Consider the following 144,179-nt stretch of genomic DNA (forward strand, 5'->3'; position numbering starts at 1 on the left):
CTCTTTCTCTGTCTCGCTCTTTCTCTGTCTCGCTCTTTCCCTGTCTCGCTCTCTGTCTCGCTCTCTGTCTGTCTCTCTCTCTCTTTCTCTGTCTCGCTCTCTCTCTTTCTCTGTCTCGCTCTCTCTCTTTCTCTGTCTCGCTCTCTCTCTTTCTCTGTCTCGCTCTCTCTCTTTCTCTGTCTCGCTCTCTCTTTCTCTGTCTCGCTCTCTCTCTTTCTCTGTCTCGCTCTTTCTCTGTGTCTCTCTTTCTCTGTCTCGCGCTCTCTCTTTCTCTGTGTCTCTCTCTTTCTCTGTGTCTCTCTCTTTCTCTGTGTCGCTCGCTCTTTCTCTGTGTCGCTCTCTCTTTCTCTGTGTCTCGCTCGCTCTTTCTCTTTGTCGCTCTCTCTTTCTCTGTGTCTCGCTCGCTCTTTCTGTCTCGCTCGCTCTTTCTCTGTGTCGCTCTCTCTTTCTCTGTGTCTCGCTCGCTCTTTCTCTGTCTCGCTCGCTCTTTCTCTGTGTCTCGCTCGCTCTTTCTCTGTGTCGCTCGCTCTTTCTCTGTGTCGCTCGCTCTTTCTCTGTGTTTCGCTCGCTCTTTCTCTGTGTCGCTCGCTCTTTCTCTGTGTCGCTCGCTCTTTCTCTGTGTCTCGCTCTCTCTTTCTCTGTGTCGCTCGCTCTTTCTCTGTGTCGCTCGCTCTTTCTCTGTGTCTCGCTCTCTCTTTCTCTGTCTCGTGCTCGCTCTTTCTCTGTCTCGCGCTCGCTCTTTCTCTGTCTCGCGCTCGCTCTTTCTCTGTGTCTCGCTCGCTCTTTCTCTGTGTCGCTCGCTCTTTCTCTGTGTCGCTCGCTCTTTCTCTGTGTCTCGCTCGCTCTTTCTCTGTGTCGCTCGCTCGCTCTTTCTCTGTGTCGCTCGCTCTTTCTCTGTGTCGCTCTCTCTTTGTGTCGCTCGCTCTTTCTCTGTGTCTCGCTCGCTCTTTCTTTGTGTCGCTCGCTCTTTCTCTGTGTCGCTCGCTCTTTCTCTGTGTCGCTCTCTCTTTCTCTGTGTCTCGCTCGCTCTTTCTCTGTGTCTCACTCGCTCTTTCTCTGTGTCTCGCTCGCTCTTTCTCTGTGTCGCTCGCTCTTTCTCTGTGTCGCTCTCTCTTTCTGTGTCTCGCTCGCTCTTTCTCTGTGTCGCTCGCTCTTTCTCTGTGTCGCTCTCTCTTTCTCTGTGTCGCTCTCTCTTTCTCTGTGTCTCGCTCGCTCTTTCTCTGTGTCGCTCGCTCTTTCTCTGTGTCTCGCTCGCTCTTTCTCTGTGTCGCCCTCTTTCTCTGTGTCTCGCTCGCTCTTTCTCTGTGTCGCTCGCTCTTTCTCTGTGTCGCTCTCTCTTTATCTGTGTCGCTCGCTCTTTCTCTGTGTCGCTCGCTCTTTCTCTGTGTCGCTCGCTCTTTCTCTGTGTCGCTCGCTCTTTCTCTGTGTCTCGCTCGCTCTTTCTCTGTCTCGCTCTTTCTCTGTGTCGCTCTCTCTTTCTCTGTGTCGCTCTCTCTTTCTCTGTGTCTCGCTCGCTCTTTCTCTGTGTCGCTCGCTCTTTCTCTGTGTCTCGCTCGCTCTTTCTCTGTGTCTCGCTCGCTCTTTCTCTGTGTCGCTCGCTCTTTCTCTGTGTCGCTCGCTCTTTCTCTGTGTCTCGCTCGCTCTTTCTCTGTGTCGCTCGCTCTTTCTCTGTGTCGCTCTCTCTTTCTCTGTGTCGCTCTCTTTCTCTGTGTCGCTCTCTCTTTCTCTGTGTCGCTCTCTCTTTCTCTGTCTCGCTCGCTCTTTCTCTGTGTCGCTCTCTCTTTCTCTGTGTCGCTCTCTCTTTCTCTGTGTCTCGCTCGCTCTTTCTCTGTCTCGCTCGCTCTTTCTCTGTGTCTCGCTCGCTCTTTCTCTGTGTCGCTCGCTCTTTCTCTGTGTTTCGCTCGCTCTTTCTCTGTGTCGCTCGCTCTTTCTCTGTGTCGCTCGCTCTTTCTCTGTGTCTCACTCGCTCTTTCTCTGTCTCGCGCTCGCTCTTTCTCTGTCTCGCGCTCGCTCTTTCTCTGTCTCGCGCTCGCTCTTTCTCTGTGTCTCGCTCGCTCTTTCTCTGTGTCGCTCGCTCTTTCTCTGTGTCGCTCGCTCTTTCTCTGTGTCTCGCTCGCTCTTTCTCTGTGTCGCTCGCTCTTTCTCTGTGTCGCTCGCTCGCTCTTTCTCTGTGTCGCTCGCTCTTTCTCTGTGTCGCTCTCTCTGTGTGTCGCTCGCTCTTTCTCTGTGTCGCTCGCTCTTTCTCTGTGTCGCTCGCTCTTTCTCTGTGTCGCTCTCTCTTTCTCTGTGTCTCGCTCGCTCTTTCTCTGTGTCTCGCTCGCTCTTTCTCTGTGTCTCGCTCGCTCTTTCTCTGTGTCGCTCGCTCTTTCTCTGTGTCGCTCGCTCTTTCTCTGTGTCGCTCTCTCTTTCTCTGTGTCTCGCTCGCTCTTTCTCTGTGTCGCTCTCTCTTTCTGTGTCTCGCTCGCTCTTTCTCTGTGTCGCTTGCTCTTTCTCTGTGTCGCTCTCTCTTTCTCTGTGTCGCTCTCTCTTTCTCTGTGTCTCGCTCGCTCTTTCTCTGTGTCGCTCGCTCTTTCTCTGTGTCTCGCTCGCTCTTTGTCTGTGTCGCTCGCTCTTTCTCTGTGTCGCTCGCTCTTTCTCTGTGTCTCGCTCGCTCTTTCTCTGTGTCGCTCGCTCTTTCTCTGTGTCGCTCTCTCTTTCTCTGTGTCTCGCTCGCTCTTTCTCTGTGTCGCTCTCTCTTTCTCTGTGTCGCTCTCTCTTTCTCTGTGTCGCTCGCTCTTTCTCTGTGTCGCTCTCTCTTTCTCTGTGTCTCGCTCGCTCTTTCTCTGTGTCGCTCGCTCTTTCTCTGTGTCGCTCTCTCTTTCTCTGTGTCTCGCTCGCTCTTTCTCTGTCTCGCTCTCTCTTTCTCTGTCTCGCTCGCTCTTTCTCTGTGTCGCTCTCTCTTTCTCTGTGTCTCGCTCGCTCTTTCTCTGTGTCGCTCGCTCTTTCTCTGTCTCGCTCTCTCTTTCTCTGTGTCTCGCTCGCTCTTTCTCTGTCTCGCTCGCTCTTTCTCTGTCTCGCTCTCTCTTTCTCTGTGTCGCTCTCTCTTTCTCTGTGTCGCTCGCTCTTTCTCTGTGTCGCTCTCTCTTTCTCTGTGTCTCGCTCGCTCTTTCTCTGTGTCGCTCTCTCTTTCTCTGTGTCGCTCTCTCTTTCTCTGTGTCTCGCTCGCTCTTTCTCTGTGTCGCTCGCTCTTTCTCTGTGTCTCGCTCGCTCTTTCTCTGTGTCGTTCGCTCTTTCTCTGTGTCGTTCGCTCTTTCTCTGTGTCGCTCGCTCTTTCTCTGTGTCGCTCGCTCTTTCTCTGTGTCGCTCTCTCTTTCTCTGTGTCTCGCTCGCTCTTTCTCTGTGTCGCTCTCTCTTTCTCTGTGTCGCTCTCTCTTTCTCTGTGTCGCTCGCTCTTTCTCTGTGTCGCTCGCTCTTTCTCTGTGTCTCTCTCGCTCTTTCTCTGTGTCGCTCGCTCTTTCTCTGTGTCGCTCTCTCTTTCTCTGTGTCTCGCTCGCTCTTTCTCTGTGTCGCTCTCTCTTTCTCTGTGTCGCTCTCTCTTTCTCTGTGTCGCTCTCTCTTTCTCTGTGTCGCTCTCTCTTTCTCTGTGTCGCTCTCTCTTTCTCTGTGTCGCTCTCTTTCTCTGTGTCGCTCGCTCTTTCTCTGTGTCGCTCTCTCTTTCTCTGTGTCGCTCGCTCTTTCTCTGTGTCGCTCGCTCTTTCTCTGTGTCGCTCGCTCTTTCTCTGTGTCGCTCGCTGTGTCGCTCGCTCTTTCGCTCTCTTCTGACCACTAGATGGCAGCAGACAATGTCAGATGCACTTACAGGGAGTCAGTCAGCAGAGCAGCAGGCAGGGAAGCATCACCCTTCTCATGCTGCCTGCGCTGAGCGCTGATTGTGGAGTTCTGCTGTAATGCATCTCGGTTCGGTCACCACAGGACATACAAGTGCACAGACCTCATCAGCTGAACTATAGCGCACGGTGCTGACCGCTGCTTTCTGATATTACTGCTGATGTGAATGGTAATATTGTATGGACACTTCTAGCATGTCTGCGCGGAGGGGGTTGACACTGGTATATGGGCATTGATGTAGCTGGCACTGGCATGTGGGCGCTGACATGGTTGGTGTGTGGGCACAGATGTAGCTGGTGTGTGGGTGCTGACGTAGTTGGCACTGGAGCATGTAGGTGGCTAGTGCTGGGATATGGGCAATGGCGCAACTGGTCCTGTTATGGGAAAGGTGGGCATATGTAATGCACTACTATGCCATAGGTCACACACCATGTGGTATGTGGATGTTACCACTTCGCTGTGGCAGGGACAAAATAAAATAAAACGAAGTTCGTGACACCAGGGTGCACTTAATTAACCTCTGCTTCCTGGTAGTGTGATGTAATGTGGTGCATTCCAAATAGTCCAGAAAACAGGGAGTCTAGCCACTTCACGCCAGAGTCTGTTTTTGCCTTCGTGACCAGGCCAATTTTTACAATTCTGACCACTGTCACTTTATGAGGTTATTACTCTGGAGCTTCAACGGATCCCCCTGATTCTGAGACTGTTTTTTCGTGACATATTGTACTTCATGATTGTGGTAACATTTCTTCGATATCACTTGCGTTTATTTGTGAAAAAATAGGAAATTTGGCAAAAATGTTGAAAATTTTGCAATTTTCAAACTTTTAATTTTCATGCCCTTAAATCAGAGCGATATGTCACACAAAAGAGTTAATAAATAACATTTCCCACATGTCTACTTTACATCAGCACAATTTTGGAACCAAATTTTTTTTTTTATTAGGGAGCTATAAGGGTTAAAAGTTGACCAGAGATTTCTCATTTTTCCAACAAAATTTACAAAACCATTTGTTTAGGGACCACATCACATTTGAAGTCACTTTGAGGGGTCTATATGACAGAAAATACCCAAAAGTGACACCATTCTAAAAACTGCACCCCTCAAGGTGCTCAAAACCACATTCAAGAAGGGTATTAACCCTTCAGGTGCTTCACAGGAATTTTTGGAATGTGGAAGAAAAAAATTAACATTTAACTTTTTTTCACAAAAATGTTACTTTAGACCCAATTTTTTATATTTTCGCAGGGGTAACACGAAAAAATGAACCCCAAAATTTTTTGTGCAATTTCTCATGAGCACGCCGATACCCCATATGTGGGGGAAAACCACTGTTTGGGCGCACGGCAGGGCTCGGAAGGGAAGGAGCGCCATTAGCCTTATTGAATGTAAACTTTGCTTGAATAATTAGCGGACACCACGTTGCATTTGGGGAGCCCCTGATGTGCCTAAACAGTGGAAACCCCCCACAAGTGACCCCATTTCGGAAATTAGACCCCTCAGGGAACTTATCTAGATGTGTGGTGAGCACCTTGGGAGACATAATAAACAAATCAATAGCAAGTGAAGAATTGGTTTTATTTATTTTTTTTATGCCGTTCCTCGTGCAGTATAAGTGATGAGATTACTTTATTCTTCGGGTCGGTGCGATTGCAGTGATACCAGAATCATATCGGGTTTTTATGACTGACAGCTGTCACACACTAAAAGACACATTTTTTTGTAAAATCTAGTTTTTGCATCGCCATATTTTGAGAGCTATAATTTTTCCATATTTCGGCCGACAAGAGTCATGTGACGGCTTGTTTTTTGTGGGACGAGTTGACATTTTTATTGGTGCCATTTTCAGGCACGTGACATTTTTTGATCGCTTTCTATTCCATTTTTTGGGAGGTAAAATTAACAAAAACCAACAATTCAGGAATTGTTTTTTGAGTTTTTTTTTTATGCCGGTCTGTAAAAGTGATCAGGCAGCGTTATTGTTCGGGTCAGTACGTTTACAGTGATACTACACTTACTATACATTTTATGTTTTGGCGCTTTTACACAATAAAACAATTTTATAGAAAAAATATTTTTTTGCATCGCTTTATTCTGAGCTATAACTTTTTTATTTTTCGGCTGATGGAGCTGTATAGCGGCTTTGTTTTGCGGGACAAGATGACGTTTTCAGCGGTACCATTTTTATTTGCATTTTGATCGCATTTTTTTCTACTTTTTGTTTGGCGATATGATGAAAAAGCATGGTTTTTTGCTCCGTTTTTTATTTATTTTTATTACGGTGTGCACAGAAGGAGTTAATTAGTTTGACAGTTTTATAGCTCAGGTTGTTTCGGACGCGGCGATACCAAATATGTGTACTTTTTTTGTTTTTGCAAAAATATACGGATTTAATGGTTTAATATTTTATTTATTTATTTTTATTTATTTTGTGATTTTTTTTTAACAGTTTGAAAACATTTTTTTTTACTTTTTTTTTACATTTTTACTTAGACCCTGTATGGGACATTAATTTTTATTTTTCTGATCACTGATCTCATGTCATGTAATAGACATGTATTACCTTGTATGAGACCACTGCTGACAGTTTCACACTGTGTCTCCTGCTGCACTCCGCTTGCAGGCTGACCCTGGCAGGACACCATATATGGCAGATCTGGAGGCAGTCATGTGACCTCCAGCTGCCATAACAACACCAGGTCCTGGAAGGTATCAGGGGTCGTCGGAGAGGTAAGTAGACGACCCCCTCTCCTCTCACTATCTTCTATGTGCCGCGATCACTATAGATCGTGACATATAGAAGATAGCTAAGGGTTAACATCATTGGGACCTGATCCAATCAGGTCCCAATGATGTTCCCTGTCAGAGCTATCGCTCTGCACCACACCCGTAGCGCTTGCAGGACCCTGGGGGTCCTGAGCGCTGCGGGACCACCCAACGTTTTTATATACAGTGGGCGGTCAGGAAGCGGCTAGAGGGGCTGTTGATAAACGTTACTTATTGCACGAATACACAGGTACATTCAGATAAACGATTTCACAGAGATTCAATTCCAATGCAGCGATCAGTTACTTCCCAGTATAGTAATGCAGATATATCAATGGTGCAGCGATTCCTGAGCTCCAGCTTCTGCTTCTATACACAGTCTATCACACGGCTGCCTGCAGCCGAGGCCGGGCTCTCTCATATACAGGAGCTGAGGCCGTGCTCTCTCATATACAGGAGCTGAGGCCGTGCTCTCTCATATACAGGAGCTGAGGCCGTGCTCTCTCATATACAGGAGCCGAGGCCGGGCTCTCTCATATACAGGAGCTGAGGCCGTGCTCTCTCATATACAGGAGCTGAGGCCGTGCTCTCTCATATACAGGAGCTGAGGCCGTGCTCTCTCATATACAGGAGCTGAGGCCGGGCTCTCTCATATACAGGAGCTGAGGCCGTGCTCTCTCATATACAGGAGCTGAGGCCGGGCTCTCTCATATACAGGAGCTGAGGCCGTGCTCTCTCATATACAGGAGCCGAGGCCGGGCTCTCTCATATACGGGAGCTGAGGCCGGGCTCTCTCATATACAGGAGCTGAGGCCGTGCTCTCTCATATACAGGAGCCGAGGCCGGGCTCTCTCATATACAGGAGCCGAGGCCGGGCTCTCTCATATACAGGAGCCGAGGCCGGGCTCTCTCATATACAGGAGCCGAGGCCGGGCTCTCTCATATACAGGAGCCGAGGCCGGGCTCTCTCATATACAGGAGCCGAGGCCGGGCTCTCTCATATACAGGAGCTGAGGCCGGGCTCTCTCATATACAGGAGCCGAGGCCGGGCTCTCTCATATACAGGAGCTGAGGCCGGGCTCTCTCATATACAGGAGCCGAGGCCGGGCTCTCTCATATACAGGAGCCGAGGCCGGGCTCTCTCATATACAGGAGCTGAGGCCGGGCTCTCTCATATACAGGAGCCGAGGCCGGGCTCTCTCATATACAGGAGCTGAGGCCGGGCTCTCTCATATACAGGAGCCGAGGCCGGGCTCTCTCATATACAGGAGCTGAGGTTGTGCTCTCTCATATACAGGAGCTGAGGCCGGGCTCTCTCATATACAGGAGCTGAGGCCGTGCTCTCTCATATACAGGAGCTGAGGCCGTGCTCTCTCATATACGGGAGCTGAGGCTGTGCTCTCTCATATACAGGAGCTGAGGCCGGGCTCTCTCATATACGGGAGCTGAGGCCGTGCTCTCTCATATACGGGAGCTGAGGCCGGGCTCTCTCATATACAGGAGCTGAGGCTGTGCTCTCTCATATACAGGAGCTGATGCCGTGCTCTCTCATATACGGGAGCTGAGGCCGTGCTCTCTCATATACGGGAGCTGAGGCCGGGCTCTCTCATATACGGGAGCTGAGGCCGTGCTCTCTCATATACATGAGCTGAGGCCGTGCTCTCTCATATACAGGAGCTGAGGCCGTGCTCTCTCATATACATGAGCCGAGGCCGGGTTCTCTCAAATACAGGAGCTGAGGCTGTGCTCTCATATACAGGAGCTGAGGCCCGGCTCTCTCATATACAGGAGCTGAAGCCGTGCTCTCTCATATACATGAGCTGAGGCCGTGCTCTCTCATATACGGGAGCTGAGGCCGTGCTCTCTCATATACGGGAGCTGAGGCCGTGCTCTCTCATATACGGGAGCTGAGGCCGTGCTCTCTCATATACGGGAGCTGAGGCCGTGCTCTCTCATATACGGGAGCTGAGGCCGGGCTCTCTCATATACGGGAGCTGAGGCCGTGCTCTCTCATATACGGGAGCTGAGGCCGGGCTCTCTCATATACGGGAGCTGAGGCCGGGCTCTCTCATATACGGGAGCTGAGGCCGGGCTCTCTCATATACGGGAGCTGAGGCCGGGCTCTCTCATATACGGGAGCTGAGGCCGGGCTCTCTCATATACGGGAGCTGAGGCCGTGCTCTCTCATATACGGGAGCTGAGGCCGGGCTCTCTCATATACGGGAGCTGAGGCCGGGCTCTCTCATATACGGGAGCTGAGGCCGTGCTCTCTCATATACGGGAGCTGAGGCCGGGCTCTCTCATATACGGGAGCTGAGGCCGGGCTCTCTCATATACGGGAGCTGAGGCCGGGCTCTCTCATATACGGGAGCTGAGGCCGGGCTCTCTCATATACGGGAGCTGAGGCCGTGCTCTCTCATATACGGGAGCTGAGGCCGTGCTCTCTCATATACGGGAGCTGAGGCCGTGCTCTCTCATATACGGGAGCTGAGGCCGTGCTCTCTCATATACGGGAGCTGAGGCCGTGCTCTGTCATATACGGGAGCTGAGGCCGGGCTCTCTCATATACGGGAGCTGAGGCCGGGCTCTCTCATATACGGGAGCTGAGGCCGTGCTCTCTCATATACGGGAGCTGAGGCCGTGCTCTCTCATATACGGGAGCTGAGGCCGTGCTCTCTCATATACTGGAGCTGAGGCCGGGCTCTCTCATATACGGGAGCTGAGGCCGTGCTCTCTCATATACGGGAGCTGAGGCCGTGCTCTCTCATATACGGGAGCTGAGGCCGTGCTCTCTCATATACGGGAGCTGAGGCCGTGCTCTCTCATATACGGGAGCTGAGGCCGTGCTCTCTCATATACGGGAGCTGAGGCCGTGCTCTCTCATATACGGGAGCTGAGGCCGTGCTCTCTCATATACGGGAGCTGAGGCCGTGCTCTCTCATATACGGGAGCTGAGGCCGTGCTCTCTCATATACGGGAGCTGAGGCCGTGCTCTCTCATATACGGGAGCTGAGGCCGTGCTCTCTCATATACGGGAGCTGAGGCCGTGCTCTCTCATATACGGGAGCTGAGGCCGGGCTCTCTCATATACGGGAGCTGAGGCCGTGCTCTCTCATATACGGGAGCTGAGGCCGTGCTCTCTCATATACGGGAGCTGAGGCCGTGCTCTCTCATATACGGGAGCTGAGGCCGTGCTCTCTCATATACGGGAGCTGAGGCCGTGCTCTCTCATATACGGGAGCTGAGGCCGTGCTCTCTCATATACGGGAGCTGAGGCCGTGCTCTCTCATATACGGGAGCTGAGGCCGTGCTCTCTCATATACGGGAGCTGAGGCCGGGCTCTCTCATATACGGGAGCTGAGGCCGGGCTCTCTCATATACGGGAGCTGAGGCCGTGCTCTCTCATATACGGGAGCTGAGGCCGTGCTCTCTCATATACGGGAGCTGAGGCCGTGCTCTCTCATATACGGGAGCTGAGGCCGTGCTCTCTCATATACGGGAGCTGAGGCCGTGCTCTCTCATATACGGGAGCTGAGGCCGTGCTCTCTCATATACGGGAGCTGAGGCCGTGCTCTCTCATATACGGGAGCTGAGGCCGTGCTCTCTCATATACGGGAGCTGAGGCCGTGCTCTCTCATATACGGGAGCTGAGGCCGTGCTCTCTCATATTCGGGAGCTGAGGCCGTGCTCTCTCATATACAGGAGCTGAGGCCGTGCTCTCTCATATACAGGAGCTGAGGCCGTGCTCTCTCATATACAGGAGCTGAGGCCGGGCTCTCTCATATACAGGAGCTGAGGCCGTGCTCTCTCATATACAGGAGCTGAGGCCGTGCTCTCTCATATACAGGAGCTGAGGCCGTGCTCTCTCATATACAGGAGCTGAGGCCGTACTCTCTCATATACAAGAGCTGAGGCAGGGCTCTCTCATATACGGGAGCTGAGGCCGTGCTCTCTCATATACGGGAGCTGAGGCCGTGCTCTCTCATATACGGGAGCTGAGGCCGTGCTCTCTCATATACGGGAGCTGAGGCCGTGCTCTCTCATATACGGGAGCTGAGGCCGTGCTCTCTCATATACGGGAGCTGAGGCCGTGCTCTCTCATATACGGGAGCTGAGGCCGTGCTCTCTCATATACAGGAGCTGAGGCCGTGCTCTCTCATATACAGGAGCTGAGGCCGTGCTCTCTCATATACGGGAGCTGAGGCCGGGCTCTCTCATATACGGGAGCTGAGGCCGGGCTCTCTCATATACGGGAGCTGAGGCCGGGCTCTCTCATATACGGGAGCTGAGGCCGTGCTCTCTCATATGCGGGAGCTGAGGCCGTGCTCTCTCATATGCGGGAGCTGAGGCCGTGCTCTCTCATATGCGGGAGCTGAGGCCGTGCTCTCTCATATACGGGAGCTGAGGCCGGGCTCTCTCATATACGGGAGCTGAGGCCGTGCTCTCTCATATACAGGAGCTGAGGCCGTGCTCTCTCATATACAGGAGCTGAGGCCGGGCTCTCTCATATACAGGAGCTGAGGCCGTGCTCTCTCATATACAGGAGCTGAGGCCGGGCTCTCTCATATACAGGAGCTGAGGCCGGGCTCTCTCATATACGGGAGCTGAGGCCGGGCTCTCTCATATACGGGAGCTGAGGCCGGGCTCTCTCATATACGGGAGCTGAGGCCGGGCTCTCTCATATACGGGAGCTGAGGCCGTGCTCTCTCATATACGGGAGATGAGGCCGTGCTCTCTCATATACGGGAGCTGAGGCCGTGCTCTCTCATATACGGGAGCTGAGGCCGTGCTCTCTCATATACGGGAGCTGAGGCCGTGCTCTCTCATATACGGGAGCTGAGGCCGTGCTCTCTCATATACGGGAGCTGAGGCCGTGCTCTCTCATATACGGGAGCTGAGGCCGTGCTCTCTCATATACGGGAGCTGAGGCCGTGCTCTCTCATATACGGGAGCTGAGGCCGTGCTCTCTCATATACGGGAGCTGAGGCCGTGCTCTCTCATATACGGGAGCTGAGGCCGTGCTCTCTCATATACGGGAGCTGAGGCCGTGCTCTCTCATATACGGGAGCTGAGGCCGTGCTCTCTCATATACGGGAGCTGAGGCCGTGCTCTCTCATATACGGGAGCTGAGGCCGTGCTCTCTCATATACGGGAGCTGAGGCCGTGCTCTCTCATATACGGGAGCTGAGGCCGTGCTCTCTCATATACGGGAGCTGAGGCCGTGCTCTCTCATATACGGGAGCTGAGGCCGTGCTCTCTCATATACGGGAGCTGAGGCCGTGCTCTCTCATATACGGGAGCTGAGGCCGTGCTCTCTCATATACGGGAGCTGAGGCCGTGCTCTCTCATATACGGGAGCTGAGGCCGTGCTCTCTCATATACGGGAGCTGAGGCCGTGCTCTCTCATATACGGGAGCTGAGGCCGTGCTCTCTCATATACGGGAGCTGAGGCCGTGCTCTCTCATATACGGGAGCTGAGGCCGTGCTCTCTCATATACGGGAGCTGAGGCCGGGCTCTCTCATATACGGGAGCTGAGGCCGGGCTCTCTCATATACGGGAGCTGAGGCCGGGCTCTCTCATATACGGGAGCTGAGGCCGTGCTCTCTCATATACGGGAGCTGAGGCCGTGCTCTCTCATATACGGGAGCTGAGGCCGTGCTCTCTCATATACGGGAGCTGAGGCCGTGCTCTCTCATATACGGGAGCTGAGGCCGGGCTCTCTCATATACGGGAGCTGAGGCCGTGCTCTCTCATATACGGGAGCTGAGGCCGTGCTCTCTCATATACGGGAGCTGAGGCCGTGCTCTCTCATATACGGGAGCTGAGGCCGTGCTCTCTCATATACGGGAGCTGAGGCCGTGCTCTCTCATATACGGGAGCTGAGGCCGTGCTCTCTCATATACAGGAGCTGAGGCTGTGCTCTCTCATATACAGGAGCTGAGGCCGGGCTCTCTCATATACGGGAGCTGAGGCCGGGCTCTCTCATATACGGGAGCTGAGGCCGGGCTCTCTCATATACGGGAGCTGAGGCCGTGCTCTCTCATATACGGGAGCTGAGGCCGTGCTCTCTCATATACGGGAGCTGAGGCCGTGCTCTCTCATATACGGGAGCTGAGGCCGTGCTCTCTCATATACGGGAGCTGAGGCCGTGCTCTCTCATATACAGGAGCTGAGGCCGTGCTCTCTCATATACAGGAGCTGAGGCCGGGCTCTCTCATATACAGGAGCTGAGGCCGGGCTCTCTCATATACAGGAGCTGAGGCCGTGCTCTCTCATATACAGGAGCTGAGGCCGTGCTCTCTCATATATAGGAGCTGAGGCCGTGCTCTCTCATATACAAGAGCTGAGGCCGGGCTCTCTCATATACGGGAGCTGAGGCCGGGCTCTCTCATATACGGGAGCTGAGGCCGTGCTCTCTCATATACGGGAGCTGAGGCCGTGCTTTCTCATATACGGGAGCTGAGGCCGTGCTCTCTCATATACGGGAGCTGAGGCCGTGCTTTCTCATATACGGGAGCTGAGGCCGTGCTCTCTCATATACGGGAGCTGAGGCCGTGCTCTCTCATATACGGGAGCTGAGGCCGTGCTCTCTCATATACGGGAGCTGAGGCCGGGCTCTCTCATATACGGGAGCTGAGGCCGGGCTCTCTCATATACAGGAGCTGAGGCCGGGCTCTCTCATATACAGGAGCTGAGGCCGGGCTCTCTCATATACAGGAGCTGAGGCCGGGCTCTCTCATATACAGGAGCTGAGGCCGGGCTCTCTCATATACGGGAGCTGAGGCCGGGCTCTCTCATATACGGGAGCTGAGGCCGTGCTCTCTCATATACGGGAGCTGAGGCCGGGCTCTCTCATATACGGGAGCTGAGGCCGGGCTCTCTCATATACGGGAGCTGAGGCCGTGCTCTCTCATATACGGGAGCTGAGGCCGTGCTCTCTCATATACGGGAGCTGAGGCCGTGCTCTCTCATATACGGGAGCTGAGGCCGTGCTCTCTCATATACGGGAGCTGAGGCCGTGCTCTCTCATATACGGGAGCTGAGGCCGTGCTCTCTCATATACGGGAGCTGAGGCCGGGCTCTCTCATATACGGGAGCTGAGGCCGGGCTCTCTCATATACGGGAGCTGAGGCCGGGCTCTCTCATATACGGGAGCTGAGGCCGGGCTCTCTCATATACGGGAGCTGAGGCCGGGCTCTCTCATATACAGGAGCTGAGGCCGGGCTCTCTCATATACAGGAGCTGAGGCCGGGCTCTCTCATATACAGGAGCTGAGGCCGTGCTCTCTCATATACAGGAGCTGAGGCCGTGCTCTCTCATATACAGGAGCTGAGGCCGGGCTCTCTCATATACGGGAGCTGAGGCCGTGCTCTCTCATATACGGGAGCTGAGGCCGGGCTCTCTCATATACGGGAGCTGAGGCCGGGCTCTCTCATATACAGGAGCTGAGGCCGGGCTCTCTCATATACAGGAGCTGAGGCCGTGCTCTCTCATATACAGGAGCTGAGGCCGTGCTCTCTCATATACAGGAGCTGAGGCCGGGCTCTCTCATATACGGGAGCTGAGGCCGTGCTCTCTCATATACGGGAGCTGAGGCCGGGCTCTCTCATATACGGGAGCTGAGGCCGGGCTCTCTCATATACAGGAGCTGAGGCCGGGCTCTCTCATATACAGGAGCTGAGGCCGGGCTCTCTCATATACAGGAGCCGAGGCCGGGCTCTCTCGTGTGCGGGCGCTGAGGCCGGGCTCTCTCGTGTGCGGGCACTGAGGCCGGGCTCTCTCTCTGCGGGTGAGTTTTGGTAGGTGGCCACGGTCAGGAGCCGCTGCAGGTTTGATGCTGTGTGTTTATACAGCGTCAAACCCGCAGCGTCCAGATGTTACAGCATAGTGGATGGGATCTCTAGAAATCCTATGTCCGCTATCCGTGCATCTGAGGCTGCGGATCACCCGTGGACACTGACATGCGGTGCGTCTTTCAGGACCGCAGCATGTCAAATTCTCTTGCTAGTTGCTAAATTGTCGCTAGTGTCCGCAACAGAAGTTTGACCCCTAGAATGTATTGAATGCGGTGAATCCGCACGGTTCAGTGAACACATGCGGATTTACCTGCGTTCAATAAAATGCAACGTTTTGGATGCAGCAAAAAATATGCGTCCAAATCGCTGCTACGTCCGGAACGTGGGCACAGAGCCTAAAATGAAACAAAAAAAATGGCGTGTGTACCGCCGGCCGCCGGGACGAGAACAGTGCTGGGGCCCAGGACCAGGAGGACACCGGGGGGGCGCTGGACAGGTGAGTACAGTGTTTTTTTTTCTTTTCTTCTATCAGCGGGAGCGGCGGTCGGATGAGAGGAGTTGTAGTCCTCATCTCCCGACCCGGGTACCACCCGCACCGCTTTTCCGACGCAAATTCGCGGCTATTGGCTTTAATTGAAACGCAGCAAATCCGCAGGTATAAATACTACACTACACCTGCGGGTTTGCTGTGATTCAAGTCAATGGACGTGGATTCGCTGCGCAAACGCCCGAACAATGATCACGCTGCGATTTTTTTTTTTTTCCACACTAGTAATCCTGAGCGGAAATTTGCGCAGGATTACCATTGCTATAGCGGGAAGAGCGTTTTTGATGCATTTTTGCGCGGGAAAACCGCATCAAAAACGCTATGTGTGCACATAACCTTAGGGCGAGGAGTGGGAGAACAGAGAGGATGACGATGAGGTTGTAGATCCTACTTGGTGTGAACCCAGAGGCCCGCAGCGGAGTAGCTCCGCAGAGGAGGTGGCGGACCAGGAGGTTGAGTTGCGTCTTCCTGCACAGACACTGAGTGATGCAACCACGCCAAGTACTGCAGCCGCAGCCACAACTGTGCCTATGGTAAGCAGCGGTTGTGGGTCTGCAGTTTGCGAGGGGTGGCCTAGCCGGGGTCTTTTTGGATGACACATCTTGCGTTATCTGCCAAGTCTGTAAAAAAAAAAAAAAAAATGTTTAACTGGAGGCAAAAATTGCAATAATTTGACTACTACTTGCATGAACCGGCACACACGCGATGTGTTAGGGCTTATACCCCTATGTGAGAAGAAAAACATTCTGACACCGGGAACGAAAAAACGGACGAGTGTCATGCGATTTTCATGCAAGTGCAATCCGAGATTTTATCAGATTGCACTCGTCCGTTTTTCTCGCATATGAGTATGAGCCCTTAGACTGGGAATCTCACCGCTCTAAAATGCGGACTAACGGGCCTCGCCAACCACCGGCGGCCCCATCAACCACATCTGCTGCTTCTCCCTCCAAGTGTTCTCACACAGGTCTCCGGCCGCAGAACCTCCACTTGTTTATCCGCCGCAGTCAGTGAGTGAGAGCCCGTCAGCTGTAACGGAAGCGGACATGCCATGCGTTTGTTTCACCGAGCCCACTGCATCTTTCTAATACCACCGTAACCTCTCCACCTGCACCTCACTCACGCTCCACCACGGTTCACCCTACTCCACCCTTTCTCAGCACCGCAGCTTGAATTTCACCATCTCCAATCTGTTGGCCATGGAAATGCTGCCTTTCCATCTGGTGAATACAAAAAGCTGATGGCCGTCGCAGTCCCCCAGTACCAGTCGCCATTACTTCTCTAAGAAAGCTGTGCCTGCGCTACACCAGCATGTCACAGACAACATCACCCGTTTCTTGATTAAATCTATGTCTGACCGAATACTGACCAAATACTGATAGTGGGGCCATGGTCTTCCTCCAGTGCTTCTGCCTCCTCCACCTCCTCTAGGGCCTCCACGTACACCCTCAACCTCTGCCTTAATGAGACAGTGCTTCTGCCTCCTCCACCTCCTCTAGGACCTCCACCTACACCCTCAACCTCTGCCTTAATGAGACAGTGCTTCTGCCTCCTCCACCTCCTCTAGGACCTCCACCTGCGCCCTCAACCTCTGCCTTAATGAGACACGCGTTCCAACAGTGCGGAGTGAATCCCCCCACCTCCGTACTGCGCGGCCAGGACTCACCGCAATCAGGAGTCATACAGGTGAAGAGTTGTGGACAGCTCTCCAGGCTGAGTTTGAGCAATGGCTGTCTCCGCTGAACCTGGAGCCAGGAAAGGACGTGTGCGATAACGGTGCAGATCTGGTGGCGGCCCTACGCCGGGGCAACCTCACACGTGCCTTGCATGACTCGCATCCTTATCCTGATGGTACAGCAATTTCTCCGCCACTATCCCGGCTTGGATACGCTGCTGCAGAAACCACGGTCGCTGTGGGCTCACTTCCGCCATTCGCAACCCGCGAGTCATCGACTTGCGTCGCTACAGAGGTCTTTCTGTCTATCGGTTAACCAGTTGATAAGTGATGCGCCGACACGGTGGAATTCATCTCTGCACATGTTGCAGTGACGAGCCCTGACGCAGTATCTCATTTTGCATAGCCTGGGCCAACGGAGTATGGAAGAGGTGCAAATCACACCTGCGGAGTGGACACAGATGAAGGACCTCTGCACCCTTCTGCACATTTTTGAAATGGCTACTAAGTTGGTTAGCGCTGACCATGCCATCATCAGCATCACTATTCCGGTCATCTACATGCTGGAGCACACTTTGAGTAGTCTGCGGGAGTAGGTGAGGTTCCCAGGGGACAAGGAGGAAGCAGAGGAGGATGTGGAAGGATAGCAATATCTCTAAGTTCCGGACTGTCGTCATACAGTGAGGGTGGATTGCAGCTATCGAGGTTGACTGGTGGTACCAGACAAACTGTTAGTGAAGGTGCAGGAGCCGAGGAACAAATGGAGGAGGATGAGGAGGTGATGGGCGTGCAACAGTCAGGAGATGAAGAGGATAATGATCACCTCTCTCTATGTTCTCTGTGGTTGGCGGGAGGGGACAGAGTCAACAAACTTCAGTGCTACCCCGCCACCAACACACTATGGACTTGGACCGAGTGAAAGAGACTGACCCATGAGCACCTTCTTGCAGCACTATCTGCAACATGATAGTTGTCCGTATTGTTTGGATTAGAAATAGTGCTGACTACTGGGTTGCCTCTGTTCAATCCACGGTACAAGAGTAAATTTTGCCAGATGGTCATCCCCCATGGAAAGAGACGCGCCCATGCTGGAGTATCAAAACATGCTTGAAGACAATCTTGAGAGTGGTTTTCCCCAAGACAGCAGTGAGGCACACAGTGTGCAACGCAGTGATAGACTTCCAACCCTGGGAACATTGAGTCGTCAACGCAAAAACATCAACCGCAGCAGCAGGGTAAATGTCAGAGGCAATTTCTGTGTGTCTCCTTCATTTGTGTTGCCTGAATTTGTCCGAGCTCTCGGAGCACCAGACCGACACCTGTCACTCATCCACCAGTTACTGATCAAAGTTTAAGCTAGAAATGTTTCTCCAAGCCCTGTCCAATGCTGAAATGTGGCAGGACCAGACCACGCTATTAGCTCAAACAATTTAGATCGTGAAATATAGGCTGGAGCACAATACTAGCACAAAATAATTAAAAGCTGAAATGTGGCATGGTTGCTGTAGCACGGTAGTACCAGAAAAAAATTAGGTTTTCTAATATGTGGAGCCCTAGATAAAGCAGAATCTCAGCGAAAAACAATTACAACTGAGATGTGACCTGGTTGATGTAGCATGGTAGTAGCAGCAAAAATTTAGATTTTATAATGTCAACCCCTGGATGGAGCAGAATATCAGCATCAAAGAAGTAAAAACTCAAATGTTGCCTGTTTATGTAGCACAGTAGTAACAGAAAAAATGTAATTTTTTTTTTTACTGTGGAACCCTGTATACAGCAGAATAAATGCGCAAAAAAATTTCAAGTTGAGATGTGGCCTGCTGTATGTATCACAGTAGTAACACTGTTTCAAAGGTGTACTCCTGCATGGAGCACAATATCAGCACAACAGAGTTCTATGCTGAAATGAGCCGTGCTGTCTCTGTCTGGACCACACTAATAGCAAAAACGATTGATCTGCTGGAAGGTCGATTTCACAGCCACACAGGATCCTATCTATTCAAACTACCTGACTTAGAAGCAACCGCCTAGCTAACTATCTCAATCTCTCAGTATCCAGGAGCTGCATCAGGAGCAGCCTCTCTGCGCTGTTATACTGACAGAATGGCACTAAAACAACATGTCTGCTCTTTATATAGAGAGGGACATGTGACTTAAGCAGCCAATGATACAAGCCCTTGTGTCTGGACGTTGTGGGTGGTTACTGCGCCCTGATTGGCTACAGGAATCTGCACACATTAAGTTAAGAAAAAAAAAGATTAACAGTCCGCCGCTCCTCTGACCTCTCTCCACCCCTCCCCTCATCAAACACGTCCCCCTCGCTCATCATACAGCACCACTATCCTAGCCAAAGTCCTAATAAATACGGTAGTGGAAACGCAATAATTTCCCGCGCTTTTGACGATTTGGGCAGCTTTTCAGTAAAAACGCTCGGGTGTCCGATCACGAATCTGAATGTCCAATGTTCGTGCCGAATTTGAAAAAATCTAATGGTTTCCACACATGTTCGCTCATCTCTACTCCCCAATGTCCTACCTGCCTCCACTCCCCCAATACCACACCTGCCCCTCCCCAATGTCCCACCTGCCTCCACTCCCCCGATACTCCACCTGCCTCTCACTGGTGAACTGCCCAATGTCCTACCTGCCTCCCCCGATACTCCACCTGCCTCTCACTGGTGAACTGCCCAATGTCCTGCCTCCACTCCCCCAATACCACACCTGCCTCTCACTGATGAACTGCCCAATGTCCTACCTGCCTCCCCCGATACTCCACCTGCCTCTCACTGGTGAACTCCCCAATGTCCTACCTTCCTCCCCTCCCCCAATACCACACCTGCCCCTCCCCAATGTCCCACCTGCCTCTTCCCCCCCCCCTATACTCCACCTCACCCTCACTGGTGAACTGCCCAATGTCCTACCTGCCTCCACTCCCCCGATACTCCACCTGCCTCTCACTCTTGAACTCCACAATGTCCTACCTTCCTCCCCTCCCCCAATACCACACCTGCCCCTCCCCAATGTTCCACTTGCCTCTTTCCCTTCCCCCTATACTCCACCTCACCCTCACTGGTGAACTGCCCAATGTCCTACCTGCCTCCCCCGATACTACACCTGCCTCTCACTGGTGAAATTCCCAATGTCTTACTTGCCTCCCCTCCCCTGATATTACACCTGCCCCTCCCCAATGTCCCATCTGCCTCTTCCCCTCCCCCCGATACTCCACCTGCCCTTCTCCAATGTCTTACCTGCCTCCCCTCGCCCGATACTCCACCTGTCCCTCTCCAATGTTCCACCTACCTCCCCTCCCCCGATACGCCACCTGCCCCTCATTGGTGTCCTGCTCGATGTCCCACCTGCCTAATCTCACCCAATACTCCCCTCCCTGATACTCCATCTGGTGTCCTCCCCAATGTCCCATCTGCCTCCACTCCCCTGATACTCCACCTGCCCCTCACTGGTGTCCTCCCCAATGTCCCACCTGCCTCCCCACACCCGATACTCCACCTACCCCTCCCCAATGTCCCACCTGCCTCTCCTCCCTCGGTACTCCACCATCCCCTCACTGGTGTCCTCCCCAATAGTCCACCTGCCCCTCGCCCGATACTCCACCTGCCCCTCCCCAAAGTCCCACCTGCCTCCCCTCCCCCGATACTCCACCTGCCCCTCACTGGTGTCCTCCCCAAAGTCCCACCTGCTTCCCCTCCCTCGATACTTCACCTGCCCCTCCCCAATGTCTCACCTGCCTCCCCTTACCCGATACTCCACTTGCCCCTCCCCAATGTCTCACCTGCCTCTCCTCATCCTATACTCCACTTGCCCCTCCCCAATGTCCCACCTGCTTCCCCTCCCTCGATACTCCACCTGCCCCTCCCCAATGTCTCACCTGCCTCCCCTTACCCGATACTCCACTTGCCCCTCCCCAATGTCTCCCCTGCCTCTCCTCATCCTATACTCCACCTGTCCCTCCCCAATGTCCCACCTGCCTTCCCCTGATACTGCACCTGCCGCTCCCCAATGTCCCACCTGCCTCTCTCTAGTGTCCTCCCCAAAGTCCCACCTGCTTCCCCTCCCTCGATACTCCACCTGCCCCTCCCCAATGTCTCACCTGCCTCCCCTTACCCGATACTCCACTTGCCACTCCCCAATGTCTCACCTGCCTCTCCTCATCCTATACTCCACCTGTCCCTCCCCAATGTCCCATCTGCCTTCCCCCGATACTGCACCTGCCCCTCCCCAATGTCCCACCTGCCCCTCTCTAGTGTCCTCCCCAAAGTCCCACCTGCTTCCCCTCCCTCGATACTCGACCTACCCCGCACTGGTATCCTCCTCAATGTCTCACCTACCTCCCCTCACCCGATACTCCACCTGCCCCTCACTGGTGTCCTCCCCAAAGTCCCACCTGCTTCCCCTCCCTCGATTCTCCACCTGCCCCTTCCCAATGTCTCACCTGCCTCCCCTCACCGGATACTCCACCTGTCCCTCCCCAATGTCCCACCTGCCTCCCCCCGATACTGCACCTGCCCCTCCCCAATGTCCCACCTGCCCCTCTCTAGTGTCCTCCCCAAAGTCCCACCTGCCTCCCCTCACCCGATACTCGACCTACCCCCCGCACTGGTATCCTCCTCAATGTCCCACCTGCCCCGCTTCCTCCTGTACTCCGAGACTCCGTGTTTTCAGCAGTTTCCACCTTCACAGTAAACATTGATCTCAGGATTCGGGATGATTTTCTCCTCTTGCGGGGGTGCCCTTTATGTACAGAGGCCTCCCCTGTCCTTACGCATCCGCCATCTTCACCTGCGCCTCACTGCTGACAGGAAATCACGTGGTCGTCCTGCGAGCCATCACCGTTATAATGATCCTCTTCATGATTGACCAAGGAGTCTACCCGCATGACAAGATCCTGGAGTCCCAGTGGTGGAAGAAGGTGGTCTTCGCAGGGGGTGCATTTAGCATAGTTGTTTGAGAATCGCTGCCAATCAGTACCAAACTTTAAGGTGCCCTCTAGCTGTTGGGGGATGGCGGAACGGGTCACGGGCAGTCTGAGGGATGGCGGCGCTCGATACGGGGAGTCTGGGGGATGGCAGCACGTGATACGGTGAATCTAGGGGATGGCGGCACAATGTATGGAATGTGTTTTTCTTATTTTGAAAGTAAGCCTCAGATACATTTCTCTTGCAGGTGTGGTCATGCAGCTCTGCTCCTTCTCGCCCCTGACGGGTTTATACCACTTGGTGTGGTCCATGTCGTACGTTCTCTTCCCGGAGGTGTCATGGAGCCACAAGGTGTGACCTTCTCATGGCAATAGACTTTGTGCTTTCTGATAACCATGTGGTGGAGTGAGGGCAGCCCTGTGGACTGGTAGTTAATGAATGATACGGGAAGGAAGATGTCATCATGGGGGGAAGAGATGGTGAGGTCATCAAGGGGAGGAGGTGGAGAGGTCATCAATGGGGGGTGGAGAGGTCATCAATATGGGGAGTGGAGAGGTCATAAATGGGGGTGGGAGGTGGAGAGGTCATCAATGGGGGGTGGAGAGGTCATCAATATGAGGGGTGGAGAGGTCATCAATATGGGGGTGGAGAGGTCATCAATATGGGGGTGGAGAGGTACTCAATATGGGGGATGGAGAGGTATATAATTGGAGGGAAGAAGAGGTAGATCATCGGGGGAGATGGAGATGTCTATCATTGGGGAGGGAGATGGAGAGGCCATCACTGGGGGAGGAGATGGAGAGGTATATCATTGGGGGATGGAGAGATCATGGGGAGATGGAGAGGCCTATCATTGGGGAGGGGGATGGAGAGGCCATCATTGGGGGGGAGAAGGAGAGTTCATCATGGTGATGTTGCTGGAGGCAGAGACTCACCATCTTGCTGATTATACTGAAGTCTTGGACACTGGCTGTCACGGGGTCCTTCTCCAACATCACACAATCAACAGTGCAAGAGAAGAGTGAACAATCCCAAGACCTTTATTATAGGCAAAACCGAAAAGTCCATATACAATCCACCACACAGAGGATAATACAGTCCAGAAATACAAACGCAGTTCTGTAACGGGATAAAAGTCCCGGGAGAGGAGAGTCCAACAATCCAGCAGACAGAGGATAAAATACTCCACATCCTTCTCTTTCTCAATGAGGTGCTGTCCTCACGTCATTGTCCCACACAGAATCTCACCAGTGTCTCTCCTGGCTGTGATATTTAAAAGTCCCTTCTACTCATTCCCAGGTCAGGGGAGAAGGTGGCATTGTTGGTCCTTCCATTGCTTTACAACAAGCTGGCCTGGTTCAATATGTCATTAGCATATTAGCAAACAGCATTATCCACTGACCCTGTCCACAGATAACAGTATAATAAGCTGTGGGAGCTGATATCAGATGATAAATAGCAGCTATTCATCAATTACCAAATATCAACTCAACCTACGAGAGAAGTCAACATTAGAGGGACACAGCAACAAGAGAACATTAGAGGGACACAGAGCAACAAGAGAACACTGAAAATCAGTCAAATATAAATAGACACAAAATGATACCCACATAGCATATCACACCGGCCCCTGTCATCCCTGTGGCCCCGTGTGCCAGCAGTGCCCAGCCCCGTGTTGGGGGCCTGAACAGAATTTCTAGGGTGCAGGTTACGCACAATAAACAGCATTTGTCCTGTATCACGTGGCGCCTCTTGTCTCCTCTCCTTCACATTTTCAGAATTTTTATTTTCCACCATAAATAGATTCACAGGTAAAGGGTTAATCCCGTCCGTTCAGTATATACATCATACAGGTGGGCGCGGGTAAATGGCAAAGTCCTCACCCCTCCTTCACCAATGGCTCCAGCTTGGCCAGAGCATCATGCAGGGATCCCAGCCACAGACGCATACTCCATCCAGCTGAGAGTGTCCCTGGGGGTCAGGGGGGTCCGTCCATCCGCCTGGTCCTGGCCATTCTGCAGCAGCTTCATCACATCTGTAAAGCATGGTCTCAGCGGCGCCTCCCATTGGCAACAGCTGCTCATCACCTCAAACCTGAAGGGTCAGAAGACAGGAACAGTGGGGGAGGGTGAAAAATGAACGTCAACCCCCAAGATGTGCGACTAATGACCTACACAGCGCCCCCCAACCCTACCTTAGGGGCCACAGCTGCTACTGGCTCCTCTGCGCTAATTTTATAGCCTCCCCCCTCCCCCATCATGTCTTATAAATCACTGCTGACACCTGGTGGAGACTACAAAGCAGCGGCCTGATGGGGGTGATCATCAGCAGATCAACATCCGGCAAGTGACCCCAAAACTATGGAACGTCAGCTCTGTGGTCTCACAAGCTTTCATAAAGAAAGTAAACTTGGGGTGAAGGCGGGAGGTGCTTGGGGCTCAGGGTGCGGTCCCCATCGTTGGGTCTGCGGAATGATCCACTGCTCTTTCTGTGGCTGAAGATGCAACACTGCAGGCAGCGGTGAGGGAGAGGATCATCGGCCACAAACGGAAGTTCCCACTCCATCCGGCCACAAACGGCCGTTCCCACTCCACCCGGCCACAAACGGACGTTCCCACTCCATCCGGCCACAAACGGACGTTCTCACTCCACCCGGCTACAAACGGACGTTCCCACTCCATCCGGCCACAAACGGACGTTCTCACTCCACCCGGCTACAAACGGACGTTCTCACTCCATCCGGCCACAAACGGTCCTTCCCACTCCACCCGGCCACAAACGGCCGTTTCCACTCCATCCGGCCACAAACGAACGTTCCCACTCCACCCGGCCACAAACGGACGTTCCCACTCCACCCGGCCACAAACGGACGTTCCCACTCCACCCGGCCACAAACGGACGTTCCCACTCCACCTGGCCACAAACGGCCGTTCCCACTCCGCCCGGCCACAAACGGACGTTTCCACTCCGCCTGGTCACAAACGGCCGTTCCCACTCCAACCGGCCACAAATGGCCGTTCCCACTCCACCCGGCCACAAACAGACGTTCTCACTCCATCCAGCCACAAACGGACGTTCCCACTCCACCCGGCCACAAACGGACGTTCCCACTCCACCTGGCCACAAACGGCCGTTCCCACTCCGCCCGGCCACAAACGGACGTTTCCACTCCACCTGGTCACAAACGTCCATTCCCACTCCATCCAGCCACAAACGGCCGTTCCCACTCCACCCGGCCACAAACGGCCGTTCCCACTCCACCCGGCCACAAACGGACGTTTCCACTCCATCCGGCCACAAACGGACGTTCTCACTCCACCCGGCTACAAACGGACGTTCTCACTCCATCCGGCCACAAACGGCCGTTCCCACTCCACCCGGCCACAAACGGACGTTCCCACTCCACCCGGCCACAAACGGACGTTCCCACTCCATCCGGCCACAAACGGCCGTTCCCACTCCACCCGGCCACAAACGGACGTTCCCACTCCATCCGGCTACAAACGGCCGTTCTTACTCCACCCGGCCACAAACGGACGTTCCCACTCCATCCGGCCACAAATGGACGTTCCCACCCCACCCGGCCACAAACGGACGTTCCCACTCCACCCGGCTACAAACGGACGTTCCCACTCCATCCGGCCACAAACGGACGTTCCCACTCCATCCGGCTACAAACGGCCGTTCCCACTCCATCCGGCCACAAACGGCCTTTCTCACTCCATCCGGCCACAAACGGCCTTTCTCACTCCACCCGGCCACAAACGGACGTTCCCACTCCACCCGGCCACAAACGGACGTTCCCACTTCACCTGGCCACAAACAGACGTTCTCACTCCATCCAGCCACAAACGGACGTTCCCACTCCACCCGGCCACAAACGGCCGTTCCCACTCCATCCGGCCACAAACGGACGTTCTCACTCCACCCGGCTACAAACGGACGTTCTCACTCCATCCGGCCACAAACGGCTGTTCCCACTCCACCCGGCCACAAACGGACGTTCCCACTCAATCCGGCCACAAACAGCCGTTCCCACTCCACCCGGCCACAAACGTACGTTCCCACTCTATCCGGCCACAAACGGCCGTTCTCACTCCACCCGGCTACAAACGGACGTTCTCACTCCATCCGGCCACAAACGGCCGTTCCCACTCCACCTGGCCACAAACGGCCGTTTCCACTCCATCCGGCCACAAACGGCCGTTCCCACTCCATCCGGCCACAAACGGCCGTTCCCACTCCATCCGGCCACAAACGGACGTTCCCACTCCACCCGGCCACAAACGGACGTTCCCACTTCACCTGGCCACAAACAGACGTTCTCACTCCATCCGGCCACAAACGGACGTTCCCACTCCACCCGGCCACAAACGGACGTTTCCACTCCGCCCGGCCACAAACGGACGTTTCCACTCCGCCCGGTCACAAACGTCCGTTCCCACTCCATCCGGCCACAAACGGCCGTTCCCACTCCGCCCGGTCACAAACGTCCGTTCCCACTCCATCCGGCCACAAACGGCCGTTCCCACTCCACCCGGCCACAAACAGCCGTTCCCACTCCACCCGGCCACAAACGGACGTTTCCACTCCATCCGGCCACAAACGGACGTTCTTACTCCACCCGGCTACAAACGGACGTTCTCACTCCATCCGGCCACAAACGGCCGTTCCCACTCCACCCGGCCATAAACGGCCGTTCCCACTCCACCCGGCCACAAACGGCCATTCCCACTCCACACGGCCACAAACGGCTGTTCGCTTCCCACTACACCCGGCCACAAACGGACGTTCCCACTCCATCCGGCCAAAAACGGACGTTCTCACTCCACCCGGCCACAAACGGACGTTCCCACCCCACCCTGCCACAAACGTCTGTTCCCACTCCACCTGGCCACAAACGGACGTTCCCACTCCGCCCGGCCACAAACGGACGTTCCCACGACACCCGGCCACAAACGGACGTTCCCACTCCATCCGGCCACAAACGGCCGTTCCCACTCCGCCAGGCCACAAACGGACGTTTCCACTCCGCCTGGTCACAAACGTCCGTTCTCACTCCATCCAGCCACAAACGGCCGTTCCCACTCCATCCGGCCACAAACGGCCGTTCTCACTCCACCCGGCCACAAACGGACGTTCCCACTCTATCCGGCCACAAACGGCCGTTCTCACTCCACCCGGCTACAAACGGACGTTCTCACTCCATCCGGCCACAAACGGCCGTTCCCACTCCACCCGGCCACAAACGGCCGTTTCCACTCCATCCGGCCACAAACGGCCGTTCCCACTCCATCCGGCCACAAACGGCCGTTCCCACTCCACCCGGCCACAAACGGCAGTTTCCACTCCATCCGGCCACAAATGGCTGTTCCCACTCCATCCGGCCACAAACGGCCGTTCCCACTCCATCCGGCCACAAACGGACGTTCCCACTCTATCCGGCCACAAACGGCCGTTCTCACTCCACCCGGCTACAAACGGACGTTCTCACTCCATCCGGCCACAAACGGCCGTTCCCACTCCACCCGGCCATAAACGGCCGTTCCCACTCCACCCGGCCACAAACGGCCATTCCCACTCCACACGGCCACAAACGGCTGTTCGCTTCCCACTACACCCGGCCACAAACGGACGTTCCCACTCCATCCGGCCAAAAACGGACGTTCTCACTCCACCCGGCCACAAACGGACGTTCCCACCCCACCCTGCCACAAACGTCTGTTCCCACTCCACCTGGCCACAAACGGACGTTCCCACTCCGCCCGGCCACAAACGGACGTTCCCACGACACCCGGCCACAAACGGACGTTCCCACTCCATCCGGCCACAAACGGCCGTTCCCACTCCGCCAGGCCACAAACGGACGTTTCCACTCCGCCTGGTCACAAACGTCCGTTCTCACTCCATCCAGCCACAAACGGCCGTTCCCACTCCATCCGGCCACAAACGGCCGTTCTCACTCCACCCGGCCACAAACGGACGTTCCCACTCTATCCGGCCACAAACGGCCGTTCTCACTCCACCCGGCTACAAACGGACGTTCTCACTCCATCCGGCCACAAACGGCCGTTCCCACTCCACCCGGCCACAAACGGCCGTTTCCACTCCATCCGGCCACAAACGGCCGTTCCCACTCCATCCGGCCACAAACGGCCGTTCCCACTCCACCCGGCCACAAACGGCAGTTTCCACTCCATCCGGCCACAAATGGCTGTTCCCACTCCATCCGGCCACAAACGGCCGTTCCCACTCCATCCGGCCACAAACGGACGTTCCCACTCTATCCGGCCACAAACGGCCGTTCTCACTCCACCCGGCTACAAACGGACGTTCTCACTCCATCCGGCCACAAACGGCCGTTCCCACTCCACCCGGCCACAAACGGCCGTTTCCACTCCATCCGGCCACAAACGGCTGTTCCCACTCCATCCGGCCACAAACGGCTGTTCCCACTCCATCCGGCCACAAACGGACGTTCCCACTCCACCTGGCCACAAACGGACGTTCCCACTCCGCCCGGCCACAAACGGACGTTTCCACTCCGCCCGGTCACAAACGTCCGTTCCCACTCCATACGGCCACAAACGGCCGTTCCCACTCCGCCCGGTCACAAACGTCCGTTCCCACTCCATCCGGCCACAAACGGCCGTTCCCACTCCACCCGGCCACAAACGGCCGTTCCCACTCCACCCGGCCACAAACGGACGTTCTCACTCCATCCGGCCACAAACGGCCGTTCCCACTCCACCCGGACACAAACGGCCGTTCCCACTCCACCCGGCCACAAACGGCCATTCCCACTCCACCCGGCCACAAACGGCTGTTCCCTTCCCACTCCACCCGGCCACAAACGGACGTTTCCACTCCATCCGGCCACAAACGGACATTCCCACGACACCCGGCCACAAACGGACGTTCCCACGACACCCGGCCACAAACGGACGTACCCACTCCATCCGGCCACAAACGGACGTTCCCACTCCACCCGGCCACAAACGGACGTTCCCACTCCATCCGGCCACAAACGGACGTTCTCACTCCACCCGGCTACAAACGGACGTTCCCACTCCATCCGGCCACAAACGGACGTTCTCACTCCACCCGGCTACAAACGGACGTTCTCACTCCATCCGGCCACAAACGGTCCTTCCCACTCCACCCGGCCACAAACGGCCGTTTCCACTCCATCCGGCCACAAACGAACGTTCCCACTCCACCCGGCCACAAACGGACGTTCCCACTCCACCCGGCCACAAACGGACGTTCCCACTCCACCCGGCCACAAACGGACGTTCCCAATCCACCTGGCCACAAACGGCCGTTCCCACTCCGCCCGGCCACAAACGGACGTTTCCACTCCGCTTGGTCACAAACGGCCGTTCCCACTCCAACCGGCCACAAATGGCCGTTCCCACTCCACCCGGCCACAAACAGACGTTCTCACTCCATCCAGCCACAAACGGACGTTCCCACTCCACCCGGCCACAAACGGACGTTCCCACTCCACCTGGCCACAAACGGCCGTTCCCACTCCGCCCGGCCACAAACGGACGTTTCCACTCCACCTGGTCACAAACGTCCGTTCCCACTCCATCCAGCCACAAACGGCCGTTCCCACTCCACCCGGCCACAAACGGCCGTTCCCACTCCACCCGGCCACAAACGGACGTTTCCACTCCATCCGGCCACAAACGGACGTTCTCACTCCACCCGGCTACAAACGGACGTTCTCACTCCATCCGGCCACAAACGGCCGTTCCCACTCCACCCGGCCACAAACGGACGTTCCCACTCCACCCGGCCACAAACGGCCGTTCCCACTCCACCCGGCCACAAACGGACGTTCCCACTCCATCCGGCTACAAACGGCCGTTCTTACTCCACCCGGCCACAAACGGACGTTCCCACTCCATCCGGCCAAAAATGGACGTTCCCACCCCACCCGGCCACAAACGGACGTTCCCACTCCATCCGGCTACAAACGGACGTTCCCACTCCATCCGGCCACAAACGGACGTTCCCACTCCATCCGGCTACAAACGGCCGTTCCCACTCCATCCGGCCACAAACGGCCTTTCTCACTCCATCCGGCCACAAACGGCCTTTCTCACTCCACCCGGCCACAAACGGACGTTCCCACTCCACCCGGCCACAAACGAACGTTCCCACTTCACCTGGCCACAAACAGACGTTCTCACTCCATCCAGCCACAAACGGACGTTCCCACTCCACCCGGCCACAAACGGCCGTTCCCACTCCATCCGGCCACAAACGGACGTTCTCACTCCACCCGGCTACAAACGGACGTTCTCACTCCATCCGGCCACAAACGGCCGTTCCCACTCCACCCGGCCACAAACGGACGTTCCCACTCAATCCGGCCACAAACAGCCGTTCCCACTCCACCCGGCCACAAACGTACGTTCCCACTCTATCCGGCCACAAACGGCCGTTCTCACTCCACCCGGCTACAAACGGACGTTCTCACTCCATCCGGCCACAAACGGCCGTTCCCACTCCACCCGGCCACAAACGGCCGTTTCCACTCCATCCGGCCACAAACGGCCGTTCCCACTCCATCCGGCCACAAACGGACGTTCCCACTCCACCAGGCCACAAACGGACGTTCCCACTCCACCTGGCCACAAACAGACGTTCTCACTCCATCCGGCCACAAACGGACGTTCCCACTCCACCCGGCCACAAACGGACGTTCCCACTCCACCCGGCCACAAACGGACGTTCCCACTTCACCTGGCCACAAACAGACGTTCTCACTCCATCCAGCCACAAACGGACGTTCCCACTCCACCCGGCCACAAACGGCCGTTCCCACTCCATCCGGCCACAAACGGACGTTCTCACTCCACCCGGCTACAAACGGACGTTCTCACTCCATCCGGCCACAAACGGCCGTTCCCACTCCACCCGGCCACAAACGGACGTTCCCACTCAATCCGGCCACAAACAGCCGTTCCCACTCCACCCGGCCACAAACGTACGTTCCCACTCTATCCGGCCACAAACGGCCGTTCTCACTCCACCCGGCTACAAACGGACGTTCTCACTCCATCCGGCCACAAACGGCCGTTACCACTCCACCCGGCCACAAACGGCCGTTTCAACTCCATCCGGCCACAAACGGCCGTTCCCACTCCATCCGGCCACAAACGGCCGTTTCCACTCCATCCGGCCACAAACGGACGTTCCCACTCCACCCGGCCACAAACGGACGTTCCCACTCCACCTGGCCACAAACAGACGTTCTCACTCCATCCGGCCACAAACGGACGTTCCCACTCCACCCGGCCACAAACGGACGTTTCCACTCCGCCCGGCCACAAACGGACGTTTCCACTCCGCCCGGTCACAAACGTCCGTTCCCACTCCATCCGGCCACAAACGGCCGTTCCCACTCCGCCCGGTCACAAACGTCCGTTCCCACTCCATCCGGCCACAAACGGCCGTTCCCACTCCACCCGGCCACAAACAGCCGTTCCCACTCCACCCGGCCACAAACGGACGTTTCCACTCCATCCGGCCACAAACGGACGTTCTTACTCCACCCGGCTACAAACGGACGTTCTCACTCCATCCGGCCACAAACGGCCGTTCCCACTCCACCCGGCCATAAACGGCCGTTCCCACTCCACCCGGCCACAAACGGCCATTCCCACTCCACACGGCCACAAACGGCTGTTCGCTTCCCACTACACCCGGCCACAAACGGACGTTCCCACTCCATCCGGCCACAAACGGACGTTCTCACTCCACCCGGCCACAAACGGACGTTCCCACCCCACCCTGCCACAAACGTCTGTTCCCACTCCACCTGGCCACAAACGGACGTTCCCACTCCGCCCGGCCACAAACGGACGTTCCCACGACACCCGGCCACAAACGGACGTTCCCACTCCATCCGGCCACAAACGGCCGTTCCCACTCCGCCAGGCCACAAACGGACGTTTCCACTCCGCCTGGTCACAAACGTCCGTTCTCACTCCATCCAGCCACAAACGGCCGTTCCCACTCCATCCGGCCACAAACGGCCGTTCTCACTCCACCCGGCCACAAACGGACGTTCCCACTCTATCCGGCCACAAACGGCCGTTCTCACTCCACCCGGCTACAAACGGACGTTCTCACTCCATCCGGCCACAAACGGCCGTTCCCACTCCACCCGGCCACAAACGGCCGTTTCCACTCCATCCGGCCACAAACGGCCGTTCCCACTCCATCCGGCCACAAACGGCCGTTCCCACTCCATCCGGCCACAAACGGCCGTTCCCACTCCACCCGGCCACAAACGGCAGTTTCCACTCCATCCGGCCACAAACGGCTGTTCCCACTCCATCCGGCCACAAACGGCCGTTCCCACTCCATCCGGCCACAAACGGACGTTCCCACTCTATCCGGCCACAAACGGCCGTTCTCACTCCACCCGGCTACAAACGGACGTTCTCACTCCATCCGGCCACAAACGGCCGTTCCCACTCCACCCGGCCACAAACGGCCGTTTCCACTCCATCCGGCCACAAACGGCTGTTCCCACTCCATCCGGCCACAAACGGCTGTTCCCACTCCATCCGGCCACAAACGGACGTTCCCACTCCACCTGGCCACAAACGGACGTTCCCACTCTGCCCGGCCACAAACGGACGTTTCCACTCCGCCCGGTCACAAACGTCCGTTCCCACTCCATCCGGCCACAAACGGCCGTTCCCACTCCGCCCGGTCACAAACGTCCGTTCCCACTCCATCCGGCCACAAACGGCCGTTCCCACTCCACCCGGCCACAAACGGCCGTTCCCACTCCACCCGGCCACAAACGGACGTTCTTACTCCACCCGGCTACAAACGGACGTTCTCACTCCATCCGGCCACAAACGGCCGTTCCCACTCCACCCGGCCACAAACGGCCGTTCCCACTCCACCCGGCCACAAACGGCCATTCCCACTCCACCCGGCCACAAACGGCTGTTCCCTTCCCACTCCACCCGGCCACAAACGGACGTTCCCACTCCATCCGGCCACAAACGGACATTCCCACGACACCCGGCCACAAACGGACGTTCCCACGACACCCGGCCACAAACGGACGTACCCACTCCATCCGGCCACAAACGGACGTTCCCACTCCACCCGGCCACAAACGGGCGTTCCCACTCCATCCGGCCACAAACGGACGTTCCCACTCCACCCGGCCACAAACGGGCGTTCCCACTCCATCCGGCCACAAACGGACGTTCCCACGACACCCGGCCACAAACGGACGTACCCACTCCATCCGGCCACAAACGGACGTTCCCACTCCACCCGGCCACAAACGGGCGTTCCCACTCCATCCGGCCACAAACGGACGTTCTCACTCCACCCGGCTACAAACGGGCGTTCCCACTCCACCCGGCCACAAACGGACGTTCCCACTCCATCCGGCTACAAACGGCCGTTCTTACTCCACCCGGCCACAAACGGACGTTCCCACTCCATCCGGCCAAAAATGGACGTTCCCACCCCACCCGGCCACAAACGGACGTTCCCACTCCATCCGGCTACAAACGGACGTTCCCACTCCATCCGGCCACAAACGGACGTTCCCACTCCATCCGGCTACAAACGGCCGTTCCCACTCCATCCAGCCACAAACGGCCTTTCTCACTCCATCCGGCCACAAACGGCCTTTCTCACTCCACCCGGCCACAAACGGACGTTCCCACTCCACCCGGCCACAAACGAACGTTCCCACTTCACCTGGCCACAAACAGACGTTCTCACTCCATCCAGCCAGAAACGGACGTTCCCACTCCACCCGGCCACAAACGGCCGTTCCCACTCCATCCGGCCACAAACGGACGTTCTCACTCCACCCGGCTACAAACGGACGTTCTCACTCCATCCGGCCACAAACGGCCGTTCCCACTCCACCTGGCCACAAACGGACGTTCCCACTCAATCCGGCCACAAACAGCCGTTCCCACTCCACCCGGCCACAAACGTACGTTCCCACTCTATCCGGCCACAAACGGCCGTTCTCACTCCACCCGGCTACAAACGGACGTTCTCACTCCATCCGGCCACAAACGGCCGTTCCCACTCCACCCGGCCACAAACGGCCGTTTCCACTCCATCCGGCCACAAACGGCCGTTCCCACTCCATCCGGCCACAAACGGACGTTCCCACTCCACCAGGCCACAAACGGACGTTCCCACTCCACCTGGCCACAAACAGACGTTCTCACTCCATCCGGCCACAAACGGACGTTCCCACTCCACCCGGCCACAAACGGACGTTCCCACTCCACCCGGCCACAAACGGACGTTCCCACTTCACCTGGCCACAAACAGACGTTCTCACTCCATCCAGCCACAAACGGACGTTCCCACTCCACCCGGCCACAAACGGCCGTTCCCACTCCATCCGGCCACAAACGGACGTTCTCACTCCACCCGGCTACAAACGGACGTTCTCACTCCATCCGGCCACAAACGGCCGTTCCCACTCCACCCGGCCACAAACGGACGTTCCCACTCAATCCGGCCACAAACAGCCGTTCCCACTCCACCCGGCCACAAACGTACGTTCCCACTCTATCCGGCCACAAACGGCCGTTCTCACTCCACCCGGCTACAAACGGACGTTCTCACTCCATCCGGCCACAAACGGCCGTTACCACTCCACCCGGCCACAAACGGCCGTTTCAACTCCATCCGGCCACAAACGGCCGTTCCCACTCCATCCGGCCACAAACGGCCGTTTCCACTCCATCCGGCCACAAACGGACGTTCCCACTCCACCCGGCCACAAACGGACGTTCCCACTCCACCTGGCCACAAACAGACGTTCTCACTCCATCCGGCCACAAACGGACGTTCCCACTCCACCCGGCCACAAACGGACGTTTCCACTCCGCCCGGCCACAAACGGACGTTTCCACTCCGCCCGGTCACAAACGTCCGTTCCCACTCCATCCGGCCACAAACGGCCGTTCCCACTCCGCCCGGTCACAAACGTCCGTTCCCACTCCATCCGGCCACAAACGGCCGTTCCCACTCCACCCGGCCACAAACAGCCGTTCCCACTCCACCCGGCCACAAACGGACGTTTCCACTCCATCCGGCCACAAACGGACGTTCTTACTCCACCCGGCTACAAACGGACGTTCTCACTCCATCCGGCCACAAACGGCCGTTCCCACTCCACCCGGCCATAAACGGCCGTTCCCACTCCACCCGGCCACAAACGGCCATTCCCACTCCACACGGCCACAAACGGCTGTTCGCTTCCCACTACACCCGGCCACAAACGGACGTTCCCACTCCATCCGGCCACAAACGGACGTTCTCACTCCACCCGGCCACAAACGGACGTTCCCACCCCACCCTGCCACAAACGTCTGTTCCCACTCCACCTGGCCACAAACGGACGTTCCCACTCCGCCCGGCCACAAACGGACGTTCCCACGACACCCGGCCACAAACGGACGTTCCCACTCCATCCGGCCACAAACGGCCGTTCCCACTCCGCCAGGCCACAAACGGACGTTTCCACTCCGCCTGGTCACAAACGTCCGTTCTCACTCCATCCAGCCACAAACGGCCGTTCCCACTCCATCCGGCCACAAACGGCCGTTCTCACTCCACCCGGCCACAAACGGACGTTCCCACTCTATCCGGCCACAAACGGCCGTTCTCACTCCACCCGGCTACAAACGGACGTTCTCACTCCATCCGGCCACAAACGGCCGTTCCCACTCCACCCGGCCACAAACGGCCGTTTCCACTCCATCCGGCCACAAACGGCCGTTCCCACTCTATCCGGCCACAAACGGCCGTTCCCACTCCATCCGGCCACAAACGGCCGTTCCCACTCCACCCGGCCACAAACGGCAGTTTCCACTCCATCCGGCCACAAACGGCTGTTCCCACTCCATCCGGCCACAAACGGCCGTTCCCACTCCATCCGGCCACAAACGGACGTTCCCACTCTATCCGGCCACAAACGGCCGTTCTCACTCCACCCGGCTACAAACGGACGTTCTCACTCCATCCGGCCACAAACGGCCGTTCCCACTCCACCCGGCCACAAACGGCCGTTTCCACTCCATCCGGCCACAAACGGCTGTTCCCACTCCATCCGGCCACAAACGGCTGTTCCCACTCCATCCGGCCACAAACGGACGTTCCCACTCCACCTGGCCACAAACGGACGTTCCCACTCTGCCCGGCCACAAACGGACGTTTCCACTCCGCCCGGTCACAAACGTCCGTTCCCACTCCATCCGGCCACAAACGGCCGTTCCCACTCCGCCCGGTCACAAACGTCCGTTCCCACTCCATCCGGCCACAAACGGCCGTTCCCACTCCACCCGGCCACAAACGGCCGTTCCCACTCCACCCGGCCACAAACGGACGTTCTTACTCCACCCGGCTACAAACGGACGTTCTCACTCCATCCGGCCACAAACGGCCGTTCCCACTCCACCCGGCCACAAACGGCCGTTCCCACTCCACCCGGCCACAAACGGCCATTCCCACTCCACCCGGCCACAAACGGCTGTTCCCTTCCCACTCCACCCGGCCACAAACGGACGTTCCCACTCCATCCGGCCACAAACGGACATTCCCACGACACCCGGCCACAAACGGACGTTCCCACGACACCCGGCCACAAACGGACGTACCCACTCCATCCGGCCACAAACGGACGTTCCCACTCCACCCGGCCACAAACGGGCGTTCCCACTCCATCCGGCCACAAACGGACGTTCTCACTCCACCCGGCTACAAACGGACGTTCCCACTCCATCCGGCCACAAACGGACGTTCTCACTCCACCCGGCTACAAACGGACGTTCTCACTCCATCCGGCCACAAACGGTCCTTCCCACTCCACCCGGCCACAAACGGCCGTTTCCACTCCATCCGGCCACAAACGAACGTTCCCACTCCACCCGGCCACAAACGGACGTTCCCACTCCACCCGGCCACAAACGGACGTTCCCACTCCACCCGGCCACAAACGGACGTTCCCACTCCACCTGGCCACAAACGGCCGTTCCCACTCCGCCCGGCCACAAACGGACGTTTCCACTCCGCCTGGTCACAAACGGCCGTTCCCACTCCAACCTGCCACAAATGGCCGTTCCCACTCCACCCGGCCACAAACAGACGTTCTCACTCCATCCAGCCACAAACGGACGTTCCCACTCCACCCGGCCACAAACGGACGTTCCCACTCCACCTGGCCACAAACGGCCGTTCCCACTCCGCCCGGCCACAAACGGACGTTTCCACTCCACCTGGTCACAAACGTCCGTTCCCACTCCATCCAGCCACAAACGGCCGTTCCCACTCCACCCGGCCACAAACGGCCGTTCCCACTCCACCCGGCCACAAACGGACGTTTCCACTCCATCCGGCCACAAACGGACGTTCTCACTCCACCCGGCTACAAACGGACGTTCTCACTCCATCCGGCCACAAACGGCCGTTCCCACTCCACCCGGCCACAAACGGACGTTCCCACTCCACCCGGCCACAAACGGACGTTCCCACTCCATCCGGCCACAAACGGCCGTTCCCACTCCACCCGGCCACAAACGGACGTTCCCACTCCATCCGGCTACAAACGGCCGTTCTTACTCCACCCGGCCACAAACGGACGTTCCCACTCCATCCGGCCACAAATGGACGTTCCCACCCCACCCGGCCACAAACGGACGTTCCCACTCCATCCGGCTACAAACGGACGTTCCCACTCCATCCGGCCACAAACGGACGTTCCCACTCCATCCGGCTACAAACGGCCGTTCCCACTCCATCCGGCCACAAACGGCCTTTCTCACTCCATCCGGCCACAAACGGCCTTTCTCACTCCACCCGGCCACAAACGGACGTTCCCACTCCACGCGGCCACAAACGGACGTTCCCACTTCACCTGGCCACAAACAGACGTTCTCACTCCATCCAGCCACAAACGGACGTTCCCACTCCACCCGGCCACAAACGAGGGTTCCCACTCCATCGGCCACAAACGGACGTTCTCACTCCACCCGGCTACAAACGGACGTTCTCACTCCATCCGGCCACAAACGGCCGTTCCCACTCCACCCGGCCACAAACGGACGTTCCCACTCAATCCGGCCACAAACAGCCGTTCCCACTCCACCCGGCCACAAACGTACGTTCCCACTCTATCCGGCCACAAACGGCCGTTCTCACTCCACCCGGCTACAAACGGACGTTCTCACTCCATCCGGCCACAAACGGCCGTTCCCACTCCACCTGGCCACAAACGGCCGTTTAAACTCCATCCGGCCACAAACGGCCGTTCCCACTCCATCCGGCCACAAACGGCCGTTCCCACTCCATCCGGCCACAAACGGACGTTCCCACTCCACCCGGCCACAAACGGACGTTCCCACTCCACCCGGCCACAAACGGACGTTCCCACCCCACCCTGCCACAAACGTCTGTTCCCACTCCACCTGGCCACAAACGGACGTTCCCACTCCGCCCGGCCACAAACGGACGTTCCCACGACACCCGGCCACAAACGGACGTTCCCACTCCATCCGGCCACAAACGGCCGTTCCCACTCCGCCAGGCCACAAACGGACGTTTCCACTCCGCCTGGTCACAAACGTCCGTTCTCACTCCATCCAGCCACAAACGGCCGTTCCCACTCCATCCGGCCACAAACGGCCGTTCTCACTCCACCCGGCCACAAACGGACGTTCCCACTCTATCCGGCCACAAACGGCCGTTCTCACTCCACCCGGCTACAAACGGACGTTCTCACTCCATCCGGCCACAAACGGCCGTTCCCACTCCACCCGGCCACAAACGGCCGTTTCCACTCCATCCGGCCACAAACGGCCGTTCCCACTCTATCCGGCCACAAACGGCCGTTCCCACTCCATCCGGCCACAAACGGCCGTTCCCACTCCACCCGGCCACAAACGGCAGTTTCCACTCCATCCGGCCACAAACGGCTGTTCCCACTCCATCCGGCCACAAACGGCCGTTCCCACTCCATCCGGCCACAAACGGACGTTCCCACTCTATCCGGCCACAAACGGCCGTTCTCACTCCACCCGGCTACAAACGGACGTTCTCACTCCATCCGGCCACAAACGGCCGTTCCCACTCCACCCGGCCACAAACGGCCGTTTCCACTCCATCCGGCCACAAACGGCTGTTCCCACTCCATCCGGCCACAAACGGCTGTTCCCACTCCATCCGGCCACAAACGGACGTTCCCACTCCACCTGGCCACAAACGGACGTTCCCACTCTGCCCGGCCACAAACGGACGTTTCCACTCCGCCCGGTCACAAACGTCCGTTCCCACTCCATCCGGCCACAAACGGCCGTTCCCACTCCGCCCGGTCACAAACGTCCGTTCCCACTCCATCCGGCCACAAACGGCCGTTCCCACTCCACCCGGCCACAAACGGCCGTTCCCACTCCACCCGGCCACAAACGGACGTTCTTACTCCACCCGGCTACAAACGGACGTTCTCACTCCATCCGGCCACAAACGGCCGTTCCCACTCCACCCGGCCACAAACGGCCGTTCCCACTCCACCCGGCCACAAACGGCCATTCCCACTCCACCCGGCCACAAACGGCTGTTCCCTTCCCACTCCACCCGGCCACAAACGGACGTTCCCACTCCATCCGGCCACAAACGGACATTCCCACGACACCCGGCCACAAACGGACGTTCCCACGACACCCGGCCACAAACGGACGTACCCACTCCATCCGGCCACAAACGGACGTTCCCACTCCACCCGGCCACAAACGGGCGTTCCCACTCCATCCGGCCACAAACGGACGTTCTCACTCCACCCGGCTACAAACGGACGTTCCCACTCCATCCGGCCACAAACGGACGTTCTCACTCCACCCGGCTACAAACGGACGTTCTCACTCCATCCGGCCACAAACGGTCCTTCCCACTCCACCCGGCCACAAACGGCCGTTTCCACTCCATCCGGCCACAAACGAACGTTCCCACTCCACCCGGCCACAAACGGACGTTCCCACTCCACCCGGCCACAAACGGACGTTCCCACTCCACCCGGCCACAAACGGACGTTCCCACTCCACCTGGCCACAAACGGCCGTTCCCACTCCGCCCGGCCACAAACGGACGTTTCCACTCCGCCTGGTCACAAACGGCCGTTCCCACTCCAACCTGCCACAAATGGCCGTTCCCACTCCACCCGGCCACAAACAGACGTTCTCACTCCATCCAGCCACAAACGGACGTTCCCACTCCACCCGGCCACAAACGGACGTTCCCACTCCACCTGGCCACAAACGGCCGTTCCCACTCCGCCCGGCCACAAACGGACGTTTCCACTCCACCTGGTCACAAACGTCCGTTCCCACTCCATCCAGCCACAAACGGCCGTTCCCACTCCACCCGGCCACAAACGGCCGTTCCCACTCCACCCGGCCACAAACGGACGTTTCCACTCCATCCGGCCACAAACGGACGTTCTCACTCCACCCGGCTACAAACGGACGTTCTCACTCCATCCGGCCACAAACGGCCGTTCCCACTCCACCCGGCCACAAACGGACGTTCCCACTCCACCCGGCCACAAACGGACGTTCCCACTCCATCCGGCCACAAACGGCCGTTCCCACTCCACCCGGCCACAAACGGACGTTCCCACTCCATCCGGCTACAAACGGCCGTTCTTACTCCACCCGGCCACAAACGGACGTTCCCACTCCATCCGGCCACAAATGGACGTTCCCACCCCACCCGGCCACAAACGGACGTTCCCACTCCATCCGGCTACAAACGGACGTTCCCACTCCATCCGGCCACAAACGGACGTTCCCACTCCATCCGGCTACAAACGGCCGTTCCCACTCCATCCGGCCACAAACGGCCTTTCTCACTCCATCCGGCCACAAACGGCCTTTCTCACTCCACCCGGCCACAAACGGACGTTCCCACTCCACGCGGCCACAAACGGACGTTCCCACTTCACCTGGCCACAAACAGACGTTCTCACTCCATCCAGCCACAAACGGACGTTCCCACTCCACCCGGCCACAAACGAGGGTTCCCACTCCATCGGCCACAAACGGACGTTCTCACTCCACCCGGCTACAAACGGACGTTCTCACTCCATCCGGCCACAAACGGCCGTTCCCACTCCACCCGGCCACAAACGGACGTTCCCACTCAATCCGGCCACAAACAGCCGTTCCCACTCCACCCGGCCACAAACGTACGTTCCCACTCTATCCGGCCACAAACGGCCGTTCTCACTCCACCCGGCTACAAACGGACGTTCTCACTCCATCCGGCCACAAACGGCCGTTCCCACTCCACCTGGCCACAAACGGCCGTTTAAACTCCATCCGGCCACAAACGGCCGTTCCCACTCCATCCGGCCACAAACGGCCGTTCCCACTCCATCCGGCCACAAACGGACGTTCCCACTCCACCCGGCCACAAACGGACGTTCCCACTCCACCTGGCCACAAACAGACGTTCTCACTCCATCCGGCCACAAACGGACGTTCCCACTCCACCCGGCCACAAACGGACGTTTCCACTCCGCCCGGCCACAAACGGACGTTTCCACTCCGCCCGGTCACAAACGTCCGTTCCCACTCCATCCGGCCACAAACGGCCGTTCCCACTCCGCCCGGTCACAAACGTCCGTTCCCACTCCATCCGGCCACAAACGGCCGTTCCCACTCCGCCCGGTCACAAACGTCCGTTCCCACTCCATCCGGCCACAAACGGCCGTTCCCACTCCACCCGGCCACAAACGGACGTTCCCACTCCATCCGGCCACAAACGGCCGTTCCCACTCCACCCGGCCACAAACGGACGTTCCCACTCCATCCGGCTACAAACGGCCGTTCTTACTCCACCCGGCCACAAACGGACGTTCCCACTCCATCCGGCCACAAATGGACGTTCCCACCCCACCCGGCCACAAACGGACGTTCCCACTCCATCCGGCTACAAACGGACGTTCCCACTCCATCCGGCCACAAACGGACGTTCCCACTCCATCCGGCTACAAACGGCCGTTCCCACTCCATCCGGCCACAAACGGCCTTTCTCACTCCATCCGGCCACAAACGGCCTTTCTCACTCCACCCGGCCACAAACGGACGTTCCCACTCCACGCGGCCACAAACGGACGTTCCCACTTCACCTGGCCACAAACAGACGTTCTCACTCCATCCAGCCACAAACGGACGTTCCCACTCCACCCGGCCACAAACGAGGGTTCCCACTCCATCGGCCACAAACGGACGTTCTCACTCCACCCGGCTACAAACGGACGTTCTCACTCCATCCGGCCACAAACGGCCGTTCCCACTCCACCCGGCCACAAACGGACGTTCCCACTCAATCCGGCCACAAACAGCCGTTCCCACTCCACCCGGCCACAAACGTACGTTCCCACTCTATCCGGCCACAAACGGCCGTTCTCACTCCACCCGGCTACAAACGGACGTTCTCACTCCATCCGGCCACAAACGGCCGTTCCCACTCCACCTGGCCACAAACGGCCGTTTAAACTCCATCCGGCCACAAACGGCCGTTCCCACTCCATCCGGCCACAAACGGCCGTTCCCACTCCATCCGGCCACAAACGGACGTTCCCACTCCACCCGGCCACAAACGGACGTTCCCACTCCACCTGGCCACAAACAGACGTTCTCACTCCATCCGGCCACAAACGGACGTTCCCACTCCACCCGGCCACAAACGGACGTTTCCACTCCGCCCGGCCACAAACGGACGTTTCCACTCCGCCCGGTCACAAACGTCCGTTCCCACTCCATCCGGCCACAAACGGCCGTTCCCACTCCGCCCGGTCACAAACGTCCGTTCCCACTCCATCCGGCCACAAACGGCCGTTCCCACTCCACCCGGCCACAAACAGCCGTTCCCACTCCACCCGGCCACAAACGGACGTTTCCACTCCATCCGGCCACAAACGGACGTTCTTACTCCACCCGGCTACAAACGGACGTTCTCACTCCATCCGGCCACAAACGGCCGTTCCCACTCCACCCGGCCATAAACGGCCGTTCCCACTCCACCCGGCCACAAACGGCCATTCCCACTCCACACGGCCACAAACGGCTGTTCGCATCCCACTACACCCGGCCACAAACGGACGTTCCCACTCCATCCGGCCACAAATGGACGTTCTCACTCCACCCGGCCACAAACGGACGTTCCCACCCCACCCTGCCACAAACGTCTGTTCCCACTCCACCTGGCCACAAACGGACGTTCCCACTCCGCCCGGCCACAAACGGACGTTCCCACGACACCCGGCCACAAACGGACGTTCCCACTCCATCCGGCCACAAACGGCCGTTCCCACTCCGCCAGGCCACAAACGGACGTTTCCACTCCGCCTGGTCACAAACGTCCGTTCTCACTCCATCCAGCTACAAACGGCCGTTCCCACTCCATCCGGCCACAAACGGCCGTTCTCACTCCACCCGGCCACAAACGGACGTTCCCACTCTATCCGGCCACAAACGGCCGTTCTCACTCCACCCGGCTACAAACGGACGTTCTCACTCCATCCGGCCACAAACGGCCGTTCCCACTCCACCCGGCCACAAACGGCCGTTCCCACTCCATCCGGCCACAAACGGCCGTTCCCACTCCATCCGGCCACAAACGGCCGTTCCCACTCCATCCGGCCACAAACGGCCGTTCCCACTCCACCCGGCCACAAACGGCAGTTTCCACTCCATCCGGCCACAAATGGCTGTTCCCACTCCATCCGGCCACAAACGGCCGTTCCCACTCCATCCGGCCACAAACGGCCGTTCCCACTCCATCCGGCCACAAACGGACGTTCCCACTCTATCCGGCCACAAACGGCCGTTCTCACTCCACCCGGCTACAAACGGACGTTCTCACTCCATCCGGCCACAAACGGCCGTTCCCACTCCACCCGGCCACAAACGGCCGTTTCCACTCCATCCGGCCACAAACGGCTGTTCCCACTCCATCCGGCCACAAACGGCTGTTCCCACTCCATCTGGCCACAAACGGACGTTCCCACTCCACCTGGCCACAAACGGACGTTCCCACTCTGCCCGGCCACAAACGGACGTTTCCACTCCGCCCGGTCACAAACGTCCGTTCCCACTCCATCCGGCCACAAACGGCCGTTCCCACTCCGCCCGGTCACAAACGTCCGTTCTCACTCCATCCGGCCACAAACGGCCGTTCCCACTCCACCCGGCCACAAACGGCCGTTCCCACTCCACCCGGCCACAAACGGACGTTCTTACTCCACCCGGCTACAAACGGACGTTCTCACTCCATCCGGCCACAAACGGCCGTTCCCACTCCACCCGGCCACAAACGGCCGTTCCCACTCCACCCGGCCACAAACGGCCGTTCCCACTCCACCCGGCCACAAACGGCCATTCCCACTCCACCCGGCCACAAACGGCTGTTCCCTTCCCACTCCACCCGGCCACAAACGGACGTTCCCACTCCATCCGGCCACAAACGGACATTCCCACGACACCCGGCCACAAACGGACGTTCCCACGACACCCGGCCACAAACGGACGTACCCACTCCATCCGGCCACAATCGGACGTTCCCACTCCACCCGGCCACAAACGGACGTTCCCACTCCATCCGGCCACAAACGTCCGTTCCCACTCCGCCCGGCCACAAACGTCCGTTCCCACTCCGCCCGGCCACAAACGTCCGTTCCCACTCCACCTGGCCACAAACGGACGTTCCCACGACACCCGGCCACAAACGGACGTTCCCACTCCACCCGGCCACAAACGGACGTTCCCACTCCATCCGGCCACAAACGGACGATCCCACTCCACCCGGCCACAAACGGACGTTCCCACTCCATCCGGCCACAAACGTCCGTTCCCACTCCGCCCGGCCACAAACGTCCGTTCCCACTCCGCCCGGCCACAAACGTCCGTTCCCACTCCACCCGGCCACAAACGGACGTTCTCACTCCACCCGGCCACAAACGTCCGTTCCCACGACACCCGGCCACAAACGGACGTTCCCACTCCGCCCGGCCACAAACGGACGTTCCCACTCCGCCCGGCCACAAACGTCCGTTCCCACTCCGCCCGGCCACAAACGGCCGTTCCCACTCCACCCGGCCACAAACGGACGTTCCCACTCCACCCGGCCACAAACGGACGTTCCCACTCCATCCGGCCACAAACGGACGTTCTCACTCCACCCGGCCACAAACGGACGTTCCCACTCCGCCCGGCCACAAACGTCCGTTCCCACTCCACCCAGCCACAAACGGACGTTCCCACTCCGCCCGGCCACAAACGTCCATTCCCACTCCGCCCGGCCACAAACGTCCGTTCCCACTCCGCCCGGCCACAAACGTCCGTTCCCACTCCGCCCGGCCACAAACGGACGTTCTCACTCCGCCCGGCCACAAACGGACGTTCCCACTCCATCCGGCCACAAACGGACGTTCTCACTCCGCCCGGCCACAAACGGACGTTCTCACTCCACCCGGCCACAAACGTCCGTTCCCACTCCACCCGGCCACAAACGGCCGTTCCCACTCCACCCGGCCACAAACGGCCGTTCCCACTCCACCCGGCCACAAACGGACGTTTCCACTCCATCCGGCCACAAACGGACGTTCTTACTCCACCCGGCTACAAACGGACGTTCTCACTCCATCCAGCCACAAACGGCCGTTCCCACTCCACCCGGCCACAAACGGCCGTTACCACGACACCCGGCCACAAACGGACGTTCCCACGACACCCGGCCACAAACGGACGTTCCCACTCCATCCGGCCACAAACGGACGTTCCCACTCCACCCGGCCACAAACGGACGTTCCCACTCCATCCGGCCACAAACGTCCGTTCCCACTCCGCCCGGCCACAAACGTCCGTTCCCACTCCGCCCGGCCACAAACGTCCGTTCCCACTCCACCTGGCCACAAACGGACGTTCCCACGACACCCGGCCACAAACGGACGTTCCCACGACACCCGGCCACAAACGGACGTTCCCACTCCATCCGGCCACAAACGGACGTTCCCACTCCACCCGGCCACAAACGGATGTTCCCACTCCATCCGGCCACAAACGTCCGTTCCCACTCCGCCCGGCCACAAACGTCCGTTCCCAATCCGCCCGGCCACAAACGTCCGTTCCCACTCCACCCGGCCACAAACGGACGTTCTCACTCCACCCGGCCACAAACGTCCGTTCCCACGACACCCGGCCACAAACGGACGTTCCCACTCCGCCCGGCCACAAACGGACGTTCCCACTCCGCCCGGCCACAAACGTCCGTTCCCACTCCGCCCGGCCACAAACGGCCGTTCCCACTCCACCCGGCCACAAACGGACGTTCCCACTCCACCCGGCCACAAACGGACGTTCCCACTCCATCCGGCCACAAACGGACGTTCTCACTCCACCCGGCCACAAACGGACATTCCCACTCCGCCCGGCCACAAACGTCCGTTCCCACTCCGCCCGGCCACAAACGGACGTTCCCACTCCGCCCGGCCACAAACGTCCATTCCCACTCCGCCCGGCCACAAACGTCCGTTCCCACTCCGCCCGGCCACAAACGTCCGTTCCCACTCCGCCCGGCCACAAACGGACGTTCTCACTCCGCCCGGCCACAAACGGACGTTCCCACTCCATCCGGCCACAAACGGACGTTCTCACTCCGCCCGGCCACAAACGGACGTTCTCACTCCACCCGGCCACAAACGTCCGTTCCCACTCCACCCGGCCACAAACGGCCGTTCCCACTCCACCCGGCCACAAACGGCCGTTCCCACTCCACCCGGCCACAAACGGACGTTTCCACTCCATCCGGCCACAAACGGACGTTCTTACTCCACCCGGCTACAAACGGACGTTCTCACTCCATCCTGCCACAAACGGCCGTTCCCACTCCACCCGGCCACAAACGGCCGTTCCCACTCCACCCGGCCACAAACGGCCATTCCCACTCCACCCGGCCACAAACGGCTGTTCCCTTCCCACTCCACCCGGCCACAAACGGACGTTCCCACTCCATCCGGCCACAAACGGACGTTCCCACTCCGCCCGGCCACAAACGGACGTTCCCACGACACCCGGCCACAAAAGGACGTTCCCAGGACACCCGGCCACAAACGGACGTTCCCACTCCATCCGGCCACAAACGGACGTTCCCACTCCACCCGGCCACAAACGGACTTTCTCACTCCATCCGGCCACAAACGTCCGTTCCCACTCCGCCCGGCCACAAACGTCCGTTCCCACTCCACCCGGCCACAAGCGGACGTTCCCACGACACCCGGCCACAAACGGACGTTCCCACGACACCCGGCCACAAACGGACGTTCCCACTCCATCCGGCCACAAACGGACGTTCGCACTCCATCCGGCCACAAACGGACGTTCCCACTCCACCCGGCCACAAACGGACGTTCCCACGACACCCGTCCACAAAAGGACGTTCCCACGACACCCGGCCACAAACGGACGTTCCCACTCCATCCGGCCACAAACGGACGTTCCCACTCCACCCGGCCACAAACGGACGTTCCCACTCCATCCGGCCACAAAAGTCCGTTCCCACTCCGCATGGCCACAAACGTCCGTTCCCACTCCACCCGGCCACAAACGTCCGTTCCCACTCCACCCGGCCTCAAACGGACGTTCCCACGACACCCGGCCACAAACGGACGTTCCCACGACACCCGGCCACAAACGGACGTTCCCACTCCATCCGGCCACAAACGGACGTTCCCACTCCACCCGGCCACAAACGGACGTTCCCACTCCATCCGGCCACAAACGTCCGTTCCCACTCCGCCCGGCCACAAACGTCCGTTCCCACTCCGCCCGGCCACAAACGTCCGTTCCCACACCACCCGGCCACAAACGGACGTTCTCACTCCACCTGGCCACAAACGTCCGTTCCCACGACACCCGGCCACAAACAGACGTTCCCACTCCGCCCGGCCACAAACGGCCGTTCCCACTCCGCCCGGCCACAAACGTCCGTTCCCACTCCGCCCGGCCACAAACGGACGCTCTCACTCCACCTGGCCACAAACGTCCGTTCCCACTACACCCGGCCACAAACGGACGTTCTCACTCCACCCGGCCACAAACGGCCGTTCCCACTCCACCCGGCCACAAACGGCCGTTCCCACTCCACCCGGCCACAAACGGACGTTCCCACTGCACCCGGTCACAAACGGACGTTCCCACTCCATCCGGCCACAAACGGACATTCTCACTTCACCCGGCCACAAACGGACGTTCCCACTCCGCCCGGCCACAAACGTCCGTTCCCACTCCGCCCGGCCACAAACGGATGTTCCCACTCCGCCCGGCCACAAACGTCCGTTCCCACTCCGCCCGGCCACAAACGTCCGTTCCCACTCCGCCCGGCCACAAACGTCCATTCCCACTCCGCCCGGCCACAAACGGACGTTCTCACTCCGCCCGGCCACAAACGTCCGTTCCCACTCCACCCGGCCACAAACAGACGTTCTCACTCCACCCGGCCACAAACGGACGTTCCCACTCCACCCGGCCACAAATGTCCGTTCCCACTCCGCCCGGCCACAAACGTCCGTTCCCACTCCGCCCGGCCACAAACGGACGTTCTCACTCCGCCCGGCCACAAACGTCCGTTCTCACTCCGCCTGGCCACAAACGTCCGTTCCCACTCCGCCCGGCCACAAACGGACGTTCTCACTCCGCCCGGCCACAAACGTCCGTTCTCACTCCGCCAGGCCACAAACGTCCCTTCCCACTCCGCCCGGCCACAAACGTCCGTTCCCACTCCGCCCGGCCGCAAACGTCCGTTCCCACTCCGCCCGGCCGCAAACGTCGGTTCCCACTCCGCCCGGCCACAAACGTCCGTTCCCACTACGCCCGGCCACAATCGTCCGTTCCCACTCCGCCCGGCCACAAACGTCCGTTCCCACTCCGCCCGGCCACAAACGTCCGTTCCCACTCCGCCCGGCCACAAACGTCCGTTCCCACTCCGCCCGGCCGCAAACGTCCGTTCCCACTCCGCCCGGCCACAAACGTCCGTTCCCACTCCGCCCGGCCACAAACGGCCGTTCCCACTCCGCCCGGCCACAAACGGCCGTTCCCACTCCGCCCGGCCACAAACGTCCGTTCCCACTCCGCCCGGCCACAAACGTCCGTTCCCACTCCGCCCGGCCACAAACGGCCGTTCCCACTCCGCCCGGCCACAAAAGTCCGTTCCCACTCCGCCCGGCCACAAACGGACGTTCTCACTCCGCCCGGCCACAAACGGACGTTCCCACTCCATCCGGCCACAAACGGACGTTCTCAATTCACCCGGCCACAAACGGACGTTCCCACTCCACCCGGCCACAAACGTCCGTTCCCACTCCGCCCGGTCACAAACGTCCGTTCCCACTCCGCCCGGCCACAAACGGCCGTTCCCACTCCACCCGGTCACAAACGTCCGTTCCCACTCCGCCCGGCCACAAACGGACGTTCCCACTCCGCCCGGCCACAAACGTCCGTTCCCACTCCGCCCGGCCACAAACGTCCGTTCCCACTCCGCCCGGCCACAAACGGACGTTCTTACTCCGCCCGGCCACAAACGTCCGTTCCCACTACGCCCGGCCACAAACGTCCGTTCCCACTCCACCCGGCCACAAATGTCCGTTCCCACTCCGCCCGGCCACAAACGTCCGTTCCCACTCCGCCTGGCCACAAACGGACGTTCCCACTCCGCCCGGCCACAAACGTCCGTTCCCACTACGCCCGGCCACAAACGGACGTTCTCACTCCGCCCGGCCACAAACGGACGTTCTCACTCCACCCGGCCACAAACGTCCGTTCCCACTCCGCCCGGCCACAAACGGACGTTCTCACTCCGCCCGGCCACAAACGTCCGTTCCCACTAGCCCCGGCCACAAACGGCCGTTCCCACTCCGCCCGGCCACAAACGGCCGTTCCCACTCCGCCCGGCCACAAACGGACGTTCCCACTCCGCCCGGCCACAAACGTCCCTTCCCACTCCGCCCGGCCACAAACGTCCGTTCCCACTCCGCCCGGCCGCAAACGTCCGTTCCCACTCCGCCCGGCCGCAAACGTCCGTTCCCACTCCGCCCGGCCGCAAACGTCCGTTCCCACTCCGCCCGGCCACAAACGTCCGTTCCCACTCCGCCCGGCCACAAACGTCCGTTCCCACTCCGCCCGGCCGCAAACGTCCGTTCCCACTCCGCCCGGCCACAAACGTCCGTTCCCACTCCGCCCGGCCACAAACGGCCGTTCCCACTCCGCCCGGCCACAAACGGCCGTTCCCACTCCGCCCGGCCACAAACGTCCGTTCCCACTCCGCCCGGCAACAAACGGCCGTTCCCACTCCGCCCGGCCACAAAAGTCCGTTCCCACTCCGCCCGGCCACAAACGGACGTTCTCACTCCACCCGGCCACAAACGGACGTTCCCACTCCATCCGGCCACAAACGGACGTTCTCAATTCACCCGGCCACAAACGGACGTTCCCACTCCACCCGGCCACAAACGTCCGTTCCCACTCCGCCCAGCCACAAACGTCCGTTCCCACTCCGCCCGGCCACAAACGGCCGTTCCCACTCCGCCCGGCCACAAACGGCCGTTCCCACTCTGCCCGGCCACAAACGGACGTTCCCACTCCACCCGGCCACAAACGTCCGTTCCCACTCCGCCCGGCCACAAACGGCCGTTCCCACTCTGCCCGGCCACAAACGGACGTTCTCACTCCACCTGGCCACAAACGTCCGTTCCCACGATACCCGGCACAAACAGACGTTCCCACTCCGCCCGGCCACAAACGGCCGTTCCCACTCCGCCCGGCCACAAACGTCCGTTCCCACTCCGCCCGGCCACAAACGGCCGTTCCCACTCCACCCGGCCACAAACGGACGTTCTCACTCCACCTGGCCACAAACGTCCGTTCCCACGACACCCGGCCACAAACAGACGTTCCCACTCCGCCCGGCCACAAACGGCCGTTCCCACTCCGCCCGGCCACAAACGTCCGTTCCCACTCCGCCCGGCCACAAACGGACGCTCTCACTCCACCCGGCCACAAACGTCCGTTCCCACTACACCCGGCCACAAACGGACGTTCTCACTCCACCCGGCCACAAACGGCCGTTCCCACTCCACCCGGCCACAAACGGCCGTTCCCACTCCACCCGGCCACAAACGGACGTTCCCACTGCACCCGGTCACAAACGGACGTTCCCACTCCATCCGGCCACAAACGGACATTCTCACTTCACCCGGCCACAAACGGACGTTCCCACTCCGCCCGGCCACAAACGTCCGTTCCCACTCCGCCCGGCCACAAACGGATGTTCCCACTCCGCCCGGCCACAAACGTCCGTTCCCACTCCGCCCGGCCACAAACGTCCGTTCCCACTCCGCCCGGCCACAAACGTCCATTCCCACTCCGCCCGGCCACAAACGGACGTTCTCACTCCGCCCGGCCACAAACGTCCGTTCCCACTCCACCCGGCCACAAACAGACGTTCTCACTCCGCCCGGCCACAAACGGACGTTCCCACTCCACCCGGCCACAAATGTCCGTTCCCACTCCGCCCGGCCACAAACGTCCGTTCCCACTCCGCCCGGCCACAAACGGACGTTCTCACTCCGCCCGGCCACAAACGTCCGTTCTCACTCCGCCTGGCCACAAACGTCCGTTCCCACTCCGCCCGGCCACAAACGGACGTTCTCACTCCGCCCGGCCACAAACGTCCGTTCTCACTCCGCCAGGCCACAAACGTCCATTCCCACTACGCCCGGCCACAAACGTCCGTTCCCACTCCACCCGGCCACAAACGTCCGTTCCCACTCCGCCCGGCCACAAACGTCCGTTTCCACTCTGCCCGGCCACAAACGGACGTTCCCACTCCGCCCGGCCACAAACGTCCGTTCCCACTACGCCCGGCCACAAACGGACGTTCTCACTCCGCCCGGCCACAAACGGACGTTCTCACTCCACCCAGCCACAAACGTCCGTTTCCACTCCGCCCGGCCACAAACATCCGTTCTCACTCCGCCCGGCCACAAACGTCCGTTCCCACTAGCCCCGGCCACAAACGGCCGTTCCCACTCCGCCCGGCCACAAACGGCCGTTCCCACTCCGCCCGGCCACAAACGGACGTTCCCACTCCGCCCAGCGACAAACGTCCCTTCCCACTCCGCCCGGCCACAAACGTCCGTTCCCACTCCGCCCGGCCGCAAACGTCCGTTCCCACTCCGCCCGGCCGCAAACGTCGGTTCCCACTCCGCCCGGCCACAAACGTCCGTTCCCACTACGCCCGGCCACAAACGTCCGTTCCCACTCCGCCCGGCCACAAACGTCCGTTCCCACTCCGCCCGGCCACAAACGTCCGTTCCCACTCCGCCCGGCCACAAACGTCCGTTCCCACTCCGCCCGGCCGCAAACGTCCGTTCCCACTCCGCCCGGCCACAAACGTCCGTTCCCACTCCGCCCGGCCACAAACGGCCGTTCCCACTCCGCCCGGCCACAAACGGCCGTTCCCACTCCGCCCGGCCACAAACGTCCGTTCCCACTCCGCCCGGCCACAAAAGTCCGTTCCCACTCCGCCCGGCCACAAACGGACGTTCTCACTCCGCCCGGCCACAAACGGACGTTCCCACTCCATCCGGCCACAAACGGACGTTCTCAATTCACCCGGCCACAAACGGACGTTCCCACTCCACCCGGCCACAAACGTCCGTTCCCACTCCGCCCGGTCACAAACGTCCGTTCCCACTCCGCCCGGCCACAAACGGCCGTTCCCACTCCACCCGGTCACAAACGTCCGTTCCCACTCCGCCCGGCCACAAACGGACGTTCCCACTCCGCCCGGCCACAAACGTCCGTTCCCACTCCGCCCGGCCACAAACGTCCGTTCCCACTCCGCCCGGCCACAAACGGACGTTCTTACTCCACCCGGCCACAAACGTCCGTTCCCACTACGCCCGGCCACAAACGTCCGTTCCCACTCCACCCGGCCACAAATGTCCGTTCCCACTCCGCCCGGCCACAAACGTCCGTTCCCACTCCGCCTGGCCACAAACGGACGTTCCCACTCCGCCCGGCCACAAACGTCCGTTCCCACTACGCCCGGCCACAAACGGACGTTCTCACTCCGCCCGGCCACAAACGTCCGTTCCCACTACGCCCGGCCACAAACGGACGTTCTCACTCCGCCCGGCCACAAACGTCCGTTCCCACTCCGCCCGGCCACAAACGGACGTTCTCACTCCGCCCGGCCACAAACGTCCGTTCCCACTAGCCCCGGCCACAAACGGCCGTTCCCACTCCGCCCGGCCACAAACGGCCGTTCCCACTCCGCCCGGCCACAAACGGACGTTCCCACTCCGCCCGGCCACAAACGTCCCTTCCCACTCCGCCCGGCCACAAACGTCCGTTCCCACTCCGCCCGGCCGCAAACGTCCGTTCCCACTCCGCCCGGCCGCAAACGTCCGTTCCCACTCCGCCCGGCCGCAAACGTCCGTTCCCACTCCGCCCGGCCGCAAACGTCCGTTCCCACTCCGCCCGGCCACAAACGTCCGTTCCCACTCCGCCCGGCCGCAAACGTCCGTTCCCACTCCGCCCGGCCACAAACGTCCGTTCCCACTCCGCCCGGCCACAAACGGCCGTTCCCACTCCGCCCGGCCACAAACGGCCGTTCCCACTCCGCCCGGCCACAAACGTCCGTTCCCACTCCGCCCGGCAACAAACGGCCGTTCCCACTCCGCCCGGCCACAAAAGTCCGTTCCCACTCTGCCCGGCCACAAACGGACGTTCTCACTCCACCCGGCCACAAACGGACGTTCCCACTCCATCCGGCCACAAACGGACGTTCTCAATTCACCCGGCCACAAACGGACGTTCCCACTCCACCCGGCCACAAACGGACGTTCCCACTCCACCCGGCCACAAACGTCCGTTCCCACTCCGCCCGGCCACAAACGGCCGTTCCCACTCCGCCCGGCCACAAACGGCCGTTCCCACTCTGCCCGGCCACAAACGGACGTTCCCACTCCACCCGGCCACAAACGTCCGTTCCCACTCCGCCCGGCCACAAACGGCCGTTCCCACTCTGCCCGGCCACAAACGGAGTTCTCACAGAGTTTTGCTCCTCGTTGTTATTTCCGGCATTGGGGACGTCGCTCGCTGATTTCTAATTCACAACATGAAGAGAAATGTAGATAATTTTTAACTACTTTACAGAAAATAACAAAAAATGTTCTAATAAACAGCAGTGTCTGCATTTGTCTTTACAAACTCGCAATATGTCTCTTTTTTTGAGGATTGATGTGAATCATTAACCTAACATTTAGTTGTTAGGCTATGTGCACACGTAGCGATTATTGATATGTTTTCGTTCCTGGTGGTTTTCTGGCCACGAAAAAATCCTCATACTCACCTGTCCGGCGGCCCCCCGGAGGAGGTCACTGGGGTTCATCAGCTGAAGATTTGGGGCATCTTATGGATGCGCCATTTCTGGGACTGCTGAGGGGTGATATTAATAGCCGCGGAGGGGGCTAGTATTCATGGCACCTTCCCTGGCTATTAATATCAGCCCGCAGCTGTCTGTTTAAGCCTTTTCTGGTTAGATGTTATAGGGGGATTTTTTTCTGGGGTCCTCCTGTAATCTAGCCAGTAAAGGCTAAACAAACAGCTGACGTATGACGTCCTGCTGGAGAGAGATGCGATCATTATGGGGTCTATGTGCCTGCGGGCCACAGGTGCAGAAAGGACGCCGAGGGAACGGAGGACAGGTGAGAAGAATCTTTTTTTTTTTTTCTCTGTCATGTCTATGTGAAATACAGCACAGGGGACCTGTGTGCAGTATGGGGGGACGTGGACCCTGTGTGCAGTATGGGGGGACGTGGACCCTGTGCACAGTATGGGTGGGGACGGGGACCCTTTGCGCAGTATGGGGGGGATGGGGACCCTGTGTGCAGTATGGGGGGGGCGGGGTCCCTGTGCGCAGTATAGGGGGGGACAGTGATCCTGTGCGCAGTATGGGGGGGATGGGGACCCTGTGTGCAGTATGGGGGGGGCGGGGTTCCTGTGCACAGTATGGGTGGGGACGGGGACCCTGTGCGCAGTATAGGGGGGGACAGGGATCCTGTGCGCAGTATGGGGGGGACGGGGACCCTGTGCGCAGTATGGGGACGGACCCTGTGCGCAGTATAGGGGGGGACAGGGACCCTGTGTACAGTATGGGGACGGACCCTGTGCGCAGTATGGGGGGGGGTGGACCCTGTGCACAGTATGGGGGGAACGGGGACCCTGTGCGCAGTATAAGGGGGGAAACTGTGCGCAGTATGGGGGGGACCCTGTGCGCAGTACGGGGGGGAACCCTGTGTGCAGTATGGGGGGGGACTCTGTGCGCAGTATGGGGGACATGTTTGCAAGATAAGGACCAGGATGGGGGACCATGTCTGCAATATGGGGACCATGTCTGCAATATGGGGGACCTGGATGGGAGACCATGTCTGCAATATGGGGGACCTGGATGGGAGACCATGTCTGCAATATGGGGGACCTGGATGGGACACCATGCCTGCAATATGGGGGACCTCGATGGGAGACCATGTCTGCAATATGGGGGACCTGGATGGGAGACCATGTCTGCAATATGGGGGACCTGGATGGGAGACCATGTCTGCAATATGGGGGACCTGGAGGGGAGACCATGTCTGCAGTATGGGGGACCTGGATGGGGGACCATGTCTGCAGTATGGGGGACCTGGATGGGGGACCATGTCTGCAGTATGGGGGACCTGGATGGGGGACCATGTCTGCAGTATGGGGGACCTGAATGGGAGACCATGTCTGCAGTATGGGGGACCTGGATGGGAGACCATATCTGCAGTATGGGGGACCTGGATGGGAGACCATGTCTGTAATATGGAGGGCCTGGATGGGGGACCATGTCTGCAATATGGGGAACCTGGATGGGAGACCATGTCTGCAATATGAGGGACCTGGATGGGAGACCATGTCTGCAATATGGGGGGGACCTGGATGGGAGACCATGTCTGCAATATGGGGGACCTGGATGGGAGACCATGTCTGTAATATGGGGGACCTGGATGGGGGACCATGTCTGCAATATGAAGGATCTGGATGGGAGACCATGTCTGCAACATGGGGGACCTGGATGGGAGACCATGTCTGCAATATGGGGGACCTGGATGGGAGACCATGTCTGCAATATGGGGGACCTGGATGGGAGACCATGTCTGCAATATGGGGGACCTGGATGGGAGACCATGTCTGTAATATGGGGGACCTGGATGGTGGACCATGTCTGCAATATGGGGGACCTGGATGGGAGACCATGTCTGCAATATGGGGGACCTGGATGGGAGACCATGTCTGCAATATGGGGGACCATGTCTGCAATATGGGGGACCCGGATGGGAGACCATGTCTGCAATATGGGGGACCTGGATAGGAGACCATGTCTGCAATATGGGGGGGACCTGGATGGGAGACCATGTCTGCAAGATGAGGACCAGTTCAAAAGGTGTATAGAAAATAAAATGGTATCACTAAAAATGTCACTTTGTCATGCAAATAATGCAGCCCCCCAAATTAAATGTTTTTTGTGTGCGGCCCATATACCCAGCTGAGCTTGAGACCCCTGGTCTAGACTATGGCAACTCGGACCTATGCTGCCTGAAAGGCTATCGAGTGCTTCATATCCCTCCTAAAGAACCAGAGGGCAAAGCAGAGTGTAAATTACCTACAGAGGAGAAAGTTTACTGAAAAAAGGAAAGATCCCAGAGTGAGTAAAAGAAACCCCCAAATACAAAATAAATACAAAATAAAGTACGTATTGTTATATAATATGCCATCTACTACCTAAAAAGACACAAAAGATAGGTGCATGGCAAGGAACTGAAACAGCAAAGCAGTAAACCCTAACTGGAAATTCACTGACTGGCTTTAAACTACAGCGGTATGGCTAGCATCCAAATGAGAATATCACCAGCAGGAAATGCCAGCAGGGAGGAAGAATATAAAACTGCACCCAAAAGGTGATAGGGCAGACAAAGTTAAAACACCTGTGTTATGCTGAACAGACTGCAGCCAGAATATCAGAACCTAAACACATGGAAAAAAAAAGGTGCGTCTGCTGTGGCTCGTCAGACAGAGAAGCCAACCACAAAATATAGGCTCAGGGGTTCGAACCAAGGAGCATGACAGTACCCCTCCTTCTACAAGAGGCCACTGGACCCACGGGGATCACAAACCACTGACGCCGCTGAGAGAACTCCCTAACTAGGTGATCCGCATGGGAATCTTCCGTACCGAAATCCTTCCATTTAATGCGATGTTGCCATCGAAGAATGACACGTCTAGAACCCAACACTTGTTCTACCTCATACTCCTTGTCCTCCTCCAAATCAACCTCATTAGGCATAAAAAAAACCTGTTGGGGTCTGGCTAGAGGCTTTACACCTGGTGCAAACGCTGCACTTACGGACATACTCACTAACATCCTTTCGAGCACTCTGCCACCACCTGGAAACAGCTCTCCATGTAGCAGAGGAACCAGGAAGTCTGGCCGGCACACAGTCATGCACTTTGCTAATGTGAAGCCAGGATGGCATAAAAAGCTTAGCGGGTGGCAAGCCCTCTGGTAAACCAAACAGCTTCCACAATGCTCTGTCTGAGATTAATCCCTACACCACCACACCTTCACTAAGAATTTTCATTCCTCAACTCCGGAACAAACTAAAACTAAAACTGAGAAAAGGAAAGATCCCAGAGTGAGTAAAATAAACCCCCAAATTCAAAATAAATACAAAATAAATTACGTATTGTTATATAATATGCCACCTACTACTTAAAAAGACACAAAAGATAGGTGCAGGGTAAGGAACTGAAATATATGTTATAGAGACAGGATCCCAATGACCGCCATCATCGTTATACAGGTCGCCGTATCGTTGCTGCATCGTTGGGAAGATCTGACTATTTGACATCTCACCAGCGACCACGTAGCGACGCAGCAATGATCCCTGCCAGGTCGTATTGTTGTCAGGATCGCTGTAGCGTCGTTAAGTGTGACGGTACCTTTATAGAAACAACTGTTTCATCAACCAGGACATACCCAACACAACTTTAGCTGGTAAGGAAGGAAACACCATGAATGAGAGATTCTGTGTTGTAACACTCCCACTCTCATGCACATCTTCTCAACCTTAGAAGGAACACCCAACACAACTTTAGCTGGTAAGGAAGGAAACACCATGAATGAGAGATTCTGTGTTGTAACACTCCCACTATCATGCACATCTTCTCAACCTTAGAAGGAACACCCAACACAACTTTAGCTGGTAAGGAAGGAAACACCATGAATGAGAGATTCTGTGTTGTAACACTCCTACTCTCATGCACATCTTCTCAACCTTAGAAGGAACACCCAACACAACGTTAGCTGGTAAGGAAGGAAACACCATGAATGAGAGATTCTGTGTTGTAACACTCCTACTCTCATGCACATCTTCTCCACCTTAGAAGGAACACCCAACACAACTTTAGCTGGTAAGGAAGTAAACACCATGAATGAGAGATTCTGTGTTGTAACACTCCTACTCTCATGCACATCTTCTCAACCTTAGAAGGAACACCAAACACAACTTTAGCTGGTAAGGAAGGAAACATAATGAATGAGAGATTCTATGTTGTAACACTCCTACTCTCATTCACATCTTCTCAACCTTAGAAGGAACACCCAACACAACTTTAGCTGGTAAGGAAGGAAACATAATGAATGAGAGATTCTATGTTGTAACACTCCTACTCTCATGCACATCTTCTCAACCTTAGAAGGAACACCCAACACAACGTTAGCTGGTAAGGAAGGAAACACCATGAATGAGAGATTCTGTGTTGTAACACTCCTACTCTCATGCACATCTTCTCCACCTTAGAAGGAACACCCAACACAACTTTAGCTGGTAAGGAAGTAAACACCATGAATGAGAGATTCTGTGTTGTAACACTCCCACTCTCATGCACATCTTCTCCACCTTAGAAGGAACACCCAACACAACTTTAGCTGGTAAGGAAGTAAACACCATGAATGAGAGATTCTGTGTTGTAACACTCCTACTCTCATGCACATCTTCTCCACCTTAGTGTAGCATCGGCGTCTCTGCCCCGTGCTAGGCAGAGACGCCGTCCCTCTCACCTCCCCACTCCTGGCGCGGCGTCCTCCAGCGCTTCTCTCCCCGCTGCTTCCGGCACGCGCTCCTTCCCCGGCAGTGTGCTTAGGGCACGCGCGCGCGCGCTCCCCCGCTCTTAAAGGGACCGCGCGCATCGTCCTAAGGAGTCCCCGGCCAATTGCTGGAGGACCTCCCATTTATAAGGCACCTCCTCCAAAATGGAGGTGCCCGAGCTATGTTGTTTGCACTGTGTCTCACCTGTGCTTCAGCCCTCAGGTTCCGCTGCTAGCCTGACTTCCCGTCCTGCATGCCAGCCTGTTACTTGCCTAGTCCGTCAGACAGCTCACCTGGGAGCATCTTCTACTTACCTGCCTTGTCTGCCAGTCCGCTCACCTGGGAGCGTCCTTCAGTTACCTGCCTGTTACCGGCCTCGTCTGTCAGACCGCTCACCTGGGAGCGTACACCAGTTACTTGCCTGTTACCTGCCTTGTCTGCTGACTGCTCACCTGGGAGCGCCCACCAGTCACCTGCCTGTCTCCTGCCTCGTCTGTCAGACTGCTCACCTGGGAGCGTCCACCAGTTACCTGACTGTTTTCTGCTGTCTCAGTCTGCCCGCTCACCTGGGAGCGCCCGCCAGCTACCTGTCAGGTACCCGCCTCGCCTGTCTACCCAGAGACTGCCCCGGTCACTTGCCGTGACCACCTGCCTATCTACCCAGAGACTGCCCCGGTCACTTGCCGTGACCACCTGCCTATCTACCCAGAGACTGCCCCGGTCACTTGCCGTGACCTCCTGCCTATCTACCCAGAGACTGCCCCCATCACTTGCCGTGACCACCTGCCTGTCTTCCCAGAGACTGTCCCCCGTCACCTGCCGTGACCACCTGCCCGCTTACCCAGAGACTGTCCCCGTCACTTGCTGTGACTACCTGCTTGCCTTCCCTGGGAGTCACCCGCTTCCTTACAAGGACTTCCCCCTTGGATTGCAGCTCAGAGGTTCCACTTCCCGGACCCGTAACACTTAGAAGGAACACCCAACACAACTTTATCTGGTAAGGAAGTAAACACCATGAATGAGAGATTCTGTGTTGTAACACTCCTACTCTCATGCACATCTTCTCAACCTTAGAAGGAACACCAAACACAACTTTAGCTGGTAAGGAAGGAAACATAATGAATGAGAGATTCTATGTTGTAACACTCCTACTCTCATTCACATCTTCTCAACCTTAGAAGGAACACCCAACACAACTTTAGCTGGTAAGGAAGGAAACACCATGAATGAGAGATTCTGTGTTGTAACACTCCTACTCTCATGCACATCTTCTCCACCTTAGAAGGAACACCCAACACAACTTTAGCTGGTAAGGAAGGAAACACCATGAATGAGAGATTCTGTGTTGTAACACTCCTACTCTCATGCACATCTTCTCAACCTTAGAAGGAACACCCAACACAACTTTAGCTGGTAAGGAAGGAAACATAATGAATGAGAGATTCTATGTTGTAACACTCCTACTCTCATGCACATCTTCTCCACCTTAGAAGGAACACCCAACACAACTTTATCTGGTAAGGAAGTAAACACCATGAATGAGAGATTCTGTGTTGTAACACTCCTACTCTCATGCACATCTTCTCCACCTTAGAAGGAACACCCAACACAACTTTATCTGGTAAGGAAGGAAACACCATGAATGAGAGATTCTGTGTTGTAACACTCCTACTCTCATGCACATCTTCTCAACCTTAGAAGGAACACCCAACACAATTTTAGCTGGTAAGGAAGGAAACACCATGAATGAGAGATTCTGTGTTGTAACACTCCTACTATCATGCACATCTTCTCAACCTTAGAAGGAACACTCAACACAACTTTAGCTGGTAAGGAAGGAAACACCATGAATGAGAGATTCTGTGTTGTAACACTCCTACTCTCATGCACATCTTCTCAACCTTAGAAGGAACACCCAACACAACTTTAGCTGGTAAGGAAGGAAACACCATGAATGAGAGATTCTGTGTTGTAACACTCCTACTCTCATGCACATCTTCTCCACCTTAGAAGGAACACCCAACACAACTTTATCTGGTAAGGAAGGAAACACCATGAATGAGAGATTCTGTGTTGTAACACTCCTACTCTCATGCACATCTTCTCAACCTTAGAAGGAACACCCAACACAACTTTAGCTGGTAAGGAAGGAAACATAATGAATGAGAGATTCTATGTTGTAACACTCCCACTATCATGCACATCTTCTCAACCTTAGAAGGAACACCCAACACAACTTTAGCTGGTAATGAAGGAAACACCATGAATGAGAGATTCTGTGTTGTAACACTCCTACTCTCATGCACATCTTCTCAACCTTAGAAGGAACACCCAAGACAACTTTAGCTGGTAAGGAAGGAAACACCATGAATGAGAGATTCTGTGTTGTAACACTCCAACTCTCGTGCACATCTTCTCAACCTTAGAAGGAACACCCAACACAACTTTAGCTGGTAAGGAAGGAAACACCATGAATGAGAGATTCTGTGTTGTAACACTCCTACTCTCATGCACATCTTCTCCACCTTAGAAGGAACACCCAACACAACTTTATCTGGTAAGGAAGTAAACACCATGAATGAGAGATTCTGTGTTGTAACACTCCTACTCTCATGCACATCTTCTCAACCTTAGAAGGAACACCCAACACAACTTTAGCTGGTAAGGAAGGAAATACCATGAATGAGAGATTCTGTGTTGTAACACTCCTACTCTCATGCACATCTTCTCAACCTTAGAAGGAACACCCAAGACAACTTTAGCTGGTAAGGAAGGAAACACCATGAATGAGAGATTCTGTGTTGTAACACTCCCACTCTCATGCACATCTTCTCAACCTTAGAAGGAACACCCAAGACAACTTTAGCTGGTAAGGAAGGAAACACCATGAATGAGAGATTCTATGTTGTAACACTCCTACTCTCATGCACATCTTCTCAACCTTAGAAGGAACACCCAAGACAACTTTAGCTGGTAAGGAAGGAAACACCATGAATGAGCGATTCTGTGTTGTAACACTCCCACTATCATGCACATCTTCTCAACCTTAGAAGGAACACCCAACACAACTTTAGCTGGTAAGGAAGGAAACACCATGAATGAGAGATTCTATGTTGTAACACTCCTACTCTCATGCACATCTTCTCAACCTTAGAAGGAACACCCAAGACAACTTTAGCTGGTAAGGAAGGAAACACCATGAATGAGAGATTCTGTGTTGTAACACTCCTACTCTCATGCACATCTTCTCAACCTTAGAAGGAACACCCAAGACAACTTTAGCTGGTAAGGAAGGAAACACCATGAATGAGAGATTCTGTGTTGTAACACTCCCACTCTCATGCACATCTTCTCAACCTTAGAAGGAACACAAGTTTGGGTAAGGGGAGAATTATCAATTGAGGATACTTGAATAGGATGAACGAGAGTTGAAACTGTATATCTACAATGAGATCTAAGGTGGAACCTGAGTCAACAAATGTACAGGTAACTATGACTTCAGATTTGGTAGCCAAAGACACTTGTAAAAAACAACCAGTAGTTTGCATGAAAGATAGCAAAAATGTCAGGGTTTCAATAACTTGTCATGTGGCCTTGAGCATCAATTACAGCTTGACGATGTCTCCTGCGGTTCACAAGTCGCGCTATTGTCTGCTGAGGAATGGCATCCCACTCTGAACCCCAGAACCTCAATGACCTGAGGGCCACCCTTCAGCAGAGTTACGAACCCACACACGGACACTCAACTGATCCCATAGGTTTTCTATGGGATTCAGGTCTGGAGGAAGTGCAGGCCGCTCCATCTGAGGTCCCCAGTCTCCAGCAGCCGTTCCCTAGTGAAGTGGTCATCAGCGTGGGATGTGGCAGAGGACGTCCACTTCTCTGCCTTTCCGTGACTCTTCCAGTCTCTCTGTATCTCTGTTGCACCCTGCTAATGACTCCGTGTCTCTCTAACCCCAGTGGCCGCTCCTGTCTGAGAACCTCCTGCTTGAAGACTCACAATGGCGAGGTACTGTTCATCAATTGTTAGGTGTTGTCAAAATATGAACAGCAACGTGAGGACCACTGTTTAATACTAATTCTAATGGAACCCCGAAATTTATTGGGCGATTCATGGATCGAACACCTGGTGTGAATTTTGCCATTAAGCTCCTTGTTAGAGAACAGCAAGTTGTGCAAAAAGTACTGAAACATTGAACAGTTGGACGCGGGCATCGAAAGATTTATGCAAATTGTCTCTTTAGAAAATAAGAGGACTAGAACTCTAGTACCACCTATAAGAAGTAGCAATACTAAAAGTCAATATCGACCCTCTAACGAGCCTTGTCACATGACTTATGATAAAAGCCAAACCAGGCTCGTTAGAGGGTCGATATTGACTTTTAGGATTGCTACTTCCAATAGGTGGCACTAGAGGTCCAGTCCTCTTCCTCTCTGATGAGACAATTTGCATATTTCTCTGAGGAGTATTGCAAGGCTTAAAAGTCCCCTCACCTTGGCATGTCAAGCTTGACATGTCACTCCCCGCAAGGTGAAACGTTAACCCTTCAAAAGTTTAGAGACGGTCACATTAAGGTCACCTGAAAAGGTTAGAGGGTATTTTAGGATCATCCTGACATTTCACCCGAAAGCCAAATATCAATAACTTTTTGTGAGTAGTGTATCAATGACTCTTTTCTTTCTCTCTCTTTAGCTTTAAGAAATTCATTATTGTATCTGAAACACATGACCCGTTCCACCGCGGTATAGACAGAAATAAGATGGTGTTTCAGGTTTCATTTCCCCCTTGGACTATCTGCTGGCCCCAATTTGCATCGGTTCTCCGGCCTTAATAGGATGAAGGAAGAAGTAACGAAAACACCCTTGAATGTTTTCTGTCCCTAACACGTCTGTCCAAACGCACTGCCAGTGACACCACCTCTTCCAGGGACAACATGGAGGGACTAGAAGCAGTGGCGTACCGCCAATTGTGGAAGGCCTTGAGCCGGGGCCCCATAGCAGTCCGGGGGCAGACATACCGCTGCTGCAGCTGCACCGGGGCCTGGAGGGTCAGGGGGGCCCTTGCCAGGCGGCTAATATTGAGGGCAATCGGGCCGGCTTCTCGGACCCCGTAGCTTAGGGGGGGGGGCCATGGCCAGATTGCTCTCATCACACCCGACGGGCAGGGAGCGATCCCTGCAGCTCAGCTGCTAACAGGAGAAAATGGCAGCAGAGGGATCTGTCCTCTGCTTCCTGCCCGGCGCTTCCTCCCTGACACAGACGCACGCAGCTTGATGACGTCATCGTGCAGCGCGCACCTGGGTCAGGGAGAAAGTTGCTGGGAACAAGGATGCTCCAGGGGAGCGTGCTGAGAGGTAAGTTGTATTTTTTTTTTTTTACTGAAACACTGGGGAGAGGAACAGGTAAATGAGGGGAGGTGGGGGAGAGCAATGATGGGGATGGTGGCGATGGGGACAGCAATGATGGGGCTGGGAAGAGCAATGATGGGGATGGTGGCAATGGGGAGAGTAATGATGGAGATGGTGGGGCTGGGGAGAGCAATGATGGGACTGGAGACAGCAATGATGGGGATGGTGGGGCTGGGAAGAGCAATGATAGAGATGGTGGCGATGGGGAGAGCAATGATGGAGATGGTGGGGCTGGGGAGAGCAATGATGGGACTGGAGAGCGCAATGATGGGTCTGGGGAGAGCAATGATGGGGCTGGGGAGAGCAATGATGAGAATGATGGAGCTGGGGAGAGCAATGATGGGGATGATGGCAATGGGGAGAGCAATGATGGGGATGGTGGCGATGGGGAGAGCAATGATGGGGCTGGGGAGAGCAATGATGGGGCTGGGGAGAGAAATGATGGGGCTGATGGGGCTGGAGAGAGCAATGATGGGGGGAGCAATGATAGGGATGGTGGGGCTGGGGAGAGCAATGATGGGACTGGGAAGACCAATGATGGGGATGGGGAGAGCAATGATGGGTCTGGGGACAGCAATGATGGGGATGGTGAGAGCAATGATGGGGCTGAGGAGAGCAATGATTAGGATGAGGAGAGCAAACATGGGAATGGCTCTGTGGTCTCCTTCTGTAACAATGATTGAAACAGGAGGGGAGCGTCTGCTCTGTGGTCTTCTGTAACAATGATCCTTAAAAAAGGAGACCACACAGGTAACGCTCCCCTCCTCTCCCGATCATTGTTGCAGGAGACCACAGAGCAGACGCTTCCCTTCTCTTTCAATCATTGTTACAGAAGACCACAGAGCAGACGCTCCCCTCCTCTTTCAATCATTGTTACAGAAGCAGACCACAGAGCCATCACTCCCCTCCTCTCTCAATCATTGTTAAAAAAGGAGACCAAACAGGTAACGCTCCCTTTCTCTCCCGATCATTGTTACAGGAGACTACAGAGGCGATGTTCCCCTCTTCTCTCAATCATTGTTACAGGAGACCACAGAGCAGATGCTCCCCTCCTCTCCTGATCATTGTTACAGGAGACCACAGAGGCGACGCTCCCCTCCTCTCCTGATCATTGTTACAGGAGACCACAGAGCAGACACTCCCCTCCTCTCCCGATCATTGTTACAGGAGACCACAGAGCAGACGCTCCCCTCCTCTCCCGATCATTGTTACAGGAGATCACAGAGGTGACGCTCCACTCCTCTCCCGTTCATTGCTGTAGGTGACCACAGAGCAGACGCTCCCCTCCTCTCCCGATCATTGTTACAGGAGACCGTAGAAGCGACGCTCCCCTCCTTTCCCGATCATTGTTACAGGAGACCACAGAGCAGACGCTCCCCTCCTTTCCCAATCATTGTTACAGGAGACCACAGAAGGGACGCTCCCCTCCTCTCCCGATCATTGTTACAGGAGATCACAGAGGTGACGTTCCACTCCTCTCCCGATCATTGTTGTAGGTGACCACAGAGGCAATACTCCCCTCCTCTCCCAATCATTGTTACAGGAGACCGTAGAGGCGACGCTCCACTCCTCTCCCGACCATTGTTAAAGGAGACCACAAAGGCGACGCTGCACTCCTCTCCTGATCATTGTTACAGAAGGAGACCACAGAGGCGACGCTCCCCTCTTCTCCCGATCATTGTTACAGGCGACCACAAAAGGGACGCTCCCCTCCTCTCCCAATCATTGTTACAGGAGACTACAGAGTTGACACCCACCCTCCTCTCCCGATCATTGTTACAGGAGACTACAGAGCAGACGCTCCCCTCCTCTCCTGATCATTGTTACAGGAGACCACAGAGGTGACGCTCCCCTCCTTTCCCGATCATTGTTCCAGGAGACCACAGAGCAGACGCTCCCCTCCTTTCCCGATCATTGTTCCAGGAGACCACAGAGGTGACGCTCCCCACTTCTCCCGGTCATTGTTACAGGCGACCACAGAGGCGACGCTCCCCTCCTCTCCTGATCATTGTTACAGAAGACCACAGAGCAGACGCTCCCCTCCTTTCCCGATCATTGTTCCAGGAGACCACAGAGCAGACGCTCCCCTCCTCTCCCGATCATTGTTACAGAAGACCACAGAGGCGACGCTCCCCTCCTCTCCTGATCATTGTTACAGGAGACCACAGAGGCGACGCTCCCCTCCTCTCCTGATCATTGTTACAGGAGACCACAGAGCAGACGCTCCCCTCTTCTCCCGATCATTGTTAAAGGAGACCACAGAGTCGATGCTCCCCTCCTCTCCCGATCACTGTTACAGAAGACCACAGAGCAGACGCTCCCCTCCTCTCCTGATCATTGTTACAGGAGACCACAGAGCAGACGCTCCCCTCCTCTCCTGATCATTGTTACAGGAGACCACAGAGCAGACGCTCCCCTCCTCTCCTGATCATTGTTACAGAAGACCACAGAGGCGACGCTCCCCTCCTCTCCTGATCATTGTTACAGAAGACCACAGAGCAGATTTTCCCCTCCTCTCCTGATAATTGTTACAGAAGACCACAGAGGCGACGCTCCCCTCCTCTCCTGATTATTGTTACAGGAGGCCACAGAGGCGACGCTCCACTCCTCTCCCGATCATTGTTACAGGAGACCATAGAGGTGACGCTCCCCTCCTCTCCCGATCATTGTTACAGGAGACCATAGAGGTGACGCTCCCCTCCTCTCCCGATCATTGTTACAGGAGACCATAGAGGTGACGCTCCCCTCCTCTCCCGATCATTGTTACAGGAGGCCACAGAGGCGACGCTCCACTCCTCTCCCGATCATTGTTACAGGAGACCATAGAGGTGACGCTCCCCTCCTCTCCTGATTATTGTTACAGGAGACCACAGAGGCGACGCTCCCCTCCTCTCCTGATTATTGTTACAGGAGACCACAGAGGCGACGCTCCCCTCCTCTCCCGATCATTGTTACAGGAGACCATAGAGGTGACGCTCCCCTCCTCTCCCGATCATTGTTACAGGAGACCATAGAGGTGACGCTCCCCTCCTCTCCCGATCATTGTTACAGGAGACCATAGAGGTGACGCTCCCCTCCTCTCCAGATCATTGTTACAGGAGGCCACAGAGGCGACGCTCCACTCCTCTCCTGATCATTGTTACAGGAGACCATAGAGGTGACGCTCCCCTCCTCTCCTGGTTATTGTTACAGGAGACCACAGAGGCGACGCTCCCCTCCTCTCCTGATTATTGTTACAGGAGACCACAGAGGCGACGCTCCCCTCCTCTCTTGATCATTGTTACAGGAGACCACAGAGCAAACGCTCCACTCCTCTCCTGATCATTGTTACAGGAGACTACAGAGTTGACACCCCCCTCCTCTCCCGATCATTGTTACAGAAGGAGACCACAGAGGCGACGCTCCACTCCTCTCCTGATCATTGTTACAGGAGGCAATAGAGGTGACGCTCCCCTCCTCTCCTGATCATTGTTACAGGAGGCAATAGAGGTGACGCTCCCCACTTCTCCCGGTCATTGACTGCATAGAGGTTGTCACCTCTGAGTTTCTCCTGTAAAATTCTATAACTGACCCCCCTGTGCATTCAATTACCCCAGAAAGTACGTTTGTTTCTCTAGGCATGGACTGAAATTATGGGGCCCCTCCACTCTCAGAAACTGAAATGTTTTCTCCCACCTATCAGGACTATGGTGGGGGTAAGGGCATCATGACATTCACAGCCCAGGACCCCACTCCTCTCCGCACTTACAGCTGGGGTCCGCACAGGGTTGGCCGCTCCATTCTGAAATTCTTCTTTAGCTTTGAAGGCATCTGGGAAGGTTCCACATCTGGGTACGGGGGAGACCCTGTGGACAACAAAAGAGGGCGACTGAAGATGCTATGATGGTAGACAATACTGGGCTCAGCAGGGTCCGCCGGTCACTTCTTGGAGGGATGGTATGACTGGGTTAAAGGTCCTACACTGGGACACATAGCTCAGTATGACCCTACAGTCAACCAGTCTTATGCAAGTGTGGAGTTGGCATAGGCGAGCCCCGTAAAGCATGAACACAGGACTGAGCTTGGCTGGGTGTGCTCTCCAGTCCGGTCGTGCCACTGCTGGTTGGTGTTGAGAGGCTGTCTGGCAGACTCGGGGTGATCTCTGGAGCTGTCCAGTCACGTGTAGCCCTTCCCATCCAATAATCAATATTGATAAGCGAGGACCTTACCCCGGAGTACGGACACGTCAGGTTCCACGCTGCATTTTATGGCTGCTCCTGCTGATTCTGCAGCACATTTCAGAGCTGCTATCAGGGCAGAGCGGACAGTACCAGCCATAAGTCATCGCTGCCTGCCACTGGAGATACCATGCAGTAATGGGCAGGGAGGGTTCTAGGGCTCATATCACCCACACCAGCCTAAAAAGAAGGCTGATAACAGCGAGCAACAGCCTGTACTCATCTGCACTGTACAAGGAGGTACTTGGGGGGGTCACATACTTCTCTGGGCACTTACCCAGTGTCACCAGCTCATATAGCAAAATGCCAAATGACCACCTGCAAGAAAAGATGAGACTGTGACATAACTGCTGCCTGCCAATCATCACCGTTTACCCGCCCACTCTCAGGGGTCACTCACACGTCCCCCCAGACTCCACCCACAATCAGGGGTCACTCACACGTCTCCCCAGGCTCCGCCCACTATCAGGGGTCACTCACACGTCCCCCCAGACTCCGCCCACTATCAGGGATCACTCACACGTCTCCCCAGACTTCGTCCACTATCAGGGGTCACTCACACGTCCCCCCAGACTCCGCCCACTATCAGGAGTCACTCACACGTCCCCCATGACCCGCCCACTCTCAGGGGTCACTCACAAGGCCCCCCAGACTCCGCCCACTATCAGGGGTCTCTCACACATCCCCCCTGACCCGCCCACTCTCAGGGGTCACTCACACGTCTCCCCAGACTCTGCCCACTATCAGGGGTCACTCACACGTCCCCCCAGACTCTGCCCACTATCAGGGGTCACTCACACGTCCCCCAGACTCCGCCCACTATCAGGGATCACTCACACGTCCCCCAGACTCCGCCCACTATCAAGGGTCACTCACATGTCCCCCAGACTCTCCCACTATCAGGGGTCACTCACACGTCCCCCAGACTCCGCCCACTATCAGAGGTCACTCACATGTCTCCCCAGGCTCCGCCCACTATCAGGGGTCACTCACACGTTCCCCCAGACTCTGCCCACTATCAGGAGTCACTCACACGTTCCCCCAGACTCTGCCCACTATCAGGGGTCACTCACACGTTTCCCCCAGACTCCGCCCACTATCAGGGGTCACTCACACATTCCCCCAGACTCCGCCCACTATCAGGGGTCACTCACACGTCCCCCCAGACTCCGCCCACTATCAGGGGTCACTCACACGTTCTCCCAGGCTCTGCCCACTATCAGGGGTCACTCACACGTTCCCCCAGACTCCGCCCACTATCATGGGTCACTCACACGTCCCACCAGACTCCGTCCACTATCAGAGGTCACTCACACATCTCCCCAGGCTCAGCCCACTATCAGGGGTCACTCACACGTCCCCCAGACTCCGCCCACTATCAGGGGTCACTCACACGTTCCCCCAGACTCCGTCCACTATCAGAGGTCACTTACACGTCTCCCCAGACTCCGCCCACTATCAGGGGTCACTCACACGTTCCCCCAGACTCCGTCCACTATCAGAGGTCACTCACACGTCTCCCCAGGCTCCGCCCACTATCAGGGGTCACTCACATGTCCCCCCAGACTCTGCCCACTATCAGGGGTCACTCACACGTTCCCCAGACTCCGTCCACTATCAGGGGTCACTCACACGTCTCCCCAGACTCCGTTAACTATCAGAGGTCACTCACACGTCTCCCCAGACTTCGCCCACTATCAGGGGTCACTCACACGTCTCCCCAGACTCCGCCCACTATCAGGGGTCACTCACATGTCTCCCCAGGCTCCGCCCACTATCAGGGGTCATTCACACGTCTCCCCAGGCTCCGTCCACTATCAGGGGTCACTCACACGTCCCCCAGACTCCGTTAACTATCAGAGGTCACTCACATGTCTCCCCAGACTCCGCCCACTATCAGGGGTCACTGACACGTCTCCCCAGGCTCCGTCCACTATCAGGGGTCACTCACACGTCTCCCCAGACTCCGCCCACTATCAGGGGTCACTCACACGTCTCCCCAGGCTCCGCCCACTATCAGGGGTCACTCACACGTCTCCCTAGGCTCCGCCCACTATCAGGGGTCACTCACTCGTCCCCCAGACTCCGTTAACTATCAGTGGTCACTCACACGTCTCCCCAGACTCCGTCCACTATCGGGTCACTCACACGTCCCCCAGACTCCGCCCACTATCAGGGGTCACTCACACGTCTTCCCAGACTCCGCCCACTATCAGGGGTCACTCACACGTCTCCCCAGACTCCGTCCACTATCAGGGGTCACTCACACGTCTCCTCAGACTCCGCCCACTATCAGGGGTCACTCACACGTCTCCGCAGGCTCCGTCCACTATCAGGGGTCACTCACACGTCCCCCAGACTCCGCCCACTATCAGGTGTCACTCACACGTCTCCGCAGGCTCCGTCCACTATCAGGGGTCACTCACACGTCTCCCCAGACTCCGTTAACTATCAGAGGTCACTCACACGTCTCCCCAGGCTCCGCCCACTCTCAGGGGTCACTCACACGTCTCCCCAGACTCCGTCCACTATCAGGGGTCACTCACACGTCTCCCCAGGCTCCGCCCACTCTCAGGGGTCACTCACACGTCTCCCTAGGCTCCGCCCACTCTCAGGGGTCACTCACACGTCTCCCCAGGCTCCGCCCACTCTCAGGGGTCACTCACACGTCTCCCTAGGCTCCGCCCACTCTCAGGGGTCACTCACACGTCGCTCTTCTCGGTAATGTCCGCGCCCTTCAGCCGTTCCGGTGACTGCCACTTCAAAGGCACCTGGGCAGCTCTCCGCACAGGGACGGATCCGCTCCGGTATTGTATGGCGGCCAGACCCAGACCACAGAGCTGGACACTGAGATCTTCATGGAGAAGCAGGTTACACGCGGCCACGTAGCCATGGACCAGATCGTGGGTCCCCGACAGATATTCCTGGGGGGACAGAGGGGTGCACATGTAGGGGATGTCAGTAATACAGTGCAGACCAAAAGTTTGGACACACCTTCTCATATAAAGATTTTTCTGTATTTTCAGGACTATGAAAATTGTACATTCACACTGAAGGCATCAAAACTATGAATTACCACATGTGGAATTATATACTTAACAAAAAAGTGTGAAACAACTGAAAATATGTCTTATATTCTAGGGTCTTCACAGTAGCCACCTTTTGCTTTGATGACTGCTTTGCACACTCTTGGCATTCTCTTGATGAGCTTCAAGAGGTAGTCACCGGAAATGGTCTTCCAACAATCTTGAAGGAGTTCCCAGAGATGCTTAGCACTTGTTGGCCCTTTTGCCTTCACTCTGAGGTCCAGCTCACCCCAAACCATCTCGATTGGGTCCAGGTCTGGTGACTGTGGAGGCCAGGTCATCTGGCGTAGCCCCCCATCACTCTCCTTCTTGGTCAAATAGCCCTTACACAGCCTGGAGGTGTTTGGGGTCATTGTCCTGTTGGAAAATAAATGATGGTCCAACTAAACGCAAACCGGATGGGATAGCATGCCGCTGCAAGATGCTGTGGTAGCCATGCTGGTTCAGTATGCCTTCAATTTTGAATAAATCCCCAACAGTGTCACCAGCAAAGCCCCCCCACACCATCACACCTCCTCCTCCATGCTTCACGGTGGGAACCAGACATGTACAGTCCATCCGTTCACCTTTTCTGCGTCACACAAAGACACGGTGGTTGGAACCAAAGATCTCAAATTTGGACTCATCAGACCAAAGCACAGATTTCCACTGGTCTAATGTCCATTTCTTGTGTTCTTTAGTCCAAACAAGTCTCTTCTGCTTGTTGCCTGTCCTTAACAGTGGTTTCCTAGCAGCTATTTTACCATGAAGGCCTGCTGCACAAAGTCTCCTCTTAACAGTTGTTGTAGAGATGTGTCTGCTGCTAGAACTCTGTGCGGCATTGACCTGGTCTCTAATCTGAGCTGCTGTTAACCTGCGATTTCTGATGTTGGTGACTCGGATAAACTTATCCTCAGAAGCAGAGGTGACTCTTGGTCTTCCTTTCCTGGGGCGGTCCTCATGTGAGCCAGTTTCTTTGAAAGTGTCCCCAAGTGCAGTTGCAAAAACCATCAAGCGCTACAAAGTTTTCCCAGTTTTTCGGACTGACTGACCTTCATTTCTTAAAGTAATGATGGCCACTCGTTTTTCTTTACTTAGCTGCTTTTTTCTTGCCATAACACAAATTCTAACAGTCTATTCAGTAGGACTATCAGCTGTGTATCCACCAGACTTCTGCACAACACAACTGATGGTCCCAACCCCATTTATAAGGCAAGAAATCCCACTTATTAAACCTGACAGGGCACACCTGTGAAGTGAAGACCATTTCCGGTGACTACCTCTTGAAGCTCATCAAGAGAATGCCAAGAGTGTGCAAAGCAGTCACCAAAGCAAAAGGTGGCTACTGTGAAGAACCTAGAATATAAGACCTATTTTCAGTTGTTTCACACTTTTTTGTTAAGTATATAATTCCACATGTGGTAATTCATAGTTTTGATGCCTTCAGTGTGAATGTACAATTTTCATAGTCATGAAAATACAGAAAAATCTTTAAATGAGAAGGTGTGTCCAAACGTTTGGTCTGTACTGTATATACATACCACCAAAAGGCCCGACCCCCAATACATAGGAGCATCAGTGAGACAAGGGAAGACAGACAATGGGGAGGGACATACACTTATCAGATCACAAACTCCCTGGCTCCTTCTTCACACACATGGCCTTTTCCTCTTTCTCCAGACTCCCTTTGTCCTTTTCCTCCTACTCAAGATCCCTCTGTCCTTTTCCTCCTTCTCCAGGTACCTCTGTGATTTCCTCCTCCTCCAGATCCCTCTGTCCTTTTCCTCCAACTCCTCCAGACCCCTCTGTCCTTTTCCTCCAACTCCTCCAAACCCGTTATATTTGTCCTCCTCCAGATCTCTGTCCTTTTCCTCCTCCTTCAGATTCCTCTGTTCTTTTCCTCCAACTCATCCAGACCCCTCTGTTCTTTTCCTCCAACTCCTCCAGATCCCTCTGTCCTTTTCCTCCAACTCCTCCAGACCCCTGTCATTTTTCTCCTCCTCCAGATCCCTCTGTCCTTTTCCTCCTACTCCAGATACCTATGTCCTTTCCGCCTCCTCCAGATCCCTCTGTCCTTTTCCTCCAACTCCTCCAGACCCATCTGTGTTTTTCCTCCAACTCCTCCAGACCCCTGTCATTTTTATCCTCCTCCAGATCCCTCTGTCCTTTTCCTTCTACTCCTCCAGACCCCTCTGTGTTTTTCCTCCAACTCCTCCAGACCCCTGTCATTTTTCTCCTCCTCCAGATCCCTCTGTCCTTTTCCTCCTCCTCCAGATCCCTCTCTTTTTCCTTCTCCTCCAGATCCCTCTGTCCTTTTCCTCCTCCTCCAGACCACTCTCTCCGTCTCCTGATCTCTCTGACCTTTTGCTCATCCTGCTCCAGGACCCTCTGTCCTTTTCCTCCTCCTCCATGCCCTCTGTCCTTTTCCTCCTCCTCCAGACCCCTCTGGACTTTTCCTCCAGCTCCCCAGACCCCTCTGTCCTTTTCCTCCTCCTCCAAATCCCTCTGTCCTTTTCCTCCTCCTCCAGACCCCTCTGTCCTTTTCCTCCACCTCCAGATCCCTCTGTCCTTTTCCTCCTCCCACAGATCCCTTTGTCCTTTTCCTCCTCCTCCAGATCCATCTGTCCTTTTCCTCCTCCTCCAGATCCATCTGTCCTTTTCCTCCTCCTCCAGACCCTCTGTCCTTTTCCTCCCCCTCCAGACCACTCTCTCCTTCTCCTGACCTTTCTGATCTGTTGTTCATCCTACTCCAGACCCCTCTGTCCTTTCCTCCTCTTCCAGACCACTCTCTCCTTCTTCTTACCTCTCTGACCTTTTCTACCTCCTCCTCCAGACGCCTCTGTCCTTTTCCTCCTCCTCCAGACCTTCTTTCCTTTTCCTTGTCCTTCAAACCCTCTGTCCTTTTCCTCCTCCTCCAGACCTCTGTCCTTTTCCTCCTCCTCCAGGCACCTCTGTCCTTTTCCTCCTCCTTCAGACCTTCTGTCCTTTTCCTCCTCCTCCAGACCACTCTCTCCTTCTCCTGACCTTTCTGATCTTTTCTGATCTGTTGTTCATCCTACTCCAGACCCCTCTGTCCTTTTCCTTCTCCTCCAGACCACTCTCTCCTTCTCCTGACCTCTCTGACCTTTTTGTTCATCCTACGCCAGACCCTGTGTCCTTTTCCTCCTCCTTCAGAGCCTCTGTCCTTTTCCTCCTCCTCCAGACCACTCTCTCCTTCTCCTGACCTCTCTGACCTTTTTGTTCATCCTACGCCAGACCCTCTGTCCTTTTCCTCCTCCTTCAGACCCTCTATCCTTTTCCTCCTCCTCCAGACCACTCTCTCCTTCTTCTGACCTCTCTGACCTTTTCCACCTCCTCCTCCAGACCCTCTGTCCTTTTCCTCCTCCTTCAGACCCTCTGTCCTTTTCCTCCTCCTCCAGACCACTCTCTCCTTCTCCTGACCTCTCTGACCTTTTTGTTCATCCTACGCCAGACCCTCTGTCCTTTTCCTCCTCCTTCAGACCCTCAGTCCTTTTCCTCCTCCTCCAGACCACTCTCTCCTTCTTCTGACCTCTCTGACCTTTTCCACCTCCTCCTCCAGACCCTCTGTCCTTTTCCTCCTCCTTCAGACCCTCTGTCCTTTTCCTCCTCCTCCAGACCACTCTCTCCTTCTCCTGACCTCTCTGACCTTTTTGTTCATCCTACGCCAGACCCTCTGTCCTTTTCCTCCTCCTTCAGACCCTCAGTCCTTTTCCTCCTCCTCCAGACCACTCTCTCCTTCTTCTGACCTCTCTGACCTTTTCCACCTCCTCCTCCAGACCCTCTGTCCTTTTCCTCCTCCTTCAGACCCTCTGTCCTTTTCCTCCTCCTCCAGACCACTCTCTCCTTCTCCTGACCTCTCTGACCTTTTTGTTCATCCTACGCCAGACCCTCTATCCTTTTCCTCCTCCTCCAGACCCTCTGTCCTTTTCCTCCTCCTCCAGACCACTCTCTCCTTCTCCTGACCTCTCTGACCTTTTGTTCATCCACACCCCTCTGTCCACCACTATCAACAGACTCCATCCCCATCATCCTGTCCACTCCTGTGTCCTGGGATTGTCCTCCGTTGCGTCACTTACCAGACCGCTGGCCACTTGTAAAGCCATGGAGTACACGTCCTTCTCAGTGATCCTGGGGGCGCCCCCCTCTGAGGCTCGGGCACCCTAAACATGAGAGACATTGGACAGTTAGTATATATACCCCTTCTTTAAAGGGTCTCTGTCATCACAGAATGACTCTTCACACCCAGCACAGGCGCTCGGTGCATCATGGCGGCCACACATTTACATCCACCTCCCCAACGGCTGGTGTTACATCTATCTCCACCTTGCTCTATGAGGCCAGAGCTGTCAATCAAAGAAGAGGTGGTGGAGATTATGGGAAAACAAGCAGGTGGGAAGGTGCATGTAAATGATTGGCCGCCATGATGCACCAAGCGCCTGTGCTTGAACGGTCATTGACTACAATCTATTGCTCCCTGTTATCAGCCATTACTGGGGGAGGTGACTGTAGGACAGGTGAGTACAATCTATTACTCCCTGGTATCAGCCATTACTGGAGGAGGAGACTGTAGGACAGGTCCCTGCTGAGAGTAGCACCTGCCTCCTGAGCTCCAGGACATCCAGGAGGAGGGTCGTCGTCTGCCTCTCTTCTCCCCAGGGAGAGGCAGGCCTACTGGGAGGCCGGCATGGCTTCCCAGCCTCCTATCCCCCGGTCTATGCCAGCGGGGGAGAAGGAGCCTCAACAACCGGCCCAGGAGGGAGTGAGGAGATCGGGAAGAATACATCCACCTGCTCCAACCCCGAGACTGTTCACCGCCCGCCCAGAGAGGGAGACCGGGGCACCCCAGGCCCCAGGAACAAGAGCCCAGCAAGATCCTGGGGGGAGATGAGCTCCAGCGAGTCCACAAGTTCCTTCTCCTCCCGAGTGGTCGCCATAAGGCGGAAGTACGAGGACGCCGGCAAAGCACTAACCCAGCTGAAAGAGGAGCTGAGGGAGGCCCGGGTCCTGAACACCCGGGCGTCCAACAAGGAAAGACCCGCGACCTCCCAGAGGTTTAAAGCCCTCAGAGACGAGGTGGTCAGGTTAGTGCTCCTCCGGGAGGGGATTGAGAAAAGCGCAGGTCCCTTCCTGGAGAGGTTTAAGAACCAGCGGGGGTTCTCGGAAATGAAGGAGTTAAAAACCTCAGGACAACCACCAGCCAGCGTCCTTAGCGAAGAGGAGGAGGAGGATGAAGAGGTGACTGGAGTCCCAAGTGCTGGAGCCAGTGAGGGGCAGAGCCGGAGCTCAAGCGGTCTCCCTGCAGGGCAGAGGACTCCCACAGCAGAGGCTGGAGTGTCGGGGGAGGAGGAGGAAGGAGGACTGCTGAGGGAGATCCGACTGCTGGAGTCTACTGTAGACCTGACTGAGTTTTCTTTCGGTGAGGACGAACCAGTGGAGGAGACAAAGAAGAAGAAGACCGGAGGAGCTGCACAGGAGGTGGTGAGTTACAAGTATGTACCATTGTCTGATGTTGCGCCTGCCACCTCCTGTGGAAACCCCACCAAACCTAAAGGCACGGGCTCTGCAGTGGGTCTGAGGCAGAGGCAAGGTGGGGAGAGGAGGACGTTCGGCGATGCTGCTATCTATGTGGGGAAGAGTGCAGGGGGCGAGGCTGTGGAGGTACTCACGGCGCCGGACATAGGAAATCCTGTGGAGTTTCCCTCCCTGCCCTCTGCGGCAAAGCCGGTTATCACCGGGGCCGGGGAGGCCGGGAGGGATGTAAAAAAAATATCTGTGAGGAACACTGGGCGCACTACTACAACAGGGCACCCAAAAAAGACACTAAGGCCCCAAAGTCCGTGGGTACAGGGCGGCAGCGGTGCCTGACAACCAGTCTGCCCAGAACAAGGAACAAAATGTTGCAGGAGAACAACAGCAGAAAGCCAGCACCAACCAAGGGAAAACGGGTGTGGTACTCCCCTCCCCCGGCCCAGCAGGTGTGAGTGCAGAGACACCAGATACAAGGGAAGAAGGAATGGATGTGACTGTGGAAGGTGCAGAGAACAGAGGAATAAATGCTGGTAATGGGGTGATGGGAGGTGGTGGTATGAGTGGTAATGGGGTGACAAGTAAAGGGAATGAAAGTAGTGGTGCAGCGAATGATGGGAGTAATAGGGGAGTGAATGATGGGAGTAGTGGTGCAGCTAATGATGGGAGTAGTGGTGGAATGAATGATGGGAGTAGTAGTGTATCAAATGATGGTAGTAACAGTGGAGTGAATGGTAGGAGCAGTGGTGAAGTGAATGAGGAAGGTAACACTGGTGTTGGTGGGGAGGAAGTAGGCGCTGGTCCCGCTGCCCCCCCCAGCATTGGTGGGGGCTTCAGCCCAAAGCTATTCAGGAGCTGTCAGTGCTGGGGGTAGTAGTGCGCCCTCGTCTGGTGGCCCTGGGGATGGTGACTTGCAACAGCAGCTCCTGAACGCCCTGAGGATTGGGGAGAGCTCCATCACTGTAGAGGGGAGGGAGGTTGATCTGTCTTTCTGGATAGAGAGACATGGTCTTTCAGCCTTCCGAGATAGAGGGGCAGAGACTGTCTGGTCTCTGCCGACACAGGGCAGAGGAGTAACCGTAGGAACGTGGCCCGCCTTCAGTGGGTAAGCAAGGATGCATGTCCTGATAGGTCGAAGGTGGTTGAGCTCCTGCTGGGGATGGGCTTTGCGGCATATGACATCTTTGCCTTGATCCATCCCTACGGGACCTCCTACTTCGATGTCAGCTTCGTGAGACCGGAGGGCCTTGAGCTTTTCTGGTCTCGCCATGAGCTGGCTCGGAGTCGCCCAGAATGGCATGGTTTCTTTCCCCTGGCAATAACTCGCCAAAATTCAGTCAGGAAGGTGACCGTTTTGACTAGTAATGAGTCGCTTTCCTGTATGGACATTACCACCTGGGTGAGTCGATACGGAGAGGTCACCAATATTCCCGAAAAGAATCTGGATGACCATGGTATCTGGTCAGGGGCCTGGACCTTCATGGTGAGATTGAAGGTTTCGGGAAACACTGTTACCCATATCCCCTCCTCAACCTTTTTGGGGAGGGATAGGATCTTGATTTTCTACCGGGGGCAGCCTAAGGTCTGTCACAGGTGCGGTAGCCCCACACACTTCAGTGCGCAGTGTACCACCCAGAAATGCGCACTGTGTGGGGACCTCGGTCATCTTGCTGCTGCCTGTCGCAGGATTAGGTGTAACTTGTGTGGTGACCTCGGTCACCCGTTCAGTCGCTGTCCGCGTTCCTTCGCCAATGCGGTCCTGAAAGCGGCGAGTGCGGGACAGGCGAAAGCCGGGACTAATCTTGCCGGTGAAGGGACCAGTAGAGGCGGGGGAGGCAGGGATCCGGTGAGGAGCAAGCTGCCGCCATCCACCATCAGGCGGCAGGAGAAGCGCCGTGGGGACAGGGGGCAGGGAGTAATGTTCCTAAACTCTGACCCAGGTACTTCACTTGCAGCTGAGGATCCTAAAGACAGCGAATTGAGTGAGGAAGTCAAGAGACTTGAAAGGGAAGAGCGAGAGGACGCCACGTCTTCCCAGGAACCCTCTTCTGGTGACAGTCTAGATGAGGGAGAGGGGGAGTGGTCACAGAAAAAGAAAAAAGGTAACAGAAAAACGGCCAGAGGTAGGAGGGGGACCAGGTCTCGAGCTGCCTCTTTGGAGTGCGACCCCTCTGACTCTCTGACCGTGATCCAGGCGCCATTGGAGGGTTCAGTCGCCCCCCCTCTGGTGGATCTCCCATGGACTTCCCTCCGGGAGGGGAGGATGGGGACCCGGGGCCGGAGGTTGCGGACAAGGTGGTTGGGGCTCCGGAGATGGCTGGGTCTTCCTCTCGGGGGGGGGGGGAATACAAAATCCTCTGGGTGGGGGGACTAAACCAGGACCACCAGACAAGGGCAAGAATGTATGTAAGGAGAGAATGGATGAATCTGTTTGTCTTAAGCGCACTAAAAACCCGTCGTTATCGGAGGAAGAGGTTGGGACTGTCAGTGGTGGGAAGATAAAGGCTATCTAATTCAATCAATCATGATGGCGGCACCCACCCCGTTGACGCTGGCAACTATTAATGTTTGCAGCATAAAGTCAGATGCGGCAAGGTACACGGCCTTTCATTTTCTCGGCCAACTTGACTCTGACATTTTGTTTTTGCAGGAGACCAGGTTGACCGATATATCAACCTGGCATAAAGCAAGGCGGGAGTGGAGGCATGGGCCCTCCTACTGGTCTCTTGCGGCCGAGCCGTATAGCGGGGTGGCGGTCCTTTTTAAGACTGCAGCGGTTGAATGCAGACGAGTGATCGAATTAGAAATGGGGAGATGCTTGATCCTAGATATCTCCATGGGGGGACAAGAGCTTCGGCTCATTAACATCTATGGTTCCCAGTCCAAGTGGGACCGCAAATGTCTCTTCCTGAAGATCAAACCTTTTTTATTTTCGAGTCGGCAGGTGGTCTTCGGAGGGGATTTCAACAATGTCACGAGATCCTGTGATAGAGGAGGTTCCGGAGACCGGCTGGCTTATGACTGCGTCGTGTTAAACAGGATAGTGAGTGAGGCTCGCCTGGTGGATGTCCACATCCGGCACAACCCGGGCGACACGGGATTCACCTTTTTTAGAGGTAGTCAGTGCAGGTCTAGGCTAGACAGGTTTTATTTGAAGGAGGAGGCCGTCTCTTCACCGTTGTCGGTTGTGGAGGTGGAGTTCTCCAATCACTGTTTGATTATGTTTTCTCTGAACGTTACAGAGACTCCTCGGATGGGAAGAGGCTATTGGAAGCTGAATTCATCACTCCTTGAGGAAGAAGCTGTAAGACGGTCTTTTGAGGAATTCTTTCAGAGCCAGGTACCATTGCTGGGCCTAAGTAACACTAAGTCGGAGTGGTGGGAGATGTTCAAACATCGGGTGGCGAGATTCTTCCGGCAGCTCTCGAACCTCAGAAGCCTGAACAGGGATCGCCTGTATCAGAGCCTGAGGAGGAAACTCGAGCATCTTGTCTCGACTGGAGGTAGCCGCGAGGAGATCTCCAGAGTGAAGTCCTTGCTGAAGAGGTGTCAGTACGATAGGCACGCATCTTTGGTTTTCGAGAGGGACTACGGGAAGTACTGCTCGCCCAACCCTTACAGAAACTGTAAGATGTCAGTGAATAGTAAGATAGTGACGGGGCTGGTGGACAGTACGGGGAGTACCGCTTATGTTTTGTATCCTGTAATGTATTGCAGTTATGTCATGTAGTGTATTCTTCTATAAGTAAAAAAGACCTACAATCTATGACTATGCACTGATATAACCTCACACTACTGCCCCCTTATCACACTCGTGCCCCCCTTATCAAGCTTGTGCCCCCCTTATCACACTCATGCCCCCCTTATCACACTCATTCCCCCCTTATCAAGCTTGTGCCCGCCTTATCACACTCGTGCCCCCCTTATCACACTCGTGCCCCCCTTATCACACTTGTGCCCCCCCTTATCACACTCGTGCCCTCCCTTATCACACTCGTGCCCCCCTTATCACACTCAAGCCCCTTCTATCACACTCGTGCCCCCCGTTACCACACTCGTACCCTCTGTATCACACTCATGTCCCCCTTATCACACTCGTACCCCCCTTATCACACTCATACCCTCTTTATCACACTCATGCCCCCCTTATCACACTCGTTCTCCCCATCACACTCATACCCCCTTATCATACTTGTGCCCCCTTATCACGCTCGTGTCCCCCTATCACACTCATGCCCCCTTTATCACGCTTGTGAACCCCTTATCACACTCATGCCCCCCTATCACACTCATGCCCCCTTTAACACACTTGTGCCCCCTATCACACTCGTGCCCCCTTTATCACACTATTGCTCCCCCTTATCACACTCATGACCCTTGTTATCACATTCGTGCCCTTATCACACTCATGCCCCACCTTATCACACTCATGCCCCACCTTATCACACTCGTGCCCCCCAAATCACACTCGTGCCCCCCATCACACTCGTGTCCCCCCTTATCACACTCGCACCCCCCTTATCACACTCGTGCCCCCCCTATCACACTCGCGTCCCCCCTTATCACACTCGCACTCCCCTTATCACACTCGTGCCCACCCCTATCACACTCGCGTCCCCCTTATTACCTCCTGCGGGTTCCTGAGGAAGGTGAGAAGGTTTCCGTAGCTCATGGCCTTCATGATGATGCTCGGGGGTCTCCTCTCGGTCTGACACCACAGCATTGTTACCAGACTGTTGTGATTACAGACCTGGACATAAAACTTCATCAGGTCGATGAAATCCTGCACTTCTCCGGGGCTGCAATGCTCTGCAGAGGACACATGGGCAGGGGGCACGTCATTCTGTGCTCCTCTCATTACTGACACCCCCAGAGACGCCCCTCTTACCGGACAGCTCCTTTAGGACAACATGCTGACTGTCCTCCCCCGGGCAACACAGGTCCCCCCGACTAATGGGACCAAAGTGGCCGTCACACACCAGCACCCTGCGCTCCAGCGTCCACCCCGCGGGCAGCTGTTTTTTCTCCAGAACCGGATCTGGAACATCCAGCGAATTTTCAAAGACCCCCGCAGCATTCACAGCCCAGTCCTCATAGAGACCTGGAAAAGGGGACAGATGAATAGTATGTTGTGTATATACACAGTGGTGTGAAAAAGTATTGGCCCCTCCTCCCTGATTTCTTATTCTTTTGCATGTTTGTCACTTTTTAAAATGAAGGTCTTTATTATTAAGGGAAAAAGAAATCCAAACCTACAGGGCCCTGTAGTGATTGCCCCCTAAACCTAATAACTGTTGACCCCTTAGCAGAAGCAACTGCAATCAAGTGAAATGAGTCTTTACAACGCTCTGGAGGAATTTTGGCCACTCATCTTTCCAGAATTGTAATTCAGCCACATTAAAGGGTTTCCGAGCATGAACCGCCTCTTAAGGTCCGGCCACAGCATCTCAATAGGACTAAGGTCAGGACTTTGACTAGGCCACTCCAAAGTCTAAATTTTGTTTTTTCTTAAGCCGTTCAGAGGTGGACTCGCTGGTGTGTTTTGGATCTTCTGGATCCTTAACCCCTTCATGACCGCAGCATTTTCTGTTTTTGCGTTTTCGTTTTTTTACTCCCCTTCTTCCCAGAGCCATAACTTTTTTTTATTTTTTGGTCAATATGGCCGTGTGAGGGCTTATTTTTTGCGGGACGAGTTGTACTTTTGAACGACATCACTGGTTTTACCATATCGTGTGCTGGAAAACGGGAAAAAAAATTTCAACTGCGGTGAAATTGCAAAAAAAGTGCAATACCACAGTTGTTTTTTTGTTTTGTTTTTTACCACGTTCACTGAATGCTAAAACTGACCGGCCATTATTATTCTCCAGGTCATTACGAGTTCGTAGACACCAAACATGTACAGGTTTTTTTTTATTTAAGTGGTGAAAAAAAATCCAATGTTTGCTAAAAATGAAAAAATTGGCGCCATTTTGCAAGACCCGTAGCGTCTCCATTTTTCGTGATCTGGTTAACAGACGCGGGTGGATCGCGATTCCACCCACAGCTGTTGCGGGCACGTGTCAGCTGTATAGATCAGCTGTCATGTGCCCGGAAAGGGCGGGCTCAGTGCCAGAGCCTGCACCAAACAGGGGGATCTGACGTGGGGCGTACTATTACACCCCACGTCAGAAAGGGGTTAAAACATAAATTAATTGTGGTTGATCACATCTTTGGGAAGCTGAGTACAATTTCCCTAGCCACACACAGGCCTGATTACTGCCACCCCTGTTCTCAATCAAGAAATCACTTAAATAGGACCTGCCTGACAAAGTGAAGTAGACCAAAAGATCCTCAAAAGCTAGACATCATGCTGCGATCCAAAGAAATTCAGGAACAAATGAGACACAAAGTAATTGAGATCTATCAGTCTGGAATAGGTAATAAAGCCATTTCTTTGGGACTCCGGCGAACCACAGTGAGAGCCATTATCCACAAATGGCGAAAAGATGGAACAGTCGTGAACCTTCCCAGGAGTGGCCGGCCATCCAAAATTACCCCAAGAGCGCAGCGACGACTAATCCAAGAGGTCACAAAAGGCCCCACAACAACATCCAAAGAACTGCAGGCCTCACTTGCCTCAGTTAAGGTCAGTGTTCATGACTCCAACATAAGAAAGAGACTGGGCAAAAATGGCCTGCATGGGAGAATTCCAAGACAAAAACCACAGCTGACCAAAAGGAACATAAAGGCTCATCTCAGTTTTGCCAGAAAACATCTTGATGATCGCCAAGACTTTTGGGAGAATACTCTATGGACTGACGAGAAAAAAGTTGAACTTTTTGGAAGGTATATGTCCCATTACATCTGGTATAGAGGTAACACAGCATTTCAGAAAAGGAACATCATACCAACAGTAAAATATGGTGGTGGTAGTGTGATGGTCTGGAGCTGTTTTGCTGCTTCAGGACCTGGAAGACTTGCTGTGGTAAATGGAACCATGAATTCTGCTGTCTACCAAAAAATCCTGATGGAGAAAGTCTGGTCATCTGTTCATGATCTCAAGCTGAAGCGCACTTGGGTTATGCAGCAGGACAATGATCCAAAACACACCAGCAAGTCCACCTCTGAATGACTTAAGAAAAGCAACATTAAGACTTTGGAGCAACCTAGTCAAAGTCCTGACCTTAATCTGATTGAGATGCTGTGGCCACACCTTAAAGAGGCGGTTCATGCTCGGAAACCTCCAATGTGGCTGAATTACAACAATTCTGCAAAGATGAGCGGCCAAAATTCCTTCAGAGCATTGTAAAGACTGATTGCAGTTGCTTCTGCTAAGGGTTCAACAGTTATTAGGTTTAGGGGGCAATCACTATCACACAGGGCCCTGAAGGTTTGGATTTCTTTCTCCCTTAATAATAAAGACCTTCATTTATAAACTGCATTTTGTGGTTACTTGTGTGATCTTTGTCTAATATTTACATTTGTTGTGATCTGAAACATTTAAGTCACAAAGAATAAGAAATCGGGTAGGGGGCAAACACTTTATCACACAGGGCCCTGTAGGTTTGGATTTCTTTTTCCCTTACTAATAAAGACCTTCATTTATAAACTGCATCTCCTGGTTACTTGTGTTATCTTTGTCTAATATTTACATTTGTTTTGTGATCTGAAACATTTAAGTCACAAAGAATAAGAAATCAGGAAGGGGGCAAATACTTTTCACACCACTGTATATATACACTGTATAAAGCACAGTGCAGACATTACATACACACAGTAATGCACAGACGTCTTATCTACACCTGTCACTTATTCACAGGTTATGGAGGATCTCCACAGGAGATTGTGCCAGATAACTTGGAGAACTTCCCTCAGATCTTCTGTGCGTGAGACTCAGGCCACGGCCCCACTATCAGTATTCGGTCAGTATTCGGTCAGTATTCTTTCTCAGGAGTGGGTGATAAATGCAGAATTGGTGACTTGTTTCTATTCTATTCAATTCTCTGATTGTTCCTCATCTGGTTTAGGCTCCCACTCCTGGGAACAAATACTGACCGAATACTGACCGAATACGGATAGTGGGGCCGTGGCCTTATGCGGATCCTTCTGTCTCTTCATGGGATCCCAGACAGACGGGATGATGTGAGATCAGGGCTCCGGGGCCGAATCACCACCTCCAGGGCTTCTTAGTTGCAGTTGTATGAAGATGACTTCTGGTCGGTGGATGGAGCAGCTGGTCTCCTCGGCTGCTGCCAGTTCTGAGCTGATGGCTCTGCTGGACATCTTCCAATATTGAAGGGCAGTAACATGATGTGTCTCGTCTTCTGCACTGTTTCCCCGGCCGCCCCTGCGTCTCTGCTCCTCAATGTTGCTCATTTCTTCGTGCTTGCTCTTGAACAGCCCAGTAGGTGTGACATTTTTGCCTGGGAGAGACCTTGCTGATGCAGTTTAACTACCTGGTCAGTCTTTCCAGGGTGTATGACCTGTGACATGATCTGTCCTCCACAACCTCACCTTTCTAGCAGAGTTTGTCTGTTCCTCACCCACATGTAGTGTAATCTGACAGCAGTATGACGTAACACGCAGACACACATTTACTCTCTACCTTTGGTTTTCCCTTTTGATTCTTTTCTTTTTTCTCTCTTTCCGCAGATTGACCTCCATAAGATAATGGCGACTATGATGAGGGTGGAGCCTGAGAGGAGCGCCGGAATGATGATGACCGAATTCTGCCAGCCGTTCTCATCTGAGGAAAGGAGCACACAATCCATACAGATCCCCCATATACAGCACCTCATATAGGGAGGCAGATACCGGGGTACGGAGGGGTGTCAGTGTACGCATCGCTGGTCCTCTGCCTTCGCTGTGCATGCTAATCACCCGCTTCTTGGCAGGAAGGAGTCTGGGAAAGTCGACCATATTGTTAACTCTCACCTTTCTGGGAGTATTGCATAGCACTTACTGCGTTGGAAATCCTCGGATGAGTTCATGGTGAGCTGCCGCGGGTCCATGTGTCAGCGCCAGGGTCTCTCTGGGCCTCAGCCGCTCGTCAGTCCCTGCAGGGAAGGGGGGCACTGAATATTACTGGAAATGGTTTATATCATCTAATAACCCCGATCCCGCCGATACCAAATCCCATCACCCTGCATGAGAGCGGTCTGCGGTCATGTGACTAGAGCACGGAAAAGCTCCACCCCCGAGGAGCAGCTGCACCCATAAAGCCCTGCCCCCATAAATACCGTCCTCTCCCAAAAACCTTGTACCTGACTCCCAGACCTATGAATGTCAAGTAATATGTAGTCAAAAGAGTGGGGGAACATAAACCAGGAGAGATGGGAGACCAGAAGAGCAGCACAGTGCAGTAACCCTCCCTAACACAAGGGGGCAATAGACTGAGTGTCGGGCAGATAAGTTCAGTCTATTGCCTCCTGTTATCAGCTCAGAGAAGTGTAACTGTCATTTTCAGGAGAGCTAGCAGCAGAATATCTATCTGCCACCAGCTCCTCCCCCTCTGAGCCTGAGTCTAGCCCCTCCCCCTCTGTGTCCACCTCAGCTCCTCCCCCTCTGTGCATCAGTCTAGCTCCCCACCCTCTGCGCAGAGTCCAGCTTCTCCCCCCTCTGTGCACAAGTTCAGCTCCTCCCCCCTTTGTGCCTGCCTCCAGCTCCTCCCCCTCTATACCCACCTCCAGCTCTTCTCCCTGTGCCTGAGTCTAGCTCCTCCCCCTCGGTACTCATCTCCAGCTCTTTCCCCTCTGTGCCTGCATGCAGCTCCTCCCCTTCTATGCCTACCTCCAGTTCCTTCCCCTCTGTACCCAAGTCCAGCTCCTCCCTTTCTATGCCTGCCTCCAGCTCCTCCCCCGTGTGCCTGAGTCTAGCTTCTCTCCCTCTGTGCCTGAGCCAAGCTCCTCCCTCTCTCTGACTGCCTCCAGCTCCTCCCCCCTGCTGACTGCCTCCAGCTTCTCCTCATCTGATTGCCTCCAGCTACTACCCATCTCACTGCCTCCGGATCCTCCCCAATCTGGCTGCTACCAGCTCCTCCCTCTCTGTGCCAAAGTCCAGCTCCTCCCCGACTGCATCCAGCTCCTCCCTGACTGCATCCAGCTCCTCCCCATCTGACTCCAGCTCCTCCCCATCTCTGACTGACTCCAGCTCCTCCCCATCTCTGACTGTCTCCAGCTCCTCCCAATCTCTGTCTCCAGCTCCTCACCATCTGACTCCAGCTCCTCCCCATCTATGACTGACTCCAGCTCCTCCCCATCTGACTGCCTCCAGCTCCTCCCTATCTGACTCCAGCTCCTCCCCATCTCTGACTGCCTCCAGCTCCTCCCCATCTGACTGCCTCCAGCTCCTTCCTATCTGACTCCAGCTCCTCCCCATCTGACTGACTCCAGCTCCTCCCCATTTCTGACCGTCTCCAGCTCCTCCCCATCTGTCTTCAGCTCCTCCCCATCTGACTTACTCCAGTGCCTCCCCATCTGACTGCCTCCAGCTCCTCCCAATCTCTGACTGTCTCCAGCTCCTCCCCATCTGACTGCCTCCAGCTCCTCCCCATCTCTGACTGACTCCAGCTCCTCCCCATCTGACTGCCTCCAGCTCCTCCCCATCTCTGACTGACTCCAGCTCCTCCCCATCTGACTGCCTCCAGCTCCTCCCCATCTGACTTACTACAGCGCCTCCCCGTCGACTGCCTCCAGCTCCTCCCCCATCTGACTGACTCCAGCTCTTCCCCATCTCTGACTGACTCCAGCTCCTCCCCATCTGTGACTGACTCCAGCTCCTCCCCATCTGTGACTGACTCCAGCTCCTCCCCATCTCTGACTGCCTCCAGCTCCTCCCCATCTGTGACTGACTCCAGCTCCTCCCCATCTCTGACTGCCTCCAGCTCCTCCCCATATGACTCCAGCTCCTCCCCATCTCTGACTGACTCCAGCTCCTCCCCATCGCTGACTGACTCCAGCTCCTCCCCATCGCTGACTGACTCCAGCTCCTCCCCATCTCTGACTGCCTCCAGCTCCTCCCCATATGACTCCAGCTCCTCCCCATCGCTGACTGACTCCAGCTCCTCCCCATCGCTGACTGACTCCAGCTCCTCCCCATCTCTGACTGACTCCAGCTCCTCCCCATCTCTGACTGCCTCCAGCTCCTCCCCATCTCTGACTGCCTCCAGCTCCTCCCCATATGACTCCAGCTCCTCCCCATCTCTGACTGACTCCAGCTCCTCCCCATCGCTGACTGACTCCAGCTCCTCCCCATCTCTGACTGTCTCCAGCTCCTCCCCATCGCTGACTGACTCCAGCTCCTCCCCATCACTGAGTGACTCCAGCTCCTCCCCATCTCTGACTGACTCCAGCTCCTCCCCATCGCTGACTGACTCCAGCTCCTCCACATCTCTGACTGTCTCCAGCTCCTCCCCATCTCTGACTGTCTCCAGCTCCTCCCCATCTGACTCCAGCTCCTCCCCATCTCTGACTGACTCCAGCTCCTCCCTATCTGACTCCAGCTCCTCCCCATCTCTGACAGACTCCAGCTCCTCCCCATCTCTGACTGACTCCAGCTCCTCCCCATCTCTGACTGTCTCCAGCTCCTCCCCATCTGACTCCAGCTCCTCCCCATCTCTGACTGTCTCCAGCTCCTCCCCATCTGACTGCCTCCAGCTCCTCCCCATCTGACTCCAGCTCCTCCCCATCTGACTGCCTCCAGCTCCTCCCTATCTGACTCCAGCTCCTCCCCATCTCTGACTGTCTCCAGCTCCTCCCCATCTGACTCCAGCTCCTCCCCATCTCTGACTGTCTCCAGCTCCTCCCCATCTGACTGCCTCCAGCTCCTCCCCATCTGACTGCCTCCAGCTCCTCCCCATCTCTGACTGTCTCCAGCTCATTCCCATCTCTGACTGACTCCAGCTCCTCCCCATCTCTGACTACAGCTCCTCACCATCTCTGACTGCCTCCAGCTCCTCCCCATCTCTGACTGCCTCCAGCTCCTCCCCATCTCTGACTACAGCTCCTCCCTATCTCTGACTGACTCCAGCTCCTCCCCATCTCTGACTGCCTCCAGCTCCTCCCCATCTCTGACTGCCTCCAGCTCCTCCCCATCTCTGACTACAGCTCCTCCCTATCTCTGACTGACTCCAGCTCCTCCCCATCTCTGACTGCCTCTAGCTCCTCCCCATCTCTGACTACAGCTCCTCCCTATCTCTGACTGACTCCAGCTCCTCCCCATCTCTGACTGCCTCCAGCTCCTCCCCATATGACTCCAGCTCCTCCCCATCTCTGACTGACTCCAGCTCCTCCCCATCGCTGACTGACTCCAGCTCCTCCCCATCTCTGACTGTCTCCAGCTCCTCCCCATCGCTGACTGACTCCAGCTCCTCCCCATCACTGAGTGACTCCAGCTCCTCCCCATCTCTGACTGACTCCAGCTCCTCCCCATCGCTGACTGACTCCAGCTCCTCCACATCTCTGACTGTCTCCAGCTCCTCCCCATCTCTGACTGTCTCCAGCTCCTCCCCATCTGACTCCAGCTCCTCCCCATCTCTGACTGACTCCAGCTCCTCCCTATCTGACTCCAGCTCCTCCCCATCTCTGACAGACTCCAGCTCCTCCCCATCTCTGACTGACTCCAGCTCCTCCCCATCTCTGACTGTCTCCAGCTCCTCCCCATCTGACTCCAGCTCCTCCCCATCTCTGACTGTCTCCAGCTCCTCCCCATCTGACTGCCTCCAGCTCCTCCCCATCTGACTGACTCCAGCTCCTCCCCATCTGACTGCCTCCAGCTCCTCCCTATCTGACTCCAGCTCCTCCCCATCTCTGACTGTCTCCAGCTCCTCCCCATCTGACTCCAGCTCCTCCCCATCTCTGACTGTCTCCAGCTCCTCCCCATCTGACTGCCTCCAGCTCCTCCCCATCTGACTGCCTCCAGCTCCTCCCCATCTCTGACTGTCTCCAGCTCATTCCCATCTCTGACTGACTCCAGCTCCTCCCCATCTCTGACTACAGCTCCTCACCATCTCTGACTGCCTCCAGCTCCTCCCCATCTCTGACTGCCTCCAGCTCCTCCCCATCTCTGACTACAGCTCCTCCCTATCTCTGACTGACTCCAGCTCCTCCCCATCTCTGACTGCCTCCAGCTCCTCCCCATCTCTGACTGCCTCCAGCTCCTCCCCATCTCTGACTACAGCTCCTCCCTATCTCTGACTGACTCCAGCTCCTCCCCATCTCTGACTGCCTCTAGCTCCTCCCCATCTCTGACTACAGCTCCTCCCTATCTCTGACTGACTCCAGCTCCTCCCCATCTCTGACTACAGCTCCTCCCTATCTCTGACTGACTACAGCTCCTCCCCATCTGACTGCCTCCAGCTCCTTCCTATCTGACTCCAGCTCCTCCCCATCTGACTGACTCCAGCTCCTCCCCATTTCTGACCGTCTCCAGCTCCTCCCCATCTGTCTTCAGCTCCTCCCCATCTGACTTACTCCAGTGCCTCCCCATCTGACTGCCTCCAGCTCCTCCCAATCTCTGACTGTCTCCAGCTCCTCCCCATCTGACTGCCTCCAGCTCCTCCCCATCTGACTTACTACAGCGCCTCCCCGTCGACTGCCTCCAGCTCCTCCCCCATCTGACTGACTCCAGCTCTTCCCCATCTCTGACTGACTCCAGCTCCTCCCCATCTGTGACTGACTCCAGCTCCTCCCCATCTGTGACTGACTCCAGCTCCTCCCCATCTCTGACTGCCTCCAGCTCCTCCACATCTCTGACTGCCTCCAGCTCCTCCCCATCTCTGACTGCCTCCAGCTCCTCCCCATATGACTCCAGCTCCTCCCCATCTCTGACTGCCTCCAGCTCCTCCCCATCTCTGACTGCCTCCAGCTCCTCCCCATATGACTCCAGCTCCTCCCCATCGCTGACTGACTCCAGCTCCTCCCCATCGCTGACTGACTCCAGCTCCTCCCCATCGCTGACTGACTCCAGCTCCTCCCCATCTCTGACTGACTCCAGCTCCTCCCCATCTCTGACTGCCTCCAGCTCCTCCCCATATGACTCCAGCTCCTCCCCATCTCTGACTGTCTCCAGCTCCTCCCCATCTGACTGCCTCCAGCTCCTCCCCATCTGACTGACTCCAGCTCCTCCCCATCTCTGACTACAGCTCCTCCCCATCTGACTCCAGCTCCTCCCCATCTCTGACTGACTCCAGCTCCTTCCCATCTGTGACTGACTCCAGCTCCTCCCCATCTGTGACTGACTCCAGCTCCTCCCCATCTCTGACTGCCTCCAGCTCCTCCACATCTCTGATTGCCTCCAGCTCCTCCCCATCTCTGACTGCCTCCAGCTCCTCCCCATATGACTCCAGCTCCTCCCCATCTCTGACTGCCTCCAGCTCCTCCCCATCTCTGACTGCCTCCAGCTCCTCCCCATATGACTCCAGCTCCTCCCCATCTCTGACTGACTCCAGCTCCTCCCCATCGCTGACTGACTCCAGCTCCTCCCCATCGCTGACTGACTCCAGCTCCTCCCCATCTCTGACTGACTCCAGCTCCTCCCCATCTCTGACTGCCTCCAGCTCCTCCCCATATGACTCCAGCTCCTCCCCATCTCTGACTGACTCCAGCTCCTCCCCATCGCTGACTGACTCCAGCTCCTCCCCATCTCTGACTGACTCCAGCTCCTCCCCATCTCTGACTGCCTCCAGCTCCTCCCCATCTCTGACTGCCTCCAGCTCCTCCCCATATGACTCCAGCTCCTCCCCATCTTTGACTGACTCCAGCTCCTCCCCATCGCTGACTGACTCCAGCTCCTCCCCATCTCTGACTGTCTCCAGCTCCTCCCCATCGCTGACTGACTCCAGCTCCTCCCCATCGCTGAGTGACTCCAGCTCCTCCCCATCTCTGACTGACTCCAGCTCCTCCCCATCGCTGACTGACTCCAGCTCCTCCACATCTCTGACTGTCTCCAGCTCCTCCCCATCTCTGACTGTCTCCAGCTCCTCCCCATCTGACTCCAGCTCCTCCCCATCTCTGACTGACTCCAGCTCCTCCCTATCTGACTCCAGCTCCTCCCCATCTCTGACTGACTCCAGCTCCTCCCCATCTCTGACTGACTCCAGCTCCTCCCCATCTCTGACTGTCTCCAGCTCCTCCCCATCTGACTCCAGCTCCTCCCCATCTCTGTCTCCAGCTCCTCCCCATCTGACTGCCTCCAGCTCCTCCCCATCTGACTGACTCCAGCTCCTCCCCATCTGACTCCAGCTCCTCCCCATCTCTGACTGTCTCCAGCTCCTCCCCATCTGACTGCCCCCAGCTCCTCCCCATCTGACTCCAGCTCCTCCCCATCTCTGACTGTCTCCAGCTCCTCCCCATCTGACTGACTCCAGCTCCTCCCCATCTGACTCCAGCTCCTCCCCATCTCTGACTGTCTCCAGCTCCTCCCCATCTGACTGCCTCCAGCTCCTCCCCATCTGACTGACTCCAGCTCCTCCCCATCTGACTCCAGCTCCTCCCCATCTCTGTCTCCAGCTCCTCCCCATCTGACTGCCTCCAGCTCCTCCCCATCTGACTGACTCCAGCTCCTCCCCATCTCTGACTACAGCTCCTCACCATCTCTGACTGCCTCCAGCTCCTCCCCATCTCTGACTGCCTCCAGCTCCTCCCCATCTCTGACTACAGCTCCTCCCTATCTCTGACTGACTCCAGCTCCTCCCCATCTCTGACTGCCTCCAGCTCCTCCCCATCTCTGACTACAGCTCCTCCCTATCTCTGACTGACTCCAGCTCCTCCCCATCTCTGACTGCCTCCAGCTCCTCCCCATCTCTGACTACAGCTCCTCCCTATCTCTGACTGACTCCAGCTCCTCCCCATCTCTGACTACAGCTCCTCCCTATCTCTGACTGACTCCAGCTCCTCCCCATCTCTGACTACAGCTCCTCCCTATCTCTGACTGACTCCAGCTCCTCCCCATCTCTGACTGTCTCCAGCTCCTCCCCATCTGACTCCAGCTCCTCCCCATCTCTGACTGTCTCCAGCTCCTCCCCATCTGACTGCCTCCAGCTCCTCCCCATCTGACTGACTCCAGCTCCTCCCCATCTGACTCCAGCTCCTCCCCATCTCTGTCTCCAGCTCCTCCCCATCTGACTGCCTCCAGCTCCTCCCCATCTGACTGACTCCAGCTCCTCCCCATCTCTGACTACAGCTCCTCACCATCTCTGACTGCCTCCAGCTCCTCCCCATCTCTGACTGCCTCCAGCTCCTCCCCATCTCTGACTACAGCTCCTCCCTATCTCTGACTGACTCCAGCTCCTCCCCATCTCTGACTGCCTCCAGCTCCTCCCCATCTCTGACTACAGCTCCTCCCTATCTCTGACTGACTCCAGCTCCTCCCCATCTCTGACTGCCTCCAGCTCCTCCCCATCTCTGACTACAGCTCCTCCCTATCTCTGACTGACTCCAGCTCCTCCCCATCTCTGACTACAGCTCCTCCCTATCTCTGACTGACTCCAGCTCCTCCCCATCTCTGACTACAGCTCCTCCCTATCTCTGACTGACTCCAGCTCCTCCCCATCTCTGACTGTCTCCAGCTCCTCCCCATCTGACTCCAGCTCCTCCCCATCTCTGACTGACTCCAGCTCCTCCCTATCTGACTGCAGCTCCTCCCCATCTCTGACTGCCTCCAGCTCCTCCCCATCTCTGACTACAGCTCCTCCCTATCTCTGACTGACTCCAGCTCCTCCCCATCTCTGACTACAGCTCCTCCCTATCTCTGACTGACTCCAGCTCCTCCCCATCTCTGACTGTCTCCAGCTCCTCCCCATCTGACTCCAGCTCCTCCCCATCTCTGACTGTCTCCAGCTCCTCCCCATCTGACTCCAGCTCCTCCCTATCTGACTCCAGCTCCTCCCCATCTCTGACTGACTCCAGCTCCTCCCCATCTCTGACTGACTCCAGCTCCTCCCCATCTCTGACTGTCTCCAGCTCCTCCCTATCTGACTCCAGCTCCTCCCTATCTCTGACTGACTCCAGCTCCTCCCCATCTCTGACTGACTCCAGCTCCTCCCCATCTGACTGCCTCCAGCTCCTCCCCATCTCTGACTGACTCCAGCTCCTCCCCATCTCTGACTGACTCCAGCTCCTCCCCATCTCTGACTACAGCTCCTCCCCATCTCTGACTACAGCTCCTCACCATCTCTGACTGCCTCCAGCTCCTCCCCATCTCTGACTGCCTCCAGCTCCTCACCATCTCTGACTGCCTCCAGCTCCTCCCCATCTCTGACTACAGCTCCTCACCATCTCTGACTGACTCCAGCTCCTCCCCATCTCTGACTACAGCTCCTCACCATCTCTGACTGCCTCCAGCTCCTCCCCATCTCTGACTACAGCTCCTCACCATCTCTGACTGCCTCCAGCTCCTCCCCATCTCTGACTACAGCTCCTCCCTATCTCTGACTGACTCCAGCTCCTCCCCATCTCTGACTACAGCTCCTCCCCATCTCTGACTGCCTCCAGCTCCTCCCCATCTCTGACTGCCTCCAGCTCCTCCCCATCTCTGCCAGCCTCTAGCTCCTCCCCATCTCTGCCAGCCTCTAGCTCCTCCCCTCCCATTACACACGTTCTTATTTTCATGTGAATTATTGATTTATGAAATTAAAATGACGGCGACTCTTTCCGCAGAGGTGGGTGTATCACGTGCAGGTCATCAGAGACGGAGACTTGTTTGGTTAGAATGTTGTAGTAGTGTTCAGTGTGCGCTGTGTCGCTGCCCCAAAGACTGCAAGACTCAATATAAATAATAGGATTGTAGTGTCTCCTCCACTGTGATAATGACGACAAGCCGACGAGGAGTCATCACCATCATTTCCATCCACGTCCTGAAAAGCTCTAAAGATAGGGGTGATGGCTGCAGCTCCTTTGGGTGCAGACGGCTCCTCGCGATAAGGATGATGGTGGTGACTCCTCAGGGTGCGGATGCCTCCTGAGGATAAGGATGATGGTGGTGACTCCTCAGGGTGTGGACGCCTCCTCAGGATAAGGATGATGTTTGTGGCTCCTCAGGGTATGGATGCCTCCTTGGGGTAAGGATGAGTGTGGTGGCTCCTCAGGATAAGGATGATAGTGGTAGCTCCTGAGGTTCCGGACGCCTTCTGAAGATAAGGATGATGGTGGTGACTCCTCAGGGTGTGGACGCCTCCTCAGGATAAAGATGGTGTTTGTGGCTCCTCAGGGTATGGATGCCTCCTTGGGGTAAGGATGAGTGTGGTGGCTCCTCAGGACAAGGATGATAGTGGTAGCTCCTCAGGGTCCGGACGCCTCCTCAAGATAAGGATGATGGTGGTGGTGGCTCCTCAGGGTGTGGACGCCTCCTCAGGATAAGGATGGTGGTCGTGGCTCCTCAGGGTGTGGACGCCTCCTCAGGATAAGGATGGTGGTCGTGGCTCCTCAGGGTGTGGATGCCTCCTCAGGGTGTGGATGCCTCCTCAGGGTAAGGATGAGTGTGGTGGCTCCGCAGGATAAGGATGATGGTGGTGGCTCCTCAGGGTGCGGACGCCTCCTGAGGATAAGGATGATGGTGGTGACTCCTCAGGGTGTGGACACCTCCTCAGGATAAGGATGGTGTTTGTGGCTCCTCAGGGTATGGATGCCTCCTTGGGGTAAGGATGAGTGTGGTGGCTCCTAAGGATAAGGATGATAGTGATAGCTCCTCAGGGTCCGGACGCCTCCTCAAGAAAAGGATGATGGTGGTGGTGGCTCCTCAGGGTGTGGACGCCCCCTCAGGATAAGGATGGTGGTCGTGGCTCCTCAGGGTGTGGACGCCTCCTCAGGATAAGGATGGTGGTCGTGGCTCCTCAGGGTGTGGACGCCTCCTCAGGATAAGGATGATGGTCGTGGCTCCTCAGGGTGGCTTGTGGCTTGTTGACTCGCAGAGCAGAGGAGTATAAGCTATGCAGATAGATTAAATGCTCAAACAATGAGCGTTAAACTCATCTCATGCCCCCCCGATGACCTGTAGATAATGTCTTGAAGGACAGTTGTGGACTATATAAGGGGGATATGCTTCTGTATCGGGAGTCTTTTTACAAAACCAGAGACAGGAACACTAAGTGAGAGCTCAACAGGACAGCATGGCTCCATCCAGAGGGATACAGATCTGCTCCATTGACTATCACAGAACCCATGGATACATTCGGGAGAAAGCCAGGTTGGGACCCACCGGTCACCTGGTTCCATGGAGATGTTTGGGGTAGCCAGGTTGGGACCAACCAGGTGCCTGTAACCCATGAATACACTCACATAAAGCCAGGTTGGGACCATCCGGTGACCTTGTTCCATGGATATGTTCAGAGAAAGCCAGGCTGGGACCATCCAGTCATCTTGTTCCATGGATATGTTCAGAGAAAGCCAGGTTGGGACCATCTGGTCACCGGGTTCCATTGATATATCCGGAGAAGCCAGGGTGGGACCCCCCTGGTCTCCTAGCCACGTAGCTCAATGGGCTGTCAGCTTCCTAAGCTTGCCACTACCTCCTCTCTGTGGGTGTCCACTCAAAGCAGGGTGTCGCTAGTTGAGGTAGTCGGCCCTGGAAGTCCCAAAGTGGCAGTTGCTCTATTCCCGGCGGGCCAGCGGAAGGGTGAGACTGTGTCATTTTGCACCATCTTGGGTACTCGCTGGGACTGTTCTATATGTTATGATTGATGGTTCAATAAATTATTGCTACACTGTTTTAGCCTCACCCTGTGTTGTCTGAGTAGTATTACATCCACGGGAGACCTCCGTGAGTCCACACAAGTGGTGGCTCCTCATTGTGCTGATGGCTCCTCATTGTGGTGATGGTTCCTAACTGTGGTGATGGTTCCTAACTGTGGTGATGGTTCCAAACTGTGGTGGTCCTCACAGTTCAGGCTCCATGTAGTGATATCCTCATCTCGGTGGTGTATCCAGTCACCGATGCGCTCTGCCATCTCCTGGGGTCCGAGGTTCCTCCGGTGATGGCTCATCATTCGTTCAGACACAGACAGTAGACTCTTGGCCATTGGCCATTCTCTATAGTGAACTGCTATTATGAAAGAACTTAAAATGCAAGTTCTCGATATCACAGTCGTCAGACCCCCTAGAAGTGCAGCCGCATCACATGTTCCTCACCTGAGGAATGCTGGGAGATGGCAGTGTGCTCATACAGTGCTGTATGGTGCCAGCTCTGAGCTCACATACAGGTTACTGTCCAGCCAGAAGCCCCCCATGTCAAGGACCGTGTCAGGAAAAAAGTGTAGGCATCATGCCCCTCCTACAGTACCCTTGAAACTTAAAGGTCCAGCAACACCTATCCTGGCACCAAGTCCTGCCATTGAGCCCCACTGACTGATGCCCTCCCAACAACCTGTGACTGGGGTGGGCTGCCAATGCCTGGGGAAAGACAAGAGTATAGTACCACATCCACCACCCTGCGCTATACCCAGCACCCACACTGCGCTATACCCAGCACCCACACTGCGCTATACCCGGCACCCATACTGCGCTATACCCAGCACCCACATCTACCACACCGCACTGCACCCAGGGTCAGGACCCACACCCAGGACTCACACCGGCCATACGCTACTGCACGTGGCATCCACACTTGTCTACTACGCTATACCCAGCACCCACAGTGCGCTATACCCAGCACCCACACTGCGCTATACCCGGCACCCACACTGAGCTATACCCGGCACCCACACTGCGCTATACCCAGCACCCACACTGCGCTATACCCAGCACCCACACTGCTCTATACCCGGCACCCACACTGCGCTATACCCAGCATCCACACTGCGCTATACCCGGCCCCCACACTGCTCTATACCCGGCCCCCACACTGCGCTATACCCGGCACCCACACTGCGCTATACCCAGCCCCCACACTGCGCTATACCCGGCAGCCACACTGCGCTATACCCAGCCCCCACACTGCGCTATACCCGGCACCCACACTGCGCTATACCCGGCACCCACACTGCGCTATACCCGGCACCCACACTGCGCTATACCCAGGACCCACACTGCGCTATACCCGGCCCCCACACTGCGCTATACCCAGCACCCACACTGCGCTATACCCAGCACCCACACTGCTCTATACCCAGCACCCACACTGCTCTATACCCGGCACCCACACTGCTCTATACCCAGCCCCCACACTGCGCTATACCCAGAACCCACACTGCGCTATACCCGGCCCCCACACTGCGCTATACCCAGCACCCACACTGCGCTATACCCGGCACCCACACTGCGCTATACCCGGCCCCCACACTGCGCTATACTCAGCACCCACACTGCTCTATACCCAGCACCCACACTGCTCTATACCCGGCACCCACACTGCTCTATACCCAGCTCCCACACTGCGCTATACCCAGCACCCACACTGCTCTATACCCGGCCCCCACACTGCTCTATACCCAGCCCCCACACTGCGCTATACCCAGAACCCACACTGCGCTATAACCGGCACCCACACTGCGCTATACCCGGCACCCACACTGCGCTATACCCAGCACCCACACTGCTCTATACCCAGCACCCACACTGCTCTATACCCGGCGCCCACACTGCGCTATACCCGGCCCCCACACTGCTCTATACCCAGCTCCCACACTGCGCTATACCCGGCCCCCACACTGCGCTATACCCGGCCCCCACACTGCGCTATACCCGGCCCCCACACTGCTCTATACCCAGCCCCCACACTGCTCTATACCCAGCACCCACACTGCTCTATACCCGGCCCCCACACTGCTCTATACCCAGCCCCCACACTGCGCTATACCCAGAACCCACACTGCGCTATAACCGGCACCCACACTGCGCTATACCCGGCACCCACACTGCGCTATACCCGGCACCCACACTGCGCTATACCCAGCACCCACACTGCTCTATACCCGGCACCCACACTGCGCTATACCCGGCACCCACACTGCGCTATACCCGGCCCCCACACTGCGCTATACCCGGCACCCACACTGCGCTATACCCGGCACCCACACTGCGCTATACCCAGCACCCACACTGCGCTATACCCGGCCCCCACACTGCGCTATACCCAGCACCCACACTGCGCTATACCCAGCACCCACACTGCTCTATACCCAGCACCCACACTGCTCTATACCCGGCACCCACACTGCTCTATACCCAGCCCCCACACTGCGCTATACCCAGAACCCACACTGCGCTATACCCGGCCCCCACACTGCGCTATACCCAGCACCCACACTGCGCTATACCCGGCACCCACACTGCGCTATACCCGGCCCCCACACTGCGCTATACTCAGCACCCACACTGCTCTATACCCAGCACCCACACTGCTCTATACCCGGCACCCACACTGCTCTATACCCAGCTCCCACACTGCGCTATACCCAGCACCCACACTGCTCTATACCCGGCCCCCACACTGCTCTATACCCAGCCCCCACACTGCGCTATACTCAGAACCCACACTGCGCTATAACCGGCACCCACACTGCGCTATACCCGGCACCCACACTGCGCTATACCCAGCACCCACACTGCTCTATACCCAGCACCCACACTGCTCTATACCCGGCGCCCACACTGCGCTATACCCGGCCCCCACACTGCTCTATACCCAGCTCCCACACTGCGCTATACCCGGCCCCCACACTGCGCTATACCCGGCCCCCACACTGCGCTATACCCGGCCCCCACACTGCTCTATACCCGGCCCCCACACTGCTCTATACCCAGCCCCCACACTGCTCTATACCCAGCACCCACACTGCTCTATACCCGGCCCCCACACTGCTCTATACCCAGCCCCCACACTGCGCTATACCCAGAACCCACACTGCGCTATAACCGGCACCCACACTGCGCTATACCCGGCACCCACACTGCGCTATACCCGGCACCCACACTGCGCTATACCCAGCACCCACACTGCTCTTTACCCGGCACCCACACTGCGCTATACCCGGCACCCACACTGCGCTATACCCGGCCCCCACACTGCGCTATAAGCGGCACCCACACTGCGCTATACCCGGCACCCACACTGCGCTATACCCGGCCCCCACACTGCTCTATACCCAACACCCACACTGCGCTATACCCGGCCCCCACACTGCTCTATACCCGGCACCCACACTGCTCTATACCCGGCACCCACACTGCGCTATACCCGGCACCCACACTGCGCTATACCCAACACCCACACTGCGCTATACCCGGCCCCCACACTGCTCTATACCCAACACCCACACTGCGCTATACCCGGCCCCCACACTGCGCTATACCCAGCACCCACACTGCTCTATACCCAACACCCACACTGCGCTATACCCGGCCCCCACACTGCTCTATACCCAACACCCACACTGCGCTATACCCGGCCCCCACACTGCGCTATACCCGGCCCCCACACTGCTCTATACCCAACACCCACACTGCGCTATACCCGGCCCCCACACTGCGCTATACCCAGCACCCACACTGCTCTATACCCAGCACCCACACTGCGCTATACCCGGCACCCACACTGCGCTATACCCAGCCCCCACACTGCGCTATACCCAGCACCCACACTGCGCTATACCCGGCACCCACACTGCGCTATACCCGGCACCCACACTGCGCTATACCCGGCCCCCACACTGCGCTATACCCGGCGCCCACACTGCTCTATACCCAGCCCCCACACTGCGCTATACCCGGCCCCCACACTGCTCTATACCCGGCAGCCACACTGCGCTATACCCCGCACCCACACTGCGCTATACCCGGCACCCACACTACGCTATACCCGGCACCCACACTGCGCTATACCCGGCACCCACACTGCGCTATACCCGGCACCCACACTGCGCTATACCCAGAACCCACACTGCGCTATATCCAGCACCCACACTGCTCTATACCCGGCACCCACACTGCGCTATACCCGGCACCCACACTGCGCTATACCCAGCCCCCACACTGCGCTATACCCGGCCCCCACACTGCGCTATACCCGGCCCCCACACTGCGCTATACCCGGCACCCACACTGCGCTATACCCGGCACCCACACTGCGCTATACCCGGCACCCACACTGCTCTATACCCGGCAACCACACTGCGCTATACCCGGCACCCACACTGCGCTATACCCGGCACCCACACTGCTCTATACCCGGCACCCACACTGCGCTATACCCGGCACCGACACTGCGCTATACCCGGCACCCACACTGCGCTATACCCGGCCCCCACACTGCTCTATACCCGGCACCCACACTGCGCTATACCCGGCACCCACACTGCGCTATACCCGGCCCCCACACTGCGCTATACCCGGCAGCCACACTGCGCTATACCCGGCAGCCACACTGCGCTATACCCGGCGCCCACACTGCGCTATACCCGGCGACCACACTGCGCTATACCCGGCGCCCACACTGCGCTATACCCGGCGCCCACACAGCGCTATACCCGGCGCCCACACTGCGCTATACCCGGCCCCCACACTGCGCTATACCCGGCACCCACACTGCGCTATACCCGGCACCCACACTGCGCTATACCCGGCACCCACACTGCTCTATACCCGGCACCCACACTGCGCTATACCCGGCCCCCACACTGCGCTATACCCGGCCCCCACACTGCTCTATACCCGGCACCCACACTGCGCTATACCCGGCACCCACACTGCTCTATACCCGGCACCCACACTGCTCTATACCCGGCACCCACACTGCGCTATACCCGGCACCCACACTGCGCTATACCCGGCACACACACTGCGCTATACCCGGCACCCACACTGCTCTATACCCGGCACCCACACTGCGCTATACCCGGCCCCCACACTGCGCTATACCCGGCCCCCACACTGCTCTATACCCGGCACCCACACTGCGCTATACCCGGCACCCACACTGCGCTATACCCGGCACCCACACTGCTCTATACCCGGCACCGACACTGCGCTATACCCGGCCCCCACACTGCGCTATACCCGGCCCCCACACTGCGCTATACCCGGCCCCCACACTGCGCTATACCCGGCACCCACACTGCGCTATACCCGGCACCCACACTGCGCTATACCCGGCACCCACACTGCTCTATACCCGGCACCCACACTGCGCTATACCCGGCACCCACACTGCGCTATACCCGGCACCCACACTGCTCTATACCCGGCACCCACACTGCGCTATACCCGGCACCCACACTGCGCTATACCCGGCACCCACACTGCGCTATACCCGGCCCCCACACTGCTCTATACCCGGCACCCACACTGCGCTATACCCGGCACCCACACTGCGCTATACCCGGCCCCCACACTGCGCTATACCCGGCAGCCACACTGCGCTATACCCGGCAGCCACACTGCGCTATACCCGGCGCCCACACTGCGCTATACCCGGCGACCACACTGCGCTATACCCGGCGCCCACACTGCGCTATACCCGGCGCCCACACAGCGCTATACCCGGCGCCCACACTGCGCTATACCCGGCCCCCACACTGCGCTATACCCGGCACCCACACTGCGCTATACCCGGCACCCACACTGCTCTATACCCGGCACCCACACTGCGCTATACCCGGCCCCCACACTGCGCTATACCCGGCCCCCACACTGCTCTATACCCGGCACCCACACTGCGCTATACCCGGCACCCACACTGCGCTATACCCGGCACCCACACTGCTCTATACCCGGCACCCACACTGCGCTATACCCGGCACCCACACTGCGCTATACCCGGCACCCACACTGCGCTATACCCGGCACCCACACTGCTCTATACCCGGCACCCACACTGCGCTATACCCGGCCCCCACACTGCGCTAAACCCGGCCCCCACACTGCTCTATACCCGGCACCCACACTGCGCTATACCCGGCACCCACACTGCGCTATACCCGGCACCCACACTGCTCTATACCCGGCACCGACACTGCGCTATACCCGGCCCCCACACTGCGCTATACCCGGCCCCCACACTGCGCTATACCCGGCACCCACACTGCGCTATACCCGGCACCCACACTGCGCTATACCCGGCACCCACACTGCGCTATACCCGGCCCCCACACTGCTCTATACCCGGCCCCCACACTGCGCTATACCCGGCCCCCACACTGCGCTATACCCGGCCCCCACACTGCTCTATACCCGGCCCCCACACTGGGCTATACCCGGCACCCACACTGCTCTATACCTGGCACCCACACTGCGCTATACCCAGCCCCCACACTGCGCTATACCCGGCAGCCACACTGCGCTATACCCGGCACCCACACTGCACTATACTCAGCCCCCACACTGCGCTATACCCGCACTGCGCTATACCCGGCACCCACACTGCGCTATACCCGGCCCCTACATTGCTTTATACCCGGCCCCCACACTGCACTATACCCGGCACCCACACTGCGCAATACTCGGCCCCCACATTGCTTTATACCCGGCCCCCACACTACGCTATACCCGGCCCCCACACTGCGCTATACCCGGCACCCACACTGCGCTATACCCGGCACCCACACTGCGCTATACCCGGCCCCCACACTGCTCTATACCCGGCCCCCACACTGCGCTATACCCGGCCCCCACACTGCTCTATACCCGGCACCCACACTGCTCTATACCCGGCACCCACACTGCGCTATACCCGGCACCCACACTGCTCTATACCCGGCCCCCACACTGCGCTATACCCGGCCCCCACACTGCGCTATACCCGGCCCCCACACTGCTCTATACCCGGCACCCACACTGCTCTATACCCGGCACCCACACTGCGCTATACCCGGCCCCCACACTGTGCTATACCCGGCCCCCACACTGCTCTATACCCGGCCCCCACACTGGGCTATACCCGGCACCCACACTGCTCTATACCTGGCACCCACACTGCGCTATACCCAGCCCCCACACTGCGCTATACCCGGCACCCACACTGCTCTATACCCGGCACCCACACTGCGCTATACCCGGCCCCCACACTGTGCTATACCCGGCCCCCACACTGCTCTATACCCGGCCCCCACACTGGGCTATACCCGGCACCCACACTGCTCTATACCTGGCACCCACACTGCGCTATACCCAGCCCCCACACTGCTCTATACCCGGCAGCCACACTGCGCTATACCCGGCACCCACACTGCACTATACCCGGCCCCCACACTGGGCTATACCCGGCACCCACACTGCTCTATACCTGGCACCCACACTGCGCTATACCCAGCCCCCACACTGCTCTATACCCGGCAGCCACACTGCGCTATACCCAGCACCCACACTGCGCTATACCCAGCACCCACACTGCGCTATACCCAGCACCCACACTGCGCTATACCCTGCACCCACACTGCGCTATACCCAGCACCCACACTGTGCTATACCCGGCCCCCACACTGCGCTATACCCAGCACCCACACTGCTCTATACCCAGCACCCACACTGCGCTATACCCAGCACCCACACTGCTCTATACCCAGCACCCACACTGCGCTATACCCAGCACCCACACTGCTCTATACCCGGCACCCACACTGCTTTATACCCAGCACCCACACTGCTCTATACCCAGCACCCACACTGCGCTATACCCAGCACCCACACTGCTCTATACCCAGCACCCACACTGCTCTATACCCGGCACCCACACTGCTTTATACCTGGCCCCCACACTGCTTTATACCCGGCCCCCACGCTGCGCTATACCCGGCACCCACACTGCGCTATACCCAGCACCCACACTGCACTATACCCAGCACCCACACTGCGCTATACCCTGCACCCACACTGCGCTATACCCAGCACCCACACTGCACTATACCCGGCCCCCACACTGCGCTATACCCGGCCCCCACACTGCGCTATACCCGGCCCCCACACTGCGCTATACCCGGCACCCACACTGCGCTATACCCGGCACCCACACTGCGCTATACCCGGCACCCACACTGCGCTATACCCAGCCCCCACACTGCGCTATACCCGGCACCCACACTGCGCTATACCCGGCCCCCACACTGCGCTATACCCGGCCCCCACACTGCTCTATACCCGGCCCCCACACTGCGCTATACCCGGCCCCCACACTGCTCTATACCCGGCCCCCACACTGGGCTATACCCGGCCCCCACACTGCGCTATACCCGGCCCCCACACTGCTCTATACCCGGCCCCCACACTGGGCTATACCCGGCACCCACACTGCTCTATACCTGGCACCCACACTGCGCTATACCCAGCCCCCACACTGCGCTATACCCGGCAGCCACACTGCGCTATACCCGGCACCCACACTGCACTATACTCAGCCCCCACACTGCGCTATACCCGCACTGCGCTATACCCGGCACCCACACTGCGCTATACCCTGCCCCTACATTGCTTTATACCCGGCCCCCACACTGCACTATACCCGGCACCCACACTGCGCAATACCCGGCCCCCACATTGCTTTATACCCGGCCCCCACACTACGCTATACCCGGCCCCCACACTGCGCTATACCCGGCACCCACACTGCGCTATACCCGGCACCCACACTGCGCTATACCCGGCCCCCACACTGCTCTATACCCGGCCCCCACACTGCGCTATACCCGGCCCCCACACTGCTCTATACCCGGCACCCACACTGCTCTATACCCGGCACCCACACTGCGCTATACCCGGCACCCACACTGCTCTATACCCGGCCCCCACACTGCGCTATACCCGGCCCCCACACTGCGCTATACCCGGCCCCCACACTGCTCTATACCCAGCCCCCACACTGCGCTATACCCGGCACCCACACTGCTCTATACCCGGCACCCACACTGCGCTATACCCGGCACCCACACTGCTCTATACCCGGCCCCCACACTGCGCTATGCCCGGCAGCCACACTGCGCTATACCCGGCACCCACACTGCGCTATACCCGGCACCCACACTGCGCTATACTCGGCCCCCACACTGCGCTATACCCGGCCCCCACACTGCGCTATACCCGGCACCCACACTGCTCTATACCCAGCACCCACACTGCGCTATACCCTGTACCCACACTGCGCTATACCCGGCCCCTACATTGCTTTATACCCGGCCCCCACACTGCGCTATACCCGGCACCCACACTGCGCAATACCCGGCCCCCACATTGCTTTATACCCGGCCCCCACACTACGCTATACCCGGCCCCCACACTGCGCTATACCCGGCCCCCACACTGCGCTATACCCGGCACCCACACTGCGCTATACCCGGCACCCACACTGCTCTATACCCGGCACCCACACTGCGCTATACCCAGCACCCACACTGCGCTATACCCAGCACCCACACTGCGCTATACCCGGCACCCACACTGCGCTATACCCGACACCCACACTGCGCTATACCCGGCCCCCACATTGCTTTATACCCGGCCCCCACACTGCGATATACCCAGCCCCCACACTGCGCTATACCCGGCCCCCACACTGCGCTATACCCGGCACCCACACTGCGCTATACCCGGCCTCCACACTGCTCTATACCCGGCACCCACACTGCGCTATACCCTGCACCCACACTGCGCTATACCCGGCACCCACACTGCGCTATACCCTGCACCCACACTGCGCTATACCCTGCACCCACACTGCGCTATACCCGGCACCCACACTGCGCTATACCCGGCCCCCACACTGCTCTATACCCGGCCCCCACACTGCGCTATACCCAGCCCCCACACTGCTCTATACCCGGCCCCCACACTGCGCTATACCCGGCACCCACACTGCGCTATACCCTGCACCCACACTGCGCTATACCCTGCACCCACACTGCGCTATACCCGACACCCACACTGCGCTATACCCGGCCCCCACACTGCTCTATACCCGGCACCCACACTGCGCTATACCCGGCCCACACGCTGCGCTATACCCGGCACCCACACTGCGCTATACCCAGCACCCACACTGCGCTATACCCAGCACCCACACTGCGCTATACCCTGCACCCACACTGCGCTATACCCAGCACCCACACTGCACTATACCCGGCCCCCACACTGCGCTATACCCAGCACCCACACTGCGCTATACCCTGCACCCACACTGCGCTATACCCAGCACCCACACTGCGCTATACCCGGCACCCACACTGCGCTATACCCGGCACCCACACTGCGCTATACCCTGCACCCACACTGCGCTATACCCAGCACCCACACTGCGCTATACCCAGCACCCACACTGCGCTATACCCTGCACCCACACTGCGCTATACCCAGCACCCACACTGTGCTATACCCGGCCCCCACACTGCGCTATACCCAGCACCCACACTGCTCTATACCCAGCACCCACACTGCGCTATACCCAGCACCCACACTGCTCTATACCCGGCACCCACACTGCTTTATACCCAGCACCCACACTGCTCTATACCCAGCACCCACACTGCGCTATACCCAGCACCCACACTGCTCTATACCCAGCACCCACACTGCTCTATACCCGGCACCCACACTGCTTTATACCCGGCCCCCACACTGCTTTATACCCGGCCCCCACGCTGCGCTATACCCGGCACCCACACTGCGCTATACCCAGCACCCACACTGCACTATACCCAGCACCCACACTGCGCTATACCCTGCACCCACACTGCGCTATACCCAGCACCCACACTGCACTATACCCGGCCCCCACACTGCGCTATACCCGGCACCCACACTGCGCTATACCCGGCCCCCACACTGCGCTATACCCGGCACCCACACTGCGCTATACCCGGCACCCACACTGCGCTATACCCCGCACCCACACTGCTCTATACCCGGCCCCCACACTGCGCTATACCCGGCACCCACACTGCGCTATACGCGGCACCCACACTGCTCTATACCCGGCCCCCACACTGCGCTATACCCGGCACCCACACTGCTCTATACCCAGCACCCACACTGCTCTATACCCGGCCCCCACACTGCGCTATACCCGGCCCCCACACTGCGCTATACCCGGCCCCCACACTGCGCTATACCCGGCCCCCACACTGCTCTATACCCGGCCCCCACACTGCGCTATACCCGGCCCCCACACTGCGCTATACCCGGCCCCCACACTGCTCTATACCCGGCCCCCACACTGCTCTATACCCGGCCCCCACACTGCGCTATACCCGGCCCCCACACTGCGCTATACCCGGCCCCCACACTGCTCTATACCCGGCCCCCACACTGCGCTATACCCGGCCCCCACACTGCGCTATACCCGGCCCCCACACTGCGCTATACCCGGCACCCACACTGCGCTATACCCGGCCCCCACACTGCGCTATACCCGGCCCCCACACTGCGCTATACCCGGCCCCCACATTGCTCTATACCCGGCACCCACACTGCGCTATACCCGGCACCCACATTGCTCTATACCCGGCACCCACACTGCGCTATACCCGGCCCCCACATTGCTCTATACCCGGCACCCACACTGCGCTATACCCGGCCCCCACATTGCTCTATACCCAGCACCCACACTGCGCTATACCCGGCACCCACACTGCGCTATACCCAACACCCACACTGCTCTATACCCGGCCCCCACACTGCGCTATACCCGGCCCCCACACCAGCCAATACCCCACTGCATCCGATGCAACTCTCCGCTTCCCTTCGGACCTAATGATGTTCTGCGGACACGGCAGGACGACACAACCTACTCTCCCTACGTACAATCTGCCCTCCGCAGATGAGAAGACGACATGCGGCTGTGGATGAGGGTCCACGTCTGATCACCTGTCCCACCTCCGGCTTCATAGCTGTGCAGTTACCTGGAGGGGCCCTGTGTTGGGGCCACGGCTGTAGCGCTTGGAGCTGCGCTCCGCAGGTGGAGGGTGTGCGGAGCCGCCAGCGAGATCACTGCAGCATTTATCCCCTGACATCCTGCAGAACACTGTGTGTAAGGGAGGCATCAACACCAGCACAAGTCTAAAGAGTGTAAGCTCCTCAGCCCCGGGACGGCTAATGGCATAGACTAGCAAGGATGTCAGATACACAGGGGGCGAAACGAAGAGCTCCGACAGAGTCGCGGGACAGCTTCATATTTATTAAAGGAAATGTCTACAAGTCAGGACGTGTTTCCTCATCATCAAATATAACGATGAACTTACTCATATGGAAACAAACGTAAAGTGGTCGCCCCCCGAAGAAAGACCATGAGAAGAGATCATAGAATGGAATATTGGAATAATAAAGCATGATATGTAAGAGGAAAATACAGACAAAAAGAAGAGAGCCCACCAAACACAGCAAGATGCCCCCACAGTGAACTCCTCCACACCCACAGTATGATGACCCACCTGTACCCCATCCCTCAATCCCCCCAACAAAGAATGGTGATTCCATCACAGTATAATGACCACACATAGTCCTCCATACAGTACAATGGGCCCACATAGTCCTCCATACAGTATAATGGGCCCCACATAGTCCTCTATACAGTATAATGGGCCCCACATAGTCCTCCATACAGTACAATGGGTCCACATAGTCGTCCATACAGTACAATGGGCCCCACATAGTCCTCCATACAGTATAATGGCCCCACATAGTCCTCCATACAGTATAATGGCCCCACATAGTCCTCCATACAGTATAATGGCCCCACATAGTCCTCCATACAGTATAATGGCCTCAAATAGTCCTCCATACAGTATAATGGCCCCACATAGTCCTCCATACAGAATAATGTCCCCACATAGTCCTCCATACAGTATAATGGGCCCCACATAGTCCTCCATACAGTATAATGCACCCCACATAGTCCCCCATACAGTATAATGGGACCCACATAGTCCTCCGCACAGTATAATGGCCCCACATAGTCCTCCATACAGTACAATGGGCCCCACATAGTCCCCCATACAGTACAATGGGCCCACATAGTCCTCCAAACAGTATAATGGCCCCACATAGTCCTCCATACAGTATAATGGCCTCACATAGTCCTCCATACAGTATAATGGCCTCACATATTCCTCCATACAGTATAATGGGACCCACATAGTCCTCCGCACAGTATAATGGCCCCACATAGTCCTCCATACAGTACAATGGGCCCCACATAGTCCCCCATACAGTACAATGGGCCCACATAGTCCTCCAAACAGTATAATGGCCCCACATAGTCCTCCATACAGTATAATGGCCTCACATAGTCCTCCATACAGTATAATGGCCTCACATATTCCTCCATACAGTATAATGGGCCCCACATAGTCCTCCATACAGTATAATGGCCCCACATTGTCCTCCATACGGTATAATGGGCCCCACATAGCCCTACATACAGTATAATGCCCCACCTAGTCCTCCATACAGTATAATGGCCCCACATAGTCCTCCATACAGTATAATGGGCCCGACATACTCCTCCATACAGTATAATGGGCCCGACATACTCCTCCATACAGTATAATGGGCCCAACATACTCCTCCATACAGTGTAATGGGCCCACATAGTCCTCCATACAGTATAATGGGCCCCACATAGCCCTCCATACAGTATAATGGCCTCACATAGTCCTCCATACAGTATAATGGCCCCACATAGTCCTCCATACAGTATAATGGCCTCACATAGTCCTCCATACAGTATAATGGCCCCACATAGTCCTCCATACAGAATAATGGCCCCACATAGTCCTCCATACAGTATAATGGGCCCCACATAGTCCTCCATACAGTATAATGGCCTCACATAGTCCTCTATACAGTATAATGGCCTCACATAGTCCTCTATACAGTATAATGGGCCCACATCGTCCTCTATACAGTATAATGGCCTCACATAGTCCTCTATACAGTATAATGGCCCCACATAGTCCTCCATACAGTATAATGGCCTCAAATAGTCCTCCATACAGTATAATGGACCCACATAGTCCTACATACAGAATAATGTCCCCACATAGTCCTCCATACAGTATAATGGGCCCCACATAGTCCTCCATACAGTATAATGCACCCCACATAGTCCCCCATACAGTATAATGGGCCCACATAGTCCTCCATACAGTATAATGGCCTCACATACTCCTCCATACAGTATAATGGGACCCACATAGTCCTCCGCACTTTATAATGGCCCCACATAGTCCTCCATACAGTACAATGGGCCCCACATAGTCCCCCATACAGTACAATGGGCCCACATAGTCCTCCAAACAGTATAATGGCCCCACATAGTCCTCCATACAGTATAATGGCCTCACATAGTCCTCCATACAGTATAATGGCCTCACATATTCCTCCATACAGTATAATGGGCCCCACATAGTCCTCCATACAGTATAATGGCCCCACATTGTCCTCCATACAGTATAATGGGCCCCACATAGCCGTCCATACAGTATAATGCCCCACCTAGTCCTCCATACAGTATAATGACCCCACATAGTCCTCCACACAGTATAATGGGCCCGACATACTCCTCCATACAGTATAATGGGCCCGACATACCCCTCCATACAGTATAATGGGCCCAACATACTCCTCCATACAGTGTAATGGGCCCACATAGTCCTCCATACAGTATAATGGGCCCCACATAGCCCTCCATACAGTATAATGGCCTCACATAGTCCTCCATACAGTATAATGGCCCCACATAGTCCTCCATACAGTATAATGGCCTCACATAGTCCTCCATACAGTATAATGGCCCCACATAGTCCTCCATACAGAATAATGGCCCCACATAGTCCTCCATACAGTATAATGGGCCCCACATAGTCCTCCATACAGTATAATGGCCTCACATAGTCCTCTATACAGTATAATGGCCTCACATAGTCCTCTATACAGTATAATGGGCCCACATAGTCCTCCATACAGTATAATGGCCTCACATAGTCCTCTATACAGTATAATGGCCCCACATAGTCCTCCATACAGTATAATGGCCCCACATAGTCCTCCATACAGTATAATGGCCCCACATAGTCCTCCATACAGTATAATGACCCCACATAGTCCTCCATACAGTATAATGGGCCCACATAGTCCTCCATACAGTATAATGGCCTCACATAGTCCTCTATACAGTATAATGGCCCCACATAGTCCTCCATACAGTATAATGGCCCCACATAGTCCTCCATACAGTATAATGGCCCCACATAGTCCTCCATGCAGTATAATGACCCCACATAGTCCTCCATACAGTATAATGGGCCTCCACATAGTCCTCCATACAGTATAATGACCCCACATAGTCCTCCATACAGTATAATGGGCCTCCACATAGTCCTCCATACAGTATAATGGGCCTCCACATAGTCCTCCATACAGTACAATGGGCCCCACATAGTCCCACATACAGTACAATGGCCCCACATAGTCCTCCATACAGTATAATGGCCTCACATAGTCCTCCATACATTATAATGGCCTCACATACTCCTCCATACAGTATAATGGGACCCACAAAGTCCTCCATACAGTATAATGGGACCCACATAGTCCTCCATACAGTATAATGGCCCCACATAGTCCTCCATACAATATAATGGCCCCACATGGTCCTCCATACAGTATAATGGCCCCACATAGTCCTCCATACAGTATAATGGCCCCAAATAGTTCTCCATTAAGTATAATGGCCCCACATGGTCCTCCATACAGTATAATGGCCCCACATAGTCCTCCATACAGTATAATGGCCCCAAATAGTTCTCCATTAAGTATAATGGCCCCAAATAGTCCTCCATACAGTATAATGGCCTCACATACTCCTCCATACAGTATAATGGGACCCACAAAGTCCTCCATACAGTATAATGGGACCCACATAGTCCTCCATACAGTATAATGGCCCCACATAGTCCTCCATACAATATAATGGCCCCACATGGTCCTCCATACAGTATAATGGCCCCACATAGTCCTCCATACAGTATAATGGCCCCAAATAGTTCTCCATTAAGTATAATGGCCCCAAATAGTCCTCCATACAGTATAATGGCCTCACATACTCCTCCATACAGTATAATGGGACCCACATAGTCCTCCATACAGTATAATGGCCCCACATAGTCCTCCATACAGTATAATGGGACCCACATATTCCCCTATACAGTACAATGGGCCCACATAGTCCTCCATACAGTATAATGGCCTCACATACTCCTCCATACAGTATAATGGGACCCACATAGTCCTCCGCACAGTATAATGGCCCCACATAGTCCTCCATACAGTACAATGGGCACCACATAGTCCTCCATACAGTTTAATGGCACCAAATAGTCCTCCATACAATATAATGGCCCCACATAGTCCCCCATACAGTACAATGGGACCACATAGTCCTCCATACAGTATAATGGGCCCGACATACTCCTTCATACAGTGTAATGGGCCCCACATAGTCCTCCATACAGTATAATGGGCCCGACATACTCCTTCATACAGTGTAATGGGCCCCACATAGTCCTCCATACAGTATAATGGCCTCACATATTCCTCCATACAGTATAAGGGGCCCCACATAGTCCTCCATACAGTATAATGGCCCCAATTAGTCCTCCATACAGTATAATGGCCCCACATTGTCCTCCATACAGTATAATGGGCCCCACATAGCCCTCCATACAGTATAATGCCCCACCTAGTCCTCCATACAGTATAATGGCCCCACATAGTCCTCCATACAGTATAATGGGCCCGACATACTCCTCCATACAGTGTAATGGGCCCACATAGTCCTCCATACAGTATAATGGGCCCCACATAGCCCTCCATACAGTATAATGGGCCCCACATAGCCCTCCATACAGTATAATGGCCTCACATAGTCCTCCATACAGTATAATGGCCTCACATACTCATTCATACAGTATAATTGGCCCCACATAGTCCTCCATACAATATAATGGCCCCACATAGTCTTCCAAACAGTATAATGGCCCCACATAGTCCTCCATACAGTATAATAGGCCCACATAGACCTCCATACAGTATAATGGCTCCACATAGTCCTCCATACAGTATAATGGCCCCACATAGTCCTCCATACAGTATAATGGGCCCGACATACTCCTCCATACAGTGTAATGGGCCCACATAGTCCTCCATACAGTATAATGGGCCCCACATAGCCCTCCATACAGTATAATGGGCCCCACATAGCCCTCCATACAGTATAATGGCCTCACATAGTCCTCCATACAGTATAATGGCCTCACATACTCATTCATACAGTATAATTGGCCCCACATAGTCCTCCATACAATATAATGGCCCCACATAGTCTTCCAAACAGTATAATGGCCCCACATAGTCCTCCATACAGTATAATAGGCCCACATAGACCTCCATACAGTATAATGGCTCCACATAGTCCTCCATACAGTATAATGGCCCCACATAGTCCTCCATACAGTATAATGGCCCCACATAGTCCTCCATACAGTATAATGGCCTCACATAGTCCTCCATACAGTATAATGGCCCCACATAGTCCTCCATACAGAATAATGGCCCCACATAGTCCTCCATACAGTATAATGGGCCCCACATAGTCCTCCATACAGTATAATGGCCTCACATAGTCCTCTATACAGTATAATGGCCTCACATAGTCCTCTATACAGTATAATGGGCCCACATAGTCCTCCATACAGTATAATGGCCTCACATAGTCCTCTATACAGTATAATGGCCCCACATAGTCCTCCATACAGTATAATGGCCCCACATAGTCCTCCATACAGTATAATGGCCCCACATAGTCCTCCATACAGTATAATGACCCCACATAGTCCTCCATACAGTATAATGGGCCCACATAGTCCTCCATACAGTATAATGGCCTCACATAGTCCTCTATACAGTATAATGGCCCCACATAGTCCTCCATACAGTATAATGGCCCCACATAGTCCTCCATACAGTATAATGGCCCCACATAGTCCTCCATGCAGTATAATGACCCCACATAGTCCTCCATACAGTATAATGGGCCTCCACATAGTCCTCCATACAGTATAATGACCCCACATAGTCCTCCATACAGTATAATGGGCCTCCACATAGTCCTCCATACAGTATAATGGGCCTCCACATAGTCCTCCATACAGTACAATGGGCCCCACATAGTCCCACATACAGTACAATGGCCCCACATAGTCCTCCATACAGTATAATGGCCTCACATAGTCCTCCATACATTATAATGGCCTCACATACTCCTCCATACAGTATAATGGGACCCACAAAGTCCTCCAAACAGTATAATGGGACCCACATAGTCCTCCATACAGTATAATGGCCCCACATAGTCCTCCATACAATATAATGGCCCCACATGGTCCTCCATACAGTATAATGGCCCCACATAGTCCTCCATACAGTATAATGGCCCCAAATAGTTCTCCATTAAGTATAATGGCCCCACATGGTCCTCCATACAGTATAATGGCCCCACATAGTCCTCCATACAGTATAATGGCCCCAAATAGTTCTCCATTAAGTATAATGGCCCCAAATAGTCCTCCATACAGTATAATGGCCTCACATACTCCTCCATACAGTATAATGGGACCCACAAAGTCCTCCATACAGTATAATGGGACCCACATAGTCCTCCATACAGTATAATGGCCCCACATAGTCCTCCATACAATATAATGGCCCCACATGGTCCTCCATACAGTATAATGGCCCCACATAGTCCTCCATACAGTATAATGGCCCCAAATAGTTCTCCATTAAGTATAATGGCCCCAAATAGTCCTCCATACAGTATAATGGCCTCACATACTCCTCCATACAGTATAATGGGACCCACATAGTCCTCCATACAGTATAATGGCCCCACATAGTCCTCCATACAGTATAATGGGACCCACATATTCCCCTATACAGTACAATGGGCCCACATAGTCCTCCATACAGTATAATGGCCTCACATACTCCTCCATACAGTATAATGGGACCCACATAGTCCTCCGCACAGTATAATGGCCCCACATAGTCCTCCATACAGTACAATGGGCACCACATAGTCCCCCATACAGTACAATGGGCCCACTTAGTCCTCCATACAGTATAATGGCCCCACATAGTCCTCCATACAGTATAATGACCCCACATAGTCCTCCATACAGTTTAATGGCACCAAATAGTCCTCCATACAATATAATGGCCCCACATAGTCCCCCATACAGTACAATGGGACCACATAGTCCTCCATACAGTATAATGGGCCCGACATACTCCTTCATACAGTGTAATGGGCCCCACATAGTCCTCCATACAGTATAATGGGCCCGACATACTCCTTCATACAGTGTAATGGGCCCCACATAGTCCTCCATACAGTATAATGGCCTCACATATTCCTCCATACAGTATAAGGGGCCCCACATAGTCCTCCATACAGTATAATGGCCCCAATTAGTCCTCCATACAGTATAATGGCCCCACATTGTCCTCCATACAGTATAATGGGCCCCACATAGCCCTCCATACAGTATAATGCCCCACCTAGTCCTCCATACAGTATAATGGCCCCACATAGTCCTCCATACAGTATAATGGGCCCGACATACTCCTCCATACAGTGTAATGGGCCCACATAGTCCTCCATACAGTATAATGGGCCCCACATAGCCCTCCATACAGTATAATGGGCCCCACATAGCCCTCCATACAGTATAATGGCCTCACATAGTCCTCCATACAGTATAATGGCCTCACATAATCATTCATACAGTATAATTGGCCCCACATAGTCCTCCATACAATATAATGGCCCCACATAGTCTTCCAAACAGTATAATGGCCCCACATAGTCCTCCATACAGTATAATAGGCCCACATAGACCTCCATACAGTATAATGGCTCCACATAGTCCTCCATACAGTATAATGGCCCCACATAGTCCTCCATACAGTATAATGGCCTCACATAGTCCTCCATACAATATAATGGCCCCACATAGTCTTCCAAACAGTATAATGGCCCCATATAGTCCTCCATACAGTATAATGGCCCCACATAGTCCTCCATACAGTATAATGGCCCCATATAGTCCTCCATACAGTATAATAGGCCCACATAGACCTCCATACAGTATAATGGCTCCACATAGTCCTCCAAACAGAATAATGGCCCCACATTGTCCTCCATACAGTATAATGGGCCCACATAGCCCTCCATACAGTATAATGGGCCCGACATACTCCTCCATACAGTATAATGGGCGCGACATACTCCTCCATACAGTGTAATGGGCCCACATAGTCCTCCATACAGTATAATGCACCCCACATAGTGCTCCATACAGTATAATGGCCCCACATAGTCCTCCATACAGTATAATGGCCTCACATAGTCCTCCACACAGTATAATGGGCCCCACATAGTGCTCCATACAGTATAATGGCCTCACATACTCATTCATACAGTATAATGGGCCCCACATAGTCCTCCATACAATATAATGGCCCCACATAGTCCTCCAAACAGTATAATGGCCCCACATAGTGCGCCATACAGTATAATGGCCCCACATAGTCCTCCATACAGTATAATGGCCCCACATAGTCCTCCATACAGAATAATGGGCCTCACATAGTCCTCCATACAGTATAATGGCCCCACATAGTCCGCCATACATTATAATGGCCCCACTTAGTTCTCCATACAGTATAAAGGCCCCATATAGTCCTCCATACAGTATAATGGGCCCACATAGCCCTCCATACAGTATAATGGGCCCCACATAGTCCTCCATACAGTAAAATGGGCCCCACATAGTCCTCCATACAGTATAATAGGCCCACATAGACCTCCATACAGTATAATGGCTCCACATAGTCCTCCAAACAGAATAATGGCCCCACATAGTCCTCCATACAGTATAATGGGCCCCACATAGTCCTGCATACAGTATAATGGCCCCATATAGTCCTCCATACAGTATAATGGCCCCACATAGTCCTCCATACAGTATAATGGCCCCCACATAGTCCTCCATACAGTATAATGGCCCCACATAGTCCTCCATACAGTATAATGGGCCCCACATAGTCCTCCATACAGTATAATGGCCCCACATAGTCCTCCATACAGTATAATGGCCCCACATAGTCTTCCATACAGTATAATGGCCACACATAATCCTCCATACAGTATAATGGCCCCACATAGTCCTCCATACAGTTTAATAGCCCAACATAGTCCTCCATACAGTATAATGGGCCCCACATAGTCCTCCATACAGTATAATGGCCCCACATAGTCCTCCATACAGTATAATGGCCCTACATAGTCCTCCATACAGTATAATGGCCCCACATAGTCTTCCATACAGTATAATGGCCCCACATAGTCCTCCATACAGTATAATGCACCACACATAGTGCTCCATACAGTACAATGACCCCACATAGTCCTCCATACAGTTTAATAGCCCCACATAGTCCTCCATACAGTATAATGCACCACACATAGTGCTACATACAGTACAATGGCCCCACATAGTCCTCCATACAGTTTAATAGCCCCACAAAGTCCTCCATACAGTATAATAGCCCCACATAGTCCTCCATACAGTATAATGGGCCCCACATAGTGCTCCATATAGTATAATGGGCCTTACATAGTGCTCCATACAGTATAATGGGCCCTACATAGTCCTCCATACAGTATAATGGCTCCACATAGTCCTCCAGACAGAATAATGGCCCCACATAGTCCTCCATACAGTATAATGGGCCCCACATAGTCTTTCATACAGTATAATTGGCCCACATAGTCCTCCATACAGTATAATGGGCCCCACATAGTCCTCCATACAGTATAATCGGCCCACATAGTCCTCCATACAGTATAATGGGCCCCACATAGTGCTCCATACAGTATAATGGGCCACACATAGTGTTCCATACAGTATAATGGCCCCACATAGTCCTCCACACAGTATAATGGCCCCATATAGTCCTCCATACAGTATAATGGGCCCCACATAGTCCTCCATACAGTATAATGGCCCCTCATAGTCCTCCACACAGTATAATGGGCCCCACATAGTTCTCCATACAGTTTAATAGCTTCACATACTCCTCCATACATTATAATGGGCCCCACATAGTCCTCCATACAGTATAATGGGCCCCACATAGTGCTCCATACAGTATAATGGCCCCACATAGTCCTCCATACAGTATAATGGGCCCCACATAGTGCTCCATACAGTATAATGGCCCCACATAGTCCTCCATACAGTATAATGGGCCCCACATAGTGCTCCATACAGTATAATGGGCCCCACATAGTCCTCCATACAGTATAATGGGCCCAATATAGTCCTCCATACAGTATAATGGCCCCACATAGTCCTCCATACAGTATAATGGCCCCACATAGTCTTCCATACAGTATAATGGCCCCACATAGTCCTCCATACAGTATAATGCACCACACATAGTGCTCCATACAGTACAATGACCCCACATAGTCCTCCATACAGTTTAATAGCCCCACATAGTCCTCCATACAGTATAATGCACCACACATAGTGCTACATACAGTACAATGGCCCCACATAGTCCTCCATACAGTTTAATAGCCCCACAAAGTCCTCCATACAGTATAATAGCCCCACATAGTCCTCCATACAGTATAATGGGCCCCACATAGTGCTCCATATAGTATAATGGGCCCTACATAGTGCTCCATACAGTATAATGGGCCCTACATAGTCCTCCATACAGTATAATGGCTCCACATAGTCCTCCAGACAGAATAATGGCCCCACATAGTCCTCCATACAGTATAATGGGCCACACATAGTCTTTCATACAGTATAATTGGCCCACATAGTCCTCCATACAGTATAATGGGCCCCACATAGTCCTCCATACAGTATAATCGGCCCACATAGTCCTCCATACAGTATAATGGGCCCCACATAGTGCTCCATACAGTATAATGGGCCACACATAGTGTTCCATACAGTATAATGGCCCCACATAGTCCTCCATACAGTATAATGGCCCCATATAGTCCTCCATACAGTATAATGGGCCCCACATAGTCCTCCATACAGTATAATGGCCCCACATAGTCCTCCACACAGTATAATGGGCCCCACATAGTTCTCCATACAGTTTAATAGCTTCACATACTCCTCCATACATTATAATGGGCCCCACATAGTCCTCCATACAGTATAATGGGCCCCACATAGTGCTCCATACAGTATAATGGCCCCACATAGTCCTCCATACAGTATAATGGGCCCCACATAGTGCTCCATACTGTATAATGGCCCCACATAGTCCTCCATACAGTATAATGGGCCCCACATAGTGCTCCATACAGTATAATGGGCCCCACATAGTCCTCCATACAGTATAATGGGCCCAATATAGTCCTCCATACAGTATAATGGCCCCACATAGTCCTCCATACAGTATAATAGGCCCACATATTCCTCCATACAGTATAATGGGCCCCACATAGTGCTCCATACAGTATAATGGGCCCCACATAGTCCTCCATACAGTATAATGGGCCCAATATAGTCCTACATACAGTATAATGGCCCCACATAGTGCTCCATACAGTATAATGGGCCCCACATAGTCCTCCATACAGTATAATGGGCCCCACATAGTGCTCCATATAGTATAATGGCCCCACATAGTCCTCCATACAGTATAATAGGCCCACATAGTCCTAAATACAGCTTAATAGCCCCACATACTTCTCCATACAGTATAATGGCCCCACATAGTCCTCCATACAGTATAATGGCCCCACATACTCCTCCATACAGTATAATGGCTCCACATAGTCCTCCAAACAGAATAATTGTCCCACATAGTCCTCCATACAGTATAATGGCCTCACATAGTGCTCCATACAGTATAATGGCCCCACATACTCATCCATACAGTATAATGGCTCCACATAGTCCTCCAGACAGAACAATGGTCCCACATAGTCCTCCATACAGTATAATGGGCCCCACATAGTCCTCCATACAGTATAATGGGCCCAATATAGTCCTCCATACAGTATAATGCACCACACATAGTGCTCCATATAGTATAATGGCCCCACATAGTCCTCCATACAGTATAATGGCCCCACATAGTACTCCATACAGCATAATGGCCCCACATAGTCCTCCATACAGTATAATGGCCCCGCATAGTCCTCCATACAGTATAATGGCCTCACATAGTCCTCCATACAGTATAATGGCCTCACATAGTCCTCCATACAGTATAATGGCCCCACATTGTCCTCCATACAGTATAATGGCCTCACATAGTCCTCCATACAGTATAATGGCCCCACATAGTTCTCCATACAGTATAATGGCCTCACATAGTCCTCCATACAGTATAATGGCCCCAAATAGTTCTCCATTAAGTATAATGGCCCCACATAGTCCTCCATACAGTATAATGCACCACACAAAGTCATCCATACAGTATAATGGCCTCACATAGTCCTCCATACAGTTTAATGGCCCCACATAGTCCTCCATACAGAATAATGGCCCCACATAGTCCTCCATACAGTATAATGGGCCCCACATAGTCCTCCATACAGTATAATGGCCTCACATAGTCCTCTATACAGTATAATGGCCTCACATAGTCCTCTATACAGTATAATGGCCCCACATAGTCCTCCATACAGTATAATGGCCCCAAATAGTTCTCCATTAAGTATAATGGCCCCACATAGTCCTCCATACAGTATAATGGCCCCACATAGTCCTCCATACAGTATAATGGCCTCACATAGTCCTCCATACAGTATAATGGCCCCACATAGTCCTCCATACAGTATAATGGCCTCACATAGTCCTCCATACAGTATAATGGCCCCAAATAGTTCTCCATTAAGTATAATGGCCCCACATAGTCCTCCATACAGTATAATGCACCACACATAGTCCTCCATACAGTATAATGGCCTCACATAGTCCTCCATACAGTATAATGGCCTCACATAGTCCTCCATACAGTATAATGGCCTCACATAGTCCTCCATACAGTATAATGGCCCCACATAGTCCTCCATACAGTATAATGGCCTCACATAGTCCTCCATACAGTATAATGGCCCCAAATAGTTCTCCATTAAGTAAAATGGCCCCACATACTCCTCCATACAGTATAATGGGCTCACATACTCCTCCATACAGTATAATGCACCCCACATAGTCCCCCATACAGTATAATGGCCACACATAGTCCTCCATACAGTACAATGGGCCCCACATAGTCCCCCATACAGTACAATGGGCCCACATAGTCCTCCAAACAGTATAATGTCCCCACATAGTCCTCCATACAGTATAATGGCCTCACATAGTCCTCCATACAGTATAATGGCCTCACATATTCCTCCATACAGTATAATGGGCCCCACATAGTCCTCAATACAGTATAATGGCACCACATTGTCCTCCATACAGTATAATGGGTCCCACATAGCCCTCCATACAGTATAATGCCCCAACTAGTCCTCCATACAGTATAATGGCCCCACATAGTCCTCCATACAGTATAATGGGCCCGACATACTCCTCCATACAGTATAATGGGCCCGACATACTCCTCCATACAGTGTAATGGGCCCAACATACTCCTCCATACAGTGTAATGGGCCCACATAGTCCTCCATACAGTATAATGCACCCCACATAGTCCTCCATACAGTATAATGGGCCCCACATAGCCCTCCATACAGTATAATGGCCTCACATAGTCCTCCATACAGTATAATGGCCCCACATAGTCCTCCATACAGTATAATGGCCTCACATAGTCCTCCATACAGTATAATGGCCCCACATAGTCCTCCATACAGAATAATGGCCCCACATAGTCCTCCATACAGTATAATGGGCCCCACATAGTCCTCCATACAGTATAATGGCCTCACATAGTCCTCTATACAGTATAATGGTCTCACATAGTCCTCTATACAGTATAATGGGCCCACATAGTCCTCCATACAGTATAATGGCCTCACATAGTCCTCTATACAGTATAATGGCCCCACATAGTCCTCCATACAGTATAATGGCCCCACATAGTCCTCCATACAGTATAATGGCCCCACATAGTCCTCCATACAGTATAATGACCCCACATAGTCCTCCATACTGTATAATGGGCCTCCACATAGTCCTCCATACAGTACAATGGGCCCTACATAGTCCCACATACAGTACAATGGCCCCACATAGTTCTCCATACAGTATAATGGCCTCACATAGTTCTCCATACAGTATAATGGCCCCACATAGTCCTCCATACAGTATAATGGCCCCAAATAGTTCTCCATTAAGTATAATGGCCCCAAATAGTCCTCCATACAGTATAATGGCCTCACATACTCCTCCATACAGTATAATGGGACCCACATAGTCCTCCATACAGTATAATGGGACCCACATAGTCCTCCATACAGTATAATGGCCCCACATAGTCCTCCATACAATATAATGGCTCCACATGGTCCTCCATACAGTATAATGGCCCCACATAGTCCTCCTTACAGTATAATGGCCCCAAATAGTTCTCCTTTAAGTATAATGGCCCCAAATAGTCCTCCATACATTATAATGGCCTCACATACTCCTCCATACAGTATAATGGGACCCACATAGTCCTCCATACAGTATAATGGCCCCACATAGTCCTCCATACAGTATAATGGGACCCACATAGTCCCCTATACAGTACAATGGGCCCACATAGTCCTCCATACAGTATAATGGCCTCACATACTCCTCCATACAGAATAATGGGACTCACATAGTCCTCCGCACAGTATAATGGCCCCACATAGTCCTCCATACAGTACAATGGGCCCCACATAGTCCCCCATACAGTACAATGGGCCCACATAGTCCTCCATACAGTATAATGGCCCCACATAGTCCTCCATACAGTATAATGACCCCACATAGTCCTCCATACAGTATAATGGCACCACATAGTCCTCCATACAATATAATGGCCCCACATAGTCCCCCATACAGTACAATGGGCCCACAAAGTCCTCCATACAGTATAATGGGCCCGACATACTCCTTCATACAGTGTAATGGGCCCCACATAGTCTTCCATACAGTATAATTTCCTCACATATTCCTCCATACAGTATAATGGGCCCCACATAGTCCTCCATACAGTATAATGGCCCCACATAGTCCTCCATACAGTATAATGGCCCCACATTGTCCTCCATACAGTATAATGGGCCCCACATAGCCCTCCATACAGTATAATGCCCACCTAGTCCTCCATACAGTATAATGGCCCAACATAGTCCTCCATACAGTATAATGGGCCCGACATACTCCTCCATACAGTATAATGGGCCCGACATACTCCTCCATACAGTATAATGGGCCCAACATACTCCTCCATACAGTGTAATGGGCCCACATAGTTCTCCATACAGTATAATGGGCCCCACATAGCCCTCCATACAGTATAATGGGCCCCACATAGCCCTCCATACAGTATAATGGCCTCACATAGTCCTCCATACAGTATAAAGGCCTCACATACTCATTCATACAGTATAATTGGCCCCACATAGTCCGCCATACAATATAATGGCCCCACATAGTCTTCCAAACAGTATAATGGCCCCACATAGTCCTCCATACAGTATAATAGGCCCACATAGACCTCCATACAGTATAATGGCTCCACATAGTCCTCCATACAGTATAATGGCCCCACATAGTCCTCCATACAGTATAATGGCCTCACATAGTCCTCCATACAATATAATGGCCCCACATAGTCTTCCAAACAGTATAATGGCCCCATATAGTCCTCCATACAGTATAATGGCCCCACATAGTCCTCCATACAGTATAATGGCCCCATATAGTCCTCCATACAGTATAATAGGCCCACATAGACCTCCATACAGTATAATGGCTCCACATAGTCCTCCAAACAGAATAATGGCCCCACATTGTCCTCCATACAGTATTATGGGCCCACATTGTCCTCCATACACTAGAATGGGCCCGACATACTCCTCCATACAGTATAATGGGCGCGACATACTCCTCCATACAGTGTAATGGGCCCACATAGTCCTCCATACAGTATAATGCACCCCACATAGTGCTCCATACAGTATAATGGGCACCACATAGTCCTCCATACAGTATAATGGCCTCACATATTCCTCCATACAGTATAATGGCCTCACATACTCATCCATACAGTATAATTGGCCCCACATAGTCCTCCATACAATATAATGGCCCCACATAGTCTTCCAAACAGTATAATGGCCCCACATAGTCCTCCATACAGTTTAATGGCCTCACATAGTCCTCCACACAGTATAATGGGCCCCACATAGTGCTCCATACAGTATAATGGCCTCACATACTCATTCATACAGTATAATGGGCCCCACATAGTCCTCCATACAATATAATGGCCCCACATAGTACTCCATACAGTATAATGGCCCCACATAGTCCTCCATACAGAATAATGGGCCTCACATAGTCCTCCATACAGTATAATGGCCCCACATAGTCCGCCATACAGTATAATAGCCCCACGTAGTTCTCCATACAGTATAATGGCCCCATATAGTCCTCCATACAGTATAATGACCCTACATAGTCCTCCATACAGTATAATGGGCCCACATAGCCCTCCATACAGTATAATGGGCCCCACATAGTCCTCCATACAGTATAATGGGCCCCACATAGTCCTCCATACAGTATAATAGGCCCACATAGACCTCCATACAGAATAATGGCTCCACATAGTCCTCCAAACAGAATAATGGCCCCACATAGTCCTCCATACAGTATAATGGGCCCCACATAGTCCTCCATACAGTATAATGGCCCCACATAGTCCTCCATACAGTATAATGGCCCCACATAGTCCTCCATACAGTATAATGGCCCCCACATAGTCCTCCATACAGTATAATGGCCCCACATAGTCCTCCATACAGTATAATGGCCCCACATAGTCCTCCATACAGTATAATGGGCCCCACATAGTCCTCCATCCAGTATAATGGCCCCACATAGTCCTCCATACAGTATAATGGCCCCACATAGTCTTCCATACAGTATAATGGCTCCACATAATCCTCCATACAGTATAATGGCCCCACATAGTCCTCCATACAGTTTAATAGCCCCACATAGTCCTCCATACAGTATAATGGGCCCCACATAGTCCTCCATACAGTATAATGGCCCCACATAGTCCTCCATACAGTATAATGGCCCAACATAGTCCTCCATACAGTATAATGGCCCCACATAGTCCTCCATACAGTATAATGGCCCCATATAGTCTTCCATACAGTATAATGGCCCCACATAGTCCTCCATACAGTATAATGCACCACACATAGTGCTCAATACAGTACAATGACCCCACATAGTCCTCCATACAGTTTAATAGCCCCACATAGTCCTCCATACAGTATAATGCACCACATAAAGTGCTCCATACAGTACAATGGGCCCACATAGTCCTCCATACAGTTTAATAGCCCCACAAAGTCCTCCATACAGTATAATAGCCCCACATAGTCCTCCATACAGTATAATGGGCCCCACATAGTGCTCCATACAGTATAATGGGCCCTACATAGTGCTCCATACAGTATAATGGGCCCTACATAGTCCTCCATACAGTATAATGGCTCCACATAGTCCTCCAGACAGAATAATGGCCCCACATAGTCCTCCATACAGTATAATCGGCCCACATAGTCCTCCATACAGTATAATGGGCCCCACATAGTCCTCCATACAGTATAATCGGCCCACATAGTCCTCCATACAGTATAATGGGCCCCACATAGTGCTCCATACAGTATAATGGGCCCCACATAGTGTTCCATACAGTATAATGGCCCCACATAGTCCTCCATAGAGTATAATGGCCCCACATAGTCCTCCATACAGTATAATGGGCCCCACATAGTCCTCCATACAGTATAATGGCCCCACATAGTCCTCCACACAGTATAATGGGCCCCACACAGTTCTCCATACAGTTTAATAGCTTCACATACTCCTCCATACATTATAATGGGCCCCACATAGTCCTACATACAGTATAATGGGCCCCACATACTGCTCCATACAGTATAATGGCCCCACATAGTCCTCCATACAGTATAATGGGCCCCACATAGTGCTCCATACAGTATAATGGCCCCACATAGTCCTCCATACAGTATAATGGGCCCCACATAGTGCTCCATACAGTATAATGGGCCCCACATAGTCCTCCATACAGTATAATGGGCCCAATATAGTCCTCCATACAGTATAATGGCCCCACATAGTCCTCCATACAGTATAATAGGCCCACATAGTCCTCCATACAGTATAATGGGCCCCACATAGTGCTCCATACAGTATAATGTGCCCCACATAGTCCTCCATACAGTATAATGGGCCCAATATAGTCCTCCATACAGTATAATGGCCCCACATAGTGCTCCATACAGTATAATGGGCCCCACATAGTCCTCCATACAGTATAATCGGCCCCACATAGTGCTCCATATAGTATAATGGCCCCACATAGTCCTCCATACAGTATAATAGGCCCACATAGTCCTCCATACAGCTTAATAGCCCCACATACTTCTCCATACAGTATAATGGCCCCACATACTCCTCCATACAGTATAATGGCTCCACATAGTCCTCCAAACAGAATAATTGTCCCACATAGTCCTCCATACAGTATAATGGCCCCACATAGTCCTCCATACAGTATAATGGCCTCACATAGTCCTCCATACAGTATAATGGCTCCACACAGAGTCCATACAGTATAATGGGCCCCACATAGTGCTCCATACAGTATAATGGCCCCACATACTCATCCATACAGTATAATGGCTCCACATAGTCCTCCAGACAGAACAATGGTCCCACATAGTCCTCCATACAGTATAATGGGCCCCACATAGTCCTCCATACAGTATAATGGGCCCAATATAGTCCTCCATACAGTATAATGCACCACACATAGTGCTCCATATAGTATAATGGCCCCACATAGTCCTCCATACAGTATAATGGCCCCACATAGTACTCCATACAGCATAATGGCCCCACATAGTCCTCCATACAGTATAATGGCCCCGCATAGTCCTCCATACAGTATAATGGCCTCACATAGTCCTCCATACAGTATAATGGCCTCACATAGTCCTCCATACAGTATAATGGCCCCACATTGTCCTCCATACAGTATAATAGGCCCACATAGTCCTCCATACAGCTTAATAGCCCCACATACTTCTCCATACAGTATAATGGCCCCACATAGTCCTCCATACAGTATAATGGCCCCGCATAGTCCTCCATACAGAATAATGGCCTCACATAGTCCTCCATACTGTATAATGGCCTCACATAGTCCTCCATAGAGTATAATGGCCCCACATTGTCCTCCATACAGTATAATAGGCCCACATAGTCCTCCATACAGCTTAATAGCCCCACATACTTCTCCATACAGTATAATGGCCCCACATAGTCCTCCATACAGTATAATGGGCCCACATAGTCCTCCATACAGTATAATGGACCCCACATAGCCCTCCATACAGAATAATGGCCTCACATAGTCCTCCATACAGTATAATGGCCCCACATAGTCCTCCATACAGTATAATGGGCCAAACACAGAGCTCCATACAGTATAATGTGCCCCACATAGTGCTCCATACAGTATAATGGCCCCACATACTCATCCATACAGTATAATGGCTCCACATAGTCCTCCAGACAGTATAATGGGCCCCGCATAGTCCTCCATACAGTATAATGGCCCCACATAGTCCTCCATACAGTATAATGCACCACACATAGTGCTCCATACAGTACAATGACCCCACATAGTCCTCCATACAGTTTAATAGCCCCACATAGTCCTCCATACAGTATAATGCACCACACAAAGTGCTCCATACAGTACAATGGCCCCACATAGTCCTCCATACAGTTTAATAGCCCCAGAAAGTCCTCCATACAGTATAATAGCCCCACATAGTCCTCCATACAGTATAATGGGCCCCACATAGTGCTCCATACAGTATAATGGGCCCTACATAGTGCTCCATACAGTATAATAGGCCCTACATAGTCCTCCATACAGTATAATGGGCCCACATAGTCCTCCATACAGTATAATCAGCCCACATAGTCCTCCTTACAGTATAATGGGCCCCACATAGTCCTCCATACAGTATAATCGGCCCACATAGTCCTCCATACAGTATATTGGGCCCCACATAGTGCTCCATACAGTATAATGGGCCCCACATAGTGTTCCATACAGTATAATGGCCCCACATAGTCCTCCATACAGTATAATGGCCCCACATAGTCCTCCACACAGTATAATGGGCCCCACATAGTTCTCCATACAGTTTAATAGCTTCACATACTCCTCCATACATTATAATGGGCCCCACATAGTCCTCCATACAGTATAATGGGCCCTACATTGTGCTCCATACAGTATAATGGCCCCACATAGTCCTCCATACAGTATAATGGGCCCCACATAGTGCTCCATACAGTGTAATGGCCCCACATAGTCCTCCATACAGTATAATGGGCCCCACATAGTGCTCCATACAGTATAATGGGCCCCACATAGTCCTCCATACAGTATAATGGGCCCAATATAGTCCTCCATATAGTATAATGGCCCCACATAGTCCTCCATACAGTATAATAGGCCCACATAGTCCTCCATACAGTATAATGGGCCCCACATAGTGCTCCATACAGTATAATGGGCCCCACATAGTCCTCCATACAGTATAATGGGCCCAATATAGTCCTCCATACAGTATAATGGCCCCACATAGTGCTCCATACAGTATAATGGGCCCCACATAGTCCTCCATACAGTATAATGGGCCCCACATAGTGCTCCATATAGTATAATGGCCCCACATAGTCCTCCATACAGTATAATAGGCCCACATAGTCCTCCATACAGCTTAATAGCCCCACATACTTCTCCATACAGTATAATGGCCCCACATACTCCTCCATACAGTATAATGGCTCCACATAGTCCTCCAAACAGAATAATTGTCCCACATAGTCCTCCATACAGTATAATGGCCCACATAGTCCTCCATATAGTATAATGGACTCACATAGTCCTCCATACAGTATAATGGCTCCACACAGAGCTCCATACAGTATAATGGGCCCCACATAGTGCTCCATACAGAATAATGGCCCCACATACTCATCCATACAGTATAATGGCTCCACATAGTCCTCCAGACAGAACAATGGTCCCACATAGTCCTCCATACAGTATAATGGGCCCCACATAGTCCTCCATACAGTATAATGGGCCCAATATAGTCCTCCATACAGTATAATGCACCACACATAGTGCTCCATATAGTATAATGGCCCCACATAGTCCTCCATACAGTATAATGGCCCCACATAGTATTCCATACAGCATAATGGCCCCACATAGTCCTCCATACAGTATAATGGCCCCGCATAGTCCTCCATACAGTATAATGGCCTCACATAGTCCTCCATACAGTATAATGGCCTCACATAGTCCTCCATACAGTATAATGGCCCCACATTGTCCTCCATACAGTATAATAGGCCCACATAGTCCTCCATACAGCTTAATAGCCCCACATACTTCTCCATACAGTATAATGGCCCCACATAGTCCTCCATACAGTATAATGGCCCCGCATAGTCCTCCATACAGAATAATGGCCTCACATAGTCCTCCATACAGTATAATGGCCTCACATAGTCCTCCATACAGTATAATGGCCCCACATTGTCCTCCATACAGTATAATAGGCCCACATAGTCCTCCATACAGCTTAATAGCCCCACATACTTCTCCATACAGTATAATGGCCCCACATAGTCCTCCATACAGTATAATGGGCCTACATAGTCCTCCATACAGTAAAATGGACCCCACATAGCCCTCCATACAGAATAATGGCCTCACATAGTCCTCCATACAGTATAATGGCCCAACATAGTCCTCCATACAGTATAATGGGCCCCACACAGAGCTCCATACAGTATAATGGGCCCCACATAGTGCTCCATACAGTATAATGGCCCCACATACTCATCCATACAGTATAATGGCTCCACATAGTCCTCCAGACAGTATAATGGGCCCCGCATAGTCCTCCATACAGTATAATGGCCCCACATAGTCCTCCACACAGTATAATGGGCCCCACATAGTCCTCCATACAGTATAATGGCCCCACATAGCCATCCATACAGTATAATGGCACCACATAGTCCTCCATACAGTACAATAGCCCCACATAGTCCTCCATACAGTATAATGGCCCCACATAGTCCTCCATACAGTATAATGGCCCCACATACTCCTCCATACAGTATAATGGCTCCAAATAGTCCTCCATACAGTATAATGGCCCCACATAGCCCTCCGTTAAGTATAATGGCCGCACATAGTCCTCCATACAGTATAATGGCCCCACATAGTCCTCCATACAGTATAATGGCCCCACATAGTCCTCCATACAGTATAATGGCCCCACATAGTCCTCCATACAGTATAATGGCCCCACATAGTCCTCCATACAGTATAATGGCCCCACATAGTCCTCCATACAGTATAATGGCCTCACATATTCCTCTATACAGTATAATGGCCCCACATAGTCCTCCATACAGTATAATGGGCCCCACATAGTCCTCCATACAGTATAATGGGCCCCACATAGTCCTCCATACAGTATAATGGCCTCATATAGTGCTCCATACAGTATAATGGGCCCTACATAGTCCTCCATACAGTATAATGGCCCCACTTAGTCCTCCATACAGTATAATGGCCCCACATAGTCCTCCATACAGTATAATGGCCCCACATAGTCCTCCATACAGTATAATGGCCCCACATAGTCCTCCATACAGTATAATGGCCCCACATATTCTTCCATACAGTATAATGGCCCCACATAGTCCTCCATACAGTATAATGCACCACACATAGTGCTCCATACAGTACAATGGCCCCACATAGTCCTCCATACAGTTTAATAGTCCCACATATTCCTCCATACAGTATAATGGGCCCCACATAGTGTTCCATACAGTATAATGGCCCCACAAAGTCCTCCATACAGTATAATGGCCCCACATAGTCCTCCAAACAATATAATGGGCCCCACATAGTCCTCCACACAGTATAATGGGCCCCACATAGTTCTCCATACAGTTTAAAAGCTTCACATACTCATCCATACATTATAATGGGCCCCACATAGTCCTCCATACAGTATAATGGGCCCCACATAGTGCTCCATACAGTATAATGGCCCCACATAGTGCTCCATACAGTATAATGGGCCCCACATAGTGCTCCATACAGTATAATGGCCCCACATAGTCCTCCATACAGTATAATGGGCCCCACATAGTGCTCCATACAGTATAATGGGCCCCACATAGACCTCCATACAGTATAATGTGCCCCACATAGTCCTCCATACAGTATAATGGCCCCACATACTCATCCATACAGTATAAAGGGCCCACATAGGCCTCCATACAGTATAATGGGCCCCACATAGTCCTCCATACAGTATAATGGCCCCACATAGTCCTCCATACAGTATAATGGGCCCAATATAGTCCTCCATACAGTATAATGGCCCCACATAGTCCTCCATACAGTATAATAGGCCCACATAGTCCTCCATACAGTATAATGGGCCCCACATAGTGCTCCATACAGTATAATGGGCCCCACATAGTCCTCCATACAGTATAATGGGCCCAATATAGTCCTCCATACAGTATAATGGCCCCACATAGTGCTCCATACAGTATAATGGGCCCCACATAGTCCTCCATACAGTATAATGGGCCCCACATAGTGCTCCATATAGTATTATGGCCCCACATAGTCCTCCATACAGTATAATAGGCACACATAGTCCTCTATACAGCTTAATAGCCCCACATAGTCTTCCATACAGTATAATGGCCCCACATAGTCCTCCATACAGTATAATGCACCACACATAGTGCTCCATACAGGACAATGACCCCACATAGTCCTCCATACAGTTTAATAGCCCCACATAGTCCTCCATACAGTATAATGCACTACACATAGTGCTCCATACAGTACAACGACCCCACATAGTCCTCCATACAGTTTACTAGCCCCACAAAGTCCTCCATACAGTATAATAGCCCCACATAGTCCTCCATACAGTATAATGGGCCCCAAATAGTGCTCCATACAGTATAATGGGCCCTACATAGTGCTCCATACAGTATAATGGGCCCTACATAGTCCTCCATACAGTATAATGGCTCCACATAGTCCTCCAGACAGAATAATGGCCCCACATAGTCCTCCATACAGTATAATGGGCCCGACATAGTCTTCCATACAGTATAATCGGCCCACATAGTCCTCCATACAGTATAATGGGCCCCACATAGTCCTCCATACAGTATAATCGGCCCACATAGTCCTCCATACAGTATAATGGGCCCCACATAGTGCTCCATACAGTATAATGGGCCCCACATAGTGTTCCATACAGTATATTGGCCCCACATAGTCCTCCATACAGTATAATGGCCCCACATAGTCCTCCATACAGTATAATGGGCCCCACATAGTCCTCAATACAGTATAATGGCCCCACATAGTCCTCCACACAGTATAATGGGCCCCACATAGTTCTCCATACAGTTTAATAGCTTCACATACACCTCCATACATTATAATGGGCCCCACATAGTCCTCCATACAGTATAATGGGCCCCACATAGTGCTCCATACAGTATAATGGCCCCACATAGTCCTCCATACAGTATAATGGGCCCCACATAGTGCTCCATACAGTATAATGGCCCCACATAGTCCTCCATACAGTATAATGGGCCCCACATAGTGCTCCATACAGTATAATGGGCCCCACATAGTCCTCCATACAGTATAATGGGCCCAATATAGTCCTCCATACAGTATAATGGCCCCACATAGTCCTCCATACAGCATAATAGGCCCACATAGTCCTCCATACAGTATAATGGGCCCCACATAGTGCTCCATACAGTATAATGGGCCCCACATAGTCTTCCATACAGTATAATGGGCCCAATATAGTCCTCCATACAGTATAATGGCCTCACATAGTGCTCCATACAGTACAATGGTTCCCACATAGTCCTCCATACAGTATAATGGGCCCCACATAGTGTTCCATATAGTATAATGGCCCCACATAGTCCTCCATACAGTATAATAGGCCCACATAGTCCTCCATACAGCTTAATAGCCCCACATACTTCTCCATACAGTATAATGGCCCCACATAGTCCTCCATACAGTATAATGGCCCCACATACTCCTCCATACAGTATAATGGCTCCACATAGTCCTCCAAACAGAATAATTGTCCCACATAGTCCTCCATACAGTATAATGGCCCCACATAGTCCTCCATACAGTATAATGGCCTCACATAGTCCTCCATACAGTATAATGGCTCCACACAGAGCTCCATACAGTCTAATGGGCCCCACATAGTGCTCCATACAGTATAATGGCCCCACATACTTATCCATACAGTATAATGGCTCCACATAGTCCTCCAGACAGAACAATGGTCCCACATAGTCCTCCATACAGTATAATGGGCCCCACATAGTCCTCCATACAGTATAATGGGCCCAATATAGTCCTCCATACAGTATAATGCACCACACATAGTGCTCCATATAGTATAATGGCCCCACATAGTCCTCCATACAATATAATGGCCCCACATAGTACTCCATACAGCATAATGGCCCCACATAGTCCTCTATACAGTATAATGGCGCCGCATAGTCCTCCATACAGTATAATGGCCTCACATAGTCCTCCATACAGTATAATGGCCTCACATAGTCCTCCATACAGTATAATGGCCCCCTCATTGTCCTCCATACAGTATAATAGGCCCACATAGTCCTCCATACAGCTTAATAGCCCCACATACTTCTCCATACAGTATAATGGCCCCACATAGTCCTCCGTACAGTATAATGGCCCCGCATAGTCCTCCATACAGAATAATGGCCTCACATAGTCCTCCATACAGTATAATGGCCTCACATAGTCCTCCATACAGTATAATGGCCCCACATTGTCCTCCATACAGTATAATATCCCCACATAGTCCTCCATACAGCTTAATAGCCCCACATACTTCTCCATACAGTATAATGGCCCCACATAGTCCTCCATACAGTATAATGGGCCCACATAGTCCTCCATACAGTATAATGGACCCCACATAGTCCTCCATACAGAATAATGGCCTCACATAGTCCTCCATACAGTATAATGGCCCCACATAGTCCTCCATACAGTATAATGGCCCCACATAGTCCTCCTTACAGTATAATGGCCCCACATAGTCCTCCATACAGTATAATGGCCCCATATACTCCTCCATACAGTATAATGGCTCCACATAGTCCTCCATACAGTATAATGGCCCCACATAGTCCTCCATACAGTATAATGGGACCCACATAGTCCTCCATACAGTATAATGGCCCCACATAGTCCTCCATACAGTACAATGGCCCCACATAGTCCTCCATACAGTATAATGGCCCCACATACTCCTCCATACAGTATAATGGCTCCACATAGTCCTCCATACAGTATAATGGCCCCACATAGTCCTCCATACAGTATAATGGGCCCCACACAGAGCTCCATACAGTATAATGGGGCCCACATAGTGCTCCATACAGTATAATGGCCCCACATACTCATCCATACAGTATAATGGCTCCACATAGTCCTCCAGACAGAACAATGGTCCCACATAGTCCTCCATACAGTATAATGGGCCCCACATAGTCCTCCATACAGTATAATGGGCCCAATATAGTCCTCCATACAGTATAATGCACCACACATAGTGATCCATATAGTATAATGGCCCCACATAGTCCTCCATACAGTATAATGGCCCCACATAGTCCTCCATACAGTATAATGGCCTCACATAGTCCTCCATACAGTATAATGGCCCCACATAGTCCTCCATACAGTATAATAGGCCCACATAGTCCTCCATACAGCTTAATAGCCCCACATACTTCTCCATACAGTATAATGGCCCCACATAGTCCTCCATACAGTATAATGGGCCCCACACAGAGCTCCATACAGTATAATGGGCCCAACATATTGCTCCATACAGTATAATGGCCCCACATACTCATCCATACAGTATAATGGCTCCACATAGTTCTCCAGACAGAACAATGGTCCCACATAGTCCTCCATACAGTATAATGGCCCCACATAGTCCTCCATACAGCATAATCGGCCCACATAGTCCTCGTACAGTATAATGGGCCCCACAAAGTGCTTCATACAGTATAATGGCCCCATATAGTCCTCTATACAGTATAACGGGCCCCACATAGTCCTCCATACAGTATAATGGCCCCACATAGTCCTCCATACAGTATAATGGCCACACATAGTCCTCCATACAGTATAATGGCCCCACATACTCATCCATACAGTATAATGGCTCCACATAGTCCTCCAGACAGAACAATGGTCCCACATAGTCCTCCATACAGTATAATGGGCCCCACATAGTCCTCCATACAGTATAATGGGCCCAATATAGTCCTCCATACAGTATAATGCACCACACATAGTGCTCCATATAGTATAATGGCCCCACATAGCTCTCCATACAGTATAATGGCCTCACATAGTCCTCCATACAGAATAATGGTCCCACATAGTCCTCCATACAGCACAATGGCCTCACATAGTCCTACATACAGTAAAATGGCCCCTCATAGTCCTCCATACAGTAAAATGGCCCCTCATAGTCCTCCATACAGAATAATGGGCCACAAAAACTTCCATACAGTAAAATGGCCCCTCATAGTCCTCCATACAAAATAATGGGCCCACAAAGACCTCCAAACAGTATAATAGGCCCCACATAGTCCTCCATACAGTATAATGGACCCCACATAGTCCTCCATACAGTATAATGATGCCACATACTCCTCCATACAGTATAATGGCCCCACATAGTCCTCCATACAGTATAATGGTCCCACATAGTCCTCCATACAGTATAATGGCCTCACATAGTCCTCCATGCAGTATAATGGGAACACATAGTCCTCCATACAGAATAATGGCTCCACATAGTCCTCCATACAGTATAATGGCCTCACATAGACCTCCATACAGAATAATGGCCCCACATAGTCCTCCATACAGTATAATGGTCCCACATAGTCCTCCATACAGTATAATGGCCTCACATAGTCCTCCATACAGTATAATGGGAACACATAGTCCTCCATACAGAATAATGGCTCCACATAGTCCTCCATACAGTAAAATGGCCCCACATAGTCCTCCATACAGTATAATGTCCCCACATAGTCCTCCATACAGTATAATGGCCCCACATAGTCCTCCATACAGTATAATGGCCCCACATAGTCCTCCATACAGTATAATGGCCCCACATAGTCCTCCATACAGTATAATGGCCCCACATAGTCCTCCATACAGTATAATGGCCCCACATAGTCCTCCATACAGTATTATGGGCCCCACATAGTCCTCCACACAGTATAATGGCCCCACATAGTCCTCCATACAAAATAATGGGCTCACAAAGTCCTCCAAACAGTATAATAGGCCCCACATAGTGCTCCATACAGTATAATGGCCCCACATATTCCTCCATACAGTATAATGGCCTCACATAGTCCTCCATACAGTATAATGGCCCCACATAGTCCTCCATACAGTATAATGTGCCCCACATAGTCCTCCATACAGAATAATGGGACCCACATAGTCCTCCATACAAAATAATGGGCCCACAAAGACCTCCAAACAGTATAATAGGCCCCACATAGTGCTCCATACAGTATAATGGCCCCACATAGTCCTCCGTACAGTATAATGGGCCCCACATAGCCCTCCATACAGTATAATGGCCCCACATAGTCCTCCATACAGTATAATGGGCCCCGCATAGTCCTCCATACAGTATAATGACCCCACATAGTCCTCCACACAGTATAATGGGCCCCACATAGTCCTCCATACAGTATAATGGCCCCACATAGCCCTCCATACAGTATAATGGCCCCACATAGTCCTCCATACAGTATAATGGCCCCACATAGTCCTCCATACAGTATAATGGCCCCACATAGTCCTCCATACAGTATAATGGCCCCACATAGTCCTCCATACAGTATAATGGCCCCACATAGTCCTCCATGCAGTATAATGGCCCCACATAGTCCTCCATACAGTATAATGGTCTCACATATTCCTCTATACAGTATAATGGCCCCACATAGTCCTCCATACAGTATAATGGGCCCCACATAGTCCTCCATACAGTATAATGGGCCCCACATAGTGCTCCATACAGTATAATGGCCTCATATAGTGCTCCATACAGTATAATGGGCCCTACATAGTCCTCCATAGAGTATAATGGCCCCACATAGTCCTCCATACAGTATAATGGCCCCACATAGTCCTCCATACAGTATAATGGCCCCACATAGTCCTCCATACAGTATAATGGCCCCACATAGTCCTCCATACAGTATAATGGCCCCACATAGTCTTCCATACAGTATAATGGCCCCCATAGTCCTCCATACAGTATAATGCACCACACATAGTGCTCCATACAGTACAATGGCCCCACATAGTCCTCCATACAGTTTAATAGCCCAACAAAGTCCTCCATACAGTATAATAGCCCCACATAGTCCCCCATACAGTAAAATGGGCCCCACATAGTGCTCCATACAGTATAATGGGCCCCACATAGTGCTCCATACAGTATAATGGTCCTCACATAGTCCTCCATACAGTATAATGGGCCCCACATAGTGCTCCATACAGTATAATGGGCCCCACATAGTGTTCCATACAGTATAATGGCCCCACATAGTCCTCCATACAGTATAATGGCCCCACATAATCCTCCATACAGTATAATGGGCCCCACATAGTCCTCCACACAGTATAATGGGCCCCACATAGTTCTCCATACAGTTTAATAGCTTCACATACTCCTCCATACATTATAATGGGACCCACATAGTCCTCCATACAGTATAATGGGCCCCACATAGTGCTCCATACAGTATAATGGCCCCACATAGTCCTCCATACAGTATAATGGGCCCCACATAGTGCTCCATACAGTATAATGGCCCCACATAGTCCTCCATACAGTATAGTGGGCCCCACATAGTGCTCCATACAGTATAATGGGCCCCACATAGTCCTCCATACAGTATAATGTGCCCCACATAGTCCTCCATACAGTATAATGGCCCCACATACTCATCCATACAGTATAAAGGGCCCACATAGGCCTCCATACAGTATAATGGGCCCCACATAGTCCTCCATACAGTATAATGGCCCCACATAGTCCTCCATACAGTATAATAGGCCCACATAGTCCTCCATACAGTATAAAGGGCCCCACATAGTGCTCCATACAGTATAATGGGCCCCACATAGTCCTCCATACAGTATAATGGGCCCAATATAGTCCTCCATACAGTATAATGGCCCCACATAGTGCTCCATACAGTATAATGGGCCCCACATAGTCCTCCATACAGTATAATGGGCCCCACATAGTGCTCCATATAGTATTATGGCCCCACATAGTCCTCCATACAGTATAATAGGCCCACATAGTCCTCTATACAGCTTAATAGCCCCACATACTTCTCCATACAGTATAATGGCCCCACATAGTCCTCCATACAGTATAATGGCCCCACATAGTCCTCCAAACAGAATAATTGTCCCACATACTCCTCCATACAGTATAATGGCCCCACATAGTCCTCCATACAGTATAATGGGCCCCACACAGAGCTCCATACAGTATAATGGGCCCCACATAGTGCTCCATACAGTATAATGGCCCCACATACTCATCCATACAGTATAATGGCTCCACATAGTCCTCCAGACAGAACAATGGTCCCACATAGTCCTCCATACAGTATAATGGGCCCCACATAGTCCTCCATACAGTATAATGGGCCCAATATAGTCCTCCATAGAGTATAATGCACCACACATAGTGCTCCATATAGTATAATGGCCCCACATAGTCCTCCATACAGTATAATGGCCCCACATAGTCCTCCATACAGTATAATGGCCCCACATAGTCCTCCATACAGTATAATGGCCTCACATAGTCCTCCATACAGTATAATGGCCCCACATAGTCCTCCATACAGTATAATAGGCCCACATAGTTCTCCATACAGCTTAATAGCCCCACATACTTCTCCATACAGTATAATGGCCCCACATAGTCCTCCATACAGTATAATGGCCCCACATACTCCTCCATACAGTATAATGGCTCCACATAGTCCTCCATACAGTATAATGGCCCCACATAGTCCTCCATACAGTATAATGGGCCCCACACAGAGCTCCATACAGTATAATGGGCCCCACATAGTGCTCCATACAGTATAATGGCCCCACATACTCATCCATACAGTATAATGGCTCCACATAGTCCTCCAGACAGAACAATGGTCCCACATAGTCCTCCATACAGTATAATGGGCCCCACATAGTCCTCCATACAGTATAATAGGCCCAATATAGTCCTCCATACAGTATAGTGCACCACACATAGTGCTCCATATAGTATAATGGCCCCACATAGTCCTCCATACAGTATAATGGCCCCACATAGTCCTCCATACAGTATAATAGGCCCACATAGTCCTCCATACAGCTTAATAGCCCCACATGCTTCTCCATACAGTATAATGGCCCCACATTGTCCTCCATACAGTATAATGGCTCCACATAGTCCTCCAAACAGAATAATTGTCCCACATAGTCCTCCATACAGTATAATGGGCCCCACACAGAGCTCCATACAGTATAATGGGCCTCACATAGTGCTCCATACAGTATAATGGCCCAACATACTCATCCATACAGTATAATGGCTCCACATAGTCCTCAAGACAGAACAATGGTCCCACATAGTCCTCCATACAGTATAATGGCCCCACATAGTCCTCCATACAGTATAATCGGCCCACATAGTCCTCCTACAGTATAATGGGCCCCACAAAGTGCTTCATACAGTATAATGGCCCCACATAGTCCTCCATAAAGTATAACGGGCCCCACATAGTCCTCCATACAGTATAATGGCCCCACATAGTCCTCCATACAGTATAATGGCCACACATAGTCCTCCATACAGTATAATGGCCCCACATACTCATCCATACAGTATAATGGCTCCACATACTCCTCCAGACAAAATAATGGTCCCACATAGTCCTCCATACAGTATAATGGGCCCCACATAGTACTCCATACAGTATAATGGGCCCAATATAGTCCTCCATACAGTATAATGCACCACACATAGTGCTCCATATAGTATAATGGCCCCACATAGCTCTCCATAGAGTATAATGGCCTCACATAGTCCTCCATACAGAATAATGGTCCCACATAGTCCTCCATACAGTACAATGGCCTCACATAGTCCTACATACAGTAAAATGGCCCCTCATAGTCCTCCATACAGTATAATGGGAACACATAGTCCTCCATACAGAATAATGGCTCCACATAGTCCTCCATACAGTATAATGGCCCCACATAATCCTCCATACAGTATAATGGATAATGGACCCCACATAGTCCTCCATACAGTAAAATGGCCCCTCATAGTCCTCCATACAAAATAATGGGCCCACAAAGACCTCCAAACAGTGTAATAGGCCCCACATAGTCCTCCATACAGTATAATGGACCCCACATAGTCCTCCATACAGTATAATGACGCCACATACTCCTCCATACAGTATAATGGCCCCACATAGTCCTCCATACAGTATAATCGTCCCACATAGTCCTCCATACAGTATAATGGATAATGGACCCCACATAGTCCTCCATATACTATAATGGGGCATCACATAGTCCTCCATACAGTATAATGGGGCATCACATAGTCCTCCATACAGTATAATGGGGCATCACATAGTCCTCCATACAGTATAATGGCCTCACATAGTCCTCCATACAGTATATTGGGAACACATAGTCCTCCATACAGAATAATGGCTCCACATAGTCCTCCATACAGTATAATGGCCCCACATAGACCTCCATACAGAATAATGGCCCCACATAGTCCTCCATACAGTATAATGGTCCCACATTGTCCTCCATACAGTATAATGGCCTCACATAGTCCTCCATACAGTATAATGGGAACACATAGTCCTCCATACAGAATAATGGCTCCACATAGTCCTCCATACAGTAAAATGGCCCCACATAGTCCTCCATACAGTATAATGGCCCCACATAGTCCTCCATACAGTATAATGGCCCCACATAGTCCTCCATACAGTATAATGGCCCCACATAGTCCTCCATACAGTATAATGGGCCCCACATAGTGCTCCATACAGTATAATGGCCCCACATAGTCCTCCATACAGTATAATGGCCCCACATAGTCCTCCATACAGTATAATGGCCCCACATAGTCCTCCATACAGTATTATGGGCCCCACATAGTCCTCCATACAGTATAATGGCCCCACATAGTCCTCCATACAAAATAATGGGCCCACAAAGATCTCCAAACAGTATAATAGGCCCCACATAGTGCTCCATACAGTATAATGGCCCCACATAGTCCTCCATACAGTATAATGGCCTCACATAGTCCTCCATACAGTATAATGGCCCCACATAGTCCTCCATACTGAATAATGGGACCTACATAGTACTCCATACAGTATAATGGGCCCCACATAGTCCTCCATACAGTATAATGGCCCCACATAGTCCTTCATACAGTATAATGGCCTCACATAGTCCTCCATACAGTATAATGGCCCCACATAGTCCTCCATACAGAATAATGGGACCCACATAGTCCTCCATACAGTATAATGGCCCCACATAGTCCTCCATACAAAATAATGGGCCCACAAAGACCTCCAAACAGTATAATAGGCCCCACATAGTGCTTCATGCAGTATAATGGCCCCACATAGTCCTCCATACAGTATAATGGGCCCCACATAGTCCTCCATACAGTATAATGGCCCCACATAGTCCTCCATACAGTATAATGGGCCCCACATAGTCCTCCATACAGAATAATGGGACCCACATAGTCCTCCATACAAAATAATGAGCCCACATATTCCTCCAAACAGTATAATAGGCCCCACATAGTGCTCCATACAGTATAATGGCCCCACCTAGTCCTCCATATAGTATAATGGGCCCACAAAGACCTCCAAACAGTATAATAAGCCCCACATAGTGCTCCATACAGTATAATGGCCCCACATAGTCCTCCATACAGTATAATGGGCCCCACATAGTCCTCCATACAGTATAATGGGCCCCGCATAGTCCTCCATACAGTATAATGGCCCCACATAGTCCTCCACACAGTATAATGGGCCCCACATAGTCCTCCATACAGTATAATGACCCCACATAGTCCTCCATACAGTATAATGGGCCCCACATAGTCCTCCATACAGTATAATGGCCCCACATAGTCCTCCATACAGTATAATGGCTCCACATAGTCCTCCATACAGTATAATGGCCCCACATAGCCCTCCATACAGTATAATGGTCCTCACATAGTCCTCCATACAGTATAATGGACCCCACATAGTGCTCCATACAGTATAATGGACCCCACATAGTCCTCCATACAGTATAATGGCCCCACATAGTCCTCCATACAGTATAATAGGCCCACATAGTCCTCCATACAGTATAATGGCTCCACATAGTCCTCCATACAGAATAATGGCCCCACATAGTCCTCCATACAGTATAATGGCCC

At 54.2% G+C, this 144,179-nt stretch overlaps 1 protein-coding gene across 1 annotated transcript; it reads right to left on the reverse strand.

Moving 5' to 3' along the window:
* Positions 1-22,605: 22,605 nt before the first annotated feature.
* Positions 22,606-86,208, reverse strand: LOC141172152 (tyrosine-protein kinase STYK1-like). The gene is made up of 9 exons (XM_073656027.1): positions 86,074-86,208; positions 85,717-85,857; positions 82,021-82,233; positions 81,760-81,941; positions 75,683-75,766; positions 71,227-71,444; positions 68,798-68,838; positions 68,052-68,148; positions 22,606-23,680 (listed from the first exon to the last, which is right to left on the reverse strand). The coding sequence occupies exons 1-9, from the start codon at positions 86,120-86,122 to the stop codon at positions 23,506-23,508; spliced, it is 1,200 nt and encodes a 399-aa protein (XP_073512128.1). The 5' UTR covers positions 86,123-86,208; the 3' UTR covers positions 22,606-23,505.
* Between the last annotated feature and the right edge of the window lie 57,971 nt (positions 86,209-144,179).

This window comes from Phyllobates terribilis, unplaced genomic scaffold (genome assembly GCF_046119375.1).
Source record: "Phyllobates terribilis strain yellow unplaced genomic scaffold, ASM4611937v1 Scaffold_12__6_contigs__length_324123572, whole genome shotgun sequence".
In the NCBI taxonomy this organism is placed as follows: Eukaryota; Metazoa; Chordata; class Amphibia; order Anura; family Dendrobatidae; genus Phyllobates; species Phyllobates terribilis.

What these genes read in the sequence shown, in the direction of transcription:
- LOC141172152 (XM_073656027.1), bottom strand. Translation starts at nt 86,122, where the DNA reads ATGGACCCGCGGCAGCTCACCATGAACTCATCCGAGGATTTCCAACGC. An exon ending in TGTCCTAAAGGAGCTGTCCG is followed by an intron (nt 81,942 to 82,020) that starts GTAAGAGGGGCG and finishes TGTCCTCTGCAG; the next exon opens with AGCATTGCAGCCCCGGAGAA. An exon ending in ATATGAGCTGGTGACACTGG is followed by an intron (nt 68,149 to 68,797) that starts GTAAGTGCCCAG and finishes TGTTGTCCACAG; the next exon opens with GGTCTCCCCCGTACCCAGAT.